This window comes from Pinus tabuliformis, chromosome X, assembly GCF_031772625.1.
Source record: "Pinus tabuliformis cultivar Carrire ecotype Pingquan chromosome X, CPIR1, whole genome shotgun sequence".
In the NCBI taxonomy this organism is placed as follows: Eukaryota; Viridiplantae; Streptophyta; class Pinopsida; order Pinales; family Pinaceae; genus Pinus; species Pinus tabuliformis.
Window position 1 is genome coordinate 105,059,757 of NC_142308.1, and position 144,179 is coordinate 105,203,935.

Here is a 144,179-nt window from a genome sequence, read left to right on the forward strand (position 1 = left end):
CATAAGCACTCATAAAAAATGGAGGGTAAACCCTCGAAGCAACACTTCTTTTCCTTCTATACTCCATTATTGTTCTTGTTAAATTGTCAGACAAAATTTGTGCCCAATTCATTACAGTTGCGTTAATGGTTGCATCTATTAATGGCAACCATTCTGGAGAGAATTTAGTACTATCGGGTTTGCCAAATAGTCTACATAGCATGGCTGCTGCAAAACTATGAGGGGGACAAATAGACGTAGTAGTGTACATACCGTTCTTGTCTTTCTTGATTTTGCCCTCATTATTTGACCAGGTCCAGGTGCAGTCCGCTGGGTCCTCGTTCTCTTTGGCAAACTTCTCGATGAACTGCCTGTTGTAGATGACTTGTGGCTCTGGTAGGTGGTACATAAGCCACAGGTTGTCTGGTGTAAAAGATCCCATAACCTCTTGGCTTCTTGTCTTGAATTCTCTGTCTGAGATGTCAGCTTCATCAATAACCCATTTAACCATGTCTGTATAAGGGATTATCTTCAGGCACGCAGCTATGCGATGCAAAAATGAGCATGCTGTCTCAAACATGGAAGCGTCTAAGGAATCACATCCATCAACTATAACCTTCGTTTCCAGAATCCTTGGTTGCTTTTCCTCCAGTATATTATACATGGCCTCCCATGTAGAGGTTCATCCCTCTCAGTTGCATGTAGTACCCGTAAACAGAGGAGTCATTTCTGACTTGACTGCCTTCCCTTTCTTCACCATTGCTCTCAACGATTTTCTCTGTGGATTTCCCTGAAAGTGAAGAACAATAGTTATCAGATACACAAAGATGATAATGAATGTGAAATGAAATAATGTGGATAACTTGTAAAGGTGATAAAAGGAGTTTTATTCAAATGAACGTAAGAAGATATCAAATCACGTTAAATGGATTTTCACACATAAATGTAGTTAACTCTTACTAAATGCCCACTAATGCTTCGTTATCCTTTAGCTTTAATGCTCATAAATGTCTGCATCGTAGATAAGGAAGAAAGCTTCTAGAGTGGTGAGCCTTTGAACTGCGATAATGGGGATTTTGCGATTTGCCAAGCAATATCGCATTATTCCTTTTTGCTTTTCTTACATTCTCTTGTGTTTTTGCTAGATGCAAGATGCGAGCTGCTCATTTATTGTTTCAAAACATAGCTACTTGTGAGGTTTTTTTTATTATGTAAAGACCTTTTTTAATGAGTGGCAGACCTAAACATTTGTTTGTGATATTTTTAAGGAGTGGGTCCAGGTCTTGATCGCGTTTCGCAATACCCACTGATGGTAAGTTTGTGGTGTTCTTTTGAATGCTCGAAATGCGATGCGATAAAGGTTATGACGCCATCGCAATTTTGCATCTCGCTTGTTTTGAGATAACCTTTTAAGGCGGGCTCTTTATAAATAGCGATATGCGATGCAAGACTTGGTTTTGAAGAAAAAAGCTTAAGGATCTAGTTTATGTCGAAAATATGATGGTTTCGAGGTATAAAACATAGAGTCCTCTTTTAATCATTTTTTACTGGATTTTGTGGGCTAGCAAGGTCTTTTGATGATTCTTAATCTTGCTATATGTGGGAAGGCAAGCATTTAGTAGTTCTTTTGAAAAAAGGGGGTTTGATTGATATTTTACTTTATTCCAAAAATAAAAGAAGTGCCTAAATGTTGAGTTTATTTTTTGGATGGATTTTTTAAAGGGTCACCATTTATTAATGTAATATTAACTACTACCATTAATAAATGGGGGGTTGTTAATATCACAACACCTTCGAAAACTATATTCATGAAGAGAATAAAACAAAATTACATCATTTTACAAAAATGTTTTCAAAATTTCCGTTGAAGTAATAGGTGGCATTAGCTCATTGAGTCAACTGAGATTCTGGTGCAGTTGAAGGCCCAACTTCTATACTTGTTGTTGTAGGTGACATGTACAAAGTATGACGTAGTGAAATGACTCGATGAGGTGACGGGGTGACGTGGCAATGACATGGCGGTGACAGGGCAATGAAGTGGTGGTGATGGAGCAATGATAGGGCAATGACATAGTGATACACGCTCGCTTGTTGTAGCTCTACGGGGGCACACACTAGTATGGAGAAACCCTTCTGGGGTTCTCTCGTAATTGATATCAGTCATCGATCTATAGTCAACCATAATCATTGACAGAGGTTTACGAGGGAACTTGATGGCATAAACAACGCGCAAGTTTTTTCGTCGGGTTTGTGCCATCGGATGGGCCCGACAACCTCGTTTTACTTCGCCCAACAAATTGTTCGAAACTTAATATGCATCCAACTTTAATACACTAATGGCAAGATTACTAGGTGGATTTTACTATTGTAGTTGGCAGGATTACTGGGTGGCTTTTACTATTGCAATTGGCAGGATTACTAGGTGGCTTTTTGTTATGAAACCAGCTCAAGAAAAAGATAAAAAAGATAGATCAACACCTTAGAATTCAGCCTCTTCGAGGGGGCAACCTCCTTTACATTACATAAATGAACAATACTTTGATGATTCAAATGACAAAACCTCATTTCTATATATAGGAGTCTAAGGAGTCACAATATAACCCAGCCGACCTAACAATAATAATATAAAGCCACAAAAATAACAATAGAGGGATTCTATGGGGCACATTAATAACAATATGGGGACAATAGGGGCACAACAATATTAATAAGGGATACAACTACATTAGTAATCGGGTAATCACTAGTATTATAGGGACCCAACACTTTTACTGTTGTAGGAATTTAATATTACCAGTTTAGATAGGCCAAGAAATAAAACACAATTGTTGATTTCCTTTCCAGGATGAAAAATGATAATACTAATATTCCTGTAGTATATAATTGTCCTGCTGAATATATCTACTAAAACTCCTTGGTTTGCAGATATTGTTAATTATTTGTCTACAAGGAAATTTCCTCCTCAACTATCAACAAAATAAAGACAAAGAGTCATGAAATCCAGTGCAGCCTATTCTTGGATAGAAGGAGAAATATACAGAATAGGAGTTGATCTGATCATTATAAGATGTGTTTGAAAAGATGAAGTACCTGAAATACTTAATGCATGTCATGATGAACCTTGTGGAGGACTTTTTTATGACAGATAATATGCATATAAAGTATTTCTTTTGGGATATTATTGACCTTCCCTTTTCAAGGATGCCAAGGAATATGTTAAAATATGTGATAGTTGTCAAAGACTAGGGAGACGTATTCAATGAGATGAGATTCCTCTACAACCACATGTACTAATAAAACCTTTTGAGAAATGGGCTCTAGATTTTGTTGGACCCATTAATCCTCCATCCAAGAAAAAGAGGTACATACTTGTTTGCACTGATTATGTTACCAAATGGGTAGAGGCTAAGCCACTAAATTTTGCTACTGAAAATGTTATTGTTACATTTATCTTTTAGGATATTTTCACTCATTTTGGTGTACGAAGAGAAATTTTAATCGACGAGGGTGAATTTTTTTACCTCCAAGTTAGCACAAAAGATCATGGACCAATACAAGATCAGACATCGCAAATCCATTCCATATCATCCACAATCCAATAGACAAGTGGAATCCACAAACAAAGTTCTTGAATACATACTGACCAAAATTGTGCATCTACATAGAATATATTGGAAAAATATACTTTCATAAGCACTATGGGAATACCAAACCACACGGAGGAATACCACAGGACATACTCCTTATGAGCTTGTCTATGGGAAGCAAGTTTTACTTCCTATATAATCCAAATGGATACCTACAAGACAATAAAAAATTTGGGGCTAGATCTATCTGAAGCTCAAAAGCAATGATTGGCATAGTTAAATGAATTGGACGAGATTAGACAAGATGCCATTTAAAGGACAAACATAATCTAGCAACCAAGGAAAGGATGGCATGACAAGTTTATCAAGGTCAAAAAGTTCAGACTAGGTGATTGGGCCCTTCTCTTTTGTTCCAAATTTAAATATTTTCAAGGGAAAATTCAACACATTAGTTAGGTCCCTATGAGATAGAAATTGTTTTCGATAATGAAGTAATAAGGATTAATACCATTGATGAAGAGGGGATCATTTTTCTTGCTAATGGGCAAAGATTAAAGTTATATCACAAGCCCCTAATAAGAGTAATTTGTTCAAAGTCTGCAAGAAAGTTCTGATTTGAAATTAGTAGGAAAAGGAGATTATTCTCCTCTACTACCAAAAGAAATTTGATTTCTTTTCTATAAAAACAAATAAATAAAGAGAAAAAAAAAACAGAAAAATAAAATAAAATAAATGCATAGTTATGAAAACCAACATTGTTGGCATACGCTATGCAGAAAATCCTAGTTGAAACCAAAGTCTTTTGGAAACTTGGATTTTCCCTTTTTTCCTTTCCTATTTGCAAATAAATCTTTAGTTCAAACTAATCAATTTGATGTATTTGTTTCTCTTTTGAATGAGATCTCATGAGTATTATTAACATCATCATCCTTAGCAGCAATAAGTACCCTGAAGAATTGAAAGCAAATTTTTGAAGACTAGTAATATTTTGTAGCCAATTGAACGTTATGTAGTTGATTCATTAGAATAATACTTTAAACCTGCAAGCGAAGCAAAATGAAAGCACATATGTGAGGTAATCCAAGGAGGTAAAATTATGAATAGTCAATCAATTTTATTGAGGTATAAACTATAAATATTTGAGTTAATATATGGACTATTTGTAAAGATTTAAAGGCTCCTACAAAACCATGCATTTTAATGATGGCACAATACAAACTCATTTCCTATCATTTTTTTTTCATTATATCCTAAAATCTCCCTATCCTATTTGGAAAACTCAAAACTTTGAAGTCTATGTCGTAATTAAAGGATCATATCAAAAGGATTCATGGGCAATTCTGATTCAAAAAGGGAGAGCCCTATCATAACACTACCACTGAAACCTCTCGTTTCCATTAAAGCCATTATCCCTCACCAAAGTTTCATCATACCATCCATTTTCTTCCACTGATCTCTATGATAGAGTTTTTAATAGGAAATTCAAGGGAAATAATTCCTTCACAACGATGGGAGCTATTATCCAAAATGAACCTATGCGGGAAAAATTCCTTGTTGTCTATCCAAAAGTCAAGAAACAGTTGTATAAAGTAGGGTGTTTAAATTTCTTTGAAAATTTTGAGGGATATGAAATAAAGGTAACACAATATTTTGGACGAGCATTTGATAGAGTAGAGATAGAGATTGGAGATATCAAATTAAAGTTGACTGAATCGTTTGTGGTAGAAGCAAAAGAGCTCCCCATAAATTATGAAAGTCGGTTTCAAATCAAAGGCTAAAATATGAAACATGGAAGTCTTCCTTGAACGCTCCAAGTATGGATATCTCGTCATTTAAAAAGGGAATTCCAGTTTCCACATTGAAAACAAAATGACGTTCTCTATTGTTCGTTTTGAAAAAAAATCCTTACTTGTGACTAAAGATATGGAACTCTATTGTTTTACTATGCTCGGTTGTTGATGCATTTCATAAAAGGGAAAGAATTAAATTTGCATATTATCTAGTGTGGAGTTTAGAGAAAATGGAATTTAATATTCAAATGGATTCAATAAACATGCACGAGGCTTTGTATCATCACGATTTAGTTAAAATACTCGTTGAGGTAGAATTGAAGGCTAACAATGATAATTGGAAGGTTTTCGAGGTGAAAAATCACTTTGTTGACAGTTCAGATGATGAAAATACTCCAAAGATAATAAGAAGTCAAAGGAGGGTAATTACACTCAAATAATGGGTATCTCAAACAAAGCCCTCGAGAGGTAGACCGAGGAAGAAACAAGGTGACCAAGAGAAGAAGAAAAATGAATCACAGGAAATTAGAAGAAAGACATGTAGTGAAACAAAACAAGAACAACGTCAAAAACATACATGAGCAAACCTCGGAAACGAGGTACCAAAAGAAAAAGTGTACGAAGAATATAGGAACCTGAGTAGTAGGGGAGAAAGAATAGAAGGTTTAAAAGAAGTATGGTTAAGAAAATCAGTCCAAGTCCACCTGAAACCATACAAATTGAAGAGATAGATTTGCCACCAAAATCTTTTGCAACAAAGAGTCCAGAAAGTGATGTTATCCAACAATAGGAATATGACACTTTGAGTCATTGGAGAAGGGAGAACAAGAAGAAGAAGTAAGAATCACATTTGAACAAGATTTGTATGATGATGTTCCATCTTTTATTAGCCTACACCATACACAAATACTCCTCATATAGAACAAGAAAGTATCAAAATACTAAAGGAGGAAATATTTGAACTTGAGTTGTTGAATAATCATATAAAAGAAGAAAAACAGTTGATCAAGGCACAAAATGAGAGAATGCTTCTATGCATGTGTTACTAGTACAAAAAGAATCAAAAGCTCAAGAAAACCAAAAAACTACTTCAACAAAGGATCAAAGGATTACAAGCTAAGTTACTAATAAGGAAACCAAGATGGTCAGTGTTGACCCTTAAGAAAACTTTCTTGGTTGTGTAGAAATTGTGCTTAAGACAATAATGTTTATAATTATTGTCACTTGTTTGTCACTTAATTGTATGTTGTATTCTCAAATGAAGGACCTGAAAGACTTGGTTTTAAACCCTCAATACTTAGGTGACATGAAAATCTCAGAATGCCATTTGATTGCTGAATATAAATGATGAATGAAGAAAGCTTGAAGAAGTCATAGACAATATGTTGTTTTACACAAAATATACTATCTGTGACACTTGGAGAAGTTAAAGATAATATGTTGTCTTACACATAAACTACTCTTTGTAACTTAGAAGAATTGCAGAGGTAGGAACTTCAAGTATAGGAGCGCTCTTTTAAGGGATTTTAACTTCATTTACACAAGCAAATAAAGACCTACAACTTCATTACCATACTTAAAGGAAGAAAACATATGATGACACATAACAGAGAAGTCACAAAATCATACCCAACAATGTGTGGAAAACTTCTGATTCTTTCATTAATCAACAGTTCTATCAAGAATACAGTGGCCTAGTCTCCAGGTTCTCCAAAGTTCGAACCCTTTCTCTGTAAATTTTCCTCTTTTTATACATTATGAGATAGTTGGTAATCACCAAAACTGGTGGGCTCCAGTATTGCAGCAATAATGCTGCAACTCCTGGGACTCCATTCTTTACTTTTATCAACCCGGTAGTTCGTAACAAACTTGGAAGCGACGGTGCTGTATGCACAAGTACTAGCTCTTGCCGCAGCTGTCACTTGGTCAGCTGGCACAAGTCCGCTAGGAGCTTAATCCAACTTCTATGAGATCTGAAAAGAAGCTTTTTAACTGATGGATGAAACCTAACTCAAAGAAGGCTGATCTACTTGCAGAAAGAAACTGGAAAGCTGAAAGGGAACGTAAACCCTAGCAAACCCTAATTTTACCAGCTAGCTCTACTGATGCAAGAAAGAGGATGCAAGCTACTGAAAGAGATGCCATTGACTTCTAGGAAGGTAAAATACATGTATTTAAGCTACTTCTACAGTAACATTTGAAAAAAACATCTTTTTGTATTTTTGAATAAGTTGCCAGAATTATCATGCATGCGATTTGACTGTTTTTTATTGTGCAGAGGTGGATTGGGGAGAGGAAATGCTTGGAGGAGGTCATGAAGGTTCAGAGAGGGCCTAAGGGGTCCCTAACACCCTTCCAGAGAGTTTCACAGAGTTTGGCTATCAAGAAACCTCATTCGTGAGCTTCTACAGGAAGTCTGCAAGGGATGTTCTGGAATTTCTACAGGATGTCTGTAATTTTCTACAGGTTGTTCAGAAATGGGATTTTGGAGGATGGATGGAGAGAGAAAGGTGAAGGAGTGAGTATGGAGGTAGGACAGGGGTGTAAGGAGGTCCAAGACTTGGTGGATGGAGTTGAGGAAAGATGAAGATGGCTGGATTTGTTCAAGGAAGAATGAAGCAATGTTGCACAAAAATTAGGGTTGTGTGAGCAAGTGTGGCAACGTGAGGTAAGAATCTGAGTTAGGGGATGGAGCAGATGGGATTGATGGAGTATGGGCAGATAGAGAAGTGGTACAGGTGCTCTGCAAGTTGTTTTTCCAACTGAACCAACGAAGACTTGTAAAATCAGAGACCTAGTTACGTTGACCTAATCTGATCTAGCTAACAGTAAAGAGAATGAACATAAGTTTTAATTGCAATGAAACCATGTATACTAACTATGCAACGAAGCATTCAAGAATCTGAACATGTAACCAACTTCTGCAAATGAAAATCAAACACTAATGATTGCATGGCAAAGCAAAGTCAGTGTTTTTGTTGGCAGCAAGGTCACCTTGATCCCAGCTCCTGATCCCACTGAGGGAGAGGTGAAATCAGAGGTGCTTGATGGCCTTTTTCTGGAGCTTTTCCCTGTCAATAACCTATCAACTCAATCTAAACATCAAAAGTCTTTCTAATCATCAACAGTGACCTAGTTAATCAACAAGATTTAATCTACTTAACATAAATGATTTTGCAAAGACATAAAGAACAAATAACAATACGTAAAGGAGGCCTTGGCACTTGGGTTGGGCCCAACCCCAAGAGCTGCAGGCTCCTATACGAAACTCAGGTCTGATGCCAAGTAAAGCTGCATTTCATTACTAAAAAATAATCATCATAAGAAAGTTGTACAACAATAGCTACAAGAAAATGAGCTGAGAAAATGACAGCACTATAGTGCAAATACCAACAGTTCCAAAAGTAAACTACGAAGGCTGAGGCCTTCTTATTTATACACTACGAGGGGCCTAGCAGCCCTCCTTAATTCAAGGGACTTGACTGTTCAAACTGCCAGTAAACAGTCACTCTTCCCAAAGCTGCTCGGCTGCCCTTAGGATTCGTTTTGGTGGCCTGTTGAGCTCGGAGTTGAGGGTGAAGATTTCGAGGAAGGGCCATTTAATGCAAGAGACAACCTCCCTACGAATCCTCACCTCAAGCTTGGCTGTCACCTGGCCCATAATTGCTTGGTTTTGCTCCAAAATTTGTCCAAAAAACCTGAAATAACCACGTATTAGCCTCCTTGGTAGAGTGACCACCCTTATTCGTTCAAATAACATAAACATACTCAAAAAACAAGCATAATCTATGAAAAATGGTGGATTGATCAAAGATAATTAGGCAAAATGAGCCCAATAAGTTACCCTCATCATCACCCCCCTGCTAAATGGGTTGCTCATCCTCTGAACAACTAGTCCAGCTCATCATCCTTTATTGCTTTGACCGCCTCCCTCACGTCCCAGGCCTCCGCGGTGATATCTTCTTCCTGGTCGTGGAATCCTGCTTTCCTTTCCACTTCCTCCCACTGTCTGTCTTCCTCCTCTTCCTTAACTCCTTCTAGCAATCCCAAAAGCAAAGGAGGACTGAATTTCAGGCCAATCCAATTGGCCTGCAGATTTTGCACCAACTGTTTGTAGAGAGGTACCCTTGCCAAGGCCTCCCTCATCCTGGTGGGAGAGTGGTATTCCCTTATCTTCAAGCTGTGAGGCAGTGTGTTCCACCGCCTTGTGCAGGCATGTAGGCAGTTTTCTCCCAACAATCTCTCCATGTCCTCAAAGTGGGCAATAGCTTGAGCCTGTTGCTCAATGTATTCCGGTAAATCCTGAGGGCTGTTGGCCAAGTGCTGGTGGGCGCTTATCACTGCTGAGGGGTCATCCGGCTCTGCTCTGATCATTAGTGGCTCACTGAGTTCTCTGCCTATGATACTGCGGACCTCTGCTGCTCTCTTCTCCTCATGATTCATCCAAGAGGCCATGGCCATAAGTTGGACATCTCCTATCACAGTGTTGGGATCCCATGCATTCATGTTCGGAAGGGCGAAGTTGTGCAAGTAAAACTCTGATAATTTGGCCGTGTCCTCTGATGAACTACTGCCACATAGAGCTACAAATTGATGATAATTTTGGAATGGGATGATGCCCCTTTGGGCCAAGGTGTTGATATGAAACTGTAACCACTAATCCTTGAGGTATAGGGCATAGGATTTGGCAGGCTGCCTACACTGCAGAGCTTCCATTGCCCAGCTGGCCATGCAGGCCAGTTGGGCCTCCTTTTCTTGTACCTGCTATTTCAGAGACTGTATCTCCAGGCCTGCTTGTAATTCCTTCTCCTGTAGCTGTCTATTCAGTGTCTCAATTTCAACCTGCATCCCTTCCCTTCTCTGTTGTTCATCAGGGGTATCTTTGTCTGTTGTGGGCTCCTCCTGTTACTGTTGTTCTCCCAAGATGTGAGGCCTATCTTCCTTCTTCTGTCCTTGTAACTGTAGCTGTTGTTTAAGCAGCTCATTTTCTTCCTGTAGCTTGACCCGCTGGCTGCTCTCCACATGTCGTACCATAGCCAATTCCCTTCTTGCCTCTTTGAGTTGTTCCTCCAGAGGACCTATATCCGCCACACCCTTGGACTTAGCGATCTTCATCCAAGTGTGGGTCCTCACTCTCTCTTCTTCTAATGCAAGGAAAAGTGGCACTGTAAATTTTTGGGGAATGATCTTTCCGGCCTCTAAGAAGTTATAGTAGGAGCCCAAACTGGGCTGGAGGCTAGGTTCCACAATTTTCTCCACCCGTTCTTCCTCCTGTGGTGATTGAGCTGCCGCCCCCTCCATTTCTTCGGTCTCCTTTAGCCTAGCCAGTGTTTCCTGTAGAATAGCCTCAACATCCTGTAGAGAGGCCTTTGTGTCCAACATTTTCATTCTTTCTCTCCAGGTGGATGTCTTCGGGCTTCCCCGTTCATAGGTGATGGATGCCTTTGAGGGAGACCTCTCCCTTTGTGTAGTTGGGGTGTCTACAATCGTGATTGGTTCTTTTGACAGTGGCTGGGGTCTGCCAGTATTTATCCTCATGCTCCTTCTTGCCTTAAAATACATGGAAGGCTCCCTCTTCCACTTCCCTGTTTGCTTTGGAGATGTGCTCAGGGTAGCCAGCATAGTTGTCGCCTCCTTGGCTAAAATCTCAGTCGATTTTTCCTTCTGTTTCCCTTTTTCCAGACTTCCTGTAGAAAGCCCGGCGCTGACTGTTTTCTGGCTTCCTGTAGAAATAGTTTTTTGGCTTCCTGTAGAAACAGTTTACACTGTTTTGGTCTGCTTGGCTGGGGGTGCCTTTCCTGTTAATTTTGTTGTGGTTGCCTTGGTTGTGTCCTCACTTGCTTGGAATTTTTCAGTCCTCTCTGCCCTGATTTGCAATCGTTTCTCCCTTGGTGTTTGTGCCTTTATTCCACCCACAGTTTTGGGCTCAGCAGCTTGGCCTTTCCCTCGTTCCTCTTCTTGTTCCTTCTATGGTGGTTTGTCCTGGGTTTCCTTACCCTTGGCTTTCTCTTCTGCCTCAATATGCTCCCTTTCCTCACTGCTGGATGAAGTGAGTTCCTTGGCCAGAATCTGAATATCATCATCCTTGGACATATTGCGAAAAATCTCCCAGGAGAGAGGGACAGTGTAGGTATGGAGGGCATCTTCCACTAGAAGCTTGATAAGCCCATGATGGGTCAGCTGGTCCGGTGTCCCTTCCTTCAATTTTGTACCACACTCAATTAATGATTGTAGGAGGAAATAAGGGATTCTTAACTTTTGTTCTGGGGGTAAATCCATCCTATGTCTGAGTTCACTTAGCAACCAGAAGTGATAACCGTAAACAATACTAAACCGCCCCTCATAGGTAATCTATTCCATGATCTGAAGGCTGACCTTGCTCCAAAAAGGGTGTAGGCTGGCACTCCGGACCCCATTCTTATCTTCTGAAAACTGTTCCTTTGGTAGGAAGAATTCTTTCTTGGATTTTTGGCGGAATGCCCTCTCCTCTTTGCTCTAGGGTATCCCCAATGGCAGATCAATGACTCGACTAATGAGTTGTGGGGTAAGCTTTAAGGTCAACCCTCTGAAATTTACAGTGGCCAGTGTCTTGGATTTAGGCTGTAAGGACATTAAGAACTCTTATGTTACCTCATCCTCATGACCTTGAATTTTGTCACAGAAGGTCATCCAATTGGCATGGGTGAATAGGTCCACCACCTCGGGAGTTTCTCGCAATTTCATGGAATCCGAGAGTTCCTTTCTGATAAACCCTCCTGGCATGGTGAGAGTGCCCTGTTTCAATGCTCTGAGCAGAAAGGGATTGCTGCTTTATGGTTTCTTCTTTTGATTCTCAGGATAGGGTTTCTAAGGTGTTTGTATTTCACTTTGCACCAATTCCCTGGTTATAATGTTGTTGCTACCCAAAACTCGACTGTAAAAAGGGAATTGGGCTCCCACAGACAGAGTGCAGAGCTTAATTTTCATCCCCAACATGCATACAACCACATAAAAGTCACATTCTTTATGCACAGGTTAGCCCTCACAGTGGTTTATCGTTTTTATAGGAGGAATTTCTTAACAAGAACCGTGGAGGAGAATTTGACGCAGAACCAACTAAAAATTCCGTGTATCACACAAGCAAACGACTATTCTTGACCCACATGCAGACTTACTTCTAATTCTCCTACTCCAGACAAATTAATTCACCACCTTTCGAAATATCATGCATGGGAATGGTGTTTTCGAGCCTACCTCTCTTTGAAACTCCAATTTCGACGCAGAAAGTCCAGGTTTCTTTGCTCCGGGAGGCTATGTCATGCTTCCTATAGAGCTCCTTCCTGTAGAAAGCTTTGCCGGCTTCTGGAGGACGTCACGGCACTTCTGAACGAGCCTGGAACACGGGAGTAGTTTGAAATTGGCCGAGAAGTTCGGGCTAACAGACTGCGGATGAGGAGGACGCGTACTTTGCTGAGAACGGTTGCAAGTGTAAATGACAATGGTTAATCGTGAGTCCTCCGGCCGAGCATGCTTGAATTACGGTGCAATTCATGGCGAGGGGGTGAGGTGGCCAGGCCGATCCGTTAGCCAACATCACAACCATCATTCTTCTGCGAGTCTTTGACCACCGTTACCCTTTCTCTGCCATTAACCGCCGCCATTACTGCCAATCTGCCGATTCCCCCCGACTGGACACTTCCCACGTGTCGGCTGCATGTCTCTTTGGCGTAACCGAGCTCGTTCGGATCCCACGAGGCCATTCGATTGACTCAACTGGCCACCGAATTCGTTCAATCTGCACCATTTCATAGACATGCAGTTTTCAGAGTATAGTCTATGCAATTTGACGAATAAGGTTAGACACTTACCTGTGTGGCTGTGGACGTGTTCTGCAGGCTTCAAGACATGGAATGATGGCTTTGCTCACTGCTGCTTCGTGCACAGGCGCTGGAACTCCTTCTTTCATTTGCTGATGCTGTATGCACGGCTTCGGGACCCGATCCTCTGGTTGTAAACGCTGCATGCACAGGCTCCGTCTGATTTCAGTTGTTGAGGAGGTGTTCACATCCAAGCGGAGCTTGTTACATGTCCCCTGTGTCGATTTCAACTGTTATTGACTCCATAGTATGTGCTCCGGACGGAACAGCTACTACAGGATTCCTGTAGGACATCCTGTAGTTGCTTCTCCTCCTGGGATGCATGCTGAAACGAGCAAGGTTGTATTCGCGGATGAAGGGTCTTGATGGAGCTTTGACAGGTAGAGTGTGCGAGCCTTTGTGTGCTTGATTTGTCACTTGGGAAAAAAAAGATTTCAATCTGAGGAAAACAGGACTCTTTGCATGACTGTGCAGGAATACATAACCAAATTGTTGCAATGGCGGTGGAAAGAGATGAAACCGGTGATGGATGGAAGAGAGGGGTGGCTGCAGGCCTAATCAACAGACTTCAAGCTTTAAATCCCTTTCCAGAATTGATTTTGGCCTGCCCGAAGGCTCTACAGGATGTTTCCTGTAGAAATGCAGAACTTCCTGTAGAAAGCCCCAAAACTTCCTGTAGAAAGCTCAGAACTTCCTGTAGGAGGTTGAATCTCAACCCAAATGTGTTCAAATCCTGGAAAAAGTGAGTGGCTATGGAGGGAGTGTCTGTAAGGATGTCCTGTAGCCTGGTACGGACCCTTGTCCTCGTTTTGCGCGACCTTCTTTATCTGCAATGTATTCCCTGCAACCTGCAATAATTCCAGAGATTAGACCTGTTTCTTTTTCTCTTTTTTCTTTTTTCTTTTTCTTTTTTCTCTTTTTTTTTTTGAGAGACAGCAGGGGCGCCTCCATGAGGTTTTCACCCCCACTATCTGCCCTGGGTGCCTCAGAGAGGTTTTCACCCAAGGATATTTTTTATTCCATTTCTTTATTTTCTGAGAGACAGCTAGGGCGCCTCCATGAGGTTTTCACCCTCACTGTCTGCCCTGGGCGCCTCAGAGAGGTTTTCACCCAGGGATCTTTTTATTCCTTTTTTTTTTTGATGATCAAGGTGTGGCCGGAATAGAGGCAGAACCCTGCTCTACTACCAGCACTGATTTTTCCATAGTTTCAATGAACTCCTGCCTCGAAAGGGGTTTCTTGTAGATTTTCAATCGATGCCCATTGACAAGCATGGGGATGGCTTCTTCATCAATGGTCCTGATAAGGACTGAACCATTGTCATTGCATTTCTCCATTGTATATGGTCCTAACCATCTTGTCCTCAACTTTCCTTTGAAATCCTTGTATCTTGAGTCATACAGTAGCGCCCAATCTCCTGGCTAGAATTGCTTTTCGTTAAGGTGCCGGTCACACCATATCTTCCTCTTGAGTTGAACTACTTCTGAGTGGAGGAGGGCCTACATTCTGTGTTCATCTAATCCATTCAACTGCAGTAATCTTTCACGTTGAGCATGGCTGAGATCTAGGTCCAGCTGAGCTGCCACCCTCAATGTGTTGTACTCGAACTCTATGGATAACAAAGCTTTCTTCCCGTAGACCAGCTTGTAAGGTGTGAAACCTGTTGTAGTCTTCCAAGTGGTGTTGTAGGCCCAGGTGGCCTCAACCAGGCGATCTGCCCAATCCTTTCTGCTGCTGCTCACCACCTTAGTCAAAATCCCTTCCAATGCTCTATTAGTGACTTCCACCCGCCCATTTGCTTGTGGATGATATGGGGTGGAAGTTCTATGCTTGATCTTGTGATGAGCGAGCAAGTCTTCAATCAAGTTGGAGGTGAACTGGCTTCCTTGATCGGTGACTAACTCTCTTGGGTAGCCAAACTTGTAGAAGATATTTTCCCTTAAAAACTCAGCCACCTTTTCTTCTATCGCTGCTTTGATTGCCTTTGTTTTTGCCCACTTTGTTAGATAGTTGGTGCACACAATGATGTAAGACCTTTGCTTTGAAGGAGGGTTGATAGGACCCACAAAATCCATGCCCCACTTCTCAAATGGCTCGAAGGTCACTTGAGGTTGGAGAGGCATTTCATCCCTTGGAGTCGATTTCCCCATCCTCTGACATCGGTCACACTGGTTGATGTATCTTCTGACATCTTGATGAAGAGTAGGCCAATAGTAGCCTGCCTGTAGAATTTTGAAGGCAGTCCTTTTTGCTGCAAAGTGGCCTCCACAAGGTCCATCATGACAGGTTAGGAGGATGTCAAAGACTTCCTCCTCCCTAACACAACGCCTCAAGATCTGATCTGGGCCAAGTTTAAATAGGTTGCCCCCGATCCAAGTGAACGGGGCACTCTTCCTTACAATTCTGCTCTTCTCCTTTGAGGATAGATGCGGAGGGAACTGTGCTGAGACCAAGTAATTTGCTATATCAGCAAACCATGGAGAGAGTACTGAGATAGCAAATAGATGTTCATCTGGCATCCGATCATCCACTGTTCCTTCTTCACCTGCAGGCAAATCCAATCTAGACACGAAGTCAGCAACAACATTTTCCTTACCTGGCTTGTCGACAATAGTCAAATCAAATTGCTGTAACAAAAGTAACCATCTAATGATACGAGCATTGACATCAGGCTTATTCATTAAATATCTAATCGCAACATGATCAGTGTATACAAATGTTTGATAACCAGTGATGTAGTGTCTGAACTTGTTTAGGGAATGGACTACAGCCAAGAACTCTTTCTCGGTTACAGTATAGTTCATTTCTGCCTTGGACAGGTTTTTGTTGACGAAGTATATGGCATATGGTAGTTTCTCCTCAACTTGTCCTAAGGCTGCCCCTATGGCTTTGTTCGAGGCATCAATGTGGATGTGGAAAGGTAGGGCCCGGTTTGGACCTCTCAAGATCGGGGCGGACACCAGCTTATCTTTCAACTCATCCAGTGCCCCTTGACAGTTGCCAGTCCTTTTAAACTCAACATCTTTCCCTAAGAGGCTAAACAATGGCGAGGCTAGCTTATTGAAATATTTAATGAATCTTCGATAATATCCTGCTAAGCCTAGGAAACTAAACATCTCTTACCTTTTGAGGAGGTGGGACCTTTTGGATGATAGCAATCTTATTAGGATCCACCTGTAATCCTTGTCGAGAAATGGTATGACCCAGCATGGTCCCTTCAATCATCAGGAATTCACATTTTTCGAGACTGAGGGACAGGTTCATCTCAATGCACTTGGTTAGAACTTTTCCCAGATTAGTCAATGCCTCTTGGAAGTTGGACCCATAAGGAGTAAAGTCATCCATATAGATTTCTACCGAATCATGGACCAACTCAGAAAATATGCTCGATACTGCTCTCTGGAAAGTGGCAGGATCGTTGCATAGCCCAAAGGGAAGGACTCGGTAGGTGAAGGTACTCCATGGACAAGTGAAGGTGGTTTTATCTTGGTCCTCCGGGCTTATTTGGATCTGGTTATACCCGCTGAACCCATCTAGGAAAGAGAATAACTTCTTCCCTGCCAGTCCATCCAACACTTGATCTATGAAAGGCAAAGGGAAATGGTCTTTCTTGGTGGCTTTGTTAAGTTCTCAGTAATCTACATAGATTCTCCACTTCCCGTTCTTCTTGGGCACAAGCACTAGAGGTGAGACCCACTCACTATCGGAGATAGGGTAGATGAATCCTGCATCTAACAATTTTTGTAATTCTTCTTTGACAATGTCTTTAAGGGCTGGATTCATTCTCCTCTGAGGCTGCCTGACTGGTTTAAAATCTTCTTTAATGTAAATGTGATGGGTACAGACCGAAGGGTGGACTCCTTTCATCTCCTTATAACTCCAAGCGAAAGCATCCAGATGATTGTTCAGTAAGCTACACAGCTCCTTCTCCTGGGAGGGGGATAGGGAGGAGTTGATCTTTAAAGTTATTTCGGGACTAAACTCCACATTCTTAACTCTGGGAGAGGTTGGATCAGTTACCCAGAGGTCCACTAAGGTGCTGGCTTGGGTATCTTCCACCAATTCCTCTAAGGACAGTGCACTCGGAGGTGGATTTTGAATCAAAGTCTCAATCAAATCATCCTCGGTTTGAGGGCCTCCCCTGGTGGTTTCTACTGTGCACAATGGTGCAGAGTAGACCTCATCCTCATCTCCCTCTTCCAACTAGAGTGGTAAGTCATGTTCTAGCAGAGGTTGGGCAGGAGGGTATAGGACTAGCTGCTTGGACATAGGCCCATTCTTTATGGTCATGCTTCCAGCTCGGGAACTGATGTAAGCATCCGTAGTGGCTAACCAAGGCCTTCCAAAAATGACGGGGTATCTAGTGAGCTTTTCCTTTGGCTGAAGGACCAAGAAGTCTGCAGGGTACTCCCAAGAGTCGACAGAGACCAAGACATCTTCCACAATCCCTTCGGGAGTCACGGTGGAGCGATCTGCCAACTGCAGGACTGTCGAGGTCTTCCTTAAGGAACTCTGAAGGTTGAGTTTAAGCATGGTGTCCCTGGTCATCACATTAATGGTAGCCCCTAGAACAATCAAGGTCTGGGGGATTATGGTGCCATTGATGTGGACATCAACTACAAGACTCCGAGGGTCCAAATACTTTGGACAGATTACTTGCCCCAACATTAGATCGGACAGTTGTCCTATGACATTGATAGTCGAGGCATCTCTCTTTCGCCTGCCTGGGTGCCTGAAACACTTCTCCTTAATCAATTTGTTGTATATCGATACATCTTTTATGGCCTGGAGAAGTGGTATTTTCACACACAACTGTTTAAGTTCTCCCAGAAGTTCAGTCTCCTCTGGGTTTGGTTGCGTGGTTACTGTTAGTCGCTCAGGAAAGGGTGGAATGGCTTTGGGTTCACTTTCCTGTTTCTCTTCCTCGTCCTCTGGGGGAGGAGGTTGGCGATCTGGAAGGGTCTTCCCAGATCACAAGTTGATCTCCTGGATCTCCATAGCATAGGTAGGGCATGTTGTCTCCCCAGTGTATACCTGCTGGGCCTGTCAGTTATTGGGGTTCGGGTTCGGTTGAGCAGGCATCTGGGGTTGTCTTGGAGGAGCAGGAGGTAATGGTTGGGGCTGAGCCGGTGGTGGAGGCGGAATGGCAGGAGGAGAGTTGTATTGGGGCCTCCACCCCGGTTGAGGTGCATTCCACTGAGGTTGTGGCTGGACATGTGAGTGAAACGAATGAGCAGTGGGTTGAGTATGGTATTGAGGAGGTGTGGACCAGGAAGGATGAGTAGGGGGACCCTAAGAAGGTATGTGAGCAGATAGGTTGGGGTCATAATAAGCTTGGGATGTCCCTTGCATCCCCTGCTAGTAAAGTCTGGGCCCATGCGGCCTCCTTTGGTTGAGGAAGTAGAGAGGTTCAGTGGGTGCCTCCGTCCCTCGGTACATGGCTTTAAATCCAGGTAAGGTTGGGCATTGGTTTGTGGGGTGGTTTTCCTCACAAACGAAACATACCTCTACTGAGTGCAATGGACACTCGTTCTTAGGGTGCTTCCTCATACATCTAGGACAAAAAATGGTCAAAGCCCTCTCAGCTTCCTCTTTCTTTTGTTGGATTCAGAAAGTATCAAGTTGCATGGAAATGGTCTGTCTCATCTCACTTTTGAGGTCTTCCATCTGATTAGAAAGCTCATGTTTGGAGAAGGTAGTACTAGCTGAAAGTGGATTCCCCTTACCTCTTTTCCGGGCTACCCTAGAGTGGTTTCTAAACACAATCTTTATGTCCTCATAAGGTAGTTGGTAGATGTCTCCTCCAGCTAGCATGTGAAGGGTATCTAGAAGGTCTTCAGGGACTCCTCGGAGCAAAACCAACTTTAGAGATTTAGGGTCAAGTGTGCACCTGGCCCGTTTATAGCTAAGTTGGAACCTTTCCTTGTAGTCTTCTAAAGGCTCATCATTTCCCATGGTCATCCGAAAGATTTCTCCCTTTGTTTCCTTTGACCTATAGTAATCCTAGTATTTGTTGTTAAAGGCTTGCTGCGTCTGAGCCCAAGTGGTGATATTGTTTCCAGGTAACCGCATGAACCAGCGTAATGCTGCGTCCTTGAGGGTAGAGGGAAAGAGTTTCAACTTTTGCTCGTCTTCTGCATAGTCATAAGTTCGACAAAGGACAACAAACTCAAACAGGAAGGTATCAGGGTCTTCAGTGGTCAATCCATGGAAATGAGGTAAGGTTGAGGGACTTATGTTCTTCATCTTCATGTCCCCGTTGGTCTCTCGGATGGGGAAGGTACCTTCTATTCTCTCATCATCGTCTCTACCGTTTCTGTTTTCAGCCATGGTCTTAAAAGGAATGGTTTCTTGCTCTTTTTCTGTTATAGGATCTTCGTATATCTCAGGGGGTTCACCTATAGGTTCTTCTGGGTCACTGCCACCAAAGAAGAGAGAAGGGTGACTCAGTGAAGTGGTGGGGGTGTTGGGTAGGAATTTTCCGGTATTATCTCTGTTCCTACGAGGCATGAAAAGATTTTTGGTTGCTTTTGTTTTTTTCTGCTTGTACTTGCAAAACTGAAACAGATGGAATTACAACTAACTAAAATCTATCTTGCGGAAATGAAAATGCGGAATTGAAATGAAAGCAGGAAAAGACTAATCTATTTTGCTGAAATCAAATTGCAGGAATGAAATGCTAGACTACACTTGCAGAATTGAAATGATATTCTATGCTTGCAGAATTGAAATTCTAGTCTATGCTTACAGAATTGAAATTGCGGAATTGAAAGGCTAACCTATGAAAGAAGGAAATGTCTAATTTACTTTTGCAGAAATGAAATTGCAGAATGGAACTGAAATAAACTACTTAGCAAAAGGTTAGAGTAGGAAAATAGAAGAAAAGCAGCAATCACAAATACTCTGACGCTTCCCCGGCAACGACGCCAAAAAGAATGGTGGGCTCCAGTATTACAGCGATAATGCTGCAACTCCTGGGACTGCCTTCTTTACTTTTATCAACCCGGTAGTTCGTAACAAACTTGGAAGCGACGGTGCTGTATGCACAAGTACTAGCTCTTGTCGCAGCTGTCACTTGGTCAGCTGTCACAAGTCCACTAGGAGCTTAAGCCAACTTCTATGAGCTCTGAGAAGAATCTTTTTAACTAATGGATGAAAGCTAACTTAAAGAAGGCTGATCTACTTGTAGAAAGAAACTGGAAAGCTGAAAGGGAACGTAAACCCTAGAAAACCCTAATTTTACCAGCTAGCCCTACTGATGCAAGAAAGAGGATGCAAGCTACTGAAAGAGATGCCATTGACTTCTAGGAAGGTAAAATACATGTATTTAAGCTACTTCTACAGTAACATCTGAAAAAAAAAAAAAAAAAAAAAAAAAAAAAAAAAATAAAAATAAAATAAAATAAAAATAAAAAATAAAATAAAATAAAAATAAAATAAAAATAAAATAAAAAATAAAAATAAAATAAAAATAAAAAAATCTTTTTGTATTTTTGAATAAGTTGCCAGAATTATCATGCATGCGATTTGACTATTTTTTACTGTGCAGAGGTGGATTGGCAAGAGGAAATGCTTGGAGGAGGTCGGGATGGTTCAGAGAGGGCCTAAGGGGTCCCTAACACCCTTCCAGAGAGTTTCACAGAGTTTGGCTATCAAGAAACCTCATTTGTGAGCCTCTACAGGAAGTCTGCAGGGGTTCTACAGGATGTTCTGGAATCTCTACAGGATGTCTGTAATTTTCTACAGGTTGTTCAGAAATGGGATTTTGGAGGATGGATGGAGAGAGAAAGGTGAAGGAGTGAGTATGGTGTTGGAAATAATACTGAGAGGGGGGGTGAATCAGTATTATCAGATCAGATAAAACTTTTCAATTTCATACTCAGAAACATATACGCGACTTCAGTTAAGTGAACCCGCGTGTACACGCGACTGTGTCTAAAGCAACTAGCGTATATTCAGAGATCTTATGATTCAGTTAGCTTATCTTCAGTAAATGCATCAGAACATTATTAACCATGTTAACAGTAAACAGGTGCAGTATAACATAACAGATCATCACACATAAGGCACACACATGAACACCATGATATAAGGTGGAAACCCAATGTGGGTGAAAACCACCTGCTGCAATTTGTTTCTATCTTCCTTTAATAAGAAACTTCTTTTACAATGTACTGGTGCAGTCCTTTACCAGCACGCAGGCTACAACCTGCAGAGGGCTACAACCCTCATAGCTCTTGTACTAGCCGATCCATTTACTAGTACGTAGGTGCCTACCTACAGAATGCTCCAACCTTTACTCGTTTTCCAGCTGCTCCTGGAAGGGAGCTACAACCCCCTGGCTCTTGTACTGGCTGATATGTTTACCAGTACGTAGGTGCCGGCCTACGATCTTCCCGGGACCACGTTTCATCAATTTTCAGACTGGATCCATGAAACTATCACCATTGTAGAACAACCTGCATCATCAATCTTTGAATCACCCAATACTGAATCACTGAAACCCTATCAAGAACATAACAACAACCAGATCCAACTCCATCTTCATACTTCACATTGTATACGCTACTTCGACGAAACCAACCTGCGTGTATACGCTCTTTTACCAAAGCCAGCCCGCGTACAGATCTGCAAATTCAGACTCAAAACTCCGCAGCTATATCAGACATCAAAACTTACCCAGATCATAATAATAAACCTGCGCCAATAGATCTAGTCTATCCACAATCAAACCATAAGAAGATAATCATTCCAAGCCTTGAGATCTCGTTCCATCATTCATCATCCTTCGCATGAGTGAAACCTTGGTTTAGATCACCAACCCATAACCAGCATTTGGATCTCACACTTCCTCAGATCTGCATCACTCACATACACACCTACTTTGGCCTAATGATCTTTCTCCTTATATAGCTTTAGGCCCTTCACAATACCACGGACCAAAACCATAGTAACACAATACCATCAACCTCAAAACGAGGGATCGACACGCCCGTCGAGACACCATGGTCCGAAACAATAGGCACAACTTCCAAGGACTAACCGCCACGGACCAAAGGTACCTTTCCACATACACGCTCTTTTACTGAAGCCAACCTGCATGTACACGCGACTTGATATATAGAGAACTCGCGTATACGCGACTTGGTATATAGTGAACCTGCTTGTATACGCAACTTGGGCTTAACGAACCTGCGTGTATGAACTTTCTTGGCATGCTGTACTAAGATCTGTCCTCTGATTAAATTGCCATCACCTGTACCAACCTCTGAGCACCTGTACCAACCTCTGAGTGAGTTGCCATCAAGGACAACACTTGAATCATAATGCCAACAATCTCCCCCTTTGGACTTGATGGCAACCACCACACCAAGTCACTCTCCCCCTTTGACATCAAGGGCAAAGGGCGGACCAAGATATTCTCTTCTTTGGTATACCTTCTGCTGTCCATACTCCCCCTGAGTACCTGCTAAAATCTCCAAATGTGCAGATCTTTGGTATACCTTCTGCTGTCCATACTCCCCCTGAGTACCTGCTGAAATCTCCAAATGTGCTCCCCCTTTGTGTATGCCAAAGTGTACCAATCTATCCATCCTGCTCTTGCTGAATTGTGCTGTTCATGCTCCCCTTGACTGTAGGCAAGATCTGCAAAAGATGTTCTTCGAGAAGAACAAAGACTTATACATCATAGAAGACCTTCCTATCACCAAAAGACTCAATACATACATTCATCACCCAACCTAGTGGGGATATACCAATATTGACTCATCCACCTAACCATGTGGAGATACATTAAGAGTTTACTCATGATAAGACATGAACATTACATCATTCATCCCAGGCATAGTGGGGAAACCAACATAGGCCGTTACATGACCTTGACATCATAAAAGAGATATCACAAAAGAGATACATGACATAGTGATGAAATATCTAGACCAAGACTTATGAAAGCCACCAGCAGCATCATGATCTGTACCATAAGCATCAGCCTGCATTACCATTCCTTTGATCAAACAGCAAGATGTATCATTTAGCTTCTAACCATAATGCCAACAATGCATTATTTGAAGTATATGCTCCCCCTGAGCAAGTATCAAGACATTTCCAGACATCCTCAGCAGACTGTAACTGTTAACCAATAGAGCATATACTGGACTGGATCATATCAGACCCCTTTTCTGAGTCTGTCCCCACTGCTTTTTCACAAACTGACATATACGCGACTTTGCAGTGTGAAACTCGCGTATATACGCGTCTTTCCTTCATGAAACTTGCGTATGAGAATTAGAACACTGAAGTTTTACACCTTCAGCTCCCCCTGAGTCTGTTATGTCTGTGTTGTGCTGAGTACCCTGTGCTGTGCCACATCTTTCTGATTGAACTTCCTTCTTCTTCCATATCTTCAGGCATGTTGATGATTTCTTCTTATCATGAGCTTTGTTCCTGCAATCCTTTGCTCTATGTCCAAACTTGTTACATGCATAGCATCTTACATGTTTCATATTCCTCCTATAGCAATCAGCAGCTTTGTGGCCAAACATATTGCAAGAAAAGCAATATCCATTAAAGTACCTTGAATGTGATGATCTTTCTGCATGATGGTCTTGACACCTTCTTCTTCTACATATGGCTGCAACATGTCCAAGATTATGACATACATAACATTCAACATTATCCATGGGAGGAGTAAAAGATTTTCTTTGAGGAGTCTCTTTCCTTGATTGTTGACGGGGTTAGATTTTTATCTCCTTGTAGAGCCTTTCAGATTTTGCATTAGAGATTCTTGTCTTACTTTGTGAACCAGATTCACCTTCAATAGACTCATGAAAACCAAGACCAGTTTTGATAGCAGGGGACCTTTGACTACTAAGAATATCATCCAAGATCTTAGTACTATCTTGAAATCGTAATAGTTTATCCTTTTCTTCTAATTTACTTTTCAAGATATTTACCTCAACTTGATGTTGTTCTTCTTTTTCCAGACATTGCTTCTTCAAGGTCTCTTCAACTTTCCTTCCTTCATCCAGCTGATGCCTTAGTTTGAGGATCTCGTTTTCTTGCTCTTTATTCAATGCTAGCAGCATTTGTCGAATTCTGGAGGCACATTCCAACAGATCTTCTAATCTGATGATTTCTTCTTTGAGGGCATTCTCCTTTTTGCTAGGTAGATCTTGCTGATCTATGGTTTGATCTGATGCTCCATCTTCATTCTGAGGTGATTCAGGATCTGAATTCTTGCTTCCACTCAACGGCAGGTTGTCATTGTTCCTTTGAGCTGTCTTCTTCTTCTGACGTGCTTTCTTCCCCATTGTTCTACGAATCTCCTTCAAGCGATCAAGCTTCTCTGAAGGACCTGCTCTGATACCAATTGTTGGAAATAATACTGAGAGGGGGGGTGAATCAGTATTATCAGATCAGATAAAACTTTTCAATTTCATACTCAGAAACATATACGCGACTTCAGTTAAGTGAACCCGCGTGTACACGCGACTGTGTCTAAAGCAACTAGCGTATATTCAGAGATCTTATGATTCAGTTAGCTTATCTTCAGTAAATGCATCAGAACATTATTAACCATGTTAACAGTAAACAGGTGCAGTATAACAGAACAAATCATCACACATAAGGCACACACATGAACACCATGATATAAGGTGGAAACCCAATGTGGGTGAAAACCACCTGCTGCAATTTGTTTCTATCTTCCTTTAATAAGAAACTTCTTTTACAATGTACTGGTGCAGTCCTTTACCAGCACGCAGGCTACAACCTGCAGAGGGCTACAACCCTCATAGCTCTTGTACTAGCCGATCCATTTACTAGTACGTAGGTGCCTACCTACAGAATGCTCCAACCTTTACTCGTTTTCCAGCTGCTCCTGGAAGGGAGCTACAACCCCCTGGCTCTTGTACTGGCTGATATGTTTACCAGTACGTAGGTGCCGGCCTACGATCTTCTTGGGACCACGTTTCATCAATTTTCAGACTGGATCCATGAAACTATCACCATTGTAGAACAACCTGCATCATCAATCTTTGAATCACCCAATACTGAATCACTGAAACCCTATCAAGAACATAACAACAACCAGATCCAACTCCATCTTCATACTTCACATTGTATACGCTACTTCGACGAAACCAACCTGCGTGTATACGCTCTTTTACCAAAGCCAGCCCGCGTACAGATCTGCAAATTCAGTCTCAAAACTCCGCAGCTATATCAAACATCAAAACTTACCCAGATCATAACAATAAACCTGCGCCAATAGATCTAGTCTATCCACAATCAAACCATAAGAAGATAATCATTCCAAGCCTTGAGATCTCGTTCCATCATTCATCATCCTTCGCATGAGTGAAACCTTGGTTCAGATCACCAACCCATAACCAGCATTTGGATCTCACACTTCCTCAGATCTGCATCACTCACATACACACCTACTTTGGCCTAATGATCTTTCTCCTTATATAGCTTTAGGCCCTTCACAATACCATGGACCAAAACCATAGTAACACAATACCATCAACCTCAAAACGAGGGATCGACACGCCCGTTGAGACACCATGGTCCGAAACCATAGGCACAACTTCCAAGGACTAACCGCCACGGACCAAAGGTACTTTTCCACATACACGCTCTTTTACTGAAGCCAACCTGCATGTACACGCGACTTGATATATAGAGAACCTGCGTATACGCGACTTGGTATATAGTGAACCTGCTTGTATACGTGACTTGGGCTTAACGAACCTGCGTGTATGAACTTTCTTGGCATGTTGTACTAAGATCTGTCCTCTGATTAAATTGCCATCACCTGTACCAACCTCTGAGCACCTGTACCAACCTCTGAGTGAGTTGCCATCAAGGACAACACTTGAATCATAATGCCAACATATGGAGGTAGGACAGGGGTGTAAGGAGGTCCAGGACTTGGTGGATGGAGTTGAGGAAAGTTGAAGATGGTTGGATTTGTTCAAGGAAGAATGAAGCAATATTGCACAAAAATTAGGGTTGTGTGAACAAGTGTGGCAAACGTGAGGCAAGAATCCAAGTTAGGGGATGGAGAAGATGGGATTGATGGAGTATGGGCAGATAGAGAATTGGTACAGGTGCTCTGCAAGTTGTTTTTCCAACTGAACCAACGAAGACTTGTAAAATCAGAGACCTAGTTATGTTGACCTAATATGAGCTAGCTAACAGTAAAGAGAATGAACAGAAGTTATAATTGCAATGAAACCATGTATAATAACTATGCAACGAAGCATTCAAGAATCTGAACATGTAACCAACTTCTGCAAATGAAAATCAAACACTAATAATTGCATGGCAAAGCAAAGTCAGTGTTTTTGTTGGCAACAAGGTCACCTTGATCCCAACTCCTGATCCCACTGAGGGAGAGGTGAAATCAGAGGTGCTTGATGGCCTTTTTCTAGAGCTTTTCCCTGTCAATAACCTATCAACTCAATCTAAACATCAAAAGTCTTTCTAATCATCAACAGTGACCTAGTTAATCAGCAAGATTTAATCTACTTAACAGAAATGATTTTGCAAAGACATAAAGAACAAATAACAATACATAAAGGAGGCCTTGGCACTTGGGTTGGGCCCAACCCCAAGAGCTGCAGGCTCCTATAAAGAACTCAGATCTGATGCCAAGTAAAGCTGCTTTTCATTACTCAAAAATAATCATCACAAGAAAGTTATACAACAGTAGCTACAAGAAAACGAGCTGAGAAAATGACAGCACTATAGTGCAAATACCAACAGTTCCAAAAGTAAACTACAAAGGCTGAGGCCTTCCTATTTATACACTACGAGGGGCCTAGCAACCCTCCTTAATTCAAGGGACTCGGCTATTCAAACTGCTAGTAAACAGTCACTCTTCCCAAAGCTACTCGGCTGCCCTTAGGATTGTTTTGGTGGCCTGTTGAGCTCGGAGTTGAGGGTGGAGATTTCGAGGAAGGGCCATTTAATGCAAGAGACAACCTCCCTACGAATCCTCACCTCAAGCTTGGCTGTCACCTGGCCCATAATTGCTTGGTTTTGCTCCAAAATTTGTCCAAAAAACCTGAAATAACCACGTATTAGCCTCCTTGGTAGAGTGACCACCCTTATTCGTTCAAATAACATAAACATACTAAAAAACAATCATAATCTATGAAAAATGGTGGATTGATCAAAGAAAATTAGGCAAAATGAGCCCAATAAGTTACCCAATTCGGGGCTCATCAAAAACTGTCAAACTGCTTAACTATCTACTAATCGTCTAAAGTAAAAATTACTATAGAATATTACATTAGAGGGTAAAAGACACTTCATTCTCAAGAAAATAAAATAACATGAAGTAACAGAATTTAGAATGGTTGTTCATTGTTCATATTGATGAAGTTTCTTTGTAGATTCTCTGATAATATTTAAACTTTTTTAACACAACAAACTACATTTTGACAAAACTTCGTGTGTGGACTCGAGCCCATATATGTATTGAGAGTGTTCTAATTGGCGAGAACACAAAGAAGCCCGACCAATCATCGTTGCCTTTCGAATTTTAGTCATTCGTCTCTAACTTTGGTTATTTTTCTAAAACAACGAAATTAGTCGATTTTTGCGAAATATGGCAAACATTCGGTTACCACAGAACTAAAAAAGAATTAAAACTCTGGTGCATAAACTTATCATGTCCACTTGATCTGTGCGCGATCACCGTCTGATCACCCCTTCAATGGACAGTCTGATCCCTCGAAACTCACAAAACTTTAAACCTGTTGAACAAAACCTTATCACGTCCATTTTTTCAGTGACCCTTTGACTCCCATACGGACCCGATAAGAAATAAAACTGGTAGTTAATGATTTATTGGGTCCGATTTTAAAAATAAAACCCGATTACTTTTCGATGCGATATCAATCGGATCTCATCCCTTTCGATGGACGGTTGCGATTGATCCGGACTTCAACAGATTAAACTACATTTCATACACCATCGCATCCGATTTCTGAATAAACTTCGTTCTAATTACCCACGTGATTGCCATCGGATCTGTGGCCTATTGGTCGGACGACCAAGATCTTCTCGCAGGTTTATCACTTTAAAAAGCCATTAATAATATAAAATCAACCATTTCTTTCAAATCTCCACATTTCTTTTTATTTCCGTTATAACATAATATTTGGTTTTTCTTTCATATTTTTTGTTTTTCTTTCATTTTGTGATAAAATTGAAAATAAAACTTAAATAACAATGGATGCTACAACAGTGAGTAAATGTGAAGAACAAAGGAATGCAAACTAATTTGGATATCTTGGTACATGTTTCAAAAGCAGTTCTCTAACAACATCACTACAATTTTGATTCTTTTTCAACCACAGGTGCATGAGGACATGCAAAACCCTTAGCGTGGGGGGATATTAAACCTCCAAAATTACTTTCTTTTTTATAATTTATTGCTTATCTTTCACTCATTTTTCCACTTACCTTCACATCACCATACTTCTATTTTGAGTTAAAAGTCATGAGAGCCATACAAATATAGTAATAAGGTCAAAGTCCATTATTATCTCAAATCTGTACGTTTTTCTTCATAAAATTGGTTTGATTAAGCATAAGTTACCAAATCTCTCATATTTCGCATTTCCACTAACATTTTGCAGCTAATTCAAAGGTTCTATCAGAACCCATAAACTATAAATCAACGAGAGCATATCAAAAGTTACCAAATGTTTCTGAGATCATGATCCACCTATCAGCCACAAGTGGAAGTCTTAGATCAATCACAACATTGGAGTTAAACTCTTGGTCAAAGCAATGACTGGCGCATATTTAGAAGGCATAATATCAAGGAAGCGAGATTCATATAAAGTGAGCAAGATTTATGAACAAGATTTGATGATTTGAAGAAGGCACCATGTATTGAAGTTGATGATATGTCATTTCACAATTCGCTTCCCCGATAGTTAATCATGAAAAGGAAGAATTCTGTTAGGATTGAATGACTGATATGTCACTTTAGTATCGAGTTTCTAGCTATTAGATTCTCATATTTTTTATGTTAAAAACTATATAAATTGCTTCGCTTGGAAGTGAGTATACAGTCTTGAACTTGATTTGAATTCCAAAAATACTGTTATTTTCAAAAACTTTGTACACATACTTCAGTAATACAATCTCAATTATGTTACTTTTATAATCTCTAGTGGTTTATTTAATTATGTGATATGAAGTTTACAATTACTTGTGCATCTCAGGAGGGCCCCTTGCAGAAGTACGAGCTAGCTTAGTTTAGTTTTTATTGTAAATTCAATCCATTTCTCGTGCTTTGTTTCATTTAGTTGCTTTATATTTATGCTTTGTTTTGTTTAGTTAATATACTCAACCTTTTTACTTTTTCTTAATGTCCTTTTTCATAGGTTAAGCACTTGAGTAAAAACATAAAAACAATTAAAACATTTCCTTTGTTTTCAGTCCTACATTTAGTGTTTCATAAGGTTACATTAGATGCTAAACTAGCACATGAATGAGCTTTAACTTATCTACACACTCACAAGATTTACAAAGTTCCAATATTGTAATAATTATTTTCAATTGCTCTTATAATAATAATTTGAGTGCCTTTCTCATTAGAATAGAAGTTTGTTGTATTCTAAGTATAGAGTTTTATTGCTTTATAGATAACGAATCGTCAATTGGATTTTTATAGAATAATTGGTTCCATAGAATAGATTTATTTTCATGTTCATTGGAAATAGAATTTAAAGTTAGAACTTCAAAAAGCTTTCATAGCCTAGAGTTAGAATAGAATTGTCATTTCAATTCAGTAGATTAATAATTTTATTGCTTTCTAGTTCAGAATTTACTGCTTTTCCATAGATTAAGATTTTATTTAAATTTTGTCTTGCTTTCGAAAGTGTTTTTTTCCCAAGGAAAAAATCATAATTTTATTCATAATGAGCAAAATTACATGTTGTAGATGCTAATAAGCATATGCATAATAATCATGTCCTGATTTCTCAGGATCTATAGATAATCCAAAAGACTAATCTATTCTTTTCTACCTTTCTTTTTTTCCACTTTTCGCCAACCACCAGTGTTGGGTGTGGATGTAACAATAGACATTTGTGTCTCTTTGGTAATTGATGGGAGTTCTTTGTCAGAATCAGAGCCTTCTGATCCATGTGTTCTTTTGTTGCCACTAACTTCTTTCCCAGGGGTGTGTTGTTCACTTTGTTGTTGTGGGATGGATGACCTTGGAATTAAAGCGGTGTAGTTCTCGATCTCGTCCTTCTGTGAATTGTTCTGGGTGGTTTGTTCGTTGATTTTTGTGGAGTTTCCAGGGAGTTCTGCTTCTTGAGATTTGTTGTTGGAGGTGTTTTCTGTAGGTTCTTCCTCTTCTGGATCAGCTGCCTGTGTATCAAAAAATTGCCATCCTTTTGGCTTTTGTGGTTGTCTTTTTTTCATGTCTTTTTTGTTTTGTGGACAGGCACTTTGTAGATGACCAGTTTGTAGACATATGCGACATCTGAAGGTTGTATTCTCATAGTCCAGGGCCTGGGACCATTGCTGATTGTTATGATATAATAGCATGTGATCTGGTAATCCTTGACTAAGGTCTACCTCCACACAGATTCTGGCAAAGGTGAAGATATCCTTAGTGAGTCGATCTCCATCTACTTTTAAGAATTTACCAAGAGCATTTCCAATGCCTGCTAATACTTTGTGGTGCCAAAAATGCAGAGGTAAGTTATATAGCCGTACCCACACTGGCATTTTGGAAACCACCATGGTATTTGCGTCAAAATTTGGAAACCATGGTGTTATGAAGAGACCTACATTACCCCAAAACCATGGTCCTTCATGTAGTGCATATTCCTTGTCTTTAGTTGTGTTGAACTTAACAATGAAGAAGCCTTTTGAGCATAAGTGTATGTCATAGTTTTCTATCCATATGGAGAAAATCCATTGTCTTAGGGCTTCTGGTTTGGGCCAAAATCCATTAAATCTACAAATCACAACTTTAGAGATAAAATCATTATGGAGCTCATTTACCTCAGATAAAGTAATTGTTAAGGCTGGGATCTGAGTCATCTTCTCCACCATGCAGTGTTACAGATCCATTTGGGCACATCAAATCCCAACATTCACATCAGTGTTTTAGGGCTCATCAAACCCTAAGTTCAGTTGTTTCATGCCCTAAACAAGTCAACCCTTTGAATGCTTCCTTCCCAGACAGTTTCATGACTTGAAGACATCTAGAAATTGCCTCTAGAGGGACCAGTGCAGGTAAGCCCTTATGAAGGTGCGATGTAGAGAAGTTGAGTCCACTGCCAGGGTGCTCTGCAGAGCACTTATGCTTCCTTTCACCTGCGTTGTGTGAGAATGAGCGAAATTCACATAGGGTTTGGGGAATATTCTTATCTTTTGGAGTCATCTAGAAGTTTCCCTGTCTTATCAACTCCTATGAGCTCGAAAATGGATGAGGAATGAGTTAAGGAGCATCCTATCCTCTCATCCCTTCCTCCATGGAACTAATTCTAAGTATGGAAGGCCATTCAATGTCACCATTAATGACAAAACCTCCTTTATCTTCCTATAAAATGACCACTCATCTAAGTGATCAGGGGCTGGTTGGCTGGCTGAATTATGTTGAATTGTAAGGAGATAATGCTGCTATGAGACTTGACTTTGGAGAAAATGATGTGATGCCACAAGCTTGTCTTGCTTTTGATGTGATGTGGATGGGTTCCAAGCTGGAGGAATGACTTTGAATTAGACACTGATGGTTGTAATTCATTCTTCTATCTAATAAAGTGTTTGAACCTTTTTCCATGTGATGTGTTCTTTCATAATGCTTATATGTATGATTTGCTTCTGATTGCTTTCATTTATATTCAATGGATCGTATGCTTTGATCGGTTTTCATCTTCTGTTGTGTTTACAGGGTACTTTTCAAGTGGATTAAGTACGGGAAGGAGCGACGAAATCAGTACAAGGGAGACGAAAGGAAAGCAGAACTACAGGTAGGACTTTTATCCTCTCTACTTATCCATTGCTTATAGGGAAAGTCTAAAACACTTTAAACTATTGTTTTAGGCACAACTACTTGTCTAGTGAATTAGTGTTTATCCATAGATGCTAAATTCCCCAAAACAAATTGGTGACTCCGCTGGGGAAACTATCACCTTTCCTAGTAGCTTATTCACCTCCTAAGACATTCTTGTAGACCCTACTTGTGCTCATTGATTGTATTTCAGCTCTTTTGCATTGAATTTTGGTCAAAAATTGAGGTTAGATGACTCTTGAGTGGCCTCTCAGAAATCAGCGCAAGCTTGGTCAGGGGACAGTGCTCTACAGAGCACCCTTGAGTGAGAGACAGTGCTTTGCAGTGCAGTTAGGCCCTCTTTGACTTGCGTTGATCAACCTTAGGTCAAATTCCCACCTTTGGGAAGTGTTTTTGCCAACTTTTCTCTATTTTTTTGCTTGCTAGTTGATCAATGAATATCATGTCTCAGAGAACAAATTTTATCTCCTTTGCCAGCACTACATTGATTTGATTGATTAATGTTTCTTCAGGTTCCTTTCTTATTATCAATCAATAGTCAAAAGTTAGGATATAGTTGATTAATATTCATTCGAAAGAAAGTGTCGTAAAGTCTTCTTTTCCTTCGAAACAAAATTGTTGTCAAAGTCTTCATTCTTATTAAAGATTGATTGATTGTATGTGCATATTTCATTTTTTGTTCATCATAACATTAAGGGATTCGAAAAGAAAAACTTGTATCATTCATATTGTAGTTTGTGAATGCTTGAAAGTAATAGCTAGAGAAATTGCATTAGTTGTGCTCTTTGCTCTTTGTCGGTCTGATTGCTCTATCCCTATTAGCTAAGGTTTTCATTGTTAAATTGAATGAGAATAATACTTATCATATTAGTTGCATTTGAGGAATTGCAAACATACATCACATGGTGAACCTCGAAAGGAAAATCCTAAAGAAGATCAACTTAAAATTTATCTGAATTTACCTAATGGATCATTGTCACCTAATGAAAAACATTTAGAGGTCTAGGCTAGAGATGTGTTCCGGTGTCGTAAAACAAAGCAACTATTGCTAACTTGTCTACAATATTACATCCCGAGTGTGATACCTCATTCCATGTACGTGAGTATATCGTAGCTCGTCCATGTACCTTCGGGTATATAGGGCAGTTTACAATACGTAAAGTATATGGGAATGCTCTCATTGTGTGGTTTTGCATTAGACAATGCTTATACGGATTGGGCCTCCACATAATTTCGGGTCTATATGGGAGGACAACACTAGGTTGTTATCCATCCTTAGGTAACCGAGTTGGCCACCTTGTATACTGTGATACACCAAACACAACATTCAGGGAGATTGCTTGCCCATACTTCTTGGTTCGCCAGGAGGTATTTTGCAGTTCACAGTTGTTTGGTAAACCTTTTGCCTAGATTATCCCTCTTTTGTTTTTTTATGTTACTTTGACTTAAATAAAATTAATTGACCGTGGATAACATCCTCCGTGCTCTCTCCTTAGTTGATCTTAGGTTGAAACATATGGCAACAAACCCGGAGTCCACCAATCAAGGAATTCCTTTTGATGGGAATCCTATTCCTTTTCCTCCTTTTGGAAATATTGGTGCTCCATATATGGCTACATTGTCCCTTCCAGGACTCACCATTGGCTTTCCTGTATGGTTGTTTTTAACCTCCTTGGTTCAAAATGTCGTGATTTCTTCGCAATCGAGTACACCTCCAACTGGACAAAATCAACCTCCAGTTGATCCTAAAGTTGACCCTTTGCCTTTTTCCTTGGTTGTTTCCTCCTCCCCTTCTTCCTCTTCGTTTGGTGAAAGTATTGGTACTAGTACCCAGGTGGCTAAGAAGAAGAAGAAAGGGAAGAAGAAGAAGAAGAAGCAAATTCAGCAGAGGGGCAACCAAGCAACCATTTCTTTGAACGCAACATTTGATGAGAAACCGTCCCATCAAGCCTCACTAAGTTTGATATCCACGCAAACTTTGTGCGGGAGACCATATTCTTCGAAATTGTCCTAATATTACTCAGATCTTAGAAGAATGGTCTTCCCGTTCACATCATCCTATGTCATCAACTTCTGGAGATCATGCTGGTGACACACCATCAACTAGTGGTAGTAAAGTTCATGGAAACAAGGGTAAAGTTAAGTTTCCCTATAGGTTATGTGAAGGGAATCACCCCATTCACCTTTGTCCCTATCTGGATGAAGCCAAAAAAGTGTTGGATAACCATCCTGCTTCACCGCAGCGACTTCCATCTGGTTACAGGAAACTCTCCCTAAATCCTTCACTAGTTGATGAATTGACTGACCAAAATCAACCGTCGATCAAACCCACTCTCTCTGAAAGTGAATCCTATGAGTCTATACCCGACCCAAATCAACAGGTTGAGGTAAAAGTTGACTAGATTTCACCTTCAGTAAATCGTACCTTTCCCTAAGAGAGTGAATATGGTACCACTCAGGTTCTTTTGTCTCTTCAGATTCCAATGAGCTTGGGGGAAATCCTCCTGTTCCATCAAGATAAGAGGAAAATCCTCCCGCTCTCGTAACTCAAGGGGTTAATTCTCCCATTTTTATGGGACCCCCTCCAAGTAGTCTGGTCACTTCCTTTGATTGGAATCGACTGGCAGGATTCTGTCTTCCTTCTTATGTGCCTTTCCAGATCATAGTACAAGTTTGTAATATGATTGTATCGGGCACTATTATAGATGAAGGTGCATTAGTGAGTATCCTTTCCTCAACTGCTTGGCAAGCGCTCGGTTTGCTGCCACTTGTGCCTGTTACCCAGAATTTGTTGTCTTTTAATAGAGGAACCAGTCAACCATTAGGGATCCTTCCTTAGTTGCCTATTACTTTGGGAGGAAAAATCATTTATCTGAATGTGATGGTAGTCCCAGGCCCTTTAGATTACAATTTACTTCTTGGGCGCAACTATGTTTATGACATGGGAGCTATTATTTCAACACTCTTTCGAGTGATTTGTTTCCCGCATGAAGGCAGAATTGTCACTGTTGACCAACTTTCATTTCCTGGTCCAAATATGGCTCCCAGTCAACCATCTTCCCTAAATGGTCCTTTTGTACCAATGGTATCATCCCTGCCACAGGTTAATTATGTGGCAACCAGTTCCATGCCTACATCAACTGACGATCAATTCAGTGATGTTGTACATCATGTACTGGGGGCATTGGAACTAGATCTTTCTTTCATGGCCTCTTATGAGTTGTGATCGAAGTATGAGGATAGTTCTTAGTCTTGTGTTAACCTCGCTAAAAAATGAAACAAGGAATATGAGGATAGTTCTTTTACTGTGTCAACCTTGCTAAAAAATGAAATAGGTCCATGAGGATAGTTCCTTATCTTGTGTCAACCTCATTAAAAAATGAAACAAGGAATATGAGGATAGTTCCTTGTCTTGTGTCAACCTCGTTAAAAAATGAAACAAGGATATGAGCATAGTTCCTTGTCTTGTGTCAAGCTCGTTAAAAAATGAAACAAGGAATATGAGGATAGTTCTTTTACTATGTCGACCTCGTTAAAAAATGAAACAACTCCCATGAGGATACTTCTTGGTCTTGTGTTAACCTCGTTAAAAAATGAAACAAGGAGTATGAGCATAGTTTCTTGTCTTGTGACAAGCCTGTTAAAAAATGAAACAAGGAATCTGAGTAGAGTTCCTTATCTTGTGTCAAGCTGATTTAAAAATGAAACAAGGTCCCCCGTTCCAAGTCGATTCTTTGATTAGATCTCTTAAAATCCCAGTCGAGTCTTTCACTTGATCTCGTAAAAGAACCTCCATTCCATCCACCTGATATCCATGAATAGTCTACTTAGGTGAATGTAATGAAGCTGCATGCACCTAGTGGTAAAGTTTAGTTTCCTTGTAGGTTATGTGAAGGGAATCACCCCATTCACCTTTGTCCCTATCTGGATGAAGCCAAAAAAGTGTTGGATAACCATCCTGCTTCTTCGCAACAACTTCCATCTGGTTACAGGAGACTCTCCTTTTCATCATGTTGGGGGCATGTAAACCAATCTCAAGCATAGTTCTTTGTTTCAAGCTTGTGTAAAAATGAAACTGAATCCAAGCATAGTTTTTTCGTTTCAAGCTTGTGTAAACATGAAACTGAACCCAAGCATAGTTCCCGATGGTTCAAGTTTGTGTAAAAATGAACCCATCTCGATTTTAACCCTTGTGATTGCCATTCTATTAGCCTCTTTCGTCAGATGAGCCTTAGTTGTTTTCATCCCATTGTCGCCATCCCTTTGGCCGATCATATGCTTGGTTGTTTTACCCTTTCTGAGAAACAATTGCAATGAGTGGTCTTATTAGCCAACCTCTTCACATAAATCAACATGTTTTGAGAAGTTCCAACATCACCGGAACTAGTTGCTACCCTAGACACCACTCGTTCCTCAAAGTGGAGTCCTCTTTAAGCTCTTTTCAGACTCTATAAACATGAAAAGATTGCCGAGCACTTGTCCTTTCCAGCTCGCTAACGGATTGGAAATGATATCTCTCTTATATTATTTTACGCTTTTTCAGGCTTGAGAGATTAATTTATGAAAAAAGAACTTGTGGAGTTTTCTTTTTGTACCTTTTCAAACTCTCTAAACATGAAAAGGATCAAGTTATCTTTGTCGTTAAACTCGTTAAAAACATCAAATAGTGACAAACTTGTCCATCTAGACAAGACTGAATTTCACCTTCGATAGACTCGTTAAAACATCAAATAGTGATGGATTCGCCCAAAGGGTGAAATTATATAACAAGCATAAGTTATCCTCCTCAAACTTGATAAAATAAAGAGGTACTGGTAAGCAATGGCTAGGAAAAATAGAAAAAAGGGAAAACCACTTTATGGTAGCAGGTCGCTCTTGAACATGACACTTTCACTCCATCACCGTGAATATTTGGGTTGGGTTATTAGCTTGATGGTTATCACACTGTTGGTCTATCATACCATCCATCACTTTGTTTTAGGTCAATGCTACCAATTCACTTTAGTGTCGCTAACATGTTCAAGAGAAGTCATCTACTCAAAATCGATCTTTTGCAATACCATCAACCTTCATTTTCATGACCGCCATTCCTAAACCTTGTGTTGTCAGTCAAATTCCATCTCTAAAAATCACTACACTCATTTCGTGTCATTGACGTGGGATACATCAAGGCCCTCCTGTGAGGAGTTTCTTCTTGTCGACGTCGACTCATTATCCAAGAAGTTGACTTAGAAACACCCATTCAGTACCTTCAGATTTGCATGCATCAATGGCAGGTTTCTCGCTTTCGGCGATAGGCATACATCAATGGCCTTTGACCAAAAGAATTTGTATGGTGTTCGACATAAAATCAAGCATTCACACCATGCAGAATGTACTGCAGTACCTTGAGGATCATTATCATTATCGGTGATTTCTCGCGCATCTGTTAACAACTTACATCATTGGCCAGTAATCAAATGGTGTCTTCTCATGTTCAACTTCAGATCACATATTCACATGGTTAGACCCGTACTTGAGCGAACGGTTGAACGAGATTGAAGACCCTGAATCTAGTTTCATCCATCCGGGCTGCGATATCAGGAGTACTAAATCATATGTACAATGGCTTTACATTGATAGTCATTCCGATCATGGGTCTATATCTGTAGATGACTGTTTATGTACATGTAATCAAAGTTTATAAGTTGAGCATGGGTATGCCTTCCCTCAGCGATTCATGTAAAATAAAATATCATGATATATGTATTGTAATTGATGTAGGTCACCTTCCACTTCGATACCTCCTCATCACATCGTAAAGCATTTCATTCGACATTGGCATTTTTCTGAATTCATGCTTTAGGGGGAAATGCCCTAAACAAGTCAACCCTTTGAATGCTTGCTTCCCAGACGGTTTCATGACTTGAAGACATCTAGAAATTGCCTCTAAAGGGACCAACGCAGGTAATCCCTTATGAAGGTGCGCAACAGAGCAGTTGAGTCCACTGCCAGGGTGCTCTACGGAGCACTTAGTCTTCCTTTCACCTGCGCTAGGCGAGAATGAGCGAAATTCACATAGGGTTTGGTGAATATTCTTATCTTTTGGAGTCATCGAGAAGTTTCCCTATCTTATCAACTCCTATGAGCTCGAAAATGGATGAGGAATGAGTTAAGGAGCATCCTATCCTCTCATCCGTTCCTCCATGGAACTAATTCTAAGTATGGAAGGCCATTCAATGTCACCATTAATGACAAAACCTCCTTCATCTTCCTATAAATTGACCACTCATCTAAGTGATTAGGGCTTAGCTGGCTGGCTGGATTATGTTGAATTGTAAGGAGATAATTCTGCTATGAGACTTGACTTTGGAGCAAATGATGTGATGCCACAAGCTTGTCTTGCTTTTGATGTCATGTGGATGGGATCTAAGTTGGAGGAATGACTTTGAATCAGACACTGATGGTTGTAATTCCTTCTTCTATCTAATAAAGTGTTTGAACCTTTTTCCATATGATGTGTTCTTTCATAATGCTTATATGTATGAATTGCTTCTGATTGCTTTCATTTATATTCAATTGATCGTATGCTTTGATCGGTTTTCGTCTTCTGTTGTGTTTACAGGGTACTTTTCAAGCGGATTAAGTACGGGAAGGAGCGACAAAATCAATACTAGGGAGACGAGAGGAAAGCAGAACTACAGGTAGGCCTTCTATCCTCTCTTTTTATCCATTGCTTATAGGGAAAGTCTAAAACACTTTAAACTATTGTTCTAGGCACAACTACTTGTCTAGTGAATTAGTGTTTATCTGTAGATGCTAAATTCTCCAAAACATGTAGGGACAAGGAGTGGTGGTTCATTGTTCTATTTGTTTTTGTGGCTCCATCTTTCCTTTGAATGCATCTTTGAAGGTGGTTGGTCCTTTAGAGCTTGTCCCAAGACATCCTCCTAGAAGTCTTGTAGTGAGGAAGATGGTTGAGTCACAACCGATGTTATAATTTTGTAGCTTGAGTTCCTCCTGTAGTGCTTTCCCTGCATAGATCAAGAGTTGTAGGCCAGCTAGTATACCCATATTTTCTTGAATCCTGAGTTTAATAGTTTTTATCTCCTCCCAACAACCGATCTTTATACAAACAGTTTTCCCTTCGAGGGTTTTGATAAAGATATTGCTCTGTGTTCCTTCATGTGGTTATGTCGAGGGGTCTTCAAGATCTGGCTGAAGATTGTTGACTACAGGGAAACGTTCTCGCCCAACCCTTTGTGCTTGCTTGTGATATGAGTCCTTGTGTACTCTGTCTTGCGGTGCCCACAAGCTAAAGCTATGTACAATCCCAAGCTCCTGCTGCAGCGAACGATTCTCTGCCCTAGAACATTGTGTACATATTGTTTCCCTGATATTGTGATCCCAATATTGATGCAAAGTGTAATGCGTAGTTTGATTTGTAGATATCTTACATTGATATGGAGGTGCCACCATTAGCAGATTTGAATATGATTTGGGCTTTCCATTTGCAGGTGAAGATCTTGAATCTGGAGTATATGATGCAGATCTGTTGGTATTCGCTGCGACTATTATTCTTTTTGTAGCGAGAAGATTAGATCCATAGATCTGCTCTACCCACACCTTCAATGTGTCCCTAAACTTCCTTTTATTGGGTGTTTGAGGCATAACATGCCAAGTTTGCATCAATTGCTCTGATTCGGTTTCAATTTTCACATATCAGACAATGCTCCGTCCATATCATATTTATAGCAGAGGTGCATGAAGCGAAATGGAGATTAGGTTGTAGAAATAGCGAGCTGCCGAGAAAACCCAACATCTACCACCACTCCCCAGTTCTTCAAAAGAGATCTCATTCCCTCTGTGACATCATCGAGAAGGAGTTTCATGCCATACAGTGAGAGGGCTTCCAGATCTAGCCAAAATAGGGGTTGATCTACATTACAGGGGTCTCGATAAAAAAACCAGAGTCCCGATCTATGCACAATGCCTTGGATAAGGGGAGATAATGCCCGGTCAGGGCACAGTGGTGGTTGATCAAACAAATGGGAGTCATGATCTACACCATAGTAGTTCGTATCAGAAAACTGACATGCAATAAACTTGTATTCATCTTCATACCTTTGGTGGAGTCATCGGTTATCAGTCCTACGATCTCCATTGACGATCAAGACGACACCACCACAGAGCGCGATCTCAAAAGCCCTCACCATTCTCTTCGCCCGGATTCTTCTCATTGAGGATATTTATTTATGTACATGTTTCAGATTCATTACTTTCTAAAGTGTTGTGTGTATTGATTTTAGATATCATTTCATTTAAAATTCTGCAAATTGATTAGATTTATTTCTATCAAAGATATATTTTCCTAGCATTTACAGTGCAAGTGTGCTTCACAAGAATACGAACCCTGGATTGACATTTAATGAAAGTAATTTAAGAGAAAATTAAATTACCCAACAGGTACCCCAGTCGGTTATCACAAGCCTATCAAGATAATATTAAATTTGATGAACGAAGAACATTCAAAGATCATATCTTAAAGCCCAAATATTGCTATGAGCAGTCCAAACATAAAGTTGAGTTTCGAACATGCTCGAAAAAGAAGGATAAAAGCAACTTCAAAGGAAAAGGAGCAAAATTTGCAGGATATAACTAAGTATGGATAAATGAGAGTCTCACAACTCTCGCCAATAATGAATATCAACAAAAATCCACAACTACTAGTAGAAATGAATCCAATAACCCAAAAAATGAAGAGATTGAGGGGTTCATAAGAGGGCCTATGCAGTGTTGGACATGTGGAGAGAACCATCTGTGAAGAAACTACTCTCAGAAACAACAAAGTCGCACAAATCTATACAATGTACAAGAGGCAATGATAGTGAACGATGTGGCTCAAAACATACCTCAAATCTCTGCCACATTGAACAGTAGGCAAGCATATCACCAGGCTTTAATAATTGATATGTAATGTATGATCATTAACCATCATGTTTGTATTTTAATTGACCAAGGTTCTAACTTCAGTTATATCAATGCAAAAGTGGCAGAGGCATGTGCTTTGTAGAAGAAAACTCATGAAAAATTATGGTTGGTTCAGTTAGCCATGGGAACCAAGAGACGTGTGATAAACATGGTGAAGTCATGCCCCATGATAATAAGTGACTTGACTACTTAATCCATTCTAAATATTTAACCATTGGGGTCATATGACATTTTAATCAGCATGGATTGGTTAGCATCCTATAGAACCAACATTGGATGCTTCAATAAGTCACTGGAGTGTCTTAGCAATGATGGTAAGGAATTGATGATACAGGGGATAAAGAAGCTTGTTATGCTCAGACAAATAACATCACTAGAAGTGAAAATATGCAGCAGGAAGGGATGCGCATTGTATGCCACCCATGTGACCAGCGAATCAGAAAGGAGTGAGGCCAAAAGGGAAATACACCCATTGATAAAGCAGTTCATTGATGTATGTCTAGAAAAAACATTGGGGCTACCACCGAGGAGGGAAATCAAATTTACCATTGAGTTAATCCTAGGATAGTATCAACCTCAACAACTCCATATCGTATGAGTAGACCCGAACTGGTGGAGTTAAAGATGCAGTTGAAAGAAATGCTAGATAAGGGGTACATTCGGACCAACATATAACCTTAGGGAGCCTCGACATTGTTCATGAAGAAAAATGATGGAACATTGTGGCTATGCGTTGATTATTGATAGTTGAATAAAGCTACAATAAATAACAAGTACCCGCTATCCAGGATTAATGACTTGTTTAATAGGATGAGAGGAGTTATAGTGTTTTCAATGATAAACTTGAGGTCTAAGTACCATCAGGTTTGGATTAAGGATGAATACATCCATAAGAAAACGTTCAGGACGAGGCATGGACAATATGAGTTTTTTGTGGTGCCATTTGGGCTCACAAATGCACTAGCTACATTTGTGTGCTTGATGAACAACGTCCTCAACCCATATTTAGACAAATTTGTATTGGTTTTTGTGGATGAAATCCTGGTTTACTAAAAAATTAGGGAAGATCATGAAGAACATATGAAAGTGGTATTACAATTGTTGAGGGAGCATAAATTATACGCCAATCTCAACAGGTGTGAGCTTTTTCAAACACAATTCCACTACTTGGGGTATGTAATTTCAAAATAAGGTGTGGTCATAAAGCCTGAAATATCAAGGTCGTAATATAGTGGTCCACACCTCAAAATTTCATAGAGGTTAGATCCCTTATGGGGTTGGTCGGATATTACCAATGATCCATTTGAGAATTTTCAAGGACCAAGTACCCAATTACAACCTTACAAAGGGAGGGAGTCAAATTTAAGTGGAAATATAAATGTGCAACTAGTTTTAACCAGCTTAAGAAATTACTCACATGGGCACCTATTTTGAGAATAACAGATCCAGAGAAGGACTTCTTGATTTGCATCAACACTTGCAAGGAAGGACTAGGTGGAGTCCTGATGCAATAAGGACATGTGGTTTTCATGAGTCTAGGAAACTAAGTGAACATGAAAAGAATTATGTTACTCGTGATTTAGAGCTTGCAACAATAGTGAACACCTTAAATATATGGAGGCATTACTTGTTAGGGAGAGAGTTTGTGTTAATGACAGACCATGGAGGAATGAGATACTTGTTTGACCAGCCTAAGTTAAATGCTAGACAAGATAGGTGGTTGGATTTGATCAACAAATTCAATTTTAAGATAAAACACGTTAAAGTCAAGGAAATTAAGGTAGAAAATGCACTTAGTAGAAGTCTACAAGTGGCTCATTTGGTAGCAATGAGCACTAGTGAAATTGATACTAAGGCAGGGATCAAACAGGGATTGGTACATGATGAGCATCACTAGCATGTGAAGGATTGTTTGCTGAAGGAACCATATGGATCAATGAGAAAGAACTATAAGCTCATTGATGATGGTATGGTGTTGTTCAAAGATAAGAATTATGTGCCTTGTGTGGTTGATTTAAGGAAGCTCAACATGGATGAGTTTCATAATAGGCATTACTTAGGTCATCCTAGTTATGAGAATATGATAATAGCCATAAAGAAAATGTGTTATTGGCCAGGATTGAAGAAGGAAGTTGTTGAGTACATTGCCATGTGTCTCAAATGCCAACAAGTTAAAGTAAAAGGTAGGAACCTAGCAAAATTTCTACAACCAATTCCCATTTTCGAATGGAAGTAGAAAGTTACATCTACATACTTCATTACATGATTACCAAAAATAACCAAACAACATGATGCCATTATGGTGGTAGTGGAAGAGTTGAGTAAGGGAACTCTATATCTGTCAAGTCCACTCACAAAGCCATAGATACAACTCAAATATTCATTAAGGAAATATCCATATTGTATGGCATACCTAAGAAAATAATCTCAAATCAGGGTGCAAGGTTTACTTCCAAATTTTGGAAGGCATTATTTGCTAGTTTTGGAACCCAACTAGATTTTAGTACTACATATCATCCTTAGACAGATGGCCAGACAGAAAGAGTGAATAGAATTATAGACGATATGTTGAGAATGAATGTCATGCATCAACCAAAGAAGTGGGAAGGTTTCCTACCATTAATGGATTTTGCATACAAAAATAGATATTAGGAGTCACTGAGGATGAGTCCTTTCAAGGCACTATATGGCTGAAAATGTTCCACTCCCATCAGTTGGGATGACTGAGTGAACAAAGCAGTTCTTAGACTTGACATGTCGAAAGAAATGGAATAAGAACTAGTTAAGATCAGGAATAAATTGAAAGCAACCCAAGATAAGAAAAACAATTGTGTATACCAACAAAGGTTACACAAAGAATTCCAAGTAGGAGAACATGTATATCTTTGTATCAGACCAAGGAAGAGATATTGAAAGTGGGGTGTTGTGCTATGTTGGAACCTATATTTTGTGGACCCTTTCAGATTTTGGAAAGAGTGTGACTAGTGGTTTATAGATTGGGATTACCACCCCTCATGAAAGCATGTAATGTTTTTCAAATTTCTTTGCTTAAGATGTACATGAAAATAATTGTATTTTTTATTAGCCTATGATATAGGTGGAACCCAAGGTAGAGTTCTGACCAAATCCACTGTGCATCCTAGACCAGAGGTATATGGCACTCTTGAATGCAATAATAGAGTAGGTCAAGGTGCAATGGAAGCACTTTGGACACGATGTAGCCACTTGGAAGATGGCAGAGAAAATAAAGGTATAATACCCATTTTTGTTTGATGATTAGACATGTAAGAGTTGTGTTATAAAGATCAGTTTTATTCTTTTGTTCTCTAGTTTTTGAAATACCGAGGACGATGTTCCTTTAAGGCGGTGTGGTTTGTAACACACACAACATTAACCCCTATTATTGTAATGTTAAAATGATGACTGTATAATGGCATCATGGAAACTTAGACTCGCTAAAAGATTATGTAATTATAAGATAAATATGAATATGAAATTTTAATAGGTTGGCCTAAGGAGAGGGACACAAGGATCCATGGTTCGAGGGAGAGCTAGAAGGGGGATAAATGGAAACTATTGGCATAACCAAATGCACCACCACCACATAACTTGTTGAAAATGGCAACAAGAAATGCTAAAAATAGAAGTGCTAAAAATAGCACTGCTAAAAATAGTAGTTCGGGTACCATTGTTGGACATAGCAACAAGGAATGAAAAATGGAAGTGCTAAAAATAGCATTGCTATAAATAGCATTTCGGGATGGATTCCAATTTTAGTTAGTCCGTGAACTAAAATTGAGAAGTAAAATTCGAATTTGATCTTAGCAACTGTTTGAAAAATAATTAATTAATTCTTCTTGAGTTAATTAGTTGTAGAAAATCAAACATGAAGTCTATGTGGGGACATGCAACAGTTTCTCCATTGATCGAGGAATTTATCCATCAGTTAAAGAGATAAGGATGAGTTGTAATTAGTTGGCTCAGTTAACTGAGTCAAGTCCAGTTAGATCAATTCAAATAGTTTGTTGAATTAATTGTGAGTTTAGTTAGTTAATGCTTGCATGCATGTAATTGCTGCACTTCAGATAACTGAATATTCTCTCATAAATAACTCATGCATGTCAGTTCAGACAAATACCCAGTTGAGATTAGAGGGACAGTGTACTATCAGTTGGATGGATTTTTCCTATATGCAGAAGGATTTATCTCCTTCAGGATTGCGCAGTTACTACTGGGCCAAGTAAGCAGTGTGAGGTGGGAATTCACACAAGTGGAAGCACTGGATCCCAAGAAAAACTGCGCAAGGAAATAGGAGGCTTAGAGGGCAGAGGAGAAGGTTGTGAGAGCCTTTGACTGTCCATGAGCAGTATTGTTTGATTGCATAGAGAGCATGATAACTTGAGAGCTGATTCTTTTTGTAACTTGAACAAGATTTCCACTTGTATGATAATACATAGATTGGGGTTTTAGGCTGAGGCTTTCCCCGGGTTATTTCTTCTGTTTTATGTGTGATTGATTTCTCATTCTCAGTTATATGTGTTCTCTTGATCTTGCTCAATTCGATTAAGCTTCCGCAAAGTGTTGTAGAAGTAGATCTTGTATTGTGTTTTAGTATATTGCATAATCTGTTGATCTACAGTGGGAATTCCTACAGGGTATCAGAGCAAAGGTGATCAAGGCGAAGAACAGTATACAAGAAGGAGAAGTTCGAAGTTTGTCGTTCCTGAATATAGAAATCGAGTTCTTATCACATCTCAATTTCACCGATGGTGTTCAGTGGTTTAAGAATCGAGTATGCCCTTGATGGCAGCTCGAATTATATAGCCTGGAAGGATCGCATGGAGGCAATATTAGAGGATAATGGTCTAAATGACTTCATTGATCAAGAAGTCCCCAAGCCGACTGATGCTACTCAACTGGAGGAATGAAAGAAATGTGTGGCTAGAGCAAGGAGAATCCTCTTGGAGGGAGTTCGATACCACATTTTCTCGAGCCTCCATGGGAAGGAGACACTGTTTTTGATGTGGAAAACATTGAAAGATCTATATCAGAACAACAGCGATCAAAGGAAGTTTGCGCTGAAAGACAAGCTTCATAAGATCAAGTGTGAAAAGGGTGACAAGATCTCTACATATCTGAACAAGCTCACCACCTGCAGGGATGAGCTTGGAAGTGTAGGGATCACGACCGCTGATGATGACATGGTAAGTCTTGCACTCCTCGATCTTCCTAAGGGCTAGCATAGCTACCAAGACTCGGTTAATGGAAGAGAGAAACTGCCAGATTGGGAACGACTTTGGTCAGATCTGATGCAAGAGGAGATAAGAAGAAGCACCAGAGATGGATCTTCATCATCCAAGGAGGATGAAGAAAATTGCGCCTTAGTGAGTAAGGCAAAGAAAGGGAAGGAGAAGGATTCTCTTCCCAAATCGAGTTCTTCCTATGGTGGGAAGAAGGTTGACAAATCGAAAGTGTGATGCTTTCGTTGTCATGAGGTGGGCCATTTTGCCACAAATTGTCCACTGAGGAAATCCAAGAAGGGATCCGTGGAAGGATAAGAAGGTGAGGCACTGGCCTCACAGTTCAAGTTGGACTTCACACTTTTCGTATGCATGGTTTCATCCATGGTGGGAAGTGGTTGGTTTCTTGATAGTGGAGCTTCTTTCCACATGATCGACGACAAGAGTTTGTTCAGTACCTTGGAGGAGAAAGATCTCCAGATACCCATAGCGATGGGTAATGATGAAAAGTATAATGTCTCAGGTGTAGGCACTATTGTTTTTCAGAGGGAGCATGAAGCTCGCATTACCTTGACCGATATCAAGTATGTACCAAGACTGAAGGAAAATTTGGTGTCGATCGCAATGCTGGAAGATAGAGGCTATGATGTAGTCTTCAGTAAGGGAAAGGTTTTCCTTCGACACATCACCACGAGACAGGTGAAGCAGATCGGTTCACGAGTCAAGAACCTGTATGCTCTTGAGGTTCAAGATGCATGCAAAGCATTGAGGAGCAAGGAAACTGATGGAGACTTGGTGGTTGAGAGGGAGAGTAAATTACCTCTCAACATGCAACCACAGGAGAAGTCTTAGACGATTGTGGAGGAGGAGCCATGATTGGTGAAGCAGCTTCAGGAGGTTGTGGAGTAGCCACAACTGGGGAAGCCAAGAGGAGACAAAGTGGAGGCATCCACTCATGCAAAGACCTCCAGTAGGGGGGAATTTCAAGCCAAGTGGGCAGAGGGATCACATGCATCCATACCTCCAGGTCGAAGGTGGGGCGAAGTGGAGTGACAGTCCCAAGAAGGCTGGAATAGGGGCAGGATCATTGAGGTACCCAACCTCTTTGATTATACCTTGCTACGGGAGCCCCAATGAGGAGTAACAGGATTGGCTGAGTGGGTAGAGACAGATGTGGATGGCGTGGCAGAGAGAGCTACATTGTAGGAATCCTAAGACAGTGCAGAGCTAGTAGGCTGCAACAATGCGAGAGGCACAAGAGTGTTGCACCAGTGCAGGATGACACAGAGAGGTGTGCAACGATGCGAGATGCACGGAGTGTTGTGGCAGCTCAGAGGTCAGAGAGGGAGCACTTGTCAGTGGCAGAGGGAGCTTCAACATCAGAGGATGTTTCTAGTCCAGCGGGGAGGTCAGTTGGGAGTTTTTTGTGTTTCTAGAGTTGTTGGAGCATCCACATTTGGAAAAAGTGTTGCATGCAGAACATTCCAAAGGTTCAGGATTGGGTTCGAGTTGAAGCCTTTCTTGTTGAGAGGGAGTGTGGAAAATGGCAACAAGAAATGCTAAAAATAGAAGTGCTAAAAATAGCATTATTATAAATAGCAGTTTGGGTACTAGTGTTGGACATAGCAACAAGGAATGAAAAATGGAAGTGCTAAAAATAACATTGCTATAAATAGCATTTCGAGATGGATTCCAATTTTAGTTAGTCCCTGATCTAAAATTGAGAAGTAAAATTCGAATTTGATCTTAGCAGCTGTTTGAAAAATAATTAATTAATTCATATTGAGTTAATTAGTTGTAGAAAATCAAACATGAAGTCTATGTGGGGACATGCAACAGTTTCTCCATTGATTGAGGAATTTATCCATCAGTTAAAGAGATAAGGATGAGTTGTAATTAGTTGGCTCAGTTAACTGAGTCAATTCCAAATAGATTAATTCAAATAGTTTGTTGAATTAATTGTGAGTTCAGTTAGTTAATGCTTGCATGCATGTAACTGCTGCACTTCAGATAACTAATATTCTCTCATAAATAGCTCATGCATGTCAGTTCAGACAGAGACCCAGTTCAGATCAGAGGAGGGATAGTGTATTATTAGTTAGATGGATTTTTCCTATAAAGGAAAATCATCTATGCAGAAGGATTTATCTCCTTCAAGATTGCGTAGTTACTACTAGGCCAAGTGAGCAGTGTGAGGTGGGAATTCACACAAGTGGAAGCACTGGACCCCAGGAAAAACTGCGCAAGGAAATAGGAGGCTTGGAGGGCAGAGGAGAAGGTTGTGAGAGCCTTTGATTTTCTATGAGCAGTATTGTTTTATTGCAGAAAGAGCAGGATAGCTTGAGAGTTGATTCTTTTTGTAACTTGAACAAGGTTTCCACTTGTATGATAATACAGAGATTGGGGTTTTAGGCTGCAGCTTTCCCTGGGTTATTTCTTCTGTGTTATGTGTGATTTATTTCTCATTCTCAGTTATATGTGTTCTCTTGATCTTGCTCGATTCGATTAAGCTTCCGCAAAGTGTTTTAGAAGTAGATCTTGTATTGTGTTTTAGTATATTGCATAATCTATTGATCTACAGTGGGAATTTCTACATAACTGGTGACAAGTGATTGGACACAAGGAAGTATCCATGATTTATGGATTCCAAGACGTGAAGGAAAGGGGGAGAAACGGTAATTTTTGGCGTAACTGAACGCACCACCACCACATCGCTGGCAAGGAGCGATTGGATATGAGGAAGTGTCCATGATTGTCGGATTCAAGGACATGAAGGAAAGGGAAACAAAGTGTTATAGGAAAAGGGAGAGCCTAAGGAAAAATGGGAGATAAGCACGTAATTGGGAAAATGGCGGAGGAGAAGTGAAGGAGTACGTGGGGAAAAGCAACTAAGATCGATGTTGGTAATCTAAGTAAATGTTTTGCCTTAAAAAGATTTGGTAAGAATCCCTTAAATCTTTCATCCTTACAAGTTTGGTAGAAACATGCATCTTATATCCAGGATTAAATCGTCTTATCGAAGTCTTATATTTGGGGCAAGATGGATCCTGGATAAACCCCATATCTAGGTCAGATATCCTTTTTAAACATAAAATGTTATATAAATTCGGATATGCAGAGGAGCTAGTTGTTTATTCAATTGGTAGGTGTATCTGAAGATCTGCCCAACTATCACATGTACACTTTCGAGAAAATCCAGAATGTAAAAGAATCCAAAATTTGGAAAAGGATAGAGTTTATCTAGAGTGGGGCGTGGTTGGAGGATTATAGGCTCGAGGCCTGGAAACAAAAGAATTCCGATTTTGGAAAAGAATAGAGTGTATTCAGAGTTGGGACCACTGGAAGGATTATAGGTGTGAGGCCCAAATGCCAAAGAATCTGAATTTTAGGAAATAATAGAGTGTATCCAGAGTGGGGCTTGCCTAGAGAATTATAGACAAGAGGCTCAACTACAAAAGAATCTAGATATTGGAAAATAATAAAGGTAATCTAGAGTCCGACCTTCTTGGAGGATTATAGGCATGAGGCCAGATAATCAATGGAAGTGGAATTTCATCTGGGATATTTGGGGGACAAGGGGTTGCGCGATTATGATATTTAGTGAGTTCCCATAATTTTCCCTTGGCATGGATATAATGGGGAATTGTGGAAATACATGGTCGGGTAGGCCTAGTAGGCTCCATTAGTGTAAGATGAGGTGGAAGGCACCACTAAAGCCTAATGTAGCCATGTGGGCACCACATTGAACCACGAGAAATGTGGCAGAGCCACATGGGTCACACATGGTTGCCACATGGCAGTGCTTTGTTGATGTGGCAAGGTTTAATTGACTAGACTTCAAATGGGCATAACTTTCAATCCAGGAGTTGAATTGAGATAAAATTTATATCGCCAGAAAGCTACCAATGAGCTGAACATGATGGTGGTAATGGTTTTGAGTTTTAGCGAAGTTGAAAAAAATAAGGATTTTGTAACCCTGTCTTCATAATAAACCTTGAGGGTTGGGTTTGTTACAAAATAACACCTTTCGCAACCCATGATTAACCCAAGGGGGTGTGAAGGATTATTACAAGTGCACCTTCTAAGATGAGACACATCGTCAATGTTTCCAAGGAATTTTGGTGCTTCATGTTTTATAATGCACCAATAATGGGGCGTATTATACAATGCATCATGGGTAATGTTTACTGTAAATTTATAGGTTGAATTTATCGAATCTAGTCCAAGTTAAACTCATGAAGTGCACCACATGGAAGTTTTTTTTGTCTAATGCAAAAAATGGAAAAATTTAAACCTAATTGCAAACTTTAATCTACTAAAATTGAAAATAAGGAGGTAAACAATTTACCTAGACGTTTCCCACCTAAGGAGGTATGGTTTTCCCTTAGAGAAAAAATTGAAATGTGTATTATTTTCAAAATATTGAAAATGAATCAAATCGATTGACAAATCTAGAACCAATGAAGAACTACAAATGGGGAATCCATAGAAGGAAGGTGAGCTTCAATGCTTGTGTAAGTGGTTGGAAGTATGAAAGGAAATGTGATAATTAATTCAGTTTGGTAATTTTTTTTTTCTTTTTACCATTTTGTGGTGCACCTGAGATTGAGATGCATCAATGCTTTATGGGGCATATGAAAGCACCGATACACTATTTTTTTTTTAAAGATAAAAAAATATATTTTATGAGGGAAATTCTTGAGCACGCACAACATTATGTATATAATAATGCACCAGGTTGTGGTAATATTTGTAACTCACCGATTAGATTTTTGACAATATATTAAAAATTTGAGGCTATTGGTTTTTGGTGCACCAATATTGTATCCACACCAGTGCGCCCATAGTTTTTAAGTGCATTGGTATCAAGGTGTCTCACCCCACTCAATGGTGCTAAAGGATTCATGAAACGCATTATTACAGATCAATGTATCTTTAAAGAAGTGACACATTGTTAATGCTTTTTAGACACACAATGACTTATGTTTTATAACACATCGCTAACAAGGTGTATCCTTTGGTGCACCTTGGGTGGTGCTTCCTATAAATTAACAAGATGTACCATTAAGTCTAGTGCAATTTGAACTTGCGAAGTGCACCATGTGAAATTTGTTTAAAAAATGCAAACAATGGTAAAATTTAAGCCCAAATGTATTTTTTTTTTGCTAGGTTATGTGAGTCCTAAGACGACTGGAAGGCCTAATATGTAGCTTGTGTATTTGTGACCTAGGTGCATATAAGTTGTAAAAATCACTGATGATCACACCCAACCTGGGCCACAACAACCCTTACCATGGCTGGATTTTCACCCATAGAGTTTCGAACTGGTGACCTTCACATCATGGAGTACCTTTACAAAACACCTTGTCACTGTCTGATCTATGCCCCATGGGCTAGCCTAATTGTAAAATTTCATTTGATAAAATTAAAAAATATTTTACCTAGTATATTCCCATTTAGGAAGGTATGATTTACATTGTAGATACAAAAATGTTCATTTTTTTCCAAAATTAAAAAAGGAATTGAATTGTCTAAGAAAGCTATCGAACCAGGCAAGAAAGATTATAGAGCGTTGTTGTTATGCAACCAGCTCACAAATAGATAGATCAGCAACTTAAAAATTAACTTATTCGGGGGGGAAGGAACAATTCTTGGATGATACAAATGACAAGACCTCCTTTGTATATATAAGAGTCTAAGGGGTCACAATATAATTAGAGCCTACATAACAATAATAATGTAAGGGCACAACAATAACAATAGTGGGCTTTTATGGGGCACAACAATAACAATATGGGGGCTACATGGGCACAACAATAACAATAATGGGGCTACAAAAACAATAGAATTAACAATAAGGGGGGCTACATCAGTATTATAGGGACCTAACATGCCCCTCTCCTTCAAAAAAAAGTTGTCCTCAAAGCTTGAGTAGTCCTGGATGATTCTATATAAAATTTTCATCCTCCAATGTGGAATCTTCAGCGAATAAGTTCTTCCACTTAATGACATACTATGAAATTGATCGATTCTGTAGCTGACGGGTTCTTGTTTCTGTGACTTCTTTGGGCTCAAATATGATTTTTCCTTCTTCGTCAAGTTCTGGGAAAACTGTTTTAACTAGAAGCTTGTCACTGATAACCTTCTTTAAGCATGAAACATGCAAAATTGGGTGTACTCAGGAAGATGCAGGCAGCTCCAATTTGTATGCCATAGTACCAATCTTTTGCAACACCTTGTAAGGACCGTATTACTTGGGTGATAATGTATTATCCTTCTTACCTTGCTTGAGAGACATTTGTTTGTATGGTTGTAGTCGTAAAAATATCCAGTCACCTACATTAAAACTTCTTTCACTGGGATGTTGAACATGGTCCTTCCAATACTTTTTGTAGATTAGTATATCATCAAAAAATACTAACACAAATTTTCTAAAGAAGGGTTTGAAAATGGAATTCGTCAAACCTTGAAATGTGGAAGGTATATTAGTAAGGCCAAAAGGCATGACCAAAAATTGATAATTACTCTCATGAGTTCTGAATGTTGTTTTCTGAATGTCTTCAGTCTTCATTCTAATTTGATGATATCTTGTACGAAGATCTAGCTTGGTGAAGTAAATTGCTCCATGTAATTCATCCAACAATTCATAAATGATGGGAATGGGGAATTTATCCTTAATAGTGAGCTTGCTGAGCTCCCTATAATATGGACACATACACCATGATCCATCATTCTTGTGCACCAATACTATTGGAGTAGAGAAATAACTTTGACTAGGTTGAATTATACCAGCCTCTAGCATTTCTGCAACCATACGTTCAATTTCACTCTTTTGGGCATAAGGATATCTGTAAGGCTTGATATTTGGAGGAACACTTCCTGGAATCAAATGAATAACATGATCATGATCATGCATATGTGGGAGGCCTTTGGGAGTCTCAAACACCTTGGAATGATTATCCAATTCTTTTTGGATATCTGGAGAAATAGATGATTTTGATGTTTGAACCTCTAGTGAGAATAATTGTGCAATTGCGCCCCATTTTTCTTTCTTCGAAAGCTTTGTCATGCCATTAGAGTTGATTATCTTTCTTGGTTTCCCTGCGATACCCCTTAATTCAACTTCCTTTCCTTCCCAAAAAAATTTCAGGAAAAGTTCTTGAAAATTGAAAGTTATCATCACCAAAGATTGTAGCCATTAGACTCTTAGTACAAAATCAACACCACCCATTGGAATTGAATGCACTGGACTATTCAATACATATGCCCCCATGGTTAGCTTCATATTATGGCACTTTCAAGAGAAATTTATAGTTCCTCCATTTGCAACCATCACTTGACACTCTAGTGTTGGATATAGGAAGCAATTCAATTCATTGGCTATCTTACAATGAATAAAATTATGGGTACTACTCGAATCAATCAACATTAGTACATTTTTCTTCCTGATATATCCTTCTATCTTGAGGGTTTGAGGAGTGGTAATCCCTGCCAGTGCATTACAAGATATGGTCATATTCATTTCTTCTTTCTCTCGGGTTGGTTCCTCGTGTCTATCCTCCTCTTTTGATGTTTCTTGTTCCTTTTCTTCCTCCTCTTCACAATCTGTGTAGAATAATTTATTTTCAGCACACTTATGACCTTTAGTGTATTTGCTACACAACTGTAACAAATCCCTTTTTCTCTTTTTTCCTCCAATTTTTGTGATGTCAACCTTGTAGGTTGTGGAAGAATAGGAGCAACAACACTTCCATCTTTATAGTTGTGAGTGGTAGATTTCCTTGTTGCCATAATTTTGATTTCAACTTTTCTTGCCACCCTAAATTCCTTCTCCAATGAATCAGGTTCCCAAAGTTGAACCTCGTGTTAGATGCTATCTTTTAAAGTCTCTATGAATACATCAATCCTATGCTCCTCTAGAACATTGGTTACCCAAATATTCAATTTTTGGAAGTCTTCAATGTGCTCCACCATTGAACCCTTTTGTTTGAGATTTATCAATTGGATAAAAAAAGTGTTTCTCTTTGTATATTCATAATGTGCTATCATTTCCTCTATAAAAATTGACTAAGTGACAAGTGGTTTGCGAGAACAAATCCATCTATACCGTACAAACTGATTGGATTCTAAATATAAAGATGCAATACATACCTTTGTGAGGGTTGCACATCTTATAGATCAAATATTGCTCCATCTATAGTATCCATGTGACCGGATCCTTGCCATAAAACTTCCTCATATCTATCTTTGGAATTTGGTGTTTCTTAAACCCCATATTGGAGAATCTAAAATCATAATTAGTATTCATTTTCTCCTCATCATGATTTTCATGGATTACCTTTTCACCATCAGGAAGCCTTTCTTGCAACAACTTTGTCAACCCTTCCAACTTGAAATTCATCACATCCATGTCTGCTTTAAGAACATCATTGCTGCCTTGTATACCATTCATGTTTTCTTTAATACCATCCATGTCGCCTTTTAATCCATCCATGTCATATTGGTTGTTGTTTGTGACAACAAAATTTGTTGCACTTGGTCAAGTAACTTTGATATATCATGTTGCAATTCTTCTTCTTCATGTGTCATAGTAGAGTTTTCTGAGGGCTTAATGGGTGTAGAATTCTTTTGTTTATGAGGAATTTTTGAACCAAATATTGATATCTATGCTTAAATATGCCCTTTGAATCACTTCAAACTAATTTTTGAAATAAAATTTGTGCAAAATTAAAAAAATACACACCCTTTTCTTGCTTTTTGGGAGCTCGATCTTGAAACGGTTGTAACTCTGTAATTTTAGATCTCCAACTATGAAATTCAGTCTTGTATTATCCCTATGAATCTTCTTTCCAATGCCACAAGTCAGACCAATATTGGAGTCTTTAATAAATAGTTATGCCAAATCTCCCACGATGACTTGATTATGGACTAGTTTTGTAGAGCGAAGTTGTACGGATGACACATGTCACTATTTCAACAGTCGGATCTGAATTTAGTATAGATGAAACTACAGTCTGTGCTCTTTCACTCACTTTTTATAGAATTCAATTATGATGCCTGAAATGAAAGTTATGACAATTTTCCCTAGGTCACTTGTTTGAGATTGAATTCTGGATCATGAAAACTCCTTAACTTCTTTGTGTAGATTTTCCTGTAGATTCAAAAACTCGTGTAATTTTCTAAAACACAAGACAAGAATGTACTCTACTTTCAACAATGGAAACCAATAGATCGAAGAAAATAATAATCAACAAGAGGAAGATAATCAATCACACATAACACGATATTTCTCTGCGGAAAGCAACTGCTCAAAACCTTGACTATATATATTGCATCAATTAGAAATCCAAGATGAAAATACAATGCTTGTTCTCACTAGAACAATCCCTGCATACGTATAATCAATTGTCTACCTCACAAGACAGCTCTTGCCAACACTTAGCCAATTCTGTTTCCTGCCAAGCCCCTATTTCCTTGCACAATTCCTAAGAGGATCAACCCATATTTAATTGGTAAACCCTTCTTTCAAAACTGTGTAATCCAAACTTAGGTCCATAAATGATTACATGCACCATTTGTACAACTCGTAAAATTATACAACTAGTATCAAATTGTCCCCGCACTCTAGTCTCAACCGGGTCTTGCTCTGAACAGACATGCATGTGTTTCTCTTGAGTGAATCTCTAGTTAGCTGGAGTAGCATTGAGGATGCATCATCGCACCAACTCACTACTAGACCACTACTAGTTCCTCCAACAATTAGAACTAGTTTAACTGACCATAACTCAGTCATAAGTTATCTAATTACAACTCAAATAAACTCATGCTAGACCCCTAAAATTTATGGGTCACACATACATTACTACAGAAAGACTTCCAACTCCAAATTCCTAGGTTAATTAAGTCAATTAAACTTAATTCACTATTTACAAGTTGCTATGAAAATAGAATTCAATTTTAATTCACAATTTAATTCAAGGACAAATTAAATTGGAATTTCTTGTTGCCATTTCTCAACACTCCCTCTCAACAATAAAGGGATAATTAGCTACCCCGGTCCTGTCTCTATGAAACTCGAATTTACATCTTGAAAATTCCTTTTTCAAAATGTCAGCATCCTGCTCCTCTATGGGAATGTATTCCAACACCATAATCTGCCTCTGCACACAATCTCGAAGATGATGATACTGGATGTAAATATGCTTGGACCGATCATGAAAAACTAGATTTTCAGAGAGTTTGATACAACTCTGATTATCTCAGTAAATCACAGTTGGATCCATCTGTTAACCAAACAAACCAACCAGAATCTTCCTTATCTAGATAGCCTCACATGTTTCTTTACTTGCAACCATGTACTCGGCCTCTATGAAACTAAGCGCAACTGATCTTTGTTTCCTGTTGTACCAAGAAATAGTTGCTGACCCAGTACTGAAGATGCCTCCTGATGTTTTCTTCTTCTCAGGTGGACTCCCTTCCCAATCTACATTGTTGAAGCCTTGAAGCTTCACTCCCTATGTCCATCTGTACCATAATCCATACTGAGTAGTGCCTCTGAAGCATCTCAACACATGCTTAGTCACCTTCCAATACAACTTGGTAGGCCTAACCATCGCTTTACTAAGTTGGTTAACTGCATAGCACATGTGTGGTCATGTGTTCACCAAATACATGAGTGAACCCACAAGTTGCCTGTAAATGGTAGCTTCCACTACTTCACCTGGAGTAGCATCCTCCTTCCTCCAGTTACTTGCTAGAAGAGTCTCCATATGGAACCCTTTCAATATCTCGTTGGCATACTTGCCCTAAGAGACAAAAAGTTCCCCATCACCCCGCCATACTTCCATGCCCATAAAGTAATGCATAAGCCCCAATTCCTTCATGTCGAACTCTCTTTCAAGATCCTCCTTGCACAGATTGATCACTTATCATCACCTGTCAAAATCAAATCTTTGACATATAAAATAATGATCAACAATTTACCTTCCACCACAATATGGTACAAGTTCGCATCCACTTCACTTTTGGTGAAGCTTAACCCGTGAAGTAGCTATCAATCCTGGTGTACCAAGCATGGGGTGCTTGCTTCATCCCATACAACACTTGCTTGAGCCGGCACACATGCGACTTACTTTCAAAGGTCTCAAAAACTTCAGGTTGCTCAATGTACACCTCTTCCTCAAACTTGCCATTAAGGAAGGTTGTCTTTACATCCATCTAATGTATCTTCCAACCAATCTACATTGATAGTGCCAATATGGATCTCATCAATGAGTACCTTACAACAGGAGAAAATGTCTAATCATAGTCAATCCCCTCTACCTGAGAAAAGCATCGGGCCACAAACCTGGCCTTATATTTCTCCACACTACCATTCGCTGCTTGCTTTACCTTGTAAAGCCATCAGGAGCTCACCACTGACTTGTTTGCTGGTCTTGGGACAACATCCCAAACACTCCTACAAACTATGGAGTCATACTCCTCCACCATGGCATCAACCCAAACCAGTTGCTGCACTGCCTCCTCAAAGGAAGATGGCTTTGTCTCAACACATCCGCTCATAAGAGCCATGTATCCAATGTACCTCTCAGGTGACCTCCTCTGCTTGCACTATGATGTGGGTGCTCCCACATTCTCTCTCGCATCCTGCAATAATCTGTCAGCCTCTCTGGTGTGCTTTCTCCCATCTCTGGAAGACTCTGCCTAAGTGGATGTCTCCACTCCTAGATTCTCTGCATGTGGTTACTCCACATCAATCTGAGGCTCCTCAACCTTGGGAGCTAAAAGCTCCTCAACCGCATGTAGTTGAAGCTCCCTCTCAAGGGAACATGGCATGGCCTTCTCCTCATCGAATTTGACATCCTTGCGAACCACTGTCATCCTGCTGGTCGACAAGTATACCCAATAGTTGTGAGGTGTATCAGTGTACCCCACAAATATCCCCAACTCTGTTGGTGGTTCAAGCTTATTCTGTTCATCTTTTATCACATGGAAATATACCAATGACCCAAAAATCCTGAAGTGACCAACATCTGGTCTCTTCCCTGAGAAAGCCTCCTCTGTAGTACTCATCCCAAGAATGCGATGTTGGCTTCTGTTATGCAAATAAACAATTGTGTTGCATGCCTCAACCCACAAGTGTAGTGGTAGGCCCTAATCATGCAACATCGCTCGTGCTGCCCCTATAGTGCTTATGTTCTTCCTTTCAGCCACACCATTCTGCTGTGGGTTATGGCGTGCCGTCAACTCCCGTTTAATCCCTTCTATTGCATAGAAGCTCTTAAACTCATTTAAGACATACTCACCACTGTTATTAATCCTCAAAGCTTTATCCTTCTTTCCAGACTCTTTCTCGACTAATGCTTTAAATTCACAAAACTTTGCGAAAGTTTGATCTTTCTTCTGCATGAAAAAGATCCACCATTTACGGCAAAAATCGTTAACAAATATAACATTATACATGTGTTTGGTTGTGGATGCGGTCAAGAATGGCCCACACACATCTAAATGGACTCACTCTAGAATTGCATGTGCTCGATTGTCTCTATCGTGAAAGGAATCTTTGGTGAATTTTCCGAAAATACACCCCTTGCATGTATCAACTTGCTCTAGCGTACCTTCGGGAAGACCGATATAAATTTTCTACATGATTTTCAAAACCCCATGATGCAAGTGACACAACTGCCTGTGCCACAACACACTGATGTCTTGACTCTCCACCTTTTATGCTTTCGTTCTCAAGGCAACACAATCTTATACCTCCAACTTGTAGAGATTCTTCATCTGAATCCCTATCCTCTTTACCTATCTCGTGGCTATGTGACGAAGGAATGCCCTTCCTTCACTAAAGATCACATCATAGCCTCTATCCTCCAGCATGACAACAGACACAAAGTTCTTCTTCAACGTGAGAACATACATAACATCTCTCAAGGTGAGAGGAGCACCCGACACACTATAAAAGGTAACCATACCGAATCCAGTAGCACTATACCTCCTGTCATCACCGATCTCAATATGCATCTGGAGATCCTTCTCCTACAGGTCACTAAAGAGCTCCTTGTTTCCATTCATGTGGAATGAAACTCCACTGTTTAGGTACCGTACATGACCCATCATTGATGACACCATGCATGCAATGAGGGTAAAGTCCAATTCAAATTGAGAGGCAAGAGCCTCACCCACCGCTCCTCCTAGGGACTTCTTCTTGGACTTCTTGAGCAGACAATTTGTAGCAAAATGTCATAGCTCATGACAATAAAAGCACTTGAATTTTGACATGTCTTTCTTATTGCCTCCATGACAAGAATCCGATTTGGAATGGGACACCTTCCCCTTACCTTTCTTTGCCTTACCCGCTAAGGCAAAATTTTCCTCATAATCAGTCTTTGATGAGGAACCGTCTCTAGTGTTCATTCAAATCTCTTCTTGCATGAAATCCAACCATAGTCGTTCCCAATCTAGAAGCTTCTCCCTCCCATTGATAGAGTCCTGATAGCTTTACCAACTCTTGGGGAGTCCTATAAGAGACAGGCTCACCATATCATCCTCGAGAACAATAATCCCAACACTTCCAAGCTCATCTTGACAATGAGTGAACTTGGTCAAGTATTTTTGAATTAAGTCGCCCTTCTCCAACTTGATCTTTCTGAGTTTGTCCTTCAGTGCCAACTTCCTATGGTCACTGTTATTTTTAAACAGGTTTGTCAATGTCTTCCATATTGAGTATGGAGTTTCCTTCCCATGGAGACTCAAGAGAATGTGGTCTCGAACTCCCTCAAGAATAATCTACCTCGCCTTTGCCACACACTTCTTGCATTCGGCCAGATCATTAGCATCCGATGTTGGTGGCTTAGGAATGTATTGATCAATGAATTCCTTGAGGCCATTGTCCTCCAGCATTGCTTCCATCATATACTTCCATGCTATGTAATTCGAGTTGCCTTCTATTGTAACATATCTATTTTTGATAAGTTACTATATTAGATATATGAATTTGGAAAATGTTAAGGTAGGATGTGGATGCAAAAGAAAAAATATTGGTTTTAAAAATGTTAGGAAAAATTGATTATGATAGGCATCCACATCAATAAAATGTTAGGTGTTAGTTGCTTTAAACAAAGAAGGCAGAATAAAATGTTAGGCAAGCTAAAAGAAAAAGAAGCTTCATTTAAAAGTTTTTGGAATACATAAGGTTGTTAGCTCAAATGCACCATCATCATTCTGATCTTATGCCATATGTAAGGAAGAATTATCAAAGGAGGTCATGTTCCCATTCTTACACTAAAAATCCCCTTCCAACATTATAATCTCCTATACATTCGTTTCCCTATTTCCCTTCCTCATTACACACTCCCCTCATAGTTTTATCTTAAGTTCTATTTCCCATAATTTATTCCTGACACATTATGTTCACTCCCTACCTCCCTACCACATAACTTTCCTAAGTTATACTCCCGACATATTATCATTTATCTTGTCATATGAACATTGGAATAAAAGTTTTAATGTGGTTTCGGGCCCCACCATTAAAAGCTGACTAGTTTACTGCTCATCCCCGATAGATTAAACTAATCCAATGCTTCGTATATGATTTCAAGCCCCCTCTGTTGTCCGACCTTTATCAGTAGGGGGGTTTGAAATAAGTTGTATTACCATACCACCCGCCCACTACATGTCACCATCACAAGATTTCAGACCCCCCTCCATCAAAACCGTAAACAGCCTTACCCCCCCTCTGAAGGTTGTTTCTCCAAAACAACTTAACATTGACCATTGTCTACTTTGCCATCCCGCCACTACCATGTAGCTTCTCATCAACGAATAAAATCATCTCCCTGCATATTCCCGTTATTCATTTATTACAATTGCCCGTTAACCCCACGTCATGAATGGTTGAAAATAAGTTTGTTATAAACCCATTTCAAACCCTCTGCAAACTTCTTATTTTCATAGTACAATCTACAGAGCCAGAATTACTGTCAAATTTTCAATCACAAGTACTCCATTGATTCTCAAAACTACATTTGAATTCATAAGTACACTTACCCTCTTCATATATTGGTCAGAAACCTTCTTTCCATTATAAAACTTAGTTCTTCTTTTATGATTTAAAATCCACTATCAAATTTATGTCAGTATGCCTCTTAAACAGAAGAAACCACAGGAAGATGTTAACCCTCTTATTTTTCCCTCTATTGACATTCACCATATTCCTTTAGCTGATAGAGACTATATGATTCACGAAACCAATTGTGAGATTGATCTTTTTGAATTATACTGTTGGCTAGAAGATAAATATGTTGACCAAACTGATGAACTTCAACTATGGAAATCAAACCTCCCCTATTACATCTTTCCTCTCACCTTCAGTGCCCCAGACTTTGTTTGAAAGTGTCAAGCTTCTTATCTCCCAGATCAAAGAGCCATTATCAACCCTTAGGGCCAAATTTTGTTTACCATAACCCCTGAATCTATTGACTAGATGATGCAAGCTCCAACTATCAAAGATAGCACTCCATTTTCTCATGAAGCCTTGGTTGAATTATATCAAAAAATGGATTTTACCAAGAGAGCTGAAACCCTGGAGTTATTCCTTTCAAAAGATGCCCCTATGCCTAAAAAGAATCCTCCCTATCCTTCATCCATGTTCCCAGAAAGAGCCAGGAAAATTATCACTCTGATTTCTTATTTACTTGGCTATTACTCTGATGAATGGGTCAATGATGCCCAACCCACCATTATGTTTAATTTCAGTCAGTTTTTAGCAGAATCTATCCACCAATAGTTTTTTAACTTTGATACTCAAGAGGTTTTTAAATATACTTCTGTTATGATCTATATGTTCATATACTTCCAAGGATATCATCTAAATTTGTCACTGTATAAGTTATATGATAAAGGAGAACAACAGTTCGTAATATTTTGGACTACCATGGTCTAGAAAGAACAAAATGAATATTCATTTAAACAATTCATAGACATGTTTGTCCATCCTGCAGCCATGTGTCTTTTGAGTGGCAGTACTGAGAGCAGAATAAGTGAAGAAATTCATAAAATTTTGCAGCTTACACAACAGGCACAGACTGGAGATTGGTATCTCTATGAGAATTACACTGAGATTAGAATTTTTGGTTGTGAACTACCACCTTTCAAGTTCCCTAAATACCTCCCAATGAGGATTTTTGCAACTTGAATATATCAAACAGATGATAAACATGGACCAGATTCACTTTACATCTGCCAAAAAGAAATCACAATTCAGAATAAAGACTCAAGTTGGTTCATTTATTTGTAATAGCTGGGCAGCAGGAGAAGAGGCAAAGAAGATATTGAAAACCATGAATTTTGATTTGAGTTTTACTTCGTCTTATGACCCTTTAGGAATCATTTCTAAGTTAAGGGTAGACACCAACTCTACACCTTACTTTAATACAACAAGGCGAGGGATTGAAAAATATAAAAATAAAAAAGAATGGTTACCAAATACTCTATAGGAATCAGAGGACCAGCAAGTCTCTACTTCTTCAGTGAATACACCTTCCCTGCAAGAAGAAAAGATAGGAAAGAGAAACAGAGAAGAGGTGTCTCCCATGGAAACTGACATTATCAACTCAGGTTTCAAATTTATATATAGGGAAAAGGAAAAACTCAGTTCAAGGCTGAACTTCAGCAAAGATTCAAAAAAACAGAAGCCTAACACTTCAAAGGAAATTCCTGCAACTATATTAGGAGAAGAGCAATCAACAAATCCTCCTGATTCTTTGGCACCTTCTCAAATTTAGCAGTAGAAAATCATACAAAAAGAAGCATCTTCATCAAACGAGCTTGAGAAAAGCACAATGGACATCTACAAAGAAATCAAGCTAAAAAATGAAGCTTTAAAGATCAATGTCCATAATCAATTCTGGAAACAGACATCTAGCACACAGAGCAGATTGTTAACTGCCTTTGATTCAGAGAAAGGAAGAATGCACATGCCATTTCTCCAAGCTCAAGTACCTTAGCCTAAGGGAGAGGCAGATTACAAGAAAGCCACCATTGAGTTTGATATTAAGGATATGCATTTAATTGATCAAATGGAAATGCACAAATAGACAGGAGAGATGATATTTCGCTCTGCTAGTAATACTGCCATGACATTTTCTATATTACAGGCTACAATTGCCACCATTCGATCATAGCTTGACATGGAAATGATTTCTTCTCATGCCAAAGACTCTAGGATTAAAACACTAGAAGACCTGGTAATCAGATTGGGTTATGACCCTGCAAATGTTAAAGCTACAGAGGAATTAATCAAAAAGAAGAATGAACATATTGTTGCACTCAGGAAACAACTCAAACTCCAGCAACTGAAGATCCTTTGGCTAAGGAAATAAGTGAGATACAGAACTAGAAAGTAGATATGATGAAGATCATTATTGAACAAAATTCACAGAAAAAGCAAATGGAAGTTCAGATAGAAAGACTTATTGATGAAGCTAAGAAATCAGTTGTTCCTCTACAAACACTTCCAATCACTAATATGCCTTCATCCAAACCTAACTCAAGCACTCAAGGAGATGCTATCGAACTGGCCCAAGCAGTTCAGAAGATGTCACTTCAATCTGAAGAAATCCAAAAGTTGGAGAAAAAGGTAAATCAACTAGAAGACATTAAAAGTAGGTCTGACACCAATCATTCAATAGAACTCTAGAGAGCCCAAACTCAGATAGAGAATTGGAAGAAGTCAACAAATGAAAATTCATTGGTACTCCCCTTGCTTAGGTTAAAGAAATCATTTGGAACAACATCATCAATGAAATGAAACAAATTTGGCCCTACATCTAGATTATGTTTGAACAAAGAGAACTGGTAGAAAAATCCAACAAAGCTATTTCTGAAATAAATGATCAGTTAGGAACAATGCCTGCAACAACAAACAAAATCATTAAGTTTCTAAATTTTAAGGATAAATATGAGCTAGAAGAATTGGGAGTGGAAGACAGAACCGAAACAATCCTTGAAGTAAAAAAGGTTCTTACTAAGAAGAACTTAGTAACACAGCTAGAAGAAAAATGCCATACTCTGGAATTTGGCATTAACAGATTTCTGTCAAGAATTGAGGCATTAATTAATAAAGGATTGCCTTCTATTTTTGTGTTGAATGACAAGCTGATGGAAAAAACAGATTATTTTCAAAGATTACAGGAAAAGATGAAAACTTCAATTGCTGCATCACCTTCAATGAAGGGATAAATCACTAGCAAAGCATTATATGAAGCAGTGGGGAATATTTGTTTTATTCAAAATGAGATTCAACATGTTTTTCGAGTAAAGCCTACCTTTACTAAATACACTGAGGTAGATGAAATCTACCGAAAGGCTATAAAGGTAACAATTCCAAATTCAGAACGTTGGGAGAAATTGGAAGAATATTAAAAGGAGTAAAGCTTGCCAACATATTATTCCAGCACAACAGTCAGTTGCCAGCATATCCAGAAAAAGAGGTGACTTAGCAATAGATTCCAGCAGAACAGGGCCAGAATGCAGATGCATTCTTCCTAGATCGAATCCTTCAATTCTGTTTTAGTTTTAGATATTTTAGCATGCCTAGTCAATAAGGCAATAATTGTAAAACTTCTTTTTTGTATAAATACCGCATTGTGATAAAGAATCAAGGGTTGCACCTTGAAATTAGTTTTTAAACGGAATTGTACTAAGCTAGAGCTTTTTGAATGTAAATAAAGGATTCTGAGTTATCTACACATGGCTTACCTTCTAGTGAGCTATTCTTTGTGTTTATCATAATTGTTTCTTCATATAATTTATCTTATAGATAATTATCCAATTACAAATCTTAATTGGGTATTGTTTAGTCAATTTAGTGTTCCTAAATTGATGTCATTAATTGTCAACCCGGGGCTCGTAAGCTGATGAAGTGAAGGTGTACTATATGTACTTAAGCAACCTCTTAGAGCTTTTTGTCGTTTGGGGTGTTGTTTGTGGTTAATTTATCTTCCTAAGATGGAGTGGTGATTTATAAACAGATGAGTGATAGTGTGTGTAAGGTGAGTTCTAGATGAGTGAGAGTGTGTGATTAGTGGTTTCTAACTACTTGCTGAAAAGGAAAAGCTTGAAAGAAATAAATAACTTGAAATGACTTGAAAGCAAAGAACCACTTTCTAATGGCATTAGACACCATTCATGCTGCTGCAAATAAAAGGTAAGAAAATCACTTTAAAAACCAATGATAATGTTTATCTCTTCCTAACTCCCTGCTTCTAACACATAGTACTGTGTAAAACACGATTAGGAAGTAGCTAAAGATGAGTTAGAAAAGTGATCAAAAATGAGAAAAATCTACTTTAAAGACTAGTTATAATGTTTTGCTCTTTCTAACTCTCTGCTTCTAACACATAGTACTGTGTAAAGCACGATTAGAAAGTAGTTAAGGATTAGTCTAAAAAGTACTCAAAGCCAGCTGTAAGTTATTAATATTATGATCTCTAAAAGATAGACAATTTGTGATAAAGAGATCATTCATATGTTAGCAGACAACTTTGAGAAAGTAAACTAAAAATCAGCTATGAAAATAAAGTAAAGGCAGCAACTTAGAATCTGTCAACTGAAACTACCACTAGATATAAAGCAAATACACAAACACACACACAATCCCGGGTTAAAAACCTGCAAAAGAACAATACTGATCAGTCAAAATGAATGTTGCAAATGAAATAACAATGAAAGTGAATTAAACTGTACATGTTTCAAGAAAAGGAAATGCTGAATGGAAAATAAAGAAATAGCAAGAATATAAACATGAAATACTATACAAGGGCAGTCATGAACAGGGGCCCTCCATTCATAATACCCAAAGAAGACTCAAGGAATTGAAAACTTCAGAACAGCGCTGCTTCTATTACTCCATGTGCAGAAAATTACAGTCAAGAGTGCTAGAACAGCACTATCAAAACAGAGTCTTAAAACGCACTAAAATTATAACAAGTTCATAAAACACAGCAACTAAAAAGTAACATTAAGCGTATGCAAACGCTAGTTTTTATAGGCATCTGAATGATGGCCTAATGCGTACAACTAAAACTTGAAAAATAAACTAACTGTCATGCGTAATTAAGGTTCAATAACACGTCATAAGCCTCGTGGATGAGCTGGAGGTTGTAGTCGTTATGGGCATTGAATCCAGAGTTGGATTATGTCCCCCACAACCTGCGTAACACGGACAAATCACCGTTTGAACTGACGTGACCCAACAGCTTACGTATCACCGTTAAGCTGCCTTTGTTGACCGTAACTTGAACCTCGTTGACCGGAGGTACAGATGATGTGGCTGGCTGAACCAATAGCACAGGAACCTCGAGCACCTTGATTCCTAAGTGCCCATGTGGCTCGTTTGGCAAAATGACACGTGGAACCTTAAGATTAACAAAAAGGCTGCGGAATCATCAGATGGCTGCGGAATCATCAGATGGCTGCAGAATCATCAGATGGCTGCGGAATTCCTGTAAATATGTCAAAATCTAAACAAAACAGTCACACATTAGCAAAATTCTTTAATCATGCTTAAAGTCATCTAATGTAATGATCTGGGTTGGTTTGCAAGGAAAATGAGGCAAAAGAGAGAGATGAATGAGGGAAAACTGTAGGAAATGATGGATAATCAAGTGCAAAGTAGAGGCTCTACATACCCCCACTACGAGGGCATTGCATGTCCTCATGCAATCAGAACATTGTTCAGTCCACCTGTTGGGATGCCTCTGCTAAGACATCCAGCCTTCTCTTCTTTCTCTGTGTGGCCACATTGATTCTTGGTCTTTTCATCAAGCACCTGAATTTTAAATTGATCAAGGCTCTGTTTAACTTCCTGCATCTCTTCTTGAGCTTTTTGTTTTCCTTTTGCCATAGGCCCATATGAAGCATGGTGTTATCTTGGACCATCTTGTCCACATTGCTCTGTACCTTCAGTTTTTCATTTTCTTGTTGGATGTGGCGATTTAGTACCTCCAGCTCAAATATTTCCTGCTTCAGTGATTGAACTTGCTGCTCCAAAGGTTGAACAATACTGGGACCAGCAGCTGCTTGTTCTAACGTCTCCAGGTAATTATAAACTTTCTGCTGATCCAGATCAACCTCAGGTGACTTCTTAGGATTGGGCTCATACTGAAATTCGGATCCATGTTCATGTTCAGGTTCATGCTCAAAAGGACTTTCCTCACGTGGAGGACTGGTCTCAACATATCAGCGTGTGGAGGGCTTTTCTCAAAGTCAGGACTTGTAGCAACCTTTTCAGGTGTTCTCAAGTCAATGATGAGTGACTTTTTACCCTTTGTGGCCCCCACTTTTCTTTGTAACCTGCTGCTTCTTCTCACAGTGGTGATGTTCTGTTTTTCTTTTTGTGCCTTTTGCTTTTGTTTTTCCACCTTCTTAGAAAGGGCAGTTTCATGGAGTTTGGCCATTCTTTGTGCTAAGGGCTGAGTATCTTCTTCACTAGAGTTCTCAAGAGTAGCGTAAGTTTCTTGGGCTACAACTTTGCCTTTATCTTTCTTTTGTTTCTTCCTACTCTCTTTTCTCTTTTGAGCAACTTCTTGGGCAAGTTCTGAAAGGGTTTCTGTGATGATTCTTTGAGCTGTTTGATCAATGTCCACAGCAGGCTCAGGATCAATTTCATGTTCAGAATGATGTACATCAGTTTCTTCTTCAATCTGTTCTTGGACAATTTCCTCTTGGACAACAGTTTCAGGGGTAGCCTCTTTTCTTTTTCTTCTACTCTTTCTAGGCACAGAGGTTTCTCCTGCTTCTTCAAAATGGTTTCTCACAAGAAATCTCTCCCAGGTATCTCTTTTTGCTTTCAACTGTTCCTCAACTAGCATCTTAACAAGACCATGATGATACAGATGTGATTCAATGTTTCTTGGGTTCCTTTGGACAATTGAACACATTTTTCTAAGACTTGAGAGTAGAAAATATGGAAGGTTAATATCATCTCCTAAGAAATGCATCATGACTTTGGCATGGTAAACATATAAAACTCCAAACCTTCCCTCACAAGTAAAGAATTTTTGCACTAATAAAAGTAAAGTTGTCCATTCTTCCTTGACATAAGTAACAGGAATCCCTTTTGTAAAAATGCTGGTATCCATACCTGGATTCTTTAAGATTTGCTTCCACTGTTGGTCTTGTACTGATCTATTTTTAAACCATCTTTCTCCAGTTTGTGGGAGTGAAGTGGCCTGTGCTATACTGCTATCAGTGACTGTAAACTTCAGGTCCCCTATCTCCACTTGATTGTCTTTGTCTCTGAAGGAACGTGCAAAGGCCTTCGTAACCTCTTTGTGGTAACCTCTGAATTTCTGGATGCATTGGAGCCAGTTTGCTTTCTGCAAAGCTTCTTTAACTTGAGGATATCCCTCCAGAAATTTTGAACCCTCCGGTTCTACTCTTAAGAGTTTACCCATTGGCTCTACGGCTCTGTTCTAAGACTTTTGGAAAGAAGGTTACACGGCTTCAACAGTGGCCCTAACACAGTAAATTTACGGCTCTACTGTAACAGCCGTAACATACGTTCACTGATACCCAGAATTAGCAGAGAGGAAGAAGTAAAACAGAGTATGGCTGAGGTAGCAGCGTAGTGAGCACAGCGGAATAAGGGAACTGTGGAAATGAAACATCGTGAATGGAATGATACGAGAGTATGAGGGTTATGAAATGATGGGTAGAAATGGTTAGGTCCTTAGGTTTCGGTCATGGGTTTACACTTGGCTGCGGGAATTATGACGTAGAGAGACGTAGTACAGTAGTCTACGTCACTTAGGTACGAAAATCTTAATGGAAGAGCAGCCGCAATTGAGTTTCAAAATCGTGAGGATTATGACCGATAAGTGTGGGGGATACGTGGATTTTTGGTCGCATGATGGGAAAGACTGGTAATCATTACATTAAATGGCAAGAAACATAACCCCGGAAACTTTGCAAAATGAGATAACCGTAAGTTTAAGATTTAGATCATACCTCAGATCCGCGCTTGGATTGCCTTTGATCAATTTCCACTAACCCTTCATTGTTTTATTGCTGTCGCATGACTCTTCTCCACTTATTGTTGATGACTTCTGAACTGTAAATTTCTTTTCAAACAGACTGTGTTTTTTTTTTATGCAGGTGCAGAGAGCTGCGGAATCGTTAGATGGCTGCAGAATTGCCAAACAGCTGCGGAAACTGCAGTGATACCCTCCGGCTGCACAAAACAACTTCAGTTATCTAAAAAAATGACTTTATTGATGGAATGAAATGTAATGAATGGATGGATGGATGGAAAGGAATGAGGTGGAGTGAGAGTGATTAAATGAATGAGATGGTGAATGAAGTGGATGGAATGGCGAAATGAGATGGAAGAGAGAGAGATTTTTTTTTGGAAAACATGAGGTGTCAGGTGACCCTGATTTTCACCTCAGGTTTTCTGCATAAGACTGCCAATCAGAGATTGGTTTTCAGGCTTATACATTTTTTTTTTCAAAAACCAAAGATTAGGCTGATGGAGGAGAAGAATTCTTCTCCACCAACCTGATTGCAGAATCTTCTTTAAACAACTTGACAAACTCTTCTTTTGAGAATGTCTTTTGGTAGATTTTCAAGCGATGGCCATTCACAATAAGAGGAGTATGAAATTCATCAATAGTTTTCACTCGAACTGCTCCATTGCTAAAGACTTCATCAATCTCATATGGCCCAAGCCAATGAGTTTGAAACTTTCCTTTGAAGTCTTTGAACTTTGAATCAAACAATAGAGCCCAATCTCCTTTCTGAAACTTTCTTTCTTTGATATGACGATCATGCCATTTAGATCTTTGGTGCTGAACTAGATCGGTCCTTAGAATTGCATCTTGTCTTATTTCATCTAGCTCATTTAGCTGGTCCATTCTGTGTCTTTGAGCTTCTGAGAGGCTCATTCCCAATTGGACTGCCATCTTGAAGGTCTTGATTTGGAACTCAATGGGGAGCAGGACTTCCTTCCCATAAACAAGTTCATAGGGAGAATGTCCTGTTGTGTTCTTCCATGTAGTCCTATAGGCCCATAAGGCTTCAGGGAGCCTTTCCGCCCAATCTCTTCTATGAAGATGAACAGTCTTGGTGATAATGCCTTCAAGAACTTTATTGGTAGATTCCACTTGGCCATTGGATTGCGGATGGTAGGGAGTGGATGTTCTATGCTTGATCTTATATTCCTCCATCAGCTTCTCCATCAATTTAGATGTAAATTGGCTGCCCTGATCTGTTACAATTTCCCTTAGGACACCAAAACGAGTGAAAATATCCTCAAAAAGAAATTGAACAACTGAATTTTCAGTGGCAGAAGGCAATGCTTTTGCTTCTACCCACTTAGTAACATAATCAGTACAAACCAGTATATACTTCTTTTGCTTTGATGGTGGATTAATTGGTCCAACGAAATCTAGAGCCCATTTCTCAAAGGGTTCGATGCATACCTGAGGCTGTAGAGGCATTTCATTTGAAGGAGTTGGTTTCCCAACTCTTTGGCAGCTGTCACACCTTCTAACATACTGCTTTGCATCTTTAAAGAGAGAAGGCCAATAATATCCTAGAGAAAGGATTTTATAGGCTGTCCTCTTGTCAGCAAAATGCCCGCCGCATGGTTCATCATGACATGCCTTAAGGATGTCAGGCATTTCATCTTCCCGAACACACCTTCTGATTATACAATCTGGCCCTGTTTTGAACAATTCATTAGAAATCCAAGAATAATGTGCACTCTCCTGAATGATTTTCCTTTTCTCATTAGGAAATAAGTGTAGAGGAAGCTTCCCTGTAACTAGATAATTAGCCATATCTGCATACCAAGGAGTCTTGGTAGTCACTGCAAACAAGTATTTATCTGGAAACTTATCTTCTACTGGAGAATCTTCATTAGTGTTTTGGATTCTAGACAAGAAATCAGCGACTGTGTTTTGTTTTCCAGGTCTATCTAACACAGTAATGTTGAATTCTTGTAAGAGTAAAAGCCATCTTGTAACTCTACCATTAGTGACAGGTTTGTTCATCAAATATCTTATGGCAGAGTGATCAGTATGGACAAAGGTTTCATAGCCGGTTATGTAGTGTCTAAACTTGTTGATTGCATGTACCACAGCTAAGAACTCTTTTTCTGTAACAGTATAATTTAACTCAGTGGGAGTCAAATTCTTACTTGTGTAATAAATGGCATAAGGGATCAAATCCTTTTGTCCCAAAACAGCTCCTAGAGCTGTATCTGAAGCATCAGTAGAAATGTGGAAAGGGAGTTTCCAATTTGGCCCCCTTAAGATGGGTGCTTCAGATATTCTAGTCTTTAAAGTTTCAAAGGCAGATTGACACTCGGGATCCCATTTGAACTCACAGTCCTTGGTAAGCAATTTGAAAAGAGGGGATGCTATCTTAGTGAAGTTTTCAATAAATCTTCTGTAATACCCAGTAAACCCAAGAAAACTTCTAACATCTTTCTGGCAATTTGGAATAGGTAACTTAGAGATGACTTCAACTTTGGATCTATCAACCTTAATCCCATCTCCTGAAATATGATGTCCTAAAACAATCCCTTCAGTAAACATCATAAAACACTTTTCATGACTTAAAGAAAGATTTGTTTCCTTACATCTTACCAGTACTTTTTCCAAATTTTCCAAAGCTTCTTCAAATGTATTACCATAAACTGTGAAATCGTCCATGTATACCTCTACACAATCATGAATCAGATCTGAAAAGATTCCTAGTACAGCCCTTTGAAATGTAGCGGGTGCATTGCACAATCCAAAAGGGAGTACTCGGTAGGCAAAAGTTCCCCAAGGAAAAGTGAATGTGGTTTTGTCTTGATCTTCAGGTGCTACCTGAATTTGATTATACCCACTAAAACCATCCGAGAATGAGAAATACTTTTTACCTGCTAAAGTGTCTAGTACCTGATCAATAAAAGGTAGAGGGAAATGATCCTTTAAGGTTGCCTTGTTCAATTCTCGATAATCAATGCAAACTCTCCATTTACCATTCTTTTTGGGCACTATAACCAAGGGAGAAACCCATTGGCTATCTGAAATGGGGTAAATGAAGTTTACCTTGAGCAATTTCTGGAGTTCTTCTTTCACGATTTCCCTAAGGTTTGGATTCATCCTTCTTTGTGGTTGCCTAATGGGTCTGCTATTTTCTTCAATATAGATGTGATGAATACAAGTCTTAGGATCGATTCCTTTCATGTCAGTGTATTCCCATGCAAAGGCAGTGGAATGTTTTTGCAACAGTTTGGTTAATTCTTCTTGCTGTGGTCTTCCCAAGTTTTTGTTAATGTTCAATGTTTTTCCTGGAAGGATTTCAACTGTAGAACTACCAAACTCTTCCATTGAGAAGAGAGACATCTGTCTAGAGGAGAGATATTCAATGTCTGCATCTAACTGAAACTGTGTAGAGTCATATTCTAAAGGTATTTCAAAATTTTCTAATGTATTTAGAATTTGACTATCCTCACTTATTTCAGAGATGGTTAGAACAGGTTGAATAGTATCCTCATCATCAACCCACTCATCTTCTCCTATTTCTGTTATTGCCTTTGCTGGAGGATACAAGTTGAATTTCTTGGTGGAATTACCATCCGATATATACATGTCCCCAGACCTACAACTTATGAAAGCATCAGCTGTGGCCAGCCAAGGTCTTCCTAAAATAAGAGGATGTCCTCCTAGATTGTTCTTGGGAGTTAAAATCATAAAATCAACTGGATATTCCCAAGAATCTAGAGAGACTGGAATATCTTCCAATACACCATCAGGTTTAATGATTGATCTATCTGCAAGTTGCAGTAAAGTAGGTGTAAAGAGAAGGTTAGGAAGCTTTAACTGATCCATGGTCTGTCTACTCATGATGTTGATCGCGGCTCCTAAGTCAATCAAAGTATTTGGGATTTCCACCCCATTAATATGAGTTTTGACAATAGGGCTACCGGGATCCACATATTTTTGCATGGTAATCTTACCCATCATTATGTCTGCAATTTTTCCAACTAGATGTATCCTTTTAGTATCTCTGGTTCTTTTTTCTGTTTTCTTCAAACTCAACTCCTTTATTGTTTTCGCTAGAATGGGAATTTCTTTAATGACTTGTAACAAGGGGATCTTGATACAGACATTCTTCAATTCATCTAGGAAATTATAGTCAGGCACCCATATCTGCTTTTCCACTCCTTTGTCAATTTGCAATCTTTCAGGAAAAGGAGGTGTAGCTAAAGGTGTAGGTTGCTCAACTATGGGAGTTGTAGAGGTTGATTCTTTTTCTTTTTCTTTTTGGATATTTTGGTTTTGAAGTGATACTTCAGAACCTTTATTGACTTTGAGAGATTCTTCCTCAGAAATGCTTGGTTGTTGAACACATGTAGAAGGTTGATCTAAGATTCTACCTGATCTGAGTTGTACTTCATTGAGAGGAACAACCATATAGGTAGGGAATGGTTGACCTTCCATCATGTAAGCATTTTGAGGGTTCCTATTATTTGGATTTGGTAATGGCTGAGAGGGAAGCTGATTTGATTTCTGCTGGGATTGAAATGATAGTTGAGAATTTTGGTTTTGTGGAGGAGGTTGTTGTTGTTGAGGGTATGGCAATGATAGTTGTTGACCTTGATTTGGAAGTTGTGGGGCTTGCTGATTCTGAAATGATGGAGGATATTGGTAGAATTGAGCAAATCTCCCATAAGGATTTTGCATGCTTTCCATCCATGCTTGAAAAGCATTTTGAGGTTGAGGCCAAGGTTGTTGCCAAGGATTCCAATTTGGTTGGGATTGAGAATTCATAGAGTTGTTAAACCCTTGATTCTGTTGTCCTTGCCAAGGTCTCCTTGCAATAAAACAGAGAGATTCAAGTGTATCTGGATCCTCTTGAAAGACTGCTTTGAGGCCAGGAATTGAAGGACAATCCTTGGTCTCATGAGTTTCTGAGCAAATTACACATGTTTCTACAACGTGTGCATCTAAGGGACATTCCCTTAAAGCATGTTTCTTTCTACACTTCGGGCAAAAGATAGCCAAAGCCTCAGCTTCTGCTTTTTGTTTATTGTGAATCTTAAGGGTATCAAGTTGTTCACTAAGACTCCCTAAGATGTCAGTTTTAAATTCATCAAGCATACTGCCGATTTCAGCCCTACTCACTGATCCTATTGCAAATTTATTTGCCCTAAGGAGAGAAGGATCTCTAGGCCCTTTTTGAGTTTTTGATTTGCCCCTTGAGAGATGGATACAGAGTTCTGCTATATCATTGAGTGAAAGTTGAGAAATATCCCCTTTCCCCATCATGTTTAAGATGTCTATCCATTCATCCCTAATGGCTTTTAATAAGAGGGCTTTTAAGGTCTCTTCATCCAAGGTACTCATTTTTGCTCTTTTCAAGTTATATTGAAATCTTTCAAGTAAATCTTCTAAGCTCTCATCTTCTTTTTGTATCATTTTAAAAACCTCGTCCTTATGATTAGTAGGCATACAATAGTCCAAATACCTATCCAAAAATGTCTGTTTCATTTCATCCCAAGTCCAAATGGATTGAGTGAGTAACCCCATGAACCATTTCAAGGCTTGACCCTTCAGTGTTGAAGGGAACAATTTGAGTTTCTGGGAGTCATCCAGGTAGTCATAAGTTCGACACACCACTTCAAACTCAAATAAGAATGTTTCAGGGTCCTCAGTCCTTAACCCATGGAAGTTAGGGAGGACAGATGGTGATATGTTTTTCATAGTGGCTCGGGAATCTTCATTAACAATGGGAAACCCAAATGAATTATCCCCATCTCTATTTCCTCCTCCAAGGGGACCTCTTCCTCCATTATTGTTATTGTTGTTTCCTCCTCCTCCTCTACCTCTACCTCTACCCCTACCACCTCCTTCTTCCTCTGCCATGATGATTCTCCTAGGGATTTCAAAATCTTCTGGTTCCTCTACAAAAGGTGAATGAGAAGAGATTTCTCCTTCTTCTTCAGATGATTCCACTTCCTCAATTACAATTGGTCTTTCTGTAGGAGAAAGAGAAGAGTCTCTTCCTGGTTCAAATTCAATAGAAGGTGTAGGAGAGTCAACTCTTGGCTCTTGAATTCTAGGAATTCTGGGACTAGGAGTTTCGGTTGGAGATAAGGGGGGTGTCTCTTGTCTATCCCTTGAAGCAGATGGACTTGTAAAAATTGAACTTCGAGCTCTAGCTAAAAACCTTCCTCTAGAATCTCTAGCTCTGTGCATGTCATTTTTTATTATTTTTCTTCAAGTCAAGTTAATAGTTCTTTTTCTGATCTTCCAGTTCACTCTAGGTGCAAGAAGAGAGCATACTCAAGAAACTACCAAATCAATAACTTTCTCTTTTCTGATCCTCCAGATCACCTTGCAGTGCAAGAGGAGAGCATACTTTGATAGGTTATCAACTTCTTTCCTTGAAATTTTTTATGTTTTTTTTTCTAAGAATATGGCTACTTAATTTCACTTCCCCGGCAACGGCGCCAAAATGTTTAGTCAATTTAGTGTTCCTAAATTGATGTCATTAATTGTCAACCCGGGGCTCGTAAGCTGATGAAGTGAAGGTGTACTATATGTACTTAAGCAACCTCTTAGAGCTTTTTGTCGTTTGGGGTGTTGTTTGTGGTTAATTTATCTTCCTAAGATGGAGTGGTGATTTATAAACAGATGAGTGATAGTGTGTGTAAGGTGAGTTCTAGATGAGTGAGAGTGTGTGATTAGTGGTTTCTAACTACTTGCTGAAAAGGAAAAGCTTGAAAGAAATAAATAACTTGAAATGACTTGAAAGCAAAGAACCACTTTCTAATGGCATTAGACACCATTCATGCTACTGCAAATAAAAGGTAAGAAAATCACTTTAAAAACCAATGATAATGTTTATCTCTTCCTAACTCCCTGCTTCTAACACATAGTACTGTGTAAAACACGATTAGGAAGTAGCTACAGATGAGTTAGAAAAGTGATCAAAAATGAGAAAAATCTACTTTAAAGACTAGTTATAATGTTTTTCTCTTTCTAACTCTCTGCTTCTAACACATAGTACTGTGTAAAGCACGATTAGAAAGTAGTTAAGGATTAGTCTAAAAAGTACTCAAAGCCAGCTGTAAGTTATTAATATTATGATCTCTAAAAGATAGACAATTTGTGATAAAGAGATCATTCATATGTTAGCAGACAACTTTGAGAAAGTAAACTAAAAATCAGCTATGAAAATAAAGTAAAGGCAGCAACTTAGAATCTGTCAACTGAAACTACCACTAGATATAAAGCAAATACACAAACACACACACAATCCCGGGTTAAAAACCTGCAAAAGAACAATACTGATCAGTCAAAATGAATGCTGCAAATGAAATAACAATGAAAGTGAATTAAACTGTACATGTTTCAAGAAAAGGAAATGCTGAATGGAAAATAAAGAAATAGCAAGAATATAAACATGAAATACTATACAAGGGCAGTCATGAACAGGGGCCCTCCATTCATAATACCCAAAGAAGACTCAAGGAATTGAAAACTTCAGAACAGCGCTGCTTCTATTACTCCATGTGCAAAAAATTACAGTCAAGAGTGCTAGAACAGCACTATCAAAACAGAGTCTTAAAACGCACTAAAATTATAACAAGTTCATAAAACACAGCAACTAAAAAGTAACATTAAGCGTATGCAAACGCTAGTTTTTATAGGCATCTGAAAGATGGCCTAATGCGTACAGCTAAAACTTGAAAAATAAACTAACTGTCATGCGTAATTAAGGTTCAATAACACGTCATAAGCCTCGTGGATGAGCTGGAGGTTCTGGTCGTTATGGGCATTGAATCCAGAGTTGGATTATGTCCCCCACAACCTGCGTAACACGGACAAATCACCGTTTGAACTGACGTGACCCAACAGCTTACGTATCACCGTTAAGCTGCCTTTGTTGACCGTAACTTGACCCTCGTTGACCGGAGGTACAGATGACGTGGCTGGCTGAACCAATAGCACAGGAACCTCGAGCACCTTGATTCCTAAGTGCCCATGTGGCTCGTTTGGCAAAATGACACGTGGAACCTTGAGATTAACAAAAAGGCTGCGGAATCATCAGATGGCTGCGGAATCATCAGATGGCTGCAGAATCATCAGATGGCTGCGGAATTCCTGTAAATATGTCAAAATCTAAACAAAACAGTCACACATTAGCAAAATTCCTTAATCATGCTTAAAGTCATCTAATGTAATGATCTGGGTTGGTTTGCAAGGAAAATGAGGCAAAAGAGAGAGATGAATGAGGGAAAACTGTAGGAAATGATGGATAATCAAGTGCAAAGTAGAGGCTCTACAGGTATCAATTTCGTTTTTAATTCGTTGTGAATTGTAATTTAATTAAGAGACTAAGTTACAGAGTTGTTTGCTTCTATTACTTCCTCTTGAATGTTAAATTGCATTAGGTTTCTGTTATAATTTGGTTGTATTATGTTGATCATTGAAACACAATTTTAATGATTTCTTCTTGTAAATGTTTAAGTATTATGTCTGAGTATATGATCATTTACATTTCCTTTTTCTTCATCAAATTTAAATTACCATGTGCAATAAAAAATAGCCCTTCATTATATTTAAGATCTTTCTAAGTTTTAGAAACACATGTTTTAATCAATTGTTCTCTGGTCATTCACAAAATTAAAAATCCCAAAATATTCTAGATGCTTTGGCATAGCCAACTGACCTAGGGTTATCTCAAAGGACAACATCAGATTAGGGTCGTTGTTGGGGAAACAAAATTTTCTCTGGGACAATGAAATTCCTCTTTCCTTTAAGGTGAATAAAGGTTAGATCATTGGTCAAAATCTTTCACCTGGTGACTCCACTATATCAAACTGGCACCTTCTAAGCACACTAGATCCCATTCTGAATCTAACACAATTAGTCCTCTGTCAGATCTAGAAAGACTTGTGAGAAAGGCCAGTTCTAGGAGAAGACATAAACAATCTTTTCTACTTCAGCCTTGCAGCTTGAAGACATATTACAATTTGATCCCTATAGTAACATTCCATCCAATCCAGAGTACACTCACCTATCTCCTAGGGTTGCTGAACTTTTGGATAGAGGAGTTGATTTCAAATCAGCTTTCCTTATTCATTCACTTGAATCTCATCCAGAACCCCCACTTCCATCGGGATCACCTAAATTTGAGTCTAACCTAGGTGTTCATCTACTTGAATACAAACCTACAGACTTTATATCCCCCACCACTTATTCATTTCATTCCACCTCTGAACCACCAGAATCTTCTGCTTGTAAACAACTTGAAGAGTCCTTTGCTATATATTGAAATCCACTTTTTGAAACTGAAGAGGATATTCATTCTCAGGTCCACAAGTTCGTGATTAAAACTCCTTTAAAATCATTCAGGAAGTCTCCAACATCTTTATCCCCACCTTCTTTATCTCATCCTAATTCACCTCCACATAGTAGTTCACCCCCTCTATCATCACCTAGATCATCATCATCATCATCTTCATCATCCACTCATATACGACATACTCCTCCTGCTATTATGGCTTTTCAACCTATTGTGCAGGCAAGATATGTTGCATTAGTCCTTCGTCAGAATCTGGGTAGTTTTCCTAATGATTACCCTAAACATTTACCCAGATTCAATGGAGAAACAAGCCCCTCAGCTGAAGAGCACATTTTAGCCTTCCTAGACTTTGCTGACAATATGAACATAGAAGAAGAAAATGTCTACATGAGACTTTTTGCACAATCCTTAGAAGGAAATGTCAAAGTATGGTTTAGACAACCTGCTGCTAATTCAATTAGGAATTGGAATGAACTCATTTCCATCTTTAAAAACCAATGGAGGGTAAAGAAAGATGTTGTTTATTTTCTCACTGCATTTGAAGAACTAAAGAGGAATCCTGGAGAACCAGTTGTCAAATTTATTAAATATTTAATAAACTCTACCATAAAATGCCTGTTGACTGCAAACCACCAGTAGCAGCTGCAAAAGTCAGATTTTCCAAAGCATTTGATGATGAATTTGCGTTATGCTGAGGGAAAGAGTTTCTAATACATTACAGGACATGCAAACAAATGCCATTGAGGTAGAAGCTAATAGGTCAACTTCTAGTAAAATCAAAGCTAAAGAAGAGAAAGAGCAAAGAAAATTAAAAGCTAAACTTGATGAATCATCTTCTTCTAAATCCAAACTTGAAGATCAAAAAATTGATGAAATCACATCTTTACTAAGAAATTTGTCTAATAGGATCTCCAAAATTGAAACACAGCCCAGAACTTCTCAGCAAGTTGTTGTCAGACCTCAAAATAAAAATCAAAATCAACAGTGGAGAGCTCCTCAGCTTCAAATTCTTCAAAGGCCAGATTCAAACATTCAGCCTCCTTTGTTGATTGATGATCAACAGCCACAAGATACAATTCCTGTAATTACTGAAGATATCAATGTTATTTATTCTTCATTAGTACAAATGGCCATTGTCCCTTCATCTTCATCTCAATCTTTGGAACAAGAAAAAGAAGACACTCAACTCTCCAAATATCAAGCTTTCTCTGAATTCCTTATTGCAGAGTTAAATAAAATATATGATCTCAGACCAAGAGCAGGCCCTGGTAGACCTCCTAAGACTGCTGCCATCATAAAACCTGTAGTAAAGTCTATTTAGACCTAGACCCCAACACCTCAAACTACAGATTCCTCAGCTGAAACTCTTCCACCTGATAAAACTATTATGACAGCTTTCCATATTGAAAGAGAGTTGGAAAGAGTCAAGGTTCCCATTCCCCTGGTTGAACTTTCTAATAATCCTGGTTACAAAAACCAAGTGTCAAAATAAATCCAATCTTCCAGTGTTGATGCTGAAGGAGATGTTACTAGTTTGCAGGATGAAAAATCTTCTATGGTTTTTGGTCCTAGTTTTGACATAATTCATGAGATTGTTCCACCATTCTATGTGATTGTGAAAGCTCATGATTATTTGTTATATAACTGTATGTTGGATTCTGGTGCATCACACAACCTTATGCCTAAGGTAATTATGGACCAGTTGCAGTTACAGGTCACACGATCTTATCATGACCTTTACACATTCGATTCCAAGAAAGTACCTTGCTTAGGATTGATTAAAGACCTAGTTGTCACCTTGGCTCAAATTCATGTTAAAAGTATAGTCTTAGACATTGTTGTCACTGACATCCCACCTAAATTTGGCATGCTTCTTTCTAGATCATGTTGTGCCAAACTTGGAGGATCTCTACAGATGGACATGTCTTATGCAACTATTCCAGTTTTTGGTGGTGAACAATTGAGGTTATATAAGGAAGTTAGATTCCTTCATACTGTTTGTAGAGTTGATCAAGCAAGGAATTCCCCTATTTATGTTGTTGATCAAGACTTCATCTATTTTCAATTATCCTCACAAAATGCATCAAACTCTCAACTTGCTATTCAAAATATTGTTTCCAAACCAGAAATTGAAAAATCAGATATTTGGAAACTTTACTTTGATGGTTCTTGCTCAAAGGATGGAGCTGGAGCAGGAATTGTTTTAATATCACCAAATAAAGAAAATATTACTCAGTCATGTAAACTAGAATTTGAAGTAACTAATAACGTGGCTGAGTATGAAGCTTTTCTGCTTGGTCTTCAGATGGCTAAAGAATTAAAGGTGCAAAACTTGGTTGTGTTTTCAGATTCTGAACTTATTGTAAAACAAGTTAGAAACCTTTGTCAAACCAAACACCCAAGACTAAGATCCTATAGGAATGAAGTTTGGGATGTCATTGAACAATTTTTCTTTGGTTTCAACATTACTGCAATTCCTAGAGATCGAAACATGCATGCAGATTCACTTGTTGTTTCAGCCAGTTCTTTTAAAACTCCTCAGCCAACACTGTTAGAATATCAGACCCAAGTTAAATATAGACCATCAATACCTGACAATTTAAATATTGGCAGGTTTTTGAAGATGATGAACAACTAAAATCCTTTCTTCAAGTCATTGAAGAATTTTCAAACATGCAGATTGAGGAAGATCAAAAAGAGGTCCATGAAACAATTCACCAAAATTTTGATAAACCACTTGAGTAAAAAATTCTTGATCATGAAATCATACAACTGTCCAATAATTTTATTCCTAAAGGATTGATTCCATTAGAGAAGATTTTTTATGATAATGATGTCTTTAAGAAACCTATGTCTAAAACACCTGATGAAGAAGTTGAAGAATGTAATATTGGGACAATAGAGGATGTTAGAAATATCAAGCTATCATCAACCCTACCTTTGGATGCAAAAGTTAAATATCTGAATCTTCTTAAAAACTATAAAGATGTGTTTGCCTGGTCTTATAGTGAGTTAAAAACCTATGACACAGCTTTGATTGAACATAAAATTCCCTTAAAACCAGATGCAAAACCCTTTCAGCAAAAATTAAGAAGAATCAATCCCATATTACTCCCAACTATTGAGAAAGAACTAAAAAAACTACTTGATGCTCACATTATTCTACCTCTGAGGTATTCAAATTGGGTAGCTAACTTAGTTCCAGTCAGAAAGAAAAACGGTGAGATTAGGCTGTGTGTAGATTTCTGAAATCTGAATAAATCATCCTTAAAAGATAATTATCCATTACCCAAAATGGATCATTTACTTCAAAAGGTTTCAGGATCTAGTAGGATATCTATGCTTGATGGTTTTTCAGGTTATAACCAAATCATGGTGAGCAAAGCGGATCAAGATAAAACTGCATTTGTCACTCCCTAGGGTACATTTATGTATGCCTGGATGCCATTTGGATTGACCAATTCTGGGGCCACTTTTCAAAGAGCCATGGACCTGGCATTTATGGGCAAAACTTCTAAATTCACTGTTATATATTTAGACGATTTAACTGTCTTTTCTGATTCTGATGAAAATCATTTAAAGCACTTGAGCAAGGTTTTTGACAGATGCAAGAAATTTGGTATCTCCCTTAATCCTAAGAAATCCTTATTTGCTGTCAAGGAAGGGAAATTACTAGGGCATATTATCTCAAAGGATGGAGTCATAATTGACCCAAAAAGAGTATCAGCCATTCAAACATTGCCTCTACCAAGAAATAAGAAGGAAATACAAATTTTCCTTGGAAAAGATAATTTCCTAATTATGCAGAGATAGTAAAGGATGTAACTGACATGCTTAAGAAAAATAACGAAGTAAAATGGACAGTTTCTGCTAGATTTTCTTTTTACCAAATCAAAAAAGCTATTTCTGAAGCCCCTACATTAGCTAGTCCTGATTATTCTCTACCTTTCAGCATATTCTCTTTTGCATCTGAAACCACTTTAGCTATTGTACTCCTACAGAAAAACATTAATGATGATGATCATCCCATAGCATTCTTTTCCAAAGTCATGAGGGATGCTGAACTTAGATATGACATCATGGAGAAACAAGCCTATGCCCTTATTCAAGCCCTCAAAGCTTTCAGAACTTATGTGCTGCATTCACACATTACTTCATATGTCCCTAGTCATGCTGTGAAGATTGTTTTAACTCAGCCAGATACTGATGGGAAAAGGGGGAGATGGATTGCCAAAATCCTTGAATTTGACCTTGACATCAAAACTACAAAGCTTGTGAAGGGCCAAGGTTTAGCCAAACTGTTGGCTGAATCTAATTGCAAAGTACTGGGAATTAATTTGGTTACTGAAATGTCACCTAGGAAGAATCCACAAGAACCTTCCTCCATATTAAAGGAGAACCCACAAGAACCTCCTTCTCATATAGAAGGAGAGAATCCACAAGAACCTCTTCCTTATATAGAAGGAGAGAATCCACAAGAACCTCTTCCTTCATGTCAAAATATTCTTATTCATATAGATCAGAAATATCTTCTTTCTGATTGGTATTATGATATTGTTCAATTCCTCAGAGATTTTCGATGTCCAGCTAATATTAGTTTGAAACAACGCAAAGCATTAAAAGTGAAATCAGTTAAATACTGCATCATCAATGCAAACCTGTATTGGAAAGATCCTTTAAACATCCTTCTTCTCTGTCTAACTGAAAATGAAACAGAAGGAATAATAGATCAGTTCCATGCAGGGTTTTGTGGTGGACATTATGCTTGGAGAGCAACAGCCTACAAGAGTTTGAAGGCGGGTTTTTATTAGCCTTCACTTTTCAAAGAAGTTGCAACAAGGGTAAAAAGTTGTGTGCCATGCCAACTTTTTGCAGAAAAAACAAAAGTTATCATCACTTCCTTTAGTTCCAGTGTCAGTTCAAGCTCCTTTCCTACAATGGGGGTTAGACTTCATTGGGGAAATCCATCCTCCATCAAGCAACCAACATAGATGGATTTTAACTGCTACTGATTACTTTACCAAGTGGGTAGAAGCCATACCTGTAAAGAATGCTACTGATACTGTTGTAATTAAGTTTCTTGAGGAAAATATTTTATCAAGGTTTGGATGTCCTCAGCAAATTGTAACAGATAATGCAGCTTTCAGCAGTGTAAAAATGATTGAATTTTGTCAAAAATATTCAATTTTATTGCATCATTCTTCACCTTACTATCCACAAGGTAATGGGTTGGCAAAATCTTCCAACAAGAGCTTAGTTAAGGTTATAAAGAAGACTCTTGAAGATCACAAAAGGAGTTGGGATGCACATTTGATCCATGCTATTTGGGCAAACAGAGTTTCTCCTAAAAGGTCAACAGGCAAGTCTCCTTTTCAATTGGTTTATGGTAAGGAAGTTATTTTTCCCACTCATTTAGCTTTACCTGTAATGAAATTTCTTCAAGAATCTTATGAAGAAAAGGATGATTTTTCAAGGAGAATTAATCAAATCATTGAGCTAAATGAAGATAGAGATGAAATTCAGTATCAGCTGAAGAAGTATCAAAACAAAATGAAGGACCTTTTTGACAGAAAGGCAAGAGAAAGAAATTTCAGAAAGGATGATCTTGTGCTCAGATGGGATTCAAGAAGAGAAGACAAAGGTAAGCATCAGAAATTTGACAATCTCTAGTTTGGTCCATTCATCGTCGCAGAAGTCAAAGCAAACAACACATTTATATTGCAGAATCTAGAAGGAGAGTATTCCTCATTGCCAGTCAATGGGAAATACTTGAAACACTACATTCAGTATTAGTTTCTCATTTCATCCACCATATGTAAATATTCGGAGGGTTTAATTTCAAAATCTGCAAGTGAGTATCTTTTGTAGCAAAGACTCCATAGCCTGAGGTGAAGGCACTTGGATCTACTTGTTCTTTGCATTCCACGGGGAGAAGCAGTCCCCAGATGGAGCCGATGTTGTAACATATCTAGTTTTGATAAGTTAGTATATTAGATATATGAATTTGGAAAATGTTAAGGTAGGATGTGGATGCAAAAGAAAAAAGATTGGTTTTAAAAATGTTAGGAAAAATTTATTGTAGAAATTCCCACCTGTAGATCACCTGATAATGCAATATACTAAAGCAAAATACTTGATCTACTTCTACAACCAATTTAGCGGAAGCTTAATCGAACATGAGCAACATCAATTGAACACATATAACTGATAAGAAGGAATCAATCACACATAACACATAAGAAATATCCAGGGGAAAGCACCAGCCTAAAACCCCATCTTTGTATTATCATACAAGTGGAAATATAACCAGTGTTACAAAAAGAATAAGCTCAAAAGCTATCCTGCTCTCTTTGCAATACCTCTACTGCTCATAGACAATCAAAGGCCTCTATCCAACCTCTGGTATGCCCTCCAAGCCTCCTATTTCTTTGCGCAATTTTGATTTGGGTCCAGTGCAACCACTTGTGTGAATTGGCCACTTCACACACTCACTAACCTCTGATCCAACTACGTAGTCCTGAAGGAGGTAAATCCTCATCTATGGATGAGCTCCCTTTATAGGAAAAATTTCATCCAACTGATAGTACATTGTCCCTTCTTTGATCTCAACTGGGTCTCTGTCCGCACTAACATGCATGAGTTATTCATGAGAGAACATTCAGTTATTTGAAGTGAAACAGTTATATGCAAGCATGCATTAACTAACTGAACTCACAATTAATTTAAACAAACTGTTTAAATCAATCTAACTGGACTTGACTCAATTAACTGAGCCAGCTAATTACAACTCAAATTAGAACTCATCCTTATCTCTTTAACTGATGGATAAATCCCTCAATCAATGGAGAAATTGTTTCATGTCCTCACATAGACTTCATGTTTGATTTTTCACAACTAATTAACTCATGGAGAATTAATTAATTTATCTTCAAACAACTGTTAAGTTCAAATTCGAATTTTACTTCCTATTTTTAGTCTAGGGACTGACTAAAATAGGAATTCATCATGAACTGTTACTCAATCCAGCACTGGTACCCAAACTGCTATTTTTAGCATTTCTTGTTGCCATTTTTCAACACTCCCTCTCAACAAGAAAGGCTTCAACTCAAACCCGATCCTGTACCTTTGGAATGTTCTGCATGCAACACATCCACCAAGTGTGGTTGCTCCAGCAAAAAAAAATAAAAATAAAAATAAAAAAATAAAATAATCCCAACTAACCTCTTTGTTGGGCTACAAACATACTCTAATGCTGAAGCTCTACCTGCTGTTGACAAGTGCTCCCTCTCTGACCTCTGAGCTACTGCAACACTCCATGCATCTCACACTATTGCACACCTCTTTGTGCCATCTTGTACTGGTGCAACAATCTCGTGCCTCTTGCATTGTTGCAGCCTGCTAGCTCTATATAGTCCCGGGACTCCTGCACTAGCTCTCTCTACCGCTCCATACGCATCTGTCTCTACCCAATCAGTCAGTCTTGCTACTCCTCATCTCCTGTATTAAATTTGAATCAAAGAGGTTGGGTAATTCAAGGATCCTTCCCCTCCTCCTTGGGACGATCACTCCACATCGCCCCACCTCCTACGTGGAGGTATGGCTGCATGTGATCCCTCTACCCACCTGGCTCGAGGTTTCCCCCTACTGGAGGTCTCTGCATGAGTGGATGCCTCCACTCTGTCTCCTCTCGGCTTCCCCAGTTGTGGCTGCTCCATAACCTCCTGAAGCTGCTTCACCAATTGTGGCTCCTCCACAATCGTCTGAGACTTCTACTAGCACTGCATGTTGAGAGGTAATGTACTCTCCCTCTCAACCACCAAGTCTCCATCAGTTGCCTTGCTCCTCAAGGCTTTGCATGCATCTTGAACCTCAAGTGCATACAGGTTCTTGACCCGTGAATTGATCTGCTTCACCTGTCTAATGATGATGTGTTTAAAGAAAAACCTTTCCCTTACTGAAGACTACATCATAGCATCTGTCTTCCAGCATCACGATCGAGACCAAGTTTCTCTTTAGTCCTGGTACATACTTGACATCGGTTAAGGTAAGGCGAGCTCCATTCTCCCTCTGAAAAATAACTGTGCCTACACCTGAGACACTATACTTTTCATCATTATCCATTGCTATGAGTATCTAGAGATCTTTCTCCTCCAAGGTACTAAACAAACTCTTGTCGTCGGTCATGTGGAAAGAAGCTCCATTGTCAAGAAACCAACCACTTCCCACCATGGATGAAACCATGCATGTGAATAGTGTGAAATCCAACTCGAACTGTGAGGCCAAAGCTTCACCTTCAGATCCTTCCTCGGATCCCTTCTTGGATTTCCTCAGTGGACTATTTATAGCAAAATGGCCCACCTCATGACAACGAAAGCATCACACTTTCGATTTGTCAAACTTCTTCCCACCATGGGAAGAAATCGAATTGGAAAGAGAATCCTTCTCCTTCCCTTTCTTCGCCTTACTTGCTAAGGCACAGTTTTGTTCATCCTCCATGGATGAAGAACCATCTCTGGTGCTTCTTCTTATCTCCTCCTGCATCAAAACCGACCAAAGTCGTTCCCAATCTGGCAATTTCTCTCTTCCATTAACTGAGTCCTGGTAGCTATGCCAGCTCTTAGGAAGACCAAGGAGTGCAAGACTCACCATGTCACCATCAGTTGTCATGATCCCTACACTTCCAAGCTCATCCCTGCATGTGGTGAGCTTGTTCAGATATGTAGAGATCGTGTTGCCCTTTTCACACTTGATCTTTCGAAGCTTGTCTTTCAGTGCCAGCTTCCTCTAATCACTGCTATTCTGATATAGATCTTTCAATGTTTTCCACATTGAAAACGTTGTCTCCTTCCCATGGAAACTCGAGACTATGTGATCTCGAACTCCCTCCAGAAGGATTCTCCTTGCTCTAGCCACACATTTCTTCCATTCAGCCAATTCAGTAGCACCAGTCGGCTTGGGGACTTCTTGATCAATGAAGTCCTTTAGACCGTTATCCTCTAGTACTGCTTCCATGCGATCCTTCCAGGATATATAATTCATATTTCCATCAAGGGCATATTCGAGTCTCAAACCATTGAATGCCATAGGTGAAATAGAGATGTGATAAGAACTCGATTTCTATATTCAAGAATCACAAACTTTAACTTCTTCCTTCTTGTATATTGTTCTTCCTTGATCCCCTGTGCTCTGATACCATGTAGAAATTCCCACCTGTAGATCACATGATAATGCAATATACTAAAGCAAAATACTTGATCTACTTCTACAACCAATTTAGCGGAAGCTTAATCGAACATGAGCAACATCAATTGAACACATATAACTAATAAGAAGGAATCAATCACACATAACACAAAAGAAATATCCAGGGGAAAGCACCAGCCTAAAACCCCATCTCTGTATTATCATACAAGTGGAAATATAACCAGTATTACAAAAAGAATCAGCTCAAAAGCTATCCTGCTCTCTCTGTAATACCTCTGTTGCTCATAGACAGTCAAAGGCCTCTATCCAACCTCTGGTCTGCCCTCCAAGCCTCCTATTTATTTGTGCAATTTTGATTGGGGTCCAGTGCAGCCACTTGTGTGAATTGGCCTCTTCACACACTCACTAACCTCTGATCCAACTACGCAATCCTGAAGGAGATAAATCCTCATCTATGGATGAGCTTCCTTTATAGGAAAAATTTCATCCAACTGATAGTACACTGTCCCTTCTTTGATCTCAACTGGGTCTTTGTCTGAACTGACATGCATGAGTTATTCATGAGAGAATCTTCAGTTATCTGAAGTGCAGCAGCTATATGCAAGCATGCATTAACTAACTGAACTCACAATTAATTTAAACAAACTGTTTAAATCAATCTAACTGGACTTAACTCAGTTAACTGAGCCAACTAATTACAACTCAAATTAGAACTCATCCTTATCTCTTTAACTGATGGATAAATCCGTCAATCAAAACTATTGCATGTCCTCACATAGACTTCATGTTTGATTTTTCACAACTAATTAACTCATGGAGAATTAATTTATTTATTTTCAAACAGCTGTTAAGTTCAAATTCAAATTTTACTTCCTATTTTTAGTCCACGGACTGACTAAAATAGGAATCCATGAACTGCTAAAAATAGCATAGCACTTCCATTTTTCATTCCTTGTTGCTCAATCCAGCATTGGTACCCAAACTGCTATTTTTAGCAGTGATATTTTTAACACTTCTATTTTTAGCATTTCTTGTTGCCATTTTACAACATTGATTATGATAGGCATCCACATCAATAAAATGTTAGGTGTTAGTTGCTTTAAACAAAGAAGGCAGAATAAAATGTTAGGCAAGCTAAAAGAAAAAGAAGCTTCATTTAAAAGTTTTTGGAATACATAAGGTTGCTAGCTCAAATGCACCATCATCATGTTGATCCTATGCCATATGTAAGGAAGAATTATCAAAGGAGGTCATGTTCCCATTCTTACACTAAAAATCCCCTTCCAACATTATAATCTCCTATACATTCGTTTCCCTAATTCCCTTCTTCATTACACACTCCCCTCATAGTTTTATCCTAAGTTCTATTTCCCAATAATTTATTCCCGACACATTATGTTTCACTCCCTACCTCCCTACCATATAACTTTCCTAAGTTATACTCCCAACATATTATCATTTTACCTCATATATCCCATCATATGAACATTAGAATAAAAGTTTTAATGTGGTTTCGGGCCCCGCCATTAAAAGCTGACTAGTTTACTGCTCATCCCCAACCGATTAAACTAATCCAACGCTCCGTATATGATTTCGAACCCCCTCCACTGTCCGACCTTTATCAGCAAGGGGGTTCGAAATAAGTTGTATTACCATACCACCTGCCCGCTACGTGTCACCATCACAAGATTTCGGAACCCCCCTCCATCAAAACCGTAAACAACCTTACCCCCCCTCTAAAGGTTGTTTCTCCAAAACAACTTACCATTGACCGTTGTCTACTCTGCCATCCTGCCGCTACCACGTACCTTCTCATCAATGAATAAAATCATCTCCCTCCATATTCCCATTATTCATTTATTACAATTGCCCGTTAACCCCGCGCCATCAACGGTTGAAAATAAGTTTGTTATAAACCCATTTCAAACCCTCTGCGAACTTCCTATTTTCATACTACAGTCTACAGAGCCAGAATTGTTGTCAATTTTCGATCACAGGTACTCCATTGATTCTCAAAGCTACATCGCCTGTCCGAGCAGCGTCCGAATTCACAAGTACACTTCCCCTCTTCATATATTGGTCAGAAACCTTCTTTCCATTATAAAACTCAGTTCTTTTGTTATAATTTAAAATCCACTGTCAAATTTCTGTCAGTATGCCTCCTAAACAGAAGAAACCACAGGAAGATGTTAACCCTCTTATTTTTCCCTCTGTTGACATTCACCATATTCCTTTAGCCGATAGAGACTATATGATTCACGAAACCAATTGTGAGATTGATCTTTTTGAATTATACTGTTGGCTAGAAGATAAATATGTCGACCAAACTGATGAACTTCAACTATGGAAATCAAACCTCCCCTATTACATATTTCCTCTCACCTTCAGTGCCCCAGACTTTGTCAGAAAGTGTCAAGCTTCTTATCTCCCAGATCAGAGAGCCATTGTCAACCCTCAGGGCCAAATTCTGTTTACCATAACCCCTGAATCTATTGACCAGATGATGCAAGCTCCAACTGTCAAAGATACCACTCTATTTTCTCATGAAGCCTTGGTTGAATTATATCAAAAACTGGATTTTACCAAGAGAGTTGAAACCTTGGAGTTATTCCTTTCAAAAGATACCCCTATGCCTAAAAGGAATCCTCCCTATCATTCATCCATGTTTCTAGAAAGAGCTAGGCAAATTATCTTTCTTATTTACTTGGCTATTACTCTGATGAATGGGTCAATGATGCCATTATTGGATTCCTGTCAATCTTTTCTAATGATGCCCAGCCCACCATTGTGTTTAATTTCAGTCAGTTTTTAGCAGAATCTATCCACCAGCAGTTTGTTAACTTTGATACTCAAGAGGTTTTTAAATATACTTATGTTCTGATCTATATGTTCATATACTTCCAAGGAGATCATCTAAATTTGTCATTGTATAAGTTAGATGATAAAGGAGAACAATAGTCAGTAATATTTTGGACTACCATGGTCAGGAAAGAACAAAATGAATATTCATTTAAACAATTCATAGACATGTTTGTTCATCCTGCCATGAGTCTTTTGAGTGGCAGTATTGAGAGCAGAATAAGTGAAGAAATTCAGAAAATTTTGCAGCTTACATAGCAGGCACAGACTGGAGATTGGTATCTCTATGAGAATTACACTGAGATTAGAATTTTTGGTTGTGAACTACCACCTTTCAAGCTGCCTAAATACCTCCCAATGAGGATTTTTGCACTTGAATATATCAGACAGATGATAAACATGGACCAGATTCACTTTACATCTACCAAAAAGAAATCACAATTCAGAATAAAGACTCAGGTTGGTCAGTTTATTTGTAATAGCAGGGCAGCAGGAGAAGAGGCAGAGAAGATATTGAAAACCATGAATTTTGATTTGAGTTTTACTTGGTCTTATGACCCTTTAGGAATCATTTCTAAGTTAAGGGTGGACACCAAATCTACACCTTACTTTCATACAGCAAGGCCAGGGATTGAACAATATAAAAATAAAAAATAATGGCTACCAAATACTCTACAGGAATCAGAGGAGCAGCAAGTCTCTACTTCTTCGGTGAATACACCTTCCCTGCAAGAAGAAAAGACAGGAAAGAGAAACAGAGAAGAGGTGTCTCCCATGGAAACTGACATTATCAACTCAGGTTTCAAACTTATATATAGGAAAAGGCAAAACTCAGTTCAAGGTTGAACTTCACCAAAGATTCACAACAGCAACAGCCTAACACTTCAAAGGAAATTCCTGCAACTATATTAGGAGAAGAGCAATCAACAGATCCTCCTGATTCTTCAGCACCTTCTCAAATTCAACAGCAGTAGATCATACAGAAAGAAGCATCTTCATCAAGCGAGCCTGAGAAAAGCACAATGGACATCTACAAAGAAATCAAGCTAAAGAATGAAGCTTTAAAGATCAATGTCTATAATCAATTCTGGAAATAGACATCTAGCACACAAAGTAGATTGTTAACTGCCTTTGATTCAGAGAAAGGAAGAATGCACATGGCATTTCTCCAAGCTCAAGTGCCTCAGCTTAAAGGAGAGGCAGATTGAAAGAAAGCAACCCTTGAGTTTGATATTAAGGATGTGCATTTAATTGATCAGATGGAAATGCACAAACAGATAGGAGAGATGATATTTTCCTCTGCTACTAATACTGCCATGACATTGTCTATATTATAGGCTACAGTTTCCACCATTCGATCACAGCTTGACATGGAAAGGATTTCTTCTCATGCCAAAGACTCTAGGATTAAAACACTAGAAGACTTGGTAATCAGATTGGGTTATGACCCTGCAAATGTTAAAGCTACAGAGGAATTAATCAAAAAGAAGAATGAACATATTGTTGCACTCAGGAAACAACTCAAACTCCCAACAACTGAAGATCCTTTGGCTAAGGAAATAAGTGAGACAGAGAACCAGAAAGAAGATATGATGAAGATCATTATTGAACAAAATTCACAGATAAAGCAGATGGAAGTTCAGATAGAAAGACTTATTGATGAAGCTAAGAAATCAGTTGTTCCTCTACAAGCACTTCCAATCACTAATATGCCTTCATCTAAACCTACCACAAGCACTCAAGGAGATGCTATCGAACTGGCCCAAGCAGTTCAGAAGATGTCACTTCAATCTGAAGAAATCCAAAAGTTGGAGAAAAAGGTAAAGCAACTAGAAGACATTAAAAGTAGGTCTGACACCAATCATTCAATAGAACTCCAGAGAGCCCAAACTCAGATAGAGAATTGGAAGAAGTCAGCAAATGAAAATTCCATTGGTACTCCCCTTGCTCAGGTTAAAGAAATCATTTGGAACAACATCATCAATGAAATGAAACAAATTTGGCCCTGCATCCAGATTATGTTTGAACAAAGAGAACTGGTAGAAAAAGCCAACAAAGTTATTTATGAAATAAATGATTAGTTAGGAACAATGCCTGCAACAACAAACAAAATCATTAAGTTTCTAAATTCTAAGGATAAATATGAGCTAGAAGAATTGGGAGTGGAAGACAGAACCGAAACAATCCTTGAAGTAAAAAATATTCTTACTAAGAAGAACTTGGGAACACAGCTAGAATAAAAATTCCATACTCTGGAATTTGGCATTAACAAATTTCTGTCAAGAATTGAGGCATTAATTAATAAAGGATTGCCTTTTATTTTTGTGTTGAATGACAAGCTGATGGACAAAACAGATTATTTTCAAAGATTACAGGAAAAGATGAAAACTTCAATTGCTACATCATCTTCAATGAAAGGATCAATCACTGGCAGAGCTTTGTATGAAGCAGTTGGGAATATTTGTTTTATTCAAAATGAGATTCAACATGTTTTTCTAGTAAATCCCTCCTTTACTAAATACACTGAGGCAGATGAAATATACCAAAAGGCTATAAAGGTAACAATTCCAAATTCAGCATGTTGGGAGAAATTGGAAGAATATCAAAAGGAGTAAAGCCTGCAACCCTATTATTCCAGCACATCATTCCACCACAACAGTCAGTTACGAGCATATCCAGAAAAAGAGGTGACTCAGCAACAGATTCCAGCAGAAAAGGGTTAGAACGCAAATGCATTCTTCCTAGATCGAATCCTTCAATTCTATTTTAGTTTTAGATATTTTAGCATGCCTAGTCAATAAGGCATTAATTGTAAAACTCCTTTTTTGTATAAATACCTCATTCTGATAAAGAATCAGGGGTTGCACCTTGGAATTAGTTTTTAAACAGAATTGTACTAAGCTGGAGATTTTTGAATGTCAATAAAGGATTCTGAGTTATCTACACATGGCTTGTCTTCTAGTGAGTTCTTCTTTGTGTTTATCATAATTGTTTCTTCATATAATTTATCTTATAGACAGTTATCCAATTAAAAATCTTAATTGAGTATCAATTTCGTTTTTAATTCGTTGTGAATTGTAATTTAATTAAGAGACTAAGTTACAGAGCTGTTTGCTTCTATTACTTCCTCTTGAATGTTAAATTGCATTAGGTTTCTGTTATAATTTGGTTGTATTATGTTGATCATTGAAACACAGTTTTAATGATTTCTTCTTGTAAATGTTTAAGTATTTTGTCTGAGTATATGATCATTTACATTTCCTTTTTCTTCTAAAAATCATCACACATCAAATTTAAATTACTATGTGCAAATAAAAAACAACCCTTCATTATATTTAAGATCTTTCTAAGTTTTAGAAACACATGTTTTAATTAACTGTTCTCTGGTCATCCACAAAATTAAAAACCCCAAAATATTCCAAATGCTTTGGCATAACCAACTGACCTAGGGTTATCTCAAAGGACAACATCAGATTGGCGTCGTTGCCGAGGAAACGAAATTTTATCTGGGACAACGAAATTCCTCTTTCCTTTAAGGTGAATAAAGGTTAGATCATTGGTCAAAATATTTCACCTGGTGACCCAACTATATCAAACTCGCACCTTCTAAGCACACTAGATCCCATTTTGAATCTGACACAGTTAGTCCTCTGCCAGATCCAGAAAGACTTGTGAGAAAGTCCAATTCTAGGGGAAGACATAAACCATATTTTCTACTTCAGCCTTGCAGTCTGAAGACATATTACAATTTGATCCCTATAATAACATTCCATCCAATCCAGAGTACACTCACCTATCTCCTAGGGTTGCTAAACTTTTGGATAGAGGAGTTGATTTCAAATCAACTTTCCTTATTCATTCGCTTGAATCTCATCCAGAACCCCCACTTCCACCGGAATCACCTAAATCTGAGTCTGACCTAAGTGTTCATCTACCTGAATAAAAACCTACAAACTTTATATCTCCCACCAACTATTCATTTCATTCCACCTCTGAACCACCAGAATCTTCTGCTTGTAAACAACCTGAAGAGTCCTTTGCTATATATTGAAATCCACTTTTTGAAATTGAAGAGGATATTCATTCTCAGGTCCACAAGTTGGTGATTAAAACTCCTTTAAAATCATTCAGGAAGTCTCCACCTTCTTTATCTCCTCCTAATTCACCTCCACATAGTAGTTCACCCCCTCTATCATCACCTAGATCTTCATCATCATCATCTTCATCATCCACTCATACACCACATACTCCTCTTGCTATTATGGCTTTTCAGCCTATTGTGCAAGCAAGATATGTTGCATTAGTCCTTCCTCAGAATTTGGGTAAGTTTCCTGATGGTTACCATAAACATTTACCCAGATTCAACGGAGAAATAGGCCCCTCAGCTGAAGAGAACATTCCAGCCTTCCTAGACTTTGCTGACAATATGAACATAGAAGAAGAAAATGTCTACATGAGACTTTTTGTACAATCCTTAGAGGGAAATGTCATAGTATTGTTTATAAAACTTGCTGCTAATTCAATTAGGAATTGGAATGATCTCATTTCCATCTTTAAAAAAAAATGGGGGGTAAATAAACATGTTTTCTATTTTCTCACTGAATTTGAAGAACTAAAGAGGAATCATGGTGAGCCAGTTACCGAATTTATTAAAAGATTTAATAAACTCTACCATAAAATGCCTGCTGACTTCAAACCACGAGTAGGAGTTGCAAAAGTCAGATTTTCCAAAGCATTTGATGATGACATTGCGGTTATGTTGAGGGAAATACTTTCTAATACATTAGAGGACATGCAAACAAATTCCATTAAGGTAGAAGCTAATAATTAGCTTCTAGTAAAATCAAAGCTAAAGAAGAGAAAGAGCGAAGAAAATCAAAAGTTAAACTTGATGAATCATCTTCTTCTAAATCCAAACTTGAAGATAAAAAAATTGATGAAATCACATCTTTACTCGGAAATTTGTCTAATAGGATCTCCAAAATTGAAACACAACCCAGAACTTCTCAGCAAGTTGTTCTCAAACCTCAAAATCAATAGCAGAGAGCTCCTCAGCTTCAAATTCTTCAAAGGCTAGATTCAAACAATCAACCTCGTTTTTTGATTGATTATCAGCAGCCACAAGATACAATTCCTGTAGTTACTGAAGATATCAATGTTGTTGATTCTTCACTAGTACAAATGGTCATTGTCCCTTCATATTCATATCAATCTTTGGAACAAGAACAAGAAGACACTCAACTCTCCAAATATCAAGCTTTCTCTGAATTCCTTATTGCATAGTTAAATAAAAGATATGATCTCAGACCAAGAGCAGGCCCTGGTAGACCTCCTAAGACTGCTACCATCATAGAACCTGTAGTAAAGTCTATTTAGACCTAGACCCCAACACCTCAAACTACAGATTCCTCAGTTGAAACTCTTCCATCTGATAAAACTATTCTAACAGCTTTCCATTTTGAAAGAGAGTTGGAAAGAGTCAAGATTCCCATTCCCCTGGCTGAAATTTCTAAGAATCATGGTTACAAAAACCAAGTGCCAAAATGGATCCAGTCTTCCAACATTGATGCTGAAGGAGATGTTATTAGTTTTCAGGATGAAAAACCTTCTGTGGGTTTTGGTCCTAGTTCTAACATAATTGATGATATTGTTCTGCCATTCTATGTGACTGTGAAAGCTCATGATTATTTGTTATATAACTGTATGTTGGATTATGGTGCATCACACAACCTTATGCCTAAGGTAATTATGGACCAGTTGCAATTACAGGTCACACGATCTTATCATGACCTTTACACATTCGATTCCAAGAAAGTACCTTGCTTAGGATTGATTAAAGACCTAGTTGTCACCTTGGCTCAAATTCATGTCAAGAGTATAGTCTTAGACATTGTTGTCACTAACATAAATTTGGCATGCTTCTTTCTAGATCATGTTGTGCCAAACTTGGAGGATCTCTACAGATGGACATGTCCTATGCAATTATTCCAGTTTTTGGTGGTGAACAATTGAGGTTATATAGGGAAGTTAGATTCCTTCATACTGTTTGTAGAGCTTATCAAGCAAGGAATTCCCCTATTTATGCTATTGATCAAGACTTCAGATGTTTTCAATTATGCTCACAAAATGCATCAAACTCTCAACTTGCTAATGAATTTAGACTTCTGTGATCCATAACATTGTTTAGAAAATCTTCGGCAAAATCACATAATCAATCTTTTGTCGACGCGTTTCGAACCAACTAGTGTGGTTCATCGTCAGGACAAGTTGAAAAACAGATCCAGCTTCGCCTGTTTAAATAGCTAGAGCAGAGACACCAACGGTTACCTAACTAAGGGAGCAAGGTCCAATTCAGATATATTAGGTAAAAAATAGATAAAAATTAAATTAAATATAATAATAAATAAATCAATATATATAAATTTATATATAAATGTATAAAATTAGTTATATTCGGTGTGAGATAAAACTATAAACATATGAAGAATTATAAAATAATAATAAATTATTTATAAATAAATCAATGAAGAAATATAAATTAATAATAAATTATATATTAATGAATATAAAAGTATAAAATATTTTATTTAATGAAAAAATAAAATTAAATGGTATCATTTTTAGTTATATTAGGTGTAAGATAGATAAAGAATTATAGAATAATAATAAATTATTTAATTATAAAATTATAAATAATAAATAAATTATAATATAATAATAAATAAATAAATTTTACATATAGATATATAAAAAATTAGTTATATTAGGTGTAAGATAAAATAAACAAATTATTTATTTATTAACTAAATATATAAATATATAAATGAAGAAAAATAATAATAAATAAATTATTAATCTACTAAATAAATAAATGATTAAATGAAAAAATATAAACTAATAATAGTATAAATTATTTATTTAATGAAAAATAAAAATAAATGGTGTCATTAGTAGGTAATAGATATATAGATATCTAAATAAAGAAGAATAAATTATTTATAAATATATAAATGAAGAATTAAAGAATATTTTTAAAGGAAATAAGGGACCATTCCTTATAATAAACAAATAAGAAGGAAAAGAATAAGAGTAATAAAAATAATAATAGAATTTTGTTAATAATAATCATAATAATAGTAATAATAATAGAATCAAGTTATAGAAATAAAATAATAAAGTAAAAAACGATTACCAAATAATAAATTTTTTCGAAATTGTTTATTAAATTACTAAACAGTAGTATTTAGTAATAGTTTATAAACAAATAAAAATAATCGTACTCATAATACTAATAAAATCAATTAAATAAATAAATAAACAGACGTAATAACCCCTAGAATCTAATTACATTAGGTAAATTTAGGGTTGTTAAAGTCCAACATCATAAAAAATCCTTTAAACCCAATGGTCAAATAATCAGTATTAATTCAAGATTTTTTAAGGTTTAACTAAGTCAATAGGTAAATATTTACTTATAAGGTATATCAAACTTTATCCATAATGGTCAGATATTTTATATTTAATAGTAATCCATATTTATTCAAAATCTATTTATTCCAATAAAATCATTAAGGTTACCTATGTCAATAGGTAAATGAATAATTAACCATAAGGTTTGAAAAGGTTTTATTAGTTAAAGGGAAACCCAATTCTAAGGATGAAATTATGGAAAAAACAAATCTAATAACGAGCCCAATAGAATCATACATAAAACACTCCATAATACTAGGACAAATCTGCCAAAAGAAAAATACAAGGAGGGGGAAGACAGAAACCCTAAGACCTAACCCATAGGGGAATGAGGAGGCTAGGAAGACAAGGCTGGGACCCAGCAACGACTAATCTTCCAGCCATCATCCCTATTAAGATTGTTCGGCCTTTTTTCAATCTCCAGGGCCTCTCTAAATTTGCGATGGTGAAACTGCGCAATTTTGGCAATGACTTGAGCCTCTTCTATACATATATGATGCATAGTCTTCCCTGCATGCTCAGCCAGGGCCGAGGACTTGGTCCTACCATGTCTTAAGTCAGCCGAATGCTCACTGATCCGCTGATTAATAGAACGTCCAGTCTCACCAATATAAGGGGTCCCACAGGAACAGGGAATGACATAGACGCCCTTGCTATAAGGGGTCCCTTGCTATTCAAAATATTGTTTTCAAACTAGAAAGTGAAAAATTAGATATTTCCAAACTTTACTTTGAAACTCTCTACCTCACAAGCCCGCTCTAGTCAACACTTAGCTAATTATGTTGCCTACCAAGCCCCTATTTACTTGTGCAATTCCTAAGAAGATAAGCCAATATTTAATTTGGAAATCCTTCTTCCAAAAGTATGCAATCCAAACTTAGGTCCATAACTGATTGCATGCACCATTTGTACAACTCGAAAAATTATACAACTGACAGTACATTGTCCCTACACTCTAGTATCAACTAGGTCTTTCTCTGAACTGACATGCATGAGTTTCTCTTGAGTGAATCTCCAGTTAGCTGGAGTAGCACAAAGGATGCACTAGTGCACCAACTCACTACTAGACCTCTACTAGTTCCTCCAACAGTTAGAACTAGTTTAACTGACCATAACTCAGTCAAACTGAGTTATCCAGACCCCTAAAATTTAGGGAGCACTCATACATGACTACAAAAAGACTTCCAACTCGAAATTCCTAAGTTAATTAAGTCAATTAAACTAGTTAACTATTTACAAGTTGTTATGAGAATAGAATTCAATTTTAATTCCCAATTTAATTCAAGGACAAATTAAACTCGAATTTCTTGTTGCCATTTCTCAAAACTTCGGACCATATCTAAAAAAATATAGTGAACCAAGATCTAAAATTCCGGCACAAAGTTCACCAAGATTTCAACTCCATGTGGTTGCAATTTCAGCTTTTGAAGCTTCTTATAAAAAAAGTTATAGTGAAAATTCCACGATGACCTGTTTGAAACAGCGAAACACTAGAATCCAAAACTTTGATACCAAATGTTATGCAACCAACTCATAAATAGATAGATCAACGACCTAAAAATTATCATCTTCGAGGGGGAATCCTCCTTTACACTACATAAATGAACAATTCTTGGATGATACAAATGACAAGACCTCCTTTGTATATATAGGAGTCTAAGGGGTCACAATATAATCAGAGCCTACATAACAATAATAATGTAAGGGTACAACAATAAAAATAATGGGCTTCTATGGGGCACAACAATAAAAGTATGGGGGCTACACTGGCACAACAATAACAATAATGGGGCTATAATAACAATAACAATAGTGGGCTTCTGTGGGGCACAACAATAACAGTATGGGGGCTACACGGACATAACAATAACAATAATGGGGCTATAATAACAATAACAATAACAATAAGGGGGGCTACATTAGTATTATAGGGACCTAACAACTGCAAATAGAGTGGTTGAAACCATGAAAGAAAATGTGATAATGAAATTTAGTTTCAAAATTTATTTTTTTATTTTTTTACTTTACCCTTTGCAATGCATTCAATGTCAGGATGCCTCAATGTGTTAAAAGGCACTGGAACACATGCATATACTATTTTAGTTTTTTAGATATAAAAAGATATATTTTGTAAGTGAAAGAATTAAGCATGCAATGCACTATGTAACTCCTAACACAATGGGATGTGGTAATATTTGTAACTCACTGATTCTGTTTTTGGACAATCTTGCATACACACAAGTGTCATGTGTGCTTTTAAGTGCATTGATGAAGTTTTTAAGTTTTTTTCAATTAATTTTTTGCATCGAATAACCAATTGTCCAAACTGATCTAGTGGATCCTTCACACATGCATTGGTGCTCTTAATTTAGTGTGGACCACCTATATGTTTTTTATTTTATTTTTAAATAAAAAATGTTATTTTAGCATTTTATAACAATAACGCTTATCAGGGTACCTAAATATATCAACATTGGTGTGTTATGTTGTTGGACACATTGGGGAGTCATGGTGAGTGAGACACATTGTTTGAAAAACCCCTGATTGCTTGCATCCACTATAAACAAAGAATTGATAAAAAATTGTGGAGGTTCTGCAAAAACCTCTTCTACAAGGTGCTCTCCTGGTAGTGTACACTACAAAAAGGAGCTATATGGGCTTGGCCTTGACCCTCTTATACCCTCAATGAAGGAAGTTATTGATTGAATGTTTCACTTTACTCTTATAAACACTTTGATTACATGTAATCTTCAAGTTAATCAAAATTTTGAGATTTGACACAATAATCATCTCAAAATATAATGAATTTTGACCCACTTTTGAAGTGAACAATTTGCTCAATCCTTCAATTGCAATTGAGAGAAACCCCCAATTGAAAAAGAGAATGAATTGGCCCCTCTTGAACTAGTTAGGACTTGTGTGAAATTATTGTGTGTATATAATAATTTTTTTAACAGGAATGAGTACTCTTTGTATTAAATCCACACCCGATCATGGTAAATACTCGAGAGAATTACATTTCCAAACTATTCATGGACATCTGGGATGTCAAACTGTAACTAGCTACCTTTACCCATATTACAACAAAAAACCCATATTATGTCAGTACTCTTATTTAACTAGTAGTATATATATGACAAAACTGGAACAAAATCCACAAACATTTGAAACCAGACATTACTGATTTTTTAATCAGAAGTATTTGCGAGATAATTGAGGTTGATGTCCCTAGTTGGTTCCATTGTTGGGCTGGTTGGTTGGGCACCCTGTAGCTTGAGGTTCAAAATGATGCTTAGAGAGTGTAACCTCATCCTCCAAGAGTGAGATTCTCTATTGTTGAGCCTCAATTATGTCCAAGGTGTTGCAATCATAGGCCCTTTGTTGGCATAACATGACATGCATGTTGTAGATTTCAACATTGATCGTTGCATGCTCCTTTCTGCAATGGTCACATATTTATGAGGATGAAGAATCAAAATTTTATTAACTTGAATCCATGGGAGGGGCATAGAATGAAAGACCAACTAGGGAGAGTTAAGAGACAAGACGCAAATGGCCAATAAACTTCCCAATACTCATAATATTTCAGCTGGATGGCCAGATAACACAATTAGAAGTTGCAATCCCAAGTAAATAGATACAACCTAAAAAGAAAGGAAGTCCACTCTTAATTGCGACTTCCTGCCTTTGACAAAGCTATAAACTAAGACCACAAAGCTAACAGAACTGTTCCAAAATTTTGCAAGGTTGAGGGAGGAGATATTTGAGATGTTTACCTTAGAACCAAAGAGGTAAAGATGCCAAATTACCCAAGTGTAATGGTGCTTTACCCACGAACAGAGCTCACATTGGAAGAAGCTTCGCAGAGCCACTTAAAGCTCATCTCTGAGCTTCCAATTGTTCTAGCGACTGGACACCACTCCTACTATTGAAAATACTCTCTACCAATTTCTCTGTGGGTAACAGTACTAAAACCCACCCTACTCATAAGGAGTGAAAAATAAAGTTCAATCTCTCAATTTATTCATGTTGTTGTCCAATATCCACATACGATCTCGCAAATCCACATTATGGGTTCTAGTGTCTCAAGATGATGCAATCATCACAAAACTAATTGAGAAGACATCTTCCGCGTATGCCATGAGCTCAAGATTAAACGCAGGTTTAATGTTTGGCAGTGTGATTAATTGAGGCACGCTAGTAGAAATGAATCCATTGCAAGGCATGAAATATTGCATAAGGGTGAGTCTGATCTTCGCAAAGACCAATAATTGTGGCACACTTGCATGAGGTTGATGCTCCAGAGATGCCACATTGGGATGGCATGAGGCCTGCCTTAAAATCATTCTTAGTTGTGCTAAATTAAACTTATCCATAGATATATCATATGAAATAAAGGGATATGGAAGGGGATACGAGATAGGGAGGGGGCACGATTGAATGGGAGGGATAAGACTAAGGATACTTAGGAAGTCAACAAAGGACACCATTAGGGAGTGGGAACAAAAAGCAATAGAGGATATATGGGAGTCCATCATGGCCTACTTTAGGGAATAGGAATATAACCATTGATACCATTTATATCAGTCTTCCCTTCGTTCAATAGACAAACCTTATTGGCAAGGAGATCAGCTTCATAATTGAGCATTTTGAGAATGTGGAAGGAGGAGGAGCCAGAGAAAGATTGGAAGATACCTTTGATTCTTTGAAATAAGAAACTTAACATATTATCTTTTGGAGGGGTGTCTTCTCTCAGGTGTCGAATAATAAGGAAAGAGTCTCCCAGAATATTAAGGTCTTGGACACCTCTTTAGAGAGTTATTGTTAATCCTAAATATAGCCCATACATTTAAGCCTGGTTATTAGATTTTTTGCCAAGTCCCCATGAGAATTGATCCACAATTATACCTTCGAGATTGAGAAGAATCCCTCCCCCTCCTTCCAGCCTTAGAATGCGCTTTGATGCACCATTAAATTGAAGGACCCAGGCCTAAGATTTTTGCCTCCATTCTGCAAAATTTCAGGGAGAAAGGTGTAGTAACCACACAGGGATAGACTTGCGCTGACCTAAAGGAGATTTGAGATGAAGAGAAGCCCAGGGAGCTAGCCATTGCTGCTCCAAGGAGTCCAGGGAGGGATCAAGGGATAGAGGGTTATATTCAAAGCAAAAGGAGAGGGATTTAAGAGCAACATATCTTGTAGGGACTATTATAAATTGGAATATGGCGCTATTCCTAGAAAACCATATTTTCCAACAAAGGTATTTGGGGAGAGCAATCCAGGTCACTTTGAGGGAGAAATCAGTTTGAAGGGAGCCCAAATAGAATTTATGCCAAGATGAGAAAAAGATTTGAATGTTTGTTAGCCATTGGTATCCACTGAAGAGAGGACCAAGGGCTCTGGTCCATATAACTATAGCATATAGGAACGAAAGAAAAGATGAGGGATAGACTCTTCTGACCTCGTACAAAGTGGGCACCTTGAGGATCCAACAATTCCATGCTTTCTAATATTTTGAGCAGTTAATATTTTCTTATCCACTAATAGCCAACATAAAAAATTCACCTTTGGGATTGCTTTGGATTTCCACAACTTTCTCCAGATAGAGGACTTCTCCAGGACCTGAGATTGGAAGAGGAGCGTGTTATATCCTTCTTTAACTGAGTAAGAGGAGGACTTCCAACCCCATTTATCCATTGATGATGGGTTGAGTGGTGCACAAACATTATGTTTACTCTCAAAAATTTCTCCAATAGGTTTCAATATGTCGAGGACTACTTTAATTTCCAATCTCTCCAAAGACCCTTCTCGTCCCAGAGTTAAAATTGTGCTAGGGTGACAATTCCTACCTGACTTAAGTGTTCTCACAAGGTTCAGATGGATTCTTCCTGACACGAAGGATGTTGGCTCAAAATCAAATCTTCCCAAAGCCTGATTTTGGTCCCATTTCTCGAGAACCAACAAAGATGGTCAAATATTAATGTGGAAGAGGAGGCAATCAACTTCCGTATCAGGGATCCTTGATTCGATATTCTATCCATGTGACGAGCATTGGCTACTTGCACATATTTGGCTTGTATTACTTGCAACCAACACAAATATAGCTGAGTCTTTAACTTCCAGTATATATTTTCACCCATTGCAGTGTTTACCAAAAAGGGGTCTCAAATTCCTAATCCACCATGCAAATTCAAAGCTCAAATAGTGTGACAGTTCATCAGATGGAATTTTTTGGATTATGATTTTCCTCCTTCCCATAGGAACTTCCTGAGATAAGTTCCTATTTGTTGTAGCACATATTTATGTGCGAAGGGAGTAGAAAATTAAAAATATGGGGATGGTGGAGAGTAATACCTTTACCAAGACTGGTTGTCCTACCACATTGAGCCAGCTAGCTCCCCATTTCCCCAATTTTATTTTAATCTTTTCTAGAATGTTCTACCAAGTTTTGGGGGATGTTTTCCTGAGATAAATTGGAACCCTTGGGTATTTAAACTCCTTCCAATCCCCCACTACTTTATATCTCAATTCATCTCCAATTTTCTTTGCCTTATGGGTTGGAGTGTTGCAAGTGAAAATTTGGCTTTTGACATCATTTGTTAGCCCCCCAGAGGTAGATAGGAACCTACCCATAGTTGCTTTAAATCTTTTGGCTTTTAACACTAAAGGCCCCCCAGCAAAATAGTATCATTGGTTAATTGACCATGATTGATACTCGTTAACCTCACAGTGAATATGATGCCAAGAAGATTGGAAGATATTCTTTTGAATTCTATAAGTTGACTAAGCGAGTTTTCCATGATAATATATAAGAAAGGGGAAAGTGGGAAAACTTGTCTCATACCTCGAGAAGATTTGAAGAAGTTTGGCACTCTTCCATTCACTAAGGGAGGAATCCATGGTAGGCAATGCACAACACCACCCATTAGATAAATTTTGCATCAAACCCCATTTTTCTCATTACTTTGAAGAGAAATCCATGTCACACCCGATCAAAAGCATTAGACATGTCTAGTTTTATGATCATACCCTGATCTCCTTTTCTCCAGCTAGAGTCCACTACTTCTTGAATCAGAATAACGTTGTCAAAGTTTTGTTTGCTAGGGAGAAATCCTCCCTGATTTATTGAGATCAAATGAGGGATAACCTTTTTGAGATGGGAAACCAAATTTTTTGAGGTGATTTTATAAGATACATTACAAAGAGAGATTAGGTAGAAATGAGAGAAAGAGAAAGGATTGGACTCTTTATGGATTAAGGCCAAAAAGGAAGAACTAATGCCACCACCCATGCATAGTCATTTGAGAGAGTATTTGATCATCCTACACAGGTCCTAACAAATAAGATCCCAGAATTTTTTATAAAAGCTGGCAGAGAAAACATTCGGCCCCAAGGCCTTATCTGGATGAATGGAGAAAGCTACCTTCTTAATTTCTTCGAATGAGGGTGTCGCAGTGACTTGGGCATTCATATCCTCAATGATTAGCATGTGCACATGTTCAAGCATGTATTCTTCATCAACTGGATCTCCAAGGTAGTTGTCTTGGTATAATTTGCTTAAGTGCAATGTAGGAGAATCCTTTATGGTTTAAAATAATTGATTCTCTACCCATGAACCTAAATCATAGATACATTGTTCTTTATTTCTCTGAATTTTGCTTGTTTATGAAATATTTTAGTGTTTTGGTATCCTACCTAGAACGAAACACTTCAAGATTTAAGTTTCCAGAATTCTTCCAAATTCCTCAAGAGTGCATGATGAGCCTTAAATGTTTTTGCTTCTTTTTGCATGTCATCTCTTAAGACCATGTCTGTTTCTAATTTATCTTGAATAGAGGCCATTTGCTACTCCATTTCCATTATTGAGAGTTAACAATCAATATTACATTCCTTTAGCCATTTTTTGTTACAATGCTTCACTCACTTGATCTTTGTTTCTCGTATGACTATTGGGCTTCCCTCCACCCAATCTGACTAGGAAGCCTCAAGAAGATCACTGAATCCTAGGGAGTGAAACCATAGAGGGGAAAACCAGAAGGGGATGGGTCCATAATTCAAAGGGGGCGAGAGGGAGAGATGAATGGGGCGATGGTCAGAGCCATTCCAAGGAATAATGAAGGATTGGAGAGAGAGATCCATGGAGAGGAAATTATCTGAGGCTAAGAAGCGGTCTAATAGAGAAACAATATGGCCAGGGCCAGAGCGCTTGTTATTCCAAGTGTATCGAAACCAGAGAGGCTTAACATCAAAAAGGCTGAGAGATTGGACAAAGTATTCCATATCTTCCTAAAATGGGGTCCTTGACCAAACAGCCCCCTCATTTTTCTTTATGATTCATAGTTGTGTTGAAATCCCCACCGATAATACAATTTTAACCAAATTTTGTGTCCTTTTGATCCATGAGGGATTTTTGGCATTCTTGTTTTTCATGAAAATGAATTGGCATGTATAAATTTATGATTGTGCATACTTGATGAATGTCTAGTATCATGAAGGAGGTCGCAATCTAGTGAGTGGAATTTATGGAATGCAAGAGTTGCATTTGGTTTAGATTCCATAGAGTACAGAGACCTCTAGAGGAACCACAGGAGTTCATTGTTATCGTGTTCCTTCGATTCAATATTCTGCCTCATTTAGATGAGATTTCACTCTCACCCATTTTTATCTCCTGGAGGAGGGCCACCGAGAGTTTTGCTTTAAGGATCAAATACTTTACTTCCTCTATTATTTTTCAGATCCAAGGCCTCTGCAATTCCAGGAGATTATATTCATTACTTTTGGAAAAGGATGTCCATTTGTTGTGACCTATCAAAGCTCCTTTTTTCCGTCCTTTGTTTCCATGATCAACCAACTGATGAGGGATGGTATGCTGGAATATGAGTTCCTTGTCCTTTTTTGTTTTCTCCATCCTGATATATTTATTAGATTTATGCCCAAATCTATGGGTTCTCCTTGCTATTTTATTTTCTTTCTCTTTTTTTGATTTTTCATCTGCTGAGTTAGCATTTATAGCTAGACTTGTGACTTCCTTGGATGATAAAAAATCATCCTCAGCCTCATCATATTTCTCTTTAGAACTGCTACTCGAAGCACTAATAGAGGGAGGGATCTTGGGTGGGATAAAATCTTGTTTTTGAGACGACTCTAACCCCTATTGAGGGGGGGGGTCTCTTTAACAACTCGTTAGGAGGGCTCATCTTCTTCAGGCGCGCCTGAGAGAACCTCATAGCAGTTTCCTATGTTACTAGAACTTTCCTCCCGGCTAGGTCCACCTAAGGTAGGACCAGTATTATTTGTGCCCTTCCCATCCTTAAGATGGGCCTTTTCAATGGTCAGGGCCATATGTGGTTTCTGCCAATTGTTTCCTTTTCTCCTTTTGGCTTGTTGCCACCGCTGTCCTGCTCACCTTGTTGTTCCTGGGCTACTTGTGTTTTTGGGCACCCTCCTATAAAGTGACCATATTCATGACACACTTTGCACTAGAAAGGTAGATAATCATAGTCTTCTTCCTGCATATGAGTCCAACTATCCATTCAGAGGTTGATTGCTATTAACAGTGCTTTTTCTAAATCTTCCTACACACATATATGTGCACAAGTAAATAGATCGTCTGGAGGTTCTATAAAATCAATGTACTTACCCAAATAATTTCCAATCAATCTAAAGGTTACATTGTTCCAATAACAGAGGGGCAAATAGGGGAGTTTAACCCAGACTGGGACAGATGTAGGGATGTCATAGTCTAGGTTAAAGTTAGGGTTCCAGCGGTCAAGTTATAAACCTTGGGCTCCCATGAAGTACAAACTGCTTCTTCTATATAGATATTTATTAGTATTTGAATATTTAGAGAAAGAATTTGTACGCTTCTAGATTTTCACTTTGTACTATTGATTTGTGCTTTATTCCTTTCACATATTAGTTTCATTTCATTACTTAGTACTAAATCTATGTTTGGTTTAGATTTATGCTTAATTAGTTGATTTAAATAACCTAATACCATATCTATGCTTGGTTCAAATCCATGCTTTATTTTTATTCAAAATATATCCTTTATCTACTACATTCAACAACTCAATACCAAATCTATCCTTAGTTCAAATTTGTGTTATGTTTTTGTTTATATTTTCACTTGATTTACTCCATGTAATGAATCATACTAAATTTGTGCCATGTGTAAGAACTTCATTCAATGGAGTACATACATGGGATGTGGAAACCTTCTACGATATGTGTTTGCATATCAAATAGATATGTATCTATATACATGTTGACAAATTAAGAAAATCTAAATTTTGACTACAATAGATCTCACAGACTATTAAAAAAATCGTAAATAAGTAGATCTAATCAATTTGTTATAATTGAAAATTATTTTGCCTTATCTTAAATAACAAAAGAAACACCTTGAAGATGTTCCTTTGTTTGACAAAGAGATCTAGGCTTAAGCTTTGGAGTCTTCTTCTTCAAAAATTTAGCATTAAGGCCTTCTCATCACCATGTCCATATCATTTCTAGGGGTTCAATACCATGTTAATTTAACCAAGTGTCCTCGAAAACACAATTTTATTAACCGTGAAAAGAGAAATACATGTTAGGTGAGAGGCATCATGTATATATAACCTACGTAACCTTAGCTCAACTTGCCATATGTTCTTGACCAATAATGCAAGGATAAACACTATGTCGAGGATGTGACAAGGATAATATATCTCCCAGGAAATACATATCTTCTAAGATAACTTTATTTATTATATTATGGGAAAATGCTTATCTAAATAAACTTTAAGATTATTAGTCTAACATTTACCTAGTTTAAGCCTTCATCTTTTCTTTGACAATTTTTAATGACATAGTGAATTGTTCATTAGCAAAGGTCCCCATGTTTCTATCATAATTCTTCAAGGGTTTCTTAACAAATACTTGGAACTCTTCATTGCCAAGCCACCTATAATTGAACCTAAATGGGTTGGATATTTTACCATTTCATAGCTATAGCTAAATAATATCATAATAATACGAGGTTATGGTCCAAGTCGTTAGTCACCTCTATCCATGAACAAAAAACATCATGCATATATGGGATTTGATTAGATACCAAAAAATCCATGAAGAGCTTTTAAACCCTTTCTTGTCCAACCTTGTCATTCCTCCATGTTGGCTTAAGTGGAATGAGCTCTATGTCTACCAATCCAATAGCTTTAATCTTATGAATGAAGCAATTGGACAACTCACAACCATATAATATGCCCCCCATACTTCCTTCATGTTCACTATGAAATATAGGTGTTCACTTAATATGAATCTTCCTTCCCTTGTGGGGTGGAGAGAAATTAAACTATAACAAATAGTTTTCTTCCTTTCATAAGGGCGATACATGTTCATCATAGTAATAGGTATCCCCAATCCTTTACTTATGAATTCCATGCATAGACCTAACTACCCATTAACATATTTTTTTAGACAAAGATTCAAATATCGCCTATTTAGTAAGCCACCTATTGGTCCAACATAATCCATTGCAATGAATTCCTAGTCCTTTAGAACTATTCTATGGCTAGTAACATTACATGTTCTCTAGTATAACAAAATATCTATAGTTTCTCTACATCAATTAACCTTGAATGGGCTAGCTTTTTGTTCTAATTACTTAGTGCCCTTATGTCAAGTGAAAGTATAATCATCTAAAACCCCCTTTAAGGGGATAATTTGTTGTAAGTGCCCCTATAATCAAGTGTTATTTACCTTGTTAAATTTCAATAATTCCATTTTCCTATTCATTTTGTAGGAAAGATCTCTTATCCCTATAATTAGAACTAGAATCTATTACAATATCCAACCCTAGAACCCTTATGAGTGGTTGCTCCTATGAAACATTCAGTTTCCTTGACCTAAGTGGGTATCTATACTTACCCCTATCTTATAGGGTTTCTAGTACTTTCTTAAGGTGTTCATTTCCACCCCTTGGGGCTATCAATATCCCTACTAGAACCAAAGCTTGAGGTTTTTAAGATTGGTTTTCCTTTTGTTGGGATTGCAACAAACAAGGCAGCTTTCACCTCTTCCCAACCTTTCTTATCTCTCTTGTATCTCTTCATATTAAAATTCACCTAAGAAAGTATGGATCACAACTTCAAAATGGATTGATTCCTTTGGCTAATAATGTAAGGAGATCAATAATTATGGAACTTACTAGGAGGATCTTCGCTTGACCAGACTACACTTGAAGTGAATTGTTTTGATGGCCTCATAATCACTGAAGGACTATGATGTGAGGACATTTTAGGCTACTTCAATTAGAAAATGATAATTACCCTTAGGGGATTAGGAACATTTCCTCCCACTAGATCATTGCCACCTTTATCATCTCTTCATTCTTCTCCATAACCTGTGACCTTCCCTTAACTACTTCATTTGCCTTCAAGGCCCAAACAAACACTTTTTGAGTGGACCCAATGTTTAGTGCAACCTTATGAATGTTATCCTGTGCCTTCTCTTGATAGGGAGGAGAATATTTCCCTCTCCATACATGGTGAACAAAGCGATTTGGACAATCTAAAAGAAGATGTCCATATAGGTGACAACTCACACATCATAATGGTACATTTGAGAAATCTAATAACTAAGTGTGAGTTTAACCTACATACTTGATGTCAAAGCTTCCAGTAAGACCCTCCTCGAATTCAATATCGACAATCACTCTTGCCATTGATTAATTTATATTACTCTTGTAAGAAGGATAAACGTTGATTATTCACCCAAACAAATTCCTAGGATATACAATAACTCATTTATCCAAAATTTGAGAGGAAGCCTAGTAGTTTTACCATTTTGGAACTCTCGAGACAATCTTTGAATATGTGTCGAATTTTTTTAAGAATTAACATGAATAATGCAAGAAAGAAAAGTGGCAGAAATGACCTTAAACCATTCTCATACACATTGTATTGATGTCAACATATGAATTTTTTAATACATTAATTACACCATTCTAGATCTAGATCTCATTAAAAACTCATCAGCAGATCATGACAACAACACATGGCGAATCAGGTTTACAACTCATGACAATTGTGTTCTCGGACTTTGTGATTTTTTAGGGACTCACAGTCTCACATTTCTTCCCTTAATCAAAAGTATAAATAATTATACTAATAAATTTTGTCATCTTCAATTTGAAACTGTTGAATTAAGATTCAACAAAGATACTCTTGAAAATCTGCCAATATATGAATGTTTCGAAGTGAATAGTTATTATGTTTGAACATTCCTAATGAATAATTGAAATTATTGTTATTGAGGAGACTAATTGTTATGTTGGAATTCCTAAATGTTGATCGATTTACTTTGAATCTTGAAGCCTGATATTCGACATTTCCCATGTCATGTCTGAAGCGAGAAGATTCTTTAAAGTTCATTCTTAAAGGATCCAAGCTGAGGGATTTGGATTCTTTAGGTGGTGTTTTGTTAGTTTACCAATAACCATATTCTCTTCATTTGGTGGTTGTTCTGGTTGAACACATACCATCTTCCATGGGTACTAGTGATTTATGGTTTACCACTTACCAATTTGCTTTTAATAATGTGATGGTTTATGGATGACCACTAACCAATTTGCTTTGAATAATGTGAGGGTTTATGGTTCACAACTAACCAACTTCCATTTTATCAAGTTACCATCCCCCCCATATACCTTTAAACGTGCATGAGAGTTTCTTTTATCACTATGCTCCCCCCCTTGAGGTGTGGAGAATACCATCCTTGACTTCATAGGATATATAGAATTAAACCTTATCCATGCCCAAAATCTTCTAGCATACTTGCTTGATTTCTTTTTGCTTTTTGCTTTTCTGTTTTTTGTGTAAGTGTCTTTACCTTTGTCTTGAATGGGTAGTAAGGTTTATGCAATTGCTTGACCTCTTGATTCCATTTTCAAGAATTTAGCCATCCATAATGGATTATTTTCTTTTTAGCCTCTTTCTGCCTTCACCATTTTTCTTATAAGTGATTTGTCCTCCCAAAATGGAGACAAGGATGGACATCAAAACACTAACTCTCCATGTGGTCAACTCTTTCACAATGTTTGCATTTGTTTAAATATTGTGAACATCTTCAAGGAACCTTGTGCTCAAAAATTGAATTGGTTTGGAGTAATCTAGAATATGCAAGTTGTTTCCTTTTTTCATATCCAAAGCCATGTCAATTTCTATTAAATGACATCTCTTCCCAAGGCTTGACAAACATCTTGGAAAGCTCTCGATATTGTTCTTTTGTTTCTTCACATTTATTGTTGTAATTATGTGCTTGTGACTCATTTTCATTCATTTCCTTCATTTCTTCATTGTATGACTCAATTAGGTCATTTGTATCACAATGAGCATCAAACATTTGCAAGATTTTATTTGTTTCACATGTTGCATCAAAATTTTGGATAAGATCCTTTGTTGAATCAATCTTCTCTATTAACTCTTTTATGTCACAACTTGCATCAACATTTTGGATGAGTTCATTTGCACCACAAATTGCATTAGCATTTTATATGAGGTCCTTTGTCTCACAAATTACATCTATCGTAATAGTAGATGTTGCATTAAGCATATTATCAAGTTTATCTTTATTTTCTCTTAATTTTATCTGAAGTGCATCAATCAATTGATCTTTCATATCTAGATCACTTTGAAGATTATTTTTTGGCTATAGTATATAAAGCATGTGTCCAATGATGTTTTGTTTATGTTGTAAGTCCCACTCAAGTGCCTTAATTTGGTTTTCCAATTCATGGTTGTACTCTTGCAAATCATTGGTTTTCTAAGATGCATTTTGTAAATTCTTTCCTCCTTTACCCATTTTTCTCACGCTCACTTGTCACACTTGCTTTCACTTCTTCGCTTGATTTTTAATCTTATATGTCACTATCACTTGTCTTCATGTCACCTTAGAGTGTTGGGTACTACCAATCATGCACCCGAAAGTGTGATTACAATGACTGGCTCACTTTAATTCCTTATTCAATTTCAAATAGGTCACAATTGATTTAATGAATTGTCCTTCAATTATACAATGCAATGATCAATTTAAATGCTTTAAAGGACTAATGTATTTGATGTTTTGCCAATGCTCTAAGCAACTTTCTATCTTTTTGTTGATTTGATTTCCATGCCTTGTTACTTCATATGTATCATGAAAAATTACATGTAAATGCCAAAATTAGACATAAGAGAAAGTGTCACATATCCAGGAAAAACGTACATAACCACAAATGTCCTTAGGCCCCTTTATTCAATTTTGGGTGGATTTAGAACATAGTCATTGCACCAAAAAGGTCTCTTTATTATATTGGATTAAATAATCTCCTTTCCCCTAAGATTTGACCCGGATTGGATCATTATATTTTTTGTCATCCATCTCGATGCATTTGGAGTGGAAAAAGTGGAGGAATCAACTCATAGGACAGTTTTTACTAGCGGGACCCAGTTTGGCGAAACGAGGTTTGAAACCTTTCGGGAGCATTTTGAGGCATCAAATGACGTTTTTTGGCAGTAAAACTTTGTCAAATTAGTACCATACTATTTAATATTGTTCTACACACAAATATCTTTCCAACGATGCAAGAAGCACATCAATCAGAGTTCGTATGCAAAAGTTATGCCACTCAAAAGTTGAGCTTCTTGTTTTCACACTTATAATCTAGGGGGATGCCGCATCAACCCCCATTATTCATGGAAAAGGGGCTAGCCACATGATTATGATGTAAATGACTCTACAAGAGTCTATATTATAACTCTAGTTAAGAGTTTATGTAGTCAAACTTAACCACTAGCAGGCTATCAAGTTGTGTTATAACCATGCCACTAGGAGGAAGAGGCATTCCATTCTTTAGAGAGCATTTTATTATATAGTTGAGCAAAGATGCTAGAAAATATAAGAGGTAGAGCACACACAGAGGATTTGTGCACTATAGCAGCCCACGAGACATAGACATTACTTCTTTGTACCAACAACCATATTTCTAGACAGAGAAAGAGAGCGAAGCGACCTCACCTTCCAGCTGGGTTTTTCTCCCGAAAGGTTTCCCCAAAGAGCATATATTGTGTCTTATGTGTGTGTGTGAGCTTATTTTGTCATTCTCTACTTTTCAACATAATTTCCCTTTGCATGCATGCACTAATTACAATTAAATTTAAAGATCTAGAAATTTAATAAAGTTGTAAGTGTAAAAATTCAGTATTTTAATATATTATTATCATATTTGTTGTGACGAACTGTCTAGTGGAATACCCACGACATTTTAAGGATCAAGAGCAATAATGATATCTTTTACACCACATTTGAGAAAAGGTTATAATCAACTTTCACACTTTAGAGTGATTTCTTCAATGTATTTTTTCACAAAAAGTGTTAATAATAACCATAAAATTTTAATGAGAATTGAATCGAGTCTATGCCATACACTTAAACCTTCAACTATACTTTTATCATACCTTTTGAAAAAAGGTTTTGAATAATATACTTAAATTGTGTTATCAATAAATTGTTGTATGCTAATAACTTGAATATGTTAGGGTTTACCTCTATCGTTGAGGTGAAGGAGCCACACTTAATGTGCATATTGCTTATTACGTAGCTAGTGGCATATTTTTTTTTTAGTTAATACAACATATGAAAGTATAGCATTTGGTAATGTATACATGTAACTCTATGATACCCGAATGTCTCTATTCAAGCACACATGACCAAGTCTGGAGCTACCTAAATATTTTTTTTCAATTCTTGTATCCTTTCGTGTCACATTAATGGATGCCCATCTTCTCCTCCCATCTCCAGAACAACATGACCACAAGAATTGTTAATACAATCCTTCACAAAGCTTCCTCCTCCTAAAATTTGATTCTATTCCAGTTCTTTATATTACTTAGATTATTTTTCATCCCATGGCATCTACATCAAACTTTGACTCCACCTCCATCTCCATAGAGGATGATAACTATTATGACCAATACGAACCTACGAGTACACTTTGTTTGTCTTGATTCAAATCTCATTCTAGCACCTCACCAATAGATCCAACAAATCCAAACTCCAAGCACCTTTGGAGACTTTCTCTAACCTGATCAATTCACATGGCTAGTGACAAAGGTTTGAGTCCATGTTTACTTATGTAGAACTGATTTTTTTCCATGAAGGGAGGGACATGTTTCATTGCCTCTTGACTCATCAAGTGCTTACTCGAAAAGGGTGACAATATCCATGTTATAATGAAATGGAGGGGGCGTAGGTATGGATTGTTGGGCATGCGAAAAAAATGATCAATGATAATTGGATAGATACATATTGCTAATCAAACCCTTTCTTTTGATTCCAACTGTGACATTTTGATCCGATATCCAATGTTATTTGCATAGTAGTTGAATAAGAATACTCAAATTGCTCAAATCTATCATGTTTGATATCTATGTGGACCAATTCAATTCACGTATGATTGATAAATATCATGGATTGGGAAGATTTGTTGGAAAATACCTCAATCCATGAACCTTAAGAGCAATTTGTTGTGATTTTGACTCATTCAAATTTTTTTTAATCACTCAATTTGTGAAGGAAAAGCCTTTCAATTTGATTTTTTAACTACATTTACATACAAAATCTATAGCAAATTTACACAATTGGATCTATATGTATAATAATTTGTAGATAAACAATAGAGTGCGATAATATAAATACCAAGCTTATACTCCCTCTGAAGTGCAATGAAATCTTAGGTTCCTAAATCATGCTATATTTGATATATCATATCACAAGTAGCCATCATTCATTATCACAGATTTTGAATTACTCATGCTCCACAACCATGGATTCACGTTCATCATAAAACCCTCGAACATAAGAAGCAATGGTATTATCAATCTTTCTTTGTCATGGCTATGATATTTTCATCATCTCTCATGAATTTGTTGGTCATTGCTCTGATATCATGTTAATAATTAACATGAGTGAGACAACACTAGCAAAGTGACATAAAATACCTTAAGCCATTGTCATGCACATTGTATTGATCTCAATATATGAATTTATAAGACATTAATTAGACCATTCTAGATCTATATCTCACTAACAACTCATTAGTGGATCATGACAACACCTCATAAAGCATAATATTTACAACTCATGACAATTCTATTCTCAGACTTTGTGAATATCTAGGGACTCACAGTCTAACAAAAATGTAGTGTCAAAATTCTATAGGTAGATACAGTATACCCCAAAACAAGCTACCAACAAGTATGGCATTGATATCCTTCTTGGAGTGAAACGTGAATCCAATCCAACCTTTGGTTAGTATGTGAAATGTAGGACTGTACCCAATAACTAGCCTGTAAAATTTATTCATCCATCCATTCAAGGTCTCCATGACAATAAGCCTTCAAAAAATTTTCCTAGTTAGGGGTTTTCCCAACAAATACTTAATTTGATGAACCTTGATATCCTCACAAACTGTCATTTTAACCCTATATGCCTTTCTCTTGATAATATTTGGCCCTTCCTCCAATTGTCAATACTCACAACTAGAGAAACCCTTAATTGATCCCTTGTTACTCCAACTAGAAAATCTAAAGCCAAGTTACTCCCCATAAAGTTGATCCCTTTGATAATATTTTTTTCCCCAAAAGAATTCCTAGCACCCCAAGTCTTAAACTCATGATAAAACTTAGATTTCCTTAACAAGGAAGAATGAACCTCAAATCCTTTATGAAAAGATTGCTCTAAAACATCTTTATCGTTTAACATTAACAACTTGGATCCCTGTGCCTTCATTTTTATCCATATATATCCTCACTTCCAAATTGGAGTGGGTGCTTCCACTATTAGGACTGAGAAAAACATCTGATGGAGTAATAAATGAGCTAGATTTACCAACTTTTGTGCCTCCTTTTATAGGTTTTGTCGTTTAAAAACTTGACCCCTCATATCCATTGTTCTTATCCCTGGTAATCTCCTCACATCTAGCATCAAGGTGACAAGGACATGAATAACCACAGATCCTATTTCCTTTAATAGGGTCCTCACTATAGTCCATGATTTGAATGTCCTCCTCAAACCCTGCTAAGGTTTCTTCAGTCTCCATCTCTCCCCTTTCCTCCACACACACACACACATGCACATGTCTGTATGCACACACACACACACACACATGAATGTATGTGCATAATCACACATGCACATGTATGTATGTGCACACATGCACATAATTGTACATTAAATCGTTTTGTTTATACTTGAAATCCATAGGCCCCAAAAGACACAATAAGGCAATTTTCAATCACTGAACAAAGGCCTATTATGATACCAACTATAAAAACAATCCAATAGAGAAGTTTTATCCCAATTATGGAGACCACGTAGAGTATTGGCACATTGAAGAACTTCTTTCCACATTGAATTTGAAGACGTGCACTAGACATAAATATGATCAGTTATTTCATTATTTTATTTGCAAAATATAAACCTACTAGGGCCTTGCCAACTATGTTTTTTTCCATTATGATGATGATGATGATGATGATGGTTAACGTCCACTGAGACCAAATTGGTCTATCGGACCTACAATTTTCTTAATTTTTACTTGTCTGGCTCCTCGTCTTTCTTGGCGAGATTGGTGTTGTAGCTTTCTTTCTTTTCTCTACGGTCTTCCAACTTCCTTTGTCTTGCATCTCCTTCATCTCTTCTGGTTCTTGGGACATTGGTGTCTTAGCTTCGCGATCTATAGTCGGAGAAGTTTGGTTTAGGAGATCTGCTTTGCTGTTAAATGAAGATTTATTTTCTGCGGTATTCAAATCCTCATAACTGTTGATTTGTTGGGGCGGGCTTTCTCCTTGCTTGCTTTGAGAGTTGTTTCCTTCTTCCTTGATTTCTTGTGACTCAGAGTTTTCTCTAGAATATTCTTCTTTGATGACAGTGTAGTGTTCTTTTTGTGCTCCTTCCCACCATGTAGATCTGTGGTGGTTTTTTCTAGCAAAATTTTTCTCAGAGGCTTTTGGGCAATTTTTGGCTAGATGCCCCGTCTCAAAGCACGATCGACATCTGAAGAGGACACTTTCATAATCAAGCTTCTGGTTCCACACATAGTCTTTACTTGTTAGGTTTATTTCAGCTGGGAATCCGGCGCTGAAATCCATTTCCACACAGATGCGTGCATAGGTGGTTCTGGCATATTCCTCTGTTTCTGGGCACCTGCAGTAAAATTTCCCAATTGCATTTCCGATGGCTTTTAGTGAGGAGAGATTCCAGAGATGCAAGGGTAGGCTTGGCAATCTCACCCAAACTGGTGCTGAGGTTATCACTGCTGCAGAGGGATCGAATGATGGGTTCCATGGCTTCATGAATAGGCCTGATTTTTCCCAAAACCAAGGGCCGGAATCTAGAATACATTGTCTGCTTTCAGGATTTTCAAAATCTACTATAAAGAAACCTCTAGCACAGGGGTAGATATTAATTTCATCAGAAATGATAGGCTTCCATACCTCCGAGATCCAATTGTGGAGTTCTATCAGCCGCGGCCAAAAACCATTGAACCGGCAAATTAGGGCACTTTCGGAGAACTTCAAAGCTTCATCGAGTGAGTCCTGGACCATTTGGATAGTGGGAGCTGGGGCTTCACTCACGATATGGGCAGGAGATTGCCCTCCAATTCAAGATCTCATTTGCTTAAAGCAAACCATTGGGAATTATAGTATTTATATGTCTATCCAGTTTCCATAATGCCTCCATCCATTAGGCTTTCGCTCACTCAATTTTTCTCTCTATGTTGCTTGATAACCTATCTTTAATAGCTTTGTCTACTTTATTTTTAGACCATTTGTTCATTTGATTGATTTTAAGCTTAATGGCACTATGTTTTAATAGTGACATGCACAAACAACTCCCCCACCCCCACACACATATATTTTCCAAAGGAAAAAACACATAATTTTATCATGTTAGTAACAAAATTGCATCCACATATGCATGTGGCAGTTTTGTGCAAAAATAGCGATGCAAAAACCATCATGAAATTTTATAGTCCTTTACTTTGAGATAATAATAAAAAAAGGTTGTAATATGCATCAAGAAAACTATTTTATTGTATTGTCTTAAGAAAAAGTAATATTAAGGATGAACAAATCCACGTTTGTGTTAAAAAACACTCAATTATATTTGGAGCAAAGAAGGGTGAAGATATTTGAGGGAGATTTTTGACTTATTTTCAGAAAAATTACACGTTCCTTTTTCTAGTGACATCCATCCTTCAAGAGTTTGTCTGCATCCTGGTTCTAATCCTTGTAAACATGTGAGAAAGAGATGAGAGAAAATGTTGCTAGATTTGTATTTGCCTAAAATAATGGCAAGAGAGTGTAGTTTTAAATAGATAATGTAACACCCCCTCCCAGGTCTACCCAAAGTAACCATAGCAACCAGGGTAACATGAGGAGAGATGCTACTACAATCATATTCGACCTCCTATGTCAACTTAAGGAAGTGGAATTGATAGAACATCACATACAATCATCCAACATCATCAACAGAACCCTCAAGAGACAAGTCAGCTACTTAGACATCTTGTCCCTCGGTCCCACTGCTATTCTGCAATTCTTAGGCCATAGTCGCTCTTATGCTATGGGCAAGGGAGCGAGCAACAACCTAAAGTCGCTCTCACAGGCCTTCTTGCCAGCGACTGTGGTCCAGAATTGTCAATTTTGTGCCAACGGCCCTGAGATTTGAGCCACTTTTCTCGCCCAGAATCCTGGCCTCTGCCCAGAACTTGTTGTAACTTCCAGAATTCATTAAGAATGCAATAACCATGTTGATAAATCAAAAATCACCCTCACGACTAGGCTTGAGCATCCCCAATTGGGACTGACATTCTGTCAAACACTTGCCATCAGTGCACCCTATAGGTCTAGGATACAAGATAGAGCATAAACGACTGAAACAACTTATGAAACATAACCAGAAGGATCACCTCCTTCTCCATTGATCTACTACATCATCAATAGGGTCTTGCATCCATCCATTTAACAGTTACATGTAAATACTTGAAATAACCATGACATGAATCAATCATTCAACCATGCTTATAACTAGCATGAAACCATATATATATTAGAGATATGAAAACCATTAAATCCACATATAAATTAGTGCAAAAGTGAGAGAACTTAGCTTTATTAATCATAGGCAAATCCGACCAGGTTCGGGACTTCCACGTACCACCCGACCATAGACATGGTTGAACCAAATCTCTCTTTCAGTCAGTCACCCCCTGATCTGAATTTAAACAAGAACGCAACAAATTACAGATATAACCATAAATACAGAGATGTAGTAGAAATGAGACTAGCTCAAGCGATGGTAGCTTATCTCTAAGAAGAGATGTGGTGGATACATGCCTCTGAACTGAGTTACAATGAGACCCAAGGGCCTTTTTATTATTGAACAATAAGAGAAAACCCTAAACAACCAAAATCCTAAGGCGAGGAGATGTAACACCAAGAGTTTATGGGCCCCGTTGGGGTTAGTTGGGCAGCCAACTTCCCGTGGTCGTAACTTGGTCATATTATCTCCGTTTGACGTGCATGATACCTCATTGGAAAGATATCTTTGAGGAATACAATTGAAAACATGGTGCCATTTATAGTGCGTGCATGAATATTTCCAAAAAAACATCGTTTAGGGCCTCAAAACGGCTCCGGAAGTTCAGGACTCGAAAAACTACCAAAAATAGTAAATTGTGCTACAAATAAGGAAACTAAAAAACTGAAAGAAACAATGGTGGGGGTTGTTGGGTCCCTATAATACTAGTGATTACACCATTACTATTGTATTTATACCCCTTATTTATATTGTTGTGCCCCCATTGCCCCCATATTGTTATTAATGTTCCCATAGAATCCCTCTATTGTTATTTTTGTGGCTTTATATTATTATTGTTAGGTCGGCTGGATTATATTGTGACTCCTTAGACTCCTATATATAGAAAGGAGGTTTTGTCATTTGAATCATCCAAGAATTGTTCATTTATGTAATGTAAAGGAGGTTGCCCCCTCGAAGAGGCTGAATTCTAAGGCGTTGATCTATCTTTTCTATCTTTTCTTGAGCTGGTTTCATAACATTTGGTATCAGAGCTTTGGATTCTAGGGTTTCGCTGCTCCAAACAGGTCATCGTGGCATTTTCGCTATAACTTTTTTTCTGTGACGTTTCAGAAATCGCAAAAAAAACCCATTTGAGAAGAAATCTCGTTGAACCGTGGGTCCGAATTTCAGAGCTTTTCGCGCGATATTTTCGGAGATATGATCTGAGGAAGTTGGTCTTTTTGCAGACTTCTGAATTACACTCAAAATAGGTGACCTGGGGAAAATCGTCATAACTTTCTTTCTGAGCATCGGATTGAAATTTCGTAAGAAGGTACAGAAAGAGGACGGACTGTAGTTTTCTTTTATATAATTTTCAAAGTCAAAGGTTGAAATAGTGACATGTGGCACTTCATACAAGTTCGCTCTACTGAACTAGTCTATAATCAGGTCACTGCGGGAGATTGTGCATAACTCTTTCTTGGAGAATCCAATTTGGATCAGACTAGTGGCATTGGAAAGAGGACATAGAAGGCTACTACAGGTCACAATTTCAGAACTGGATGATTTGAAATTACAGAGATACATCAGATTCAATATCAGGCTTCTACAAAGAAAAAAAGGTGTGTAGTTTTTTTTTTAAATTTTTGCATAAGCTTGGTTTGAAGGAATTCAAAGGGCATAGTAAAGCATTATTATCGGTAACTGATGCCCCGAGGAAAGAAAATGCAAACACCTAGTAAGGAACCTGAAAGCTCTAGCATGACTCATGAAGAAGAGGAAGAAATGCTACATGATATATCAAAATTACAAGAACAAGTGCAACAAATGTCACGCTCACAAAAGCTAACAGATGCTAAGATAAATGGCATGGAATCTAAGATAAGGGAATGGAAGCTAAGATGGATGATTTGAAGGCAGATTTGAGGACAAATTTGAAGACAGACATGGCAGATTTGAAGAAAGATTTGACAAATTTTCTACAAGAAATACTTACTAATGGTGAAAAGGTTGTAAAGGAAACTCATGATGTGAACAAAAGAAATGTTAATCATGATTCCATAGACTCTAATGTTGGATCGAAGACCCACCATATTCCAAAAATCGATATGAGGAAGTTTGATGGCAAGGATCCCGCCACATGGATATTACAGATGGAGCAGTTCTTCGATCTCAATAATGTGCAAAACACACAAAAGGTACGTATGGCAACTTTATATTTGGAACCAAATCAGTTTGTATGGTATCAATGGCTTTGCTCTCGTAAACAATTTATCACTTGGGCAATTTTTACGGAAGAATTGATAGCACATTATGAGGATACAAAAAGCAACACTTTTTTTAGCCAATTGATAAGTCTCAAACAAAAGGGTTCAATAATGGAGCACATTGAGGAGTTCCAAAAATTGAACATAAGGGTAAAAGATATTCCAGAGGAGCATAGGATTGATGTGTTCATAGGGTCTTTAAAGGATAATATCCAACATGATGTTCGCCTTTGGGAACCTGATTCATTAGAGAAGGCATTCAGGTTAGCAAGAAAAATGGAAAGCAAAATTATGGCAACCAGGAAGCATACCACTCACAACTATAAAGACGGAAGTGTTGTTGCCCCTAGTCTTCCACAACCTATAAGGTTGACACCACAACAATTGGAAGAAAAAAGAGCAAAAGGGCTTTGTTACAGTTGTGATAGCAAATACACTAAAGGTCATAAGTGTGCTGAGAAGAAATTATTCTACATAGATTGTGAAGAGGAAGAAGAAAAGGAGCAAGAAAGGTCAAAAGAAGAGGATATACTCCAGGAACAAAGCCTAGATGAAGAACAAATAAATCCGACCATATCTTGTAATGCATTGGCGGGAATTACCACTCCTCAAACCATCAAGATAGAAGGACAAATCAAGAAGAAAAAGGTAATAGTGTTGATTGATTCAGGAAGCACCCACAATTTTATTCATTGTAGGGTAGCAAAAGAATTGAATTGCTTCCTATATCCAGCACCAGAGTGTCAAGTGATGATTGCAAATGGAGGAACAATAAATTGCTCTGGAAAGTGCCATAATATCAAGCTATCCATGGGAGAATATGTATTGACTAGCCCAATGCTTTCCATTCCAATGGGAGGTGCTGATGTTGTACTAGGAGTCCAATGGCTACAATCCTTGGGTACAATAGCTTTTAATTTTCAAGAACTTTTCATCAAATTTTCTACGGAAGGAAAGGAAGTTGAATTAAGGGGTATTGCAGGGAAACCAGGAAAGATAATCAGCTCTAATGGTATGACAAAGCTTCTAAAAAAGGAGCAAAGAGGTGTAATTGCACAATTATGTTCGCTAGATGTTTCCACATTAGAATCATCTATTTCTCCAGATCTCCAAAAAGTCCTGGACAATCATTCCAAGGTATTTGAGACTCCCAAAGGTCTCCCACCTATGCGTGATCATGATCATGCTATTCATCTGATTCCAGGAAGTGTTCCTCCAAACATCAGGCCGTACAGATATCCCTATGTCCAAAAAAGTGAAATTGAACGTATGGTTGCAGAAATGCTAGAGGCTGGTATAATTCAACCGAGTCAAAGTTCTTTCTCTGCTCCAGTAGTATTGGTGCACAAGAAGGATGGATCATGGCGCATGTGTCCGGATTATAGGGAGCTCAACAAGCTCACTATTAAAGATAAGTTCCCCATTCCTGTCATTGATGAATTACTGGATGAATTGCATGGATCAATTTACTTCACCAAGTTGGATCTTCGTTCAGGATATCATCAAATCAGAATGAAGATTGAAGACATTCCGAAAACGGCATTTAGAACTCATGAGGGTCATTATGAATTTTTGGTCATGCCTTTTGGCCTTACCAATGCACCTTCAACATTTCAAGGTTTGATGAATTCAATTTTCAAACCATTCCTTAGAAAATTTGTGTTAGTATTTTTTGATGATATACTAATCTACAGCAAGTCTTGGAAGGATCATGTTGAACATGTTGACAGGGTGCTACAACTATTGGAGGAGAAACAATTATATGCAAAAAGATCCAAATGTTTTTTGGAGTCCAGGAGGTGGAATATTTGGGTCATATTGTATCTCATGAAGGAGTTAAGGTAGACCCTAGCAAAATTAAAGCCATTAAGGAATGGAAAATCCCCACATCCATAAAGCATTTGCGAGGATTTCTTGGGTTGACAGGGTATTATCGCAAGTTTGTTAAGAATTATGGGAGAATAGCAGCACCTCTAACAACATTATTGAAGAAAGATGCATTTTCATGGACTCCGGAAGCAACAAAGGCCTTTGAACATCTTAAAGAGGCAATGTGCCAAGCACCGGTCTTAGCTACACCGGACTTCACAAAAACCTTTATTGTGGAATGTGATGCTTCAGGAAATGGAATTGGTGTTGTTCTAATGCAAGATGAAAGACCCATTGCTTTTGAAAGTCGTCCAATCAAGGGAAAGTTTTTAAGAAAAGCTATTTATGAGAAGGAAATGTTGGCAATACTCCATGCACTTAAGAAATGGCGACCCTACCTAATGGGAAGACACTTCAAGGTAAAAACGGATCATGATAGCCTTAAATACTTTTTAGAACAAAGATTATCCTCTGAAGAGCAACAAAAGTGGGTCACAAAGATGTTGGGTTATGACTTTGAAATCATCTACAAAAAAGGGAAGCAAAATGTGGTGGCAGATGCACTCTCAAGAAAGGATGAGGATGTGGAAGCATTGTTGTGCGCTATTTCTATTATCCAACCAGATTGGATAAATGAAGCAAGGGAGGAATGGAAGAATGACGAAGAAGTGTGGGCACTTATTCGAAAGCTACAACAAGATTCCAGTACGTCTGATACATTTAGCTGGAAAAATGATTCGTTATGGTACAAAGATCGCTTATACCTCTGTAAGAATTCCCAGCTAAAACAAAAGATTCTTATGGAATTGCACACTTCTCCCTTAGGAGGGCACTCAGGATTTTTAAAAACTTACCACAGGGTTAAGAAGGAATTTTTTTGGGATGGCCTTAAATCAGATATTCAAAAGTTTGTGGCAGAATGTTTGGTTTGCCAACAAAATAAAGTTGAAACAATTAAGACACCGGGTCTATTACAACCTTTATCCATTCCAAGCCAATGTTGGGAGGAGGTTTCAATGGATTTTATCACAGGTTTACCCAAGTCTGAGGGAAAGAGTGTCATCATGGTGGTAGTTGACAGACTTACCAAGTATGCACACTTTTGTGCATTATCACATCCATTTAAAGCCAGTACAGTTTCTACTGCATTTATGGAAACAATTCAAAAGCTACATGGAAACCCAAAGATTATTGTAAGTGACAGAGATCCCATTTTCACTGGAAATTTTTGGACAGAATTATTTTCTTGTCTTGGTACTCAGTTAGCTCATAGCTCATCTTATCATCCTCAATCTGATGGGCAAACTGAGATAGTAAACAAATGTTTGGAAGGATATCTTCGTTGCTTTGTATCTGATAAACAGACACAATGGGTCAAATGGTTGCCTCTGGCTGAATGGTGGTATAACACTTCCTTTCATACAGCAACAAAAATGACCCCATTTATGGCACTTTATGGGTATCAACCACCATCCATCACATCATATTTAAGAGAAAATTCTAAGGTTCAGGCAGTGGAACATCACATCGAACATCAACAACAAGTCCTCCAACTCTTAAAGGATAACCTCGTGTTGGCACAGAATAGAATGAAACAACAGGCAGATCAACATCGCAGTGAAAGAAGTTTTGATGTAGGTGATTGGGTATTCCTACGGCTACAACCATATAAGCAAATGTCCCTCAAGCAAGCTAAGAAGGATAATAAATTATCACCAAAGTATTATGGTCCGTACAAGGTGTTGCAAAAGATTGGTACTATGGCATACAAATTGGAGCTTCCTGCAGCTTCTCGATTGCACCCAGTTTTCCATGTTTCATGCTTAAAGAAGGTTATAGGCGACAAGCTCCCAGTTCAAACAATATTGCCAGAACTTGACGAGGAAGGAAAAATTATATTGGAACCGGAAGAAGTTATAGAAACAAGAACTCGACAGCTACGAAATCGATCAATTTCAGAGTACCTTATCAAGTGGAAGAACTTATCCGCTGAAGATTCCACATGGGAGGATGAGAATTTTATGCAGAAATATCAAGAACTACTCAAGCGTTGAGGAAAACACTTTTTTTAAGGAGAGGGGCATGTTGGGTCCCTATAATACTAGTGATTACCCCATTACTATTGTAGTTATACCCCCTATTTATATTGTTGTGCCCCCATTGCCCCCATATTGTTATTAATGTGCCCATAGAATCCCTCTATTGTTATTTTTGTGGCTTTATATTATTATTGTTAGGTCGGCTGGATTATATTGTGACTCCTTAGACTCCTATATATAGAAAGGAGGTTTTGTCATTTGAATCATCCAAGAATTGTTCATTTATGTAATGTAAAGGAGGTTGCCCCCTCGAAGAGGCTGAATTCTAAGGCGTTGATCTATCTTTTCTATCTTTTCTTGAGCTGGTTTCATAACAGGGGTCCACGTGGAATAGGTTGGTGGCCACCAATATCCACCAAGATCATTCCTCCCCCCTTAGGAAGCAATGGTGTCCATTGCGTTGAGTTCTTCCATGAGATGAGGAAACTTCTACTTAACTTCGTCCCCAGTGAGCCATTTTCCTTGGTGTAAGAGTTGGACGGCTTTGACAACTCGATACAGTTCGATCTTATGTTAGCGAGTGTTCTTGGTCTGCGTGTCCATGATCCGATCAGTTTCATATTGTTCCATGCAGTCAAGACTTAACTTTGTTGGTGTGAGTTGTTCCACAATGTTGGATGTGTCCAGTAATGGTGGAAAGTATGGCCGAAGGCGATCCACATTGAACACTAGGTGCAGGCCAAGGAATGGGGGAATGTTGAGCTCAAAAGAATTATCTCCCACATCCTTGGTGATGTTGTATGTCCCATATCAAAGCAAGCGAATCTTGCAGGGGGGCCTAGTGAGGTGCTCCTTCTGCAAATGTAGACAAACTTTGTCGCCCACCTGGAACTTGTGTGGCATCTGATGCTGATCATGCTGCTGCTTGTACTTAGCATTGGCTTTTCCCAATATGTCATGGACCTGTTGGCGGATGTGTTGAATGTGCTCAATGAAGCTATTTTCCTTGTCGGCTTCGGACTGGACATAGAGCCAAATTTGTCAGAGTCATTGCAAATGGTATGGCCATCTCAATGGGACATAGTGGCTGGAATCCCAAGCCCACCTGAAAAGGGTTGCGGCCAATCAAGCTGTGGAGAGCCCGATTGTAGCTGTTCTAGACACAAGGGAGGCTCTCATCCCATGTGCGTGGATGCTTTAAGTTGTACATGCATAGAATGTGTACTATCATCTTGTTGACGACCTCTGTCTGGCCATTAGATTGGGGATGGAAAGTTGTGGACTTAGTGAGCTTGGTGTCCAGTTTTGACCAGAGACTGGACCAAAATGTACTGAGGAACCTGTTGTCCCGATCTGAGATGATAGACTGTGGGATCCTAAAGTGTACCCAAACTCGTTCAAAGAAGGGTTTAGCTATGGCTTATGTTGTGATACTCTTCTTGCAGGCTGCCATAATGGCCATCTTCAAGAATCTGTCGATGAGCACAAAAACACAATCGTTGCCATGCTTAGTAGAAGGAAGGCCTGACATGTAATCCATGGAGATTGATTCCCAAGGTCGACTAGGGGTAGGCAACAGAGTATAGAGACCTTGCTTCTTGATTGTCTGTTTGGCAGTGGTGCAGGCAATGCAAGATTTGATGTGCTTCCCGACATCCTGTCGAAGATTCGGCCAACAGAAATACTTTTGCAGTACTGCCACCATTTTCTCGACCCCAAAATACCCAGCGACCCGACTCTAGTGTACTTCCCAAATGATCTTTGTACGCTCGCTTGAAGGAACACAAAAGTGTCGCAAGTTGCATAACATAGCATCCTGGAGGTGAAAATATGGAACTTGCTGACCCTCCAAGAGTGTATGGTATGTGTGGCTGAATTCTTAGTCGCTTTTATAGAGAAGTGGCCAATCAGAAGTCTCGTGCCCACAAGAGTTGAGCACGGTGGTTAACGCCATGATCAGTGCTCAACTGAGGCAGTTTGCAACATTATTTGTGCTTCCCTTCTTCTACTTGATATTCAAATGGAATTGTTGCAGGTATGTGGAACACTTCTGATGGCGATCATTCTACAACTTCCCTTGCAACTCTATGAACTGTAGGGGTCGATGGTCTGGATGACCGTTTCCTTCCCTAAAATGTAATACTTCCATTGTCGGCAATGCACAATGGAATACATCTCTTTGTCATAAGTGGGATACTTCTAGACTGTGTTTAAAAGTGTTTCACTATGATATGCCACTCGATGCCACTGTGGAGTAAGGACTACCCCAGTAGCATAGTCAGAGGCATCTGTCTCGATCTCAAATGATTGTTGCAAGTCTGGTAATGTGAGCATTGGTGCCTAGTAGAGGCAATGTTTCAACTCTACGAATGCCTTTTGTTGAAATTCAAACCAAAAGAATTTTTCTTTCGCTCCTCCTTTGGTGACTTGACTCAAGAGCCAAGTGATATGAGAGAAACCTAACAGGAACCTGCAGTAGAAATACGCAAGAGCCAGAAAGTTGCGGAGCTCCGTCAGAGTGGTTGGGGCTGGACAATCTCGAATGACTTGGATCTTGGTTGGATCCACATGCACCCCTCGTTCATCAATAATGTATCCCAAATATTGAACATGGGTCATGCCAAAAGTGCATTTCTCCAAATTGGCACACAACTTATGTTGTCGCAGTGTTTGGAAAACCTGTCGGATGTAGTGGAGGTGCTATTCCCAAATATGGCTAAAGATCAGGATGTCATCCAAGTATATCACTACAAATGAGTTAGTGAATGGCTGCAATATGTCATCCATAAGCCTCATGAAGGTTGTCGGAGCATTTGTCAACCTGAAAGGCATAACCAACCATTCGAAAAGGCCCTCCTTGGCTCTGAAGGCAGTCTTCCACGCATCGGAGGGTTCCATTGGTACCTGGTGATATCCAGACTTCAAGTCGATCTTGCTGAAATATTCCCCCCCTTGAGTTGCTCCAGAAGGTCATCAATCCGCGAGATTAGGTACCTATTCCGGATAGTGATCTTGTTCAGCGCCCGATAGTCAATACAGAGTCTCCAAGTCCCATCCTTCTTCTGTACTAACATGATCGAGCTCCCACGGGGCAATGAACTCGGCCGAATGTGCCCTTTCTGCAACAACTCCTGAATTTGCCTCTTGATTTTATCATTCTCAAGAACGGAGTGCTGATAGATTGGTCCATTGGGTAACGACGCACCTGGGGTCAAATCGGTGGAGTGCTTGGCCTGATAGTGCAGAGGAACCCCTGCAGAGGAGGTGAAGATGTCCTCGAACTCCTCCACAACCTTGTCCATCTGTTGTTGTCGTGCGAATGGGCCTTGTCTGGAGGTCTTGGCCACCACCTTCTTCTTTCCTTGAGGGCGTATCACCACGAAAACAAATTTCCCGATTTTTGAAATGAGCTTACCGCATTGTTTTGCAGTAACCAGAGAGATGGTGGTAGGTAGTGCTGCCTCAGGTATACTCTACAATATATTTCCCAATGTAACAATAACAACGCGAGGCCTTGACTCATACACAACATGTCACTTCCACAAGTATGGTTGGCCTAATAATACATCACAAACATTAAGGAGAGCAACGTCAAATAATACCTCATCTGTGAAGGGCTTGATGTTGTATGGAAGGCGAAATTGTTGGCTCACGTGCAGATCCCGTCCTTAGTGAAGCCACCCGATGGTGTATGGTTGTGGGTGTGTTATGGTTGGTAAGCCCAGCCGCTTCACGCCGTTTGTTGCAATGAGGTTCTTTTTGGTCCCGCTTTCGACAATGAACTGTAGCGAGGAACCCTTTACCCACATCTGGGAGTGGAAGAGACGCTCCTCCTCCTCTGGATCTTCGGGTTCCTCCTTCTAGATCTTTGTGGTGGCGATGATGGCATTAGGCTCCGCATGAATAATCTACTTTCCTTTGTCATTCCCCTTGTCGGGTTCTAACTCAGAGTCGTAACATGCATCTGATTCTGAAGCCTTCAGTTCGGTCACCAGTGACTGCTTGGCATGACACTTACTTGTGATGTGGGTGGAGCTCTTATGGAACTCACACCACTTTCCCGTGTCCTTCTTCGGCTTCGCAGTGTTTTCCTTTACTTTTGGCCCTGAAGGGTTGTCCTGGGTTGTCCCCCCTTGTCTTTGTCCTTTGTTTTGCGAGTTGGGGGTACCTTTCGCTTGCCTCAAATTTGTAAATCCAAAGTCTCGCTTCTTCTATTTAAACTTCAGCTCGATCTTGACGGCGCATCGGTACGCCGTGCTGAGCAAGGAGATGTCCAGGAACTCCATCTCGTCCTGGATGCATCTATGTAGGCAACCGCGCTACTTGAGTACCAAATGTTTCTTAGAATCCTTGATACCCAACTTCGTACGAAGGGTATGAAAAACATTGGTAAACTCCAGCACATCTTGGTCCCTTCCTTGCCGCAATGTGGTCCACTTTATGTATTTGTCCTCGTAGCTCCTAACAGGGTAGTACGACTCCTTGATGGCATCCTGGAATGAATTCCAAGTGGGAGCGGCTGAAAATAATGAGTTCGTACTTTCATCTTTCTACTCACAATAGGTTTCCCACCAATAGTTGATGTGGGGGGTGGCTTTGAGAAAAGCAAAAGTAATATTTTCTCTATTGGAAAAATCATGAACATAAAAATATCCTTCTATTAGATTCAACCATTTGTCTACTGCGTCTGCATCTATTTGGCCCTCAAATATGGGAATGTCAAATTTTACTTGTACCTTAAAAGGTGTGGAGCCTCCACGGTGGCTGTTGGATGTGGAGGTGACACCGGTGGGCAACCGTTGAAGGATCTGGGCAAAATTATCCATCATCGCGTTCTTTTGTTTCTTGAGGGCCTCCTCGAGCAATATTTTGATAGGATCTCCTACTCCCTCGTCTTTATTTTCTTCCCCCATGGGAGGCCTCGGGATTTCTAAGGCTGGTCTTGCAAAGGTTCGACTAGTTCGAGCCCTAACTCCTTATATTCCGACCTCGTTGGGGACATGCAAAGAAAAACAAAGAAAGAGCAAACCGATCTGATACCATTGATCCAAATTTAAACATGATCACAATAAATGATAGATATAACCATAAATACAGAGATTGAGCAGAAATAACACTATCTTTCATTAATATCAAATAATGAAATATGCTTACAAACAGAATGGAAATGAGACTAGCTCAGGCGATGGTAGCTTATCTGTGCGAAGAGATGTGGTGGCTACATTCCTCTGAAGTGAGTTACAATGAGCCTCAAGGGCCTTTTTATTATTGAAAAATAAGAGAAAACACTAAACAACCAAACCCTAACCCGAGGAGATGTAACAGCAAGAGTTTATGGGCTCCGTTGGGGTTAGTTGGGCAGCCAACTTCCCGAGGTCGTAACTTGGTCATATTATCTTACATCCATGATACCTCATTCGAAAGATATCGCTGAGGACTACACCTAAAAATGAAATTGCAATAAAATTGCTTGAATGAATATTGCCAAAAAAACGTCTTTTAGGGCCTCAAATCAACTCCGAAAGTTCAGGACCTGAAAAACTACCAAAAATAGTAAATTGTGCTACAGTTAAGGAAACTGAAAAACTAAAATAAAAAATGGGGGGGGGGGGGGTCCACTTGGAATAGGTGGATGGCCACCAATATCCACTTGGATCATTCCTCGCCCCTTAGAAAGCAATGGTCTCCATTGCGTTGAGTTCCTCGATGAGATGAGGAAGCTTCTACTTAACTTCGTCCCTAGTTAGCCATTTTCCTTGGTGCTGGAGTTCGCCGACTTTGATAACTCAATACAGTTGGATCTTCTGTTGGCAAGTGTTCTTGATTTGCGTGTCCATGATTCGATCAGTTGCAACTTGTTCAATGCAGTCTGGATTTAACTTTGTTGGCGTGAGCTCTTCTACAATGTCAGATGTGTCCAGTAATGGTGGAAAGTATAGCTGAAGGCGATCCACATTTAACACTGGGTGTAGGCCAAGGAACGGGGGAATGTTGAGCTCAAAATAATTTTCTCCCACATCCTTGGTGATGGTGTATGGCCCATATCGAAGCGGGCGAATCTTGCGGTGGGGCCCGGCAAGGCGCTCCTTCTGCAAATGTAGCCAAACTTTGTCGCCCACTTGGATTTTGTGTGGCACCCAATGTTGATCATGCCACTGCTTGTACTTAGCATTGGCTTTGTCCAATGTGTCATGGACCTATTGGTGGATGTGTTTAATGTGCTCAATGAAACTATTTGCCTTGTCGACTTGGGACTGGACATGAGCTGAATCTACTAGGGTTGTTGCAAATGTTATGGCCACATCAATGGGACATAGTGGTTGGAATTCCAAGCCCACCTGAAAAGGGTTGTGGCCAGTCGAGTTGTGGAGAGCCTGGTTGTAGCTGTGCTAGACATAGGGGAGGCTCTCTTCCGATGTGTGTGGATGTTTTGAGTTGTACATGCACAAAATGTGTACGATCATCCTGTTGACGACCTTTGTCTAGCCATCAGTTTGGGGATGGAAAGCTGTGGACTTAGTGAGCTCGGTGTCCAGCATCGACCAGAGATTTGACCAAAATGTACTGAGGAACCTGTTGTCCCGATCTAAAAAGATACTGTGGGATCCCAAAGGGTACCTGTTATCACTCAAATTTTCCTTGAAGTTGTTGGAAGAGGAAAGGGGTCTGAGGTAACCACAAACCTACTTTTAAGTACATAATCTAGCCAATCTGTACTCAGAGAGGGCTCTCTCTTTATGATTTAGCTTGGTTTTGAAAGATATTAGGCTAGTTGTGAAGTTTAGGAGTTTTGTTTGAGTTTGGGTGGTGAGATTCAGTAGCAAAGGGGTAAAACTGAGTAGCTTAGTCCATTGGGCTAATGGAGTCAAAGAAGATGGCTTAACTGGACTTGGTTTCTTAACAAAAGATGGTTTCACAGGGCAAGATGGTCAAACAGGGAACAAATAACAACTTGGAATAGATGGAATGGGCTTAAAATGGGTGAAGGGCAGTTAAGAATCCTTCAGCATATTTAAAGAGGGAACTTGAATGATTACTACTAAAGAGCAGTTAAGTATTCTTTAATAAATAATCAAAATGAAAGAACTAGAAAACAAGAGCAATTAAGATTTCACTGTTTATACTAATTCAAAAGAAAACATGGAGAATAATAACGATTGAAAATAGAGTGCAATCAAGCATATTTTGAATTATTCTTTTTCGTTTACCATTCAGATGTGAAACATAGATGATATAATAAACAAGGAAAACTTTAAAACATAAGGTATAGAGGACTTATTGATCCGGTGTTTGCTTCAAGAAATATGTGAAAAATCCTTTGCTTCAATTCTTTATCCAGCAAGCCATACAAAAGTTGGTCCAACAACACTTTATTCCAAAATAATCAATATTACAGCAATGTCTAAGAATCCACCCTCAATACTCCAATTGAGGGGGTATTTATACAAAAAAAATTACAAAAGAATCTCATAACAAAGTGAGATATAAACTAGGGTGACTAATCATATCTTTCAAGAAAATATGGCTAGAAGACCTCATAGGTGACAAATAAGGCAACCGAATGGCTTGTTGTCCCTATCTTCGAGAATGTATTGGAGTTAGGCCCTATGATTTGGCCTCTTGTTGTCCTTGGTGTAATTATGTGCTGGCTGCCCTGTTTTGACTGACACTCTTTACCTGTTCTGATACACTTCGACCTGTTTGATCCCTGTTCATATTTGTTTATCTTACTACAGTAAAAAGCCTCAAAATTTACATTTTACTAAGGATAAATTTACAAAATTTCCAACATGTCTTCCCACCATTTTTGTTCTGGCAACCTGTGTTTCTGAAGTTTCCTCAGGGTCTCATCAGTTTCTGTATATCTAAAAAAGGTAGGTTGGATTTGGAACAAATGCTTTATCTCATGCCCAACATAGAATAAGTTCTCTAAGTTGTCATAGAGAACTCGACCTGTGGGGAGTGCTTTTATTCTTGATGCACTTGTTGATGAACTGGATTGATTGCCAGCATACTTATTCAATTTGTCTATATAATCTATATGCTTCATTAATCTGTCATTAATCACCAAAGGACTTGGTATTCCTTTATTCTGCAAAATAGTGAACTTCCCCATAAAATAATTAATTTCCACTTGCATATCTTGACATCTTCTCTCTAAATTCTGCATCAAAGTTTTCTTGGTTAGCACCCTTTTGATTTCCAGAATAGTGTCTGTCCTGTCTGAGATGCCAAGTTGTTCTAGTTGTTCCTTATTTCTGTTATTCAAAAGATGTATGAGCCGGTTGGCTTGATCAGGCATTTGTCCTAACAGAGCTTTTGTCTTTTGACTTTCTCCCTGTGCTGCTTTAACTAGATCAATCTATTCGTAGATTACTTGGATGGATGGCCAAACATCATTTGTGGATTGAGTGATGTTGGTCCAAAGAATTCTCTTGATTTCTGTTAGAGGCTTGTCAAATGTAAGATCCTTCTCCAATGATTTTATTTTGTTTTCTAACATTTTAATCTCTCTTGTTTTTTCTGCAACATTTACCTTTGAGAGATCATAGCTTCGTTCCATTTTGGCATATTGCTCCTTTAGCTTATTTAGTTCTGAACTTGTAGTTTCAGGTCTTCCATTGCCTTTATCAACTCTTCTGTGCTCAAATTAGCACTGTTGCCCTGTGTTGTTCCTGCTGTTGCTATACCTATGACTGCCTCTATTGTGACTGTTGGAATATTTGGTGCCAATGCTGCTCCAAGAGTTGATGTGACTGCTGTTGATACTACTGGGATTACATTGGGAGGCTGGGAGATCGACTCTCCCTGCTTGTCCTTCAATGCCTTTTCAAGTGCTTGTTCAGTATCATTCAGTCTTTCATTAAGCTTTAAGAGCAAATCCATCATTTCTTCTTCAATTTTTTGATTTATAACCTCATCAGTCTGTGGGTGCCTTGAAGGTGGCAGTTTTAGTTGCTTCCTTAGGGTAGCAATATCTTCATCTTTCTTTTTGATTAGTGCTTCTACACCTTTCACATCTTTGGGATCATGTCCCAATCCAATAATTATTTCTTCCAAAGACTTTATTCTGTTATATTTGGCTTGAGAGGAGGCCTTTTCCAAGTGTAGTTAAGCAGTAGTATTGTCCAAAGAATTTTGTAACCTGTGGGCCATCATTGCCTTATCAGTCAAGGTTGAGTAAATCATTTCTCCCGTTTGCTTATGGAACTCAATTTGATCCAAATGATGAATATCCTTTGCCACGACTTCGAAATTTGTTCTAAGGTAATCTGCTGCTGAGCTAGGTTACTGCACCTTGGGCTTGAAATAGCTCATTATCATCTTGCCTTCTTTGATGTCATAAGCTGACATCAATCTCTGTTGGTTTGTAGAAGCCATCTTCAAATATCTATTATAAACCTACAGCCTTAATGGATCATTCCTGGCTTTTATTTCTATGAATTGTTTCTTGATGTCTGAGGCATCAGTCCCTAGTGGCTTGGAAGAAGATATCTCTACGCTTTTCTGCCTTTCTAGCTCCTGCCTCTGAGAGCTATTGGATGTTCCTCCTGTTGGGAAAGTTTACTGGCTTTCCACTCTTTCTTCCCTCTGACTATTTGTATTTTCTTCTACAAGTTCCTCCTCTGAAAGGGGATTTAATCTCTGTCTCTTTGTTCTAGGCTTTCCTAATGGTTCATTGGCAGGGGTAGTTTTTTCCCTGTCTCTCTTTTTGTTTCTTTCCTCATTTAAAGGAGTCTGCAGAATTGGAGGCTCTCCTATATTGACCTGAGTGGGAGGAGTCTGTATTTGAGCCTGTTCTCTAGAAGTTTCAGGTTGTTTAGACATTGTAGGTTGTTCAGTGTGTTGAAATCTAGTCTCCAATTCCTTGCCCTTTGATGACCCTGTAGCTGGTATACTTGTTTCCTGTGAAGGTTGCTGAGAGGTTCCAGCACTGGAGGCACCAACTCCTGACCTCTGAGATAACTTAAATGATACCTGCCCAAAAGAATCCAAGTCAAGTGTTTTCTCAAGATCTCTCATAACTTTCTCAAAATTGACCTGTTCACTATCATGCTCTACTAGGGTACCTTCCCTCCATTCATCCATATTTGCATATTTTTCAATTTCTGGAATTCTATGGTGAATATATGGGGACAACCTGTTCTTCATTCTCCTATCACATATAAAACTATTAGGATCATATGGTTTCCACTCAAAACTCTTTCGTAACTTAAGTTGCCGTTCTAAAAAAATTTCTGCTTCTTTCCATGCTTGCCTAGTATTGCAGACAGAAGGGCCTAGCTGGTTCTTGATTCTAAGCTGAGCTTTCTTCTTGGAATTACAAAAATGGACTAGGTCTACATTTATCATTTGTCTGAAATATTCCAGTGCAAAGAGTCTCATTGGAACATATTTTGGCAGCTTAAAAGGGCAGAGTTCACATCCATAAATTCTGATTCTGTGTGATTCTTATATAGGTACCAGTCACCTATTCTGTACTGCTTGGAGAGCTGGAGGATTTTCTTCAGATCACCATTTATTCTAGGAGGAGCAACTCCTGTTAGTAAAGTGGTTGCTGTTGGGACAAATAGGTCAATGAACTCATTGTAGGTGTAAGGGGTCTTAAGGGATCTATGAAAAATGGGGCTCCAAAAAATGACAAACCTCGGATTGCCTCTAGTATCAAGTTTCTTGACAGGGAAAGGGAAGCTGTCTGACTGATAATACAACAGAAGATGATAGATGAAAGTAGTGTATTTGAAGACTCCTTCATTGTCCAGTCTTATGAATTGGTCATGAATTTTGTTGGCAATATAAGAGGCATAATCATATTTAACAACAAGGGGTTGTTCAGGAGTAAAAATAGACAATAATACCAAGGTTATTTCATCAACATACTCTTTGGAGTTGAATCCCATGATTGAGGCTATCATATCAATAATAATTCTTCCTGTATCTATGAAGAGAACCTGTAGATAAGGAGGTGGGCCTTTAGGCTGATGTTTAGGGTCCATGAACATTTGACAGATGCGAGTAAGTTCTGCTTGAGACAATTTGGGAGCTCTTTCAAGTAAGTATCCCATAGAAAGGGGAGTGAGAGCATGACTGGAATAGAATTGCAGCATTTCATTGATGGACTGAGCAGTTATGGGAAAAAGGACTTCTTGACTTGGGGACAAGACTGCTCTTTGATTAGGGTCATAATTGGCACAACAATGATGAATGATATCTGCGAAAACATGGACTGAGGGGAGTAAGTACATGGGAAGGTTGGAATCCCACAGTCCTAATATGTCAGAGCCATTAAGATAGCTGTCTCTGGCTTGGCAAAAGATCTTGAGGTGGTTTTCGCGACCAGATAAGTCTTTTATTTGAAAATCTTTATCGGCCAGGGGCAAATAATCTAAATCTTTGTGAGGGGCATTTATGGGTGTGACATTCAGAGCTATAGGGGTCTCCATCTCTGGTTCTTGTGGATTCAGGAATGGAATTTGGGTTTTCTGTGAGAAAATAGGTCAAACAATAGGTTTGGAAACTTTTATGGTAAACACAGACTGGACTAGAACTGAATTTGGCTCTTTCTTGTAGAATTTTCAGTAGAAAACCAAAATTACAGGGTTTCAGTGAAAATTGGATAATTACCTGTATCAAGGAAATGGTCAGTGCAATGACGGGTTGAATGACAGGTTTCGGGCCGAGTTTATGCAAGCTTTTTTGATCAGGTGGCGGTCTGTAAGCTCGAACAATTGACTTGAACAATGGTTTGCATGGGAACACATTTGCAACATATAATAGTGAAAATGATGTTTGTTAGTTTTATTTAACAAAGTCAAGGTTGGCGAGCGATCACATCGAATGCATGACGCGTGGCGGAGGTACTGCGGAAAATCACCTGGTGATCGTGCATTAAAGCGCGGTCACCAGGGGGGCGCGATATCAGCGACGACCGTCAGATGATGGGGGAACGATCGTGCAGTGGACGGGGAGCGGAGTACGGCGGGCTTTATGTATGTGGGCCCAATACATTTAACAATTAATCAATTGTATCGGGTCGACTGAGAATGAATAGGAAGGTTATTAACTATTTATTTTTGTTTGTGGAAAAACCTGTGAACAGTTATTGAACCAACGTTTCGGACTAGCCCAGAGGGTTAGTTAATCCCTTTTTGCGTAGCGGGAGGCTTAATTTCTTAATGAATCAATGATTAATCCATTAACCTGACTTTAACACTATTTATGGTTATATTTAACTGGGTCGGGATATATAAGATTTTGGGATTTTTTATATATATTTAATAATATAGGATAGGGTGAATTTCTTTGGGAGTTATATAATATAAGTTAGAGATTAATATGATAAACAAGATGAAAGCGCTAAGTTAAAACATTTTGGGTATACATTTAAACTTAGGCTTAGAGTGGAAAAAAGGGGTTTTTTAGAGGATATTGTGTATTTTCTAAGTAAAAATAGGATTTTTACTTAGGAAATGAGTTTATGAAATCAAATGAATAGTTTATGGATGAGTCTAAGTACTTAGGCTTTTAAATCATTGGGTCGAGGGTCCGGTCCCTCCAAAAGTCAGAGAAATGCTCTGAGCCCCTTTGATTTTCAAAGACCTTAATACTTTAGGGGGAATTAGTGAAATCTTTAGGGAAAAATGTGAAGGGAAGTTAATTATTTGACCTTGTTTTGCTTGAACTGCATCCTGTGTAATGTCAGCCTTGCACTTGTGATAAAAAGTGAAAATTAACACATTCAGAGACATTATCCATCACAAGTAATTCTGCAACACCATTTACCTACCCTACCTACTTTAGCCTGACATTTTTTCTTCTTTATTAGGGTGCACTTGGGCTGGCAAACCCTTATCACACTTTTTCTTTTACATATAGAAATCTATCTAAGTCTAACCTTATTACATCCAAGGACTCAGATTAAACTGTTGAGCTCCTTTTATTCACTCTACCTATCTACTTATCTACCAAGATTGAACAGTTTGGTCAGATTTTATTCTCTACTTTTAAAACATGAAGTTCAAATATGAACTAGCCAAGCTTAAGCTGTTTGACTATTCATCAATTGTGGCATAATTTGACAAGCTGCACATAATTGTTTATTACATAAGAGTAAAAAGTAGTGGCATTTAGACTTGCACACTTTCCTTGGTCTCTCTTTTGGTGGGGTTCATTTTTCTTCACTTTTTGACCATTTATTTCTTTTCACCCTTTGATTTTTCTTTTAGGGTATACCCTCTTTACATTTTTTTAATTTTTTTTGATTTTTTGACAAGATGGAAAACCTTTGCAACAAGGAAAGGTATGAATATATTCATAGCTCATCAAGTCAATCATGAAATATGACACCTATTGGTATAGGAGCATAACAATACCTACACTCGTTCAAAGAAGAGTTTAGTAGTGGCTTCTGTTGTGATACTGTTCTTGCAAGCCGCCATAATGGCCATCTTCAAGAATCTGTCGACGACCACAAAAACACAGTCATTTCCATGCTTAGTAGAAGGAAGACCTAACATTTAATCCATGGAGATGGATTCCCAAGGTCGAGTAGGGGTAGGCAACAGAGTATAGATACCTTGCTTCTTGATTGTCGGTTTGGCAATGGTGCAGGATCTGATGTACTTCCCGACATGTTGTCGAACAAATACAAATATTTTTGCAGTACTTCCACCATTTTCTCGACCCCGAAATGTCGAGCGGCTCGACTGTAGTGCGCTTCCCAAATAATCTTCATATGCTCGCTTGAAGGAACACAAAGGTGTCCCAGGTGGAATAAGAGAGCATCCTAGAGGTGAAAATTTGGAACTTGCTGACCCTCCCAGAGTTTATGGTATGTGTGGCCGAATTCTGGGTCGCTTTTATAAAGAAGTGGCCAATTAGAATTCTCGTGCCCACAAGAGTTGAGCACGGTGGTTAACGCCATGATCGGTGGTCAATTGAGGCAGTCTGCAACATTAATTGTGCTGCCCTTCTTGTACTTGATATTCAAATGGAACTGTTGCAAGTATGTGGACCACTTCTAATGGCAATCATTCTGCAAATTCCCTTGTATCTCTATGAACTGCAGGGGTTGATGGTCTGTGCGGATGACCATTTCCTTCCCCAAAATGTAATGCTTCCATTGTCGGCAGGCCTGCACAATGGAATACATCTCTTTGTCATAAGTGGGATACTTCCGGAATGTGTCTAAAAGTGTCTCACTGTGATATGCCATTAGATGACCCTATTGAGTAAGGACTGCCCTAATAACATAATCAGAGGCATTTGTCTCGATCTCAAATGGTTTTGGCAAGTATGGTAATATGAGCACTGGTGTCGAGCAGAGGCGATGTTTCAAATTTGCGAATGCCTTCTGTTGAGATTAAGACCAAAAGAAATTTTATTTCGCTCCTCCTTTGGTGACTTGACTCAAGGTCCAAGTGATATGAGAGAACCCCAACACGAACCTGCGGTAGAAATTGGCAAGACCCAGAAAGATGTGGAGCTCTGTCAGAGTGGTTGGGGTTGGCCAATCACGAATGACTTGGATCTTGGCTGGATCCACATGCACCCCCTGTTCATCGATAATGTATCTCAAATACTGAACCTGGATCATGCCAAAAGTGCATTTCTCCAAATTGGCACACAGCTTGTGTTGCCACAGTGTTTTGAGAACCTGTTGGATGTGGTGGAGGTGCTCTTCCCAACTATGGCTAAAGATCAGGACATCATCCAAGTATACCACTACGAATGAGTTGGAGAATGGATGCAAGATGTCATCCATAAGCCTCATGAATGTTGCAGGAGCAGTCGTCAACTCAAAAGGCATAACCAACCATTCGAAAAGGCCCTCCTTTACTTTGAAGGCAATCGTCCACACATCGGAGGGTTTGATTGGTACCTAGTGATATCTGGACTTCAAGTCGATCTTGCTGAAATATTTTGCCCCCTTGAGTTGTTCCAGAAGGTCATCAATACAAGGGATCAGGTACCTATTCAAGAGAGTGATCTTGTTCAGCGCCTGATAGTCAATACAAAGTCTCCAAGTCCCATCCTTCTTCTATACCAACACGATCGGGCTCCCACAAGGTGATGAACTCGGCCGAATGTGCCCTTTCTGCAACAAATCCTGAATTAACCTCTTGATGTCATCGTTTTCCATAACGAAGTGTCGATAGATTGGTCCATTGGGTAACGGTGCACTTGGGGTCAGATCAATGGAGTGCTTGACCAGACAGTGCAGAGGCACCCCTGCGGGTAAGGTGAAGACGTCCTCGAACTCCTCCACAACCTTGTCCATCTGTTGTTCTCGTGCGGAAGGGCCCTATCTGGAGGTCGTGGCCACTGTCTTCTTCTTTCCTTGAGAGCATATCATCAGGAAAACAAATTTCCCAGTTTTTGAAATGAGCTTACTGCATTATTTTGCAATAACCAGAGAGATGGCAGTAGGCGGTGCTACCTTCGGTGTCTTGTATAACTTGTTTCCCAATGTAACAATAACAGCACGAGGCCTTGAGTCATACACAAAATGTCACTTCCAGAAGTATGGTTGGCCTAATAATACGTCACAAACATCAAGGGGAGAAACGTCACATAATACCTCATCCGTGAAGGGCTTGATGTTGTATGGAAGGCAACATTGTTGGCTCACGTGCAAATCCTGTCCTTGGTGAAGCCACCCGATGGTGTACGGTTGTGGGTGTGCTATGGTTGGTAAGCCCAGCCGCTTCATGAACTCTGTTGCAATGAGGTTTTTTGGCTCCCATTGTTGACAATGAATTGTAGCGGGGAACCGTTACCCACATCTGAGACTGGAAGAGACGCTCCTCCTCCTCTAGATCTTTAGGTTCCTCCTTCTAGATATTTGTGGTGGCAACAGTAGCGTTGGGCTCCGCATCAATAATTTGCTTCCTTTGTCATTCCCCTTGTCGGGTTCTGAATCTAAGTCGGAACATGCATCTGATCCTGAAGCCTTTAGTTATGCCACCAGTGACTGCTTGGCCTGACACTCGTGTTGTGGGTGGAGCTCTTATGGAACTCACACCACTTTCCTATGTCCTTCTTCGGCTTTGTAGTGTTGTCATTTGCTTGTGGCCTTGGCAAGTTGTCTTGGGCCATCCTGCCTTGGCTTTGTCCTTTGTTCTGTGGTTTGGGGGCACCTTTCCCTTACTTTGGATTCGCAGATCCAAAGTCTTGCTTCTTCTGTCTAAACTTTTGCTTGATCTTGATGGCGTCTCGGTACGCCGTGTCGAGCGAGGAGATGTCCAGGAACTCCATCTCGTCCTGGATGTATCTATGTAGGAAACCACTGTACTTGAGTACCAAATGTTTCTCAGAATTCTTGATACCTAACTTTGTGCGAAGAGTATGAAAATCATTGGTAAACTCTTGCAGATCTTGGTCCCTCCCCTGTCGCAATATGCTCCACTTTATGTATTTGTCCTCATAGCTCCTGATGGGGTAGTACTGCTCCTTGATGGCATCCCAAAATGAATTCCAAGTGGGAGCGGTTGAAAATAGTGAGGTCGTAATTTCATCCTTCTGCTCACAATAAGTTTCTCGCTAATCGCTGACATGGAGGGCAGCTTTGAGAAGAGCAAAAGTAATATTTTCTTGGCTGGAAAAATCATGAACAGAAAAATATCCTTCTAGTAGATTCAACCATTTATCTACTGCGTCTACATCTATTTGGCCCTGAAATATGGGAATGTCAAAGTTTACTTGTACCTTAAAAGGTGTGGAGCCTCTAGAGTGGTTGTTAGATGTGGATGCGCCGCCAGTGGGCAACCGTTGAAGGATTTGGGCAAAGTTATCCATCATCGCGTTCCTTTGTTTCTCGAGGGCCTCCTCGAGCAATATTTTGGTAGGATCTCCTACTCCCTCACCTTTCTTTCCTTCCCCCATGGTAGGCCGTCAGGATTTCTGAAGCTGGTCTTGCAAAGGTTCGACCAGTTCAAGCCCTAACTCCTTATATCTCGACCTCGTTGGGGACATGCAAAGAAAAACAGAGAAAGAACAGACCGCTCTGATACCACTGGTTCGAATTTAAAAAGGAACGCAATAAATTACAGATATAACCATAAATACAGAGATGCAACAAAAATAATATTATCTTTATTTAATATCGAATAATGAAATATGTTTACAAACAAAATGGAAATGAGACAAGCTCAGGCGATGGTAGCTTATCTCTGAGAAGAGATGTGGTGGATACATGCCTCTAAATTGAGTTACAATGAGGCTCAAGGGCCTTTTTATTATTGAACAATAATAGAAAACCCTAAACAACCAAAATCCTAACCCAAGGAGATGTAACACCAAGAGTTTATGGGCCCCGTTAGGGTTAGTTGGGCAGCCAACTTCCCGAGGTCGTAACTTGGTCATATTATCTCTGTTTGATGCGCATGATAACTCATTGGAAAGATCTCTCCGAGGACTACAACTGAGAATGTGATTTCAATGAAATTTCTTGGATGAATATTCCAAAAAAAACACCTTTTAGGAATTCGAAATAGCTCTGGAAGTTTAAGACCCA